Source organism: Mesocricetus auratus, unplaced genomic scaffold (assembly GCF_017639785.1).
Source record: "Mesocricetus auratus isolate SY011 unplaced genomic scaffold, BCM_Maur_2.0 Super-Scaffold_100028, whole genome shotgun sequence".
In the NCBI taxonomy this organism is placed as follows: Eukaryota; Metazoa; Chordata; class Mammalia; order Rodentia; family Cricetidae; genus Mesocricetus; species Mesocricetus auratus.
Genome location: NW_024429209.1, coordinates 12,556,615 through 12,700,793, shown reverse-complemented (window position 1 = coordinate 12,700,793; position 144,179 = coordinate 12,556,615). Strand labels below are relative to the sequence as shown.

The 144,179-nt window shown below is 49.2% G+C and overlaps 2 long non-coding RNA genes across 5 annotated transcripts; one reads left to right on the top strand and one right to left on the bottom strand.

Annotated features, from left to right (window-relative positions):
• Positions 1–39,979: 39,979 nt before the first annotated feature.
• LOC121134585 lies at positions 39,980–57,373 on the bottom strand. Of its 2 annotated transcripts, XR_005871689.1 has the most exons (4): positions 57,094–57,373; positions 54,644–54,792; positions 40,707–40,832; positions 39,980–40,514 (listed from the first exon to the last, which is right to left on the bottom strand). It is a non-coding gene; the product is annotated as an uncharacterized LOC121134585 (long non-coding RNA). The 2 variants fall into 2 exon arrangements; XR_005871688.1 differs by lacking the exons at positions 39,980–40,514; positions 57,094–57,373 and adding an exon at positions 56,934–57,080 and having other exon boundaries at positions 40,714–40,832.
• Positions 57,374–57,581: 208 nt separating this feature from the next.
• On the top strand, positions 57,582–85,472 carry LOC121134599. 3 transcript variants are annotated; one of them, XR_005871701.1, is made up of 5 exons: positions 57,582–57,957; positions 82,142–82,276; positions 82,562–82,697; positions 83,147–83,243; positions 85,221–85,472. It is a non-coding gene; the product is annotated as an uncharacterized LOC121134599 (long non-coding RNA). The 3 variants fall into 3 exon arrangements; XR_005871702.1 differs by having other exon boundaries at positions 83,091–83,243; XR_005871700.1 differs by lacking the exons at positions 82,142–82,276; positions 82,562–82,697; positions 83,147–83,243; positions 85,221–85,472 and adding an exon at positions 59,600–59,872.
• The last annotated feature ends 58,707 nt before the right edge of the window (positions 85,473–144,179 follow it).

The window sequence follows — 144,179 nt, the reverse complement described above, 5'->3', positions numbered from 1 at the left end:
TAAGAGATCCTTGTTCTGTGGGATTCTGGGAAGTATACATGCAGTCTTGTTAGCAAGTCAGGCCCAGTCTTGCCTCGGGGCCTTTACATTGGCTGTGCTGCTGCACTTTTAAGATGCAGCCTGAGTTCAGCAGGTCCCTCCCTGCCTCCCCATCGCTGCCTCCTCTGGGTAGCCTTTCCTGGTCACATCACAGCAGCAAATCCCTTTTCCATTATTCCATGTGTTTTCCAGCTCCCACTGACACCCAGTCTAGCACGAGGGAGCCCCGACTTCCAACCCTGGGCTCTGGAGAGGAGAAACTGGAACCACAGTTAACTGCCAGCCACGGCCAGCCCCGCATACTGGCTGGCAGTAATCGAGAATGCTCCCAGCACAGGTCAGCTCTGGTGCTGCCCATGCAGGCTGGCTCCGCAGACTCCATGCTCAGCTGTGGGTGGGTTCAGAACGCCTTCCCACGTGCAACCTGGGCCCTAGGAAAGCGAACAGCAGCTACCAGGACACACACCGTTCTCAAGGCGGAGCCCAGGGCCAAGAGCCAGTCAAACCGTGAGTGATCATTTGATGCCCCTTCCCTGCCATTGATGCCAGCCACTACCATTCATGCCCACTGGTCACGGCAATCTAAGTAGACTGTCTGAGACACACTTTCTGTGTGTGGTGGTCTGAATGAAAAAGGATCCCGCTAGCCTGTGTGCAAACACTTGGTGGCGCTGTTTGGGGAGGTTATGGAACCTTTATGAGGTGGAGCCTTGATGTTGGAAGTGTGTCATGGAGCGGGGGGGGGGGTGCTGGGGGGGTTAGGGTTTATAGCCCTGTTTTGTCTCCAGCTTGTTCTCTTGGGTCTGTGTTCGAAGTTGAAGTTGTGGGTCTCTGTGTTTCCCACTTAGGCCACCTGTAGCCATACCCCACCCCCACCCCACTATATGGGCTCTCCTCCTGGAAACATAAGCCAAAATAAACCTTTGTTCGTACGTCTCTGTGAGTCACAGTGTTTTATCACAGCAACAGAAAGTAACTAATACACCCTGTGCATCGGGGAAAGTGTGTTTTAGCCTATGGCTCTCCAACCACCACAGGAAACACGGCCCCCAACAGCTATCCAGTCCTGTTTAATGCAGCCATGGGTTGAAGCTTGTCTGTCTTGTTGCTTCAGAGTGACCTAACTTGCCAGAAACAGATATTTTGAATGACAAGCCATGGTGGCAGCTGGTACAAGCACATCCCATGGCCATCTGTCAGGGACACTAAATCTCACCGGCACCAAAGCTCCTGGTGAATTGACCTGAAGGCATCTACCCAACTCAGGGGTGGGAGCATCACTCCCTCAGCAGGTGGATCCATGCACAATTTATCTCCAATTTCCACTCTAAACTGCAGCTGCTGTCGTCGCCTGGGGACCCTATCTTTTTACTTGTTATTATAGATCGACTGCCCTCTGCTGCAATAAAGAACCCTCGGTGGGCCGTCTGGAATGTCTAAATCAGTGCTGCAGAGAGCCTGGTGGGTCAAGAAACCAGACAGGCTGCCCTTCAGGGGGAAGTTCAAGAATCAGGTGGGCGGCTCTGGCTCCCAGCTTCTTAATGTCAGGCGTACATTTGGTCCCCTACAGAGAGGTTAAGGGGGCGTGGCTGGAAAGTGATGGTGGCACCAGGAAGCACTAGATTCACCATAGCAGTAAGCAATGGTGGAAAAGTACCCACTGGCTTTTCTTTTTAATGCTTACTTCATTCCCAACTGTGTCTTCACCATCACATGGTGAGGGGACGGGCATAGTCAGTCAGGCATTAGAGCAGCTTACATCAAATGGGCCTGGAGGACACATGATGCTTTATAATAGGGTCACAGACACCTACAGCTCAAAAAAATTAAAATTAAAAACCAACAATCTCAGACCCTCACTTGAAATGTGTCCTGCTTTTCATTTCCTCCTCTGCAAGTTCCAGTTTCCACGTGGGACTAGTGGCCAGGACAGTAGCATCAAACAGAAGCTCAAACTGGGTAATGAGAACAGAATGCTACAGGAAATGCTGACAAAGATATGGATGGGATAAAAGAAGGCACAAGGGTAGCATAGCTCCTGGGGTTAGTGGGACTACGGGGGCTAATTTTATTATCACATATGACCAAATATTTGACGGAAACAACTTAAAGGAGAGAAGGTTTGTTTTTGCTTATGGTTTCAAAGGGTTCAGATCATGATTGTTGGCCCCATGTGTTTGGGCGGGACATCATGGCAGTGGCCCCGTGTGGCCGAGGACCTCCTTTACATCATGGTGGGCAGGAAGCAGAACCAAAACAGGAAGGGGCCGGTAATAAGATAAACCACAGACCACCCCTACTTCCTCCAACTCAGCCTCACCTCTTAAGGTTTCCAAAACTTGCCTGGGTGGTGGTGCACATCTTTTATCCCAGCACTCGGGAGGCAGAGACTGGAGGATCTCAAAGTTCAAAGCCAGCCTGGTCTACAGAGTGAGTTCCAGGACAGCCTGGGCTACACAGGGAAACCCTGCCTCGAAACAAACAGTTTCCAAAACCTCCCCAAATAGCACCCATAGCGGGGGACTCAAGCATCTGACTCCTGTGTTTATGGGGTCATCTCATATTCCAAACCTAACAAACGTGGTGCAGGGTCAGGGGAGGGAGAAGTCTTTCATATATGGAAAGAGAGAGAGAGAGGGAGAGAGAGAGAGAGACAGACAGACAGTGTAGAAAGTGAAGGCTGTACCCCTCCTGAGACAGATGAAGCCACCGTGAGTCACAGGCCCAAGCTTACTAGCCTATCCTCGCTATCACCCAGTGCAGGCACTCTGCACTCTCCATCCTCCTAACTAGAAACTGTAAGGGAAAAGAAACCAATGACGTGGGCCACACAGACAGGCTCCGGGGCTGAAGGAGGATGCCCCATGAAAGATATCAATATTTGGGATCTTACAGTGGTACCATCCTTCCTGGGGAAAGCCCTCCAGGGAAAGATGCACTCTGAAATATTGGCCTTGGAGCCGAGAACATCTCTGATACTTCAGTACCATGTCTGGGTACAAGCACAGAAACGGAAGAAGCCCCTAATTTTAAAATCAGCCCATAGATCATAAAAATATTTTGTGGGGGTCTTGTGAGGTGGATCATCAGGTAAGAGCAATTGCTCCACAAGCATGAGGCTCTGAGTTCAAATCCCCAGCAACCACAGAAGAAGTCTAGTACAGCCACACACATCCATGCCTGCAATCCTGTAACTGTGGCAGGGATGGAGACAGGAGGATGGCTGAGGCTTGTGGGATGCCAGCCTCGCTTCATGTTCAGTGACTCAAGGGAATAAAATTGAGAGTTACAGAGTAAGACAGTCAGTGTCTTCCTTTGGCCAATCAAGATCTGCACACACGTGTGTGTACCACACAAACAGTCAACTACACAGACACACGTAATGTGTTATTGTGATAACTCGTAGTATGAGTTTGTCATACAACTCGAATGGAGTCTGTACAATTAACTGTGACATTGAGCATATGCCTACTCTCTTCACTATGAGCAAAGGCTCGGGCACTGCTGCAAATAAAGCAGGACACTGTGGATGGATCTGACGAAATGCCTGTATCCTTCAGATGACAATGGTCATTTCTCAGCAGTCACTGCAAACACAGCCTCCACCATGAGGAGGGACACACATATCCCAAAGAACTTTCTTATTTTATGATTGGATTTTATCATGGGGTGTGGCTTATTTACATCCTCATCAATTGTATTCTGCTAAATTTAAAACGATTTCAATGAAAATTATTTTAAAATTTGAAGATCCTAAAAAAGTTTTCTGTGTGTGTGTACGTGTACGTGTGTGTGTGTGTGTGTGTGTGTGTATGTATGTGTGTGTCTCGTTTGTAGGTGTTTAAGAACTCAGAGGCTGATGTTGAGGAATTAGGTCTGCTAGCTCTTTTTGAATTCAGAGCTAACTGATTAGTGGAGCTAGTGCAGCCGGCCAGCTGGTTCCAGTGATCTTCTGTCTACACCTCCTGAACTCTGGGATTACGGTGGTTCACTACACCCACCCATTTACATGGGTGCTATGGATCCAAACTCTGGTCCTCCTGCCTGCATATCAAGTGATTTGCCCACAGAACCATCTTCCCAGTCCTACATTTTTAAGTGCTCAATTTCAATCTGTGCCCATATGTTTGCTGTGACATAATAGAGTGATCAACAAAAGCTTCCCAAGAATGAAAAATGATACTTAAATCATATTCTGCAGGATCAATGAGAAAGAAAGAACAATGCAAAAATTCTTGACAAAGTGAGGCTCCTATGTGTGTGTTTTCAATAATCTGATGCTTATGGGCATCAGCCACAATGGTACTGAACTCGACTGTAGAAGTTTGAAAAGTTATTTTAAAATCTTCTCTTAAATATCAATATTTATAACATGCCAAATATATCCATTTATTCATTTCATATAAATATTCTAAATGTCTATATATAACATAGAGTTATATCCAAATATGCATTAAACTTGTGATAAATATTCAGAAGACAGTCTTGTGACTCCCAATCCTGGAGGATGTAATACAGGGTTCATCTGGCAGAATTCAGAAGGAGTCAAGTTTGTCAGCGAGTGCCTTGTCTGGTCATTACCTTCAGAGAAAACAGAAGGAAGTAACAAAGTCCCCAGAGTTGGTCAAGGAACCATTACTCCAAGTGTCACATGACAAAGTGACTTCATGCCATCGGAGATGGTGACTACTGGGGCCTGAGGTGACCGCATGAGATTAACCAGGCCTGAAGGGGCTTGAAAGTGTGGAGGAAAAGATGCCCAAGAAACTTAGAAAGAGGCAATTTGGGGCTAGGGGTCCCCTCCCCTGCTGTCAGACGAGCCTGCTGACATGTCACTCAACCACACGCAACAGCCACATAGAAAGCAGCTTCAGGAAGGAGGTAACGATTTTGTGGCAGGAGGGGAGCTGGCCATTCACATTGTGTCCCCAGCCTACGCTCAGCCAGCTTTCGTCTTTCTATTTGGATCTCAGCACACGGGATGGCGTCACCTACACTCAAGGAAGGTCCTCTACCTCCTCTATTAACTTATCTGGGAAAGCCCTCACCAACACACCCAGCGCTGTGTTTCCAGGTGATTCTAAGTCCAGTCAAGTTGAACATCAAGGTTAAACGTGAGAATCTAGCACCCAGCCCTCATTCTGGGCCATCGTCCCTTACTGCCTCTTGGTGGTACCAGTCATTTCTTCTTTATTGCACCCTGTAAATGACTGTTGTGTGTTGTCATGTCAAGACACACAGAGTGACAGTTTGGCTAATGATGGCCAGAATGTACAACAGAGGTCCTATAAGACTATCCCGGAGCCGAAAGGTTCCTATTGCCCAATGACACTACAGTTGTCATGATGTCACAATGCAGTATGCTGCTCACCCATTTGAGTGATGCTGGTGTAAACAGCCCTGTCACCTACCAGCCACTCTCGAAAGGGTGGCACGATCTTGCTGAGGATGATGAATGACTGTGTCACTGTGTCACTTAGGGGCTGGAGAGATGGCTCAACAGCTAAGAGCATTTGCTGCTTTGACAGAGGACTCCAGTTCCCAGCCCCCACAGAGGACGAGGACATCAAACCATTCGTAACTTCAGCTTCTGGGAATCCAGTATTTTCTTCTGGGCTACACACACACACACACACACACACACACACACACACACACACACGTGTATACACACATAAAAGAACATAAATTAAAAAAACAAGGAATTTCACTTAATCACTGTTGTCACACTTCATCCACCTCTTTCCCCAAAGTCAGCACCTCTTGCAGCCGGGAGCTTATAGTCAGAATGGGCCCCAGAACTACTCATACCCTTGGGAAGATCTCTAGCCCAGAGGTTTCTAGCCCACTGCCATGAGGTTTGAGATTTTCTTTGGCTACAGTTTCCTCCACACTACATAAGACCACATCTGTGTCATAGAGGTATGGCTGATCCGTGGGCATGGAGAACCCAGACCCCTTCCACCCTGTGGCTCTCACCTGCTCAGAAACAGGCTTCTCATGATGACTGCAGACATCTGCTGTAGACTGAGATCCAGCCAGTAGCAAGGGACAGTGGTCCCTCCATGGTAATGACCCCTCCATGAAACATCCCTCAGAACTCAAGTACAGCACTGAGGCTTTTCCGTGAACTGGAACACAGTAGCCACGTCTCCCAGCAAACCTGGGCAGGAATTGTAACATCTACTCTGCACTCTTTGCTGAGTGACACCATCCCTACCCCCAAAAGGATGATGCAGATTCTAGGGAGGGGACCATGGCAGTGTGCTGCAGGGTCTCCACACAATCTTCCTGCCTTGGCTTGTGGCACCCTTCCAGCCTCTTGTCCCATTTCTCAAGGGACTTGGCACCCAGGGCTCACTCTCCCCATCTGTGATGAGCCCTTTCTGTTAACAGGAAGTGCTCATCTCCATGGCTACTAGATCCAGCACTGAACAGCTCCAGGGACTTGAACATCTCTGACATGCCTTGTTTTGAATTTGTGGAGAACATGTCCCAGATGGGCCCTTTCATTGATTTGCAACCCTGTGCTCTTCTGATGGAAAAAAAAGAGTTTTCTACTTCATTGGTCTGTCAGCTGTCACCAGGAGGTAAGTAGGAGGGGCCATGCCCGCCAGGCACTAGGGTGTTGGTTGCAAAGCACCCACCAGCTGTTCAGGTCTAGCCAGGAAGGCCTGGGCATGTAAGGTCTGAGCCCACATCTGCTAGGTGCTTGCAGGAAAAAAAAAACAACAAATGGTGTTAGAAATTCACTGGTGGGAATAACAACTCTGAGTGGTTGGGGTCTATGTAGTCCAGAATAATATGGTGTGTGTAAAGAAACCGTGGCATGGAGCAGAAGACACAAGAGATCACACACACACACACACACACACACACACATTCAGTGGAGCTGGAGAAATGGTTGGGCATCTAAGAACACTTGCTGTTCTTGCAGAGGACATAGGCTATGGGTTCTATTCTCAGTACTCAAGTCAAGCAGCTCACAACTGTGTAACTCCAGCTCCAGGGACCCTCTTCTGGAATAGCATCCAGGGCAATGGCACACACACACACACACACACACACACACACACACACACACAGAGTCTTTTTTTTTTTTTAGAAAATTAATGAAAAAGAGTAAGCATGGGAAGTAAGTGTTGGAACTGGTTTGAACCTTGCTCTTGGAGCCTGACTTGGCTACGGCTCACCATTCGAGACAGTGTACAAGAAGCCATCTGGGGCAGAGCATCCAACCCTGGGGTAGCGGAGTCAGAGAAGATCACAGTTGGGCCAGCCTGAGCTACACGACACTGTCGGGAGTGTGGAGTAGAGAACCCATGTGTGCCCCACTGTTGTGTCCATAGCGCTGTTTATTCTTGTCCCTTAGTTAAAGGGAAGTACAGACTTCGCGAAGAGGTTGAGCTAGTCATTCACAAGAAGGGGCCAAGAAACAAACGAGAAAGACTCGGGCACACTGGCCTCCAGGTCTCACTGGCCACGTGTATCCTCAGTTTATCAGTGTTGTACATTGTGCCTTCCCAAGTCAGAGTGTCACCTAGCCCAGGCTGGCCTTGAGCTTGCTATGTAACTGAAACCGACCCTGAAATCCTGGTCCTCCTACCTCCACCCAGCAAGCACTGGGTTCCAAGGCTTACACCACCACACCCAGCTTTCCAAGGGAAACTGCTAACATCCCTCAGGGCACATCTCCTTCTTTTCCCCTTCTCATCTGTAGTAAATAAACTATTGATTTTGTTTCCAGGGTGATTTAAGAAGCAATAGGACTCCAGCTGGTAGCAAACAAATTTAAGCATTACTATTAGTTATTTTGGTCAGTACATCAGCCTAGTGACAATTGGAGGAAGGGGCTGAGTGTGGGCTGCCTAAGCAGGATGCCTTAGGTGACATTAAGAGATTAAAGAGCAACTACCCAAGGCTATCGAATGCTGAAAAGACCCTGCTCCCCGCTCATGACCAAAGCCCTCCCTAGCCCATGCTTCTAGAATGCTCTGCTATGTGCCTCTGCCCTTCAGCACTCCCCCAGACTCCCCATTGCTCTTCTGGCCCATCTCACTGAAGTTTGCTCTCATCATACAGACTCCGGGTTCCCAGCCACTTCACTGCTCAAGCCTCTGAGCACCCACTCCTGCTCCCCCCACCCCGTGTGGCTCCTGTGACATCACAGCGCTGAGGGCTAGAGCCAGTCTCTTTTGCTAAGGATGAGAGCTACCCAGTGCAACCCTCCCCTCTTGTTCCCACAAGGCCGTGGGAAACCCAAAGGGCCCAGCTTTTCATTTAATCATGAAATGGCCTTGGGCCAAAAGCAATAACAATGTGACAAACTTTTCACGGTGACTTGCCTGTGTTGATGAGCTGTGTGTACGCTGTGCATGCGTGTGTGACCAAGGAGCAGAATGGAAGGTTACTGCTTCAGTCAGATCATGACTGGCATTGGAAAGGAAGGCTCTGCTTATATTAAACACACTTGCAGAACTAATGCTGTATGCTTTTAGGGGTGACAGACATTATGAATACTTAACATGGCATTGATTACATCTTGTTCTTAGTGTTCTGAACAAAGTCCCTATTCGGTTTTCATTTAGCAAACAAGGAAACTGAGGCACAGGGAGCTTAAGCGACTTACACATGAAGTCATCTGCGGCACTGAAGTCCATGTGAGGTATTGAACTTCCTCTGGAGAAAGTGGGTGTGTACATGTGACCCTCCTCTGTCCAGCATCGTGTGGGAGCATGAAGAGTATGCCTTTGGGGTTGATGTCTTCCAGACCACGGTGTTTCTCCCCCAGGTACATTTCAGATCCTGGGTGGAGGAGGAGTTGTCACCTCAGAAACAAGTATGCAGCGATGAGGAACAAGTCCACCTTCCTAGACAAGAACTCAGACTTGAGCTAACAAACTAAGGCACCAATGCTGGTAAAGGAGGCCATGCTGTGTGCTTTGTTGGTAGATAGTGACATAGTCAAACTCTTATATTCCAAAGACTGTAGAGAGGGCTCTGTGGTTAAGAACGCTAGCTGCTCTTCCAGAGGTTCTGAACACCCACAGGGCAGCTCACAAACATCTGTAACTCCAGTTCCTGGGGAGCTGATGCTTTCTTCTGGCTTCCACGGGCAGCAGATGCCTACATAATGCACATGCATACATACAGGCACTCACACATACACACAAAAATAAGTAAACAAGCCAGGCAGTGATGCACACTTTTAATCCCAGCACTCGGGAGGCAGAGGCAGGTGGATCTCTGTGAGTTCGAGGCCAGCCTGGTCTACAGAATGAGTTCCAGTACAGCCAGGGCTGTTACACAGAGAAACTCAGTCTTGAAAAACAAAACCAACAAAAAAACCCAAAAGTAAGTAAATAAATAAATCTTTAAATAAAAATCTTAAAAATTAATTATGTATCTTGAGACTGGTCTCATTATGTATCCTTGACTGGCCTTCTCAAACTTGTGGCAATCCTCCTGCATCTGCCTCCCAAGTTCTGGGATTACAGTTATGTACCACCATGCCTGTCTTTGGCTTAAAAAATGTTTAAAGATTATATTAGTGATCATTGTTCTGTTTCTCTAACGTTTTGGTCTCTTTAAGATAATGCTCCCTTGGGTAGAGACACTTAATGCAATTCAGCTTGTTTGTTTTTAGCTGGTATTCCCAGAGGCCTTCTTGGGTCAGGGTTTATGAGCACGGATCTTCCTGCACTGAGTGTGTAACAGCCCAGACTGGCCAGGCAGTATGTGAACTTCGATGTCTGTAGTGCAGCCGCTCCGCAGCTCAGAGACTTTGTCAAGTCTGGCACTTGATAGAGCTCCAGTACGTTGTTGAATGAATGAATGAACTCTAAAGTCTCATTAGCTACATTATTTCAGGAACACCTGTCCCTATGGCAGAGAAAGGGAAAAAACCTTACAAGAAAGTCCTCCCCTCCAAGGAAAAGGGATCCTGCCTCCTTTATCCCAGAGGACTGCCTTTAGACGTGTTCTGGGATTGTCCTGGGCTGTTTGGCTCACACACAATACGGCCTAGGGAAGACCTTGGGCTGCCAGTCCCTGGGCCCTGCCTGCTGCAAGCAAGGGATTCTCCTCTCGGAAGAGCACCTGCAGGCTGGGCTTGATGAGAATTGTGCTCAGACCTGGACCTTTACACCATGTTTGGTCCACAGAGCACACGGCTCTCTAGAGTCTCCCTTGGTGGAGTCTGTTTGCTCTGCACACAGCCTGACATTTCCACAGAGCAAGGGATTCCTCCCTCCCTCCCTCCCTGCATCCTGCCCTCCTCCCTCTCTCCTTCCTTCCCTCTCTTCTTTCCTTTTTCCAAGCATTACAATCTTGTCCTTCTCATTCCAGGGAGTGGTAGTGCACTCCTTTAATCCCAGCACTCAGGAGGCAGAGACAAGTGGATCTCTATGAGTTCAAGGCCAGCCTGATCTACACAACTAGTTCTAAGACAGCCAGGGCTATACAGAGAAACCCTGTCTCAAAGAACCAAAAAGAAACACACACACACACACACACACACACACACACACACACACACACACACACACACACCTTTCCTTATTCCATGGTGTCCTCGGGGGAACCAGGTGTAGGTTGTAGGGGGCTATGGCTTTCCTTCTGAATCCTGTCTCCATTAATTAGGAGACAACAGCTAATATAAGAATCAAAGACACTTTGATTTACAGAAAATCAAATATTAATTAATGAATAAACTCAAGGACTCAGGCGTTTAAGAGTTTCTTGAGGGCCACCTCTTATTGCAACTTAATTAAGAAACTCATGAAGAAGTGTAGGACAATCACACAGAGGAGGTGTCAGGCCTGTGATTCAGGGCTGCAGCATGCCGAAGCCTTCATTAGTCCCGTTTGCTTCTGTGAAAGCTAAGTAGGCCTGCGCTCCACTCGGAGACTAATCCATTAGTCACTGCAAAATCTCCGAGGATGGGGATGTCCATTTCAAACCTAATTTGCAGCTGCTAGCTCACTTTAGTGGTTTTAGAAGTGGTTTCATCTGCTTCAACCCTGCTATATTTGGTTGCTTGACACAAATATTGAGGTTCTCCCCTCCCTTGTCATGAAACTGGGATGTAATATTAACAATTCGTTTCCCTGATAGCAGCTCCATTTGTCAAATGCTTGGACCCAGGCCCACAGACAAATGTCACTCTCAGCCACTTGGTGATTTTCTTTTCTTTTTCCTTTTTTTTTTTTATCAAATATCATGCATGGCTTAGTTCTGTGCTGATGGTTTTAAGGAGAGAAAAGACTAAAGGCAGAGGGAGGGGGAGGGGAAGAAAGGAAGAAGAGGCAAGAGGGGGATGGTCAGGGGGTGGGGGATTCATCAGACAAGATGACCTGGGAAAGGAATGTGGGTGTCCACGCTCACAGAAATGTCCCTCCAGCTTGAGGACAGACAGGTACAGAAGGACAGCAGCTGGTTACACGGTGAGGCCAAAGGTGTGAGCAGCAGTACGAAAGTCTAGGTGCTCCTGGCCCAGTGTTAGTTATCCAGGCTGCCCTGGGGATGGGTTGCCAGGCCTGGAGGTTGGGTAGCAGAGAAAGTGATGTTTTTCTGTTGGCTTAGCTGCTGCACATGAATCTACTGATATTTTAATTATCATTTTCAGTCCCACAGCCCCACAGTCAATGTTCTGCCAGCCACTTAGGTCATGGTCTGGTAGGCCTTCTGGTCCTGCAGCCGCAGTCCCGATATGTAAGTTTAAATTAAGATTCTATCATTCCATTTATCAATAAGACTTGGAAGTCAAAGGCTGGGGTGAAAACCTGTTAGCTCAGAGAGGCTGAGTAGCAGCTAGCTGACCTTGTTGTTGCCTGGAGACACCAAAAGAGACAAGTCTCTTCCCTTGTCTCAGAACCAAAAGGAAGCTCAAACTCTAGCTCCCATCCTTTCCTTCCTGTGCTATCCAAATTGCTGGCTTCTCTATGGCTGATTCCAATGAGCTTCATTTAACTGTTGCTTATTTAACGGTCTCAGAGTATCACAATATGATCAAAATATCCCACAACATGGAAGGATTTTCAAATTGATGCTTCCTCTCTCCTGGGGACACAGATGCTCCTCACGCACACTCTTCATCCCTTTTAGAAGAAAGGAAGGCAAATTTTCCCCATGTGGAGCCTTCCCATGGTGCTTTGCTTCTGGATATGAGAACCATTCACACATTCAGTCGGAATAATGGTGTCCTTAATTAAGATGTCAAGATCACCCCCTATTGCAACAAAACTTTGTTTTGATGCTTAATAATTATTTATGTGTGTGTATGTGTGTGTCATATGAGTGTTGCATATGTGTCTGTGTGTACGCAGGTGTGCACATTTTGAGTGGCTTCAGTTTCGGGGAAAATAAGTATAGAAACATGATGATGTGTAGCTTAAGGTCACCTATTAATGTCACACATTGATGTGAGGTAGAATGGTCTTGTTTTGACTCATGAGCCAACTGCTGGGTTAACCTACCACAGCAAAAGTTCAGGGCCTGGAGAAAATGGCTCAGAAGGTAAAGTGAGGACATGAGTTCTGGGCCCCCCAAACCTACATAAATGCTGGGAGGGTGTGACTGCCTGCTTGTAATTCTAGCCACAGAAAACAGAGAAAGGGGGTCATACCCAGGGCAAGTTGGTTAGCAAGATTAGAAATATTGACAAGCTCTTTGATTTTATAAGGTAGGAGAGTGAAATTAAAGATGATTTCATACAGCAATGTAGTATTTACACACTACATACACACATATTCACACACACATACAGATATACTCACACATACATACACACACATATTCACACATATTAGCAAGTACACATATTCTCTCTCTCTCTCACACACACACACACACATACACACACACTCCTATAGGTGCTACCTAACTCTTGTTCTTAAATACTTCTCAGATGACAACAACAATAAGAATCAAGCTACAACTTGTGCCCCCAGCATGCCCTGCCCCCACCTTCTCTAATAAGTCAAACTTTAGCTGGGCATCAGGGTGCACACCTATAGCACTTGAGCAACAGGAGGCAGGAAGATCAGGAGCCCAAGGTCAGCCTGGGCTGCATAGGGAGTCTGAGGCCAGCCTGGGCTACATTAGATTCTGTCTTACCAAGAAAAACCAAAAGTCAGGATTCAGAAGGAAGACGCCTTGGAAGCTCTCTGTGCTCCCCTCACCTATGAAGTCTCCCCAGGAATTCTCATTGGTTTCCTTTCCATGCTCATGTGTTTCCATGCTTATGTGTATGGTACTTTTTCTCCATTTGCCTTTATGAGTGGCTTGCATACTAACTCTTCCTTTAGTGGTATTGTATTGTCTACTCTTTGTTGGCTTTTTGTTTGTTTTGTTTTTCCTTTTCTGTTTGTTGAGGGCAATACTCTTTCCTCCCTGCAACACTACATGCATTGTGGTTTGTCTATTGATTGTCAGGACTTGAGAAGGAGCTGCCTGCAGCACAGCTGGCTGCCTGCAGGGACCTGGACTTTCTCCAGCTGTCCTAAGCCAGGACAGTTAACTGTCAGGCACAAGTCTGAACAGGGATCTAAGCACAAACACAGCCTGGGCTGGATGCTCAAAACATCCAGAGAGAGAGAGAGAGAGAGAGAGAGAGAGAGAGAGAGAGAGAGAGAGAGAGAGAGAGAGAGAGAGAGAGAGAGAGAGAGAGAGAGAGAGAGAGAGAGAGAGACGTAGTCAGGTCTCCCTTTCCCCACAGAACCTCCAGCCACCCTGACAAGGGCTAAGATGTAATGAGCCAGCTGCCCTCACCAGCCACTGCAGAGCTAGGCCCTGCCTTAGTCAAACCTTCCTTTTATAACTACTGCTGTTTCTCTTGAGCTCATGCTGTCCACACTACGCCTGGGGCTTCTGCATAGTGGAGTCTGTCCTCAGGAAAGGACAGAAAGGAGCTCAGGGGAGGGAGAGAACCAGAGAGTTGAGACTGGGGTGGGGGGGCCGAGGCTCTATGCCCTGCCTGGGGCTCAGAGAACAGTGCTCACAGTCAGCAGAGAGGTTGACTCCCTTGGAGGATGCTCGGTGGGATTGAGGCGGGGCCTGTCAGATAAACAATTCTAAAGATTTCCTTTCTTTCCTTTTTTCTTTTCTTGTCTTCCTTTCTTTCTTTTCTTTTGTTTTTGTTTTTCAAGACAGGGTTTCTCTGTGTAACAGTCCTGGCCATCCTGGAACTCACTTTGTAGACCAGGCTGGCCTCAAATGCACAGAGATCCTCTTGCCTCTGCCTCCTGAGTGCTGTGATTAAAGGTGTGTGCCACCACTGGGGTGTTCTAAAGAATTCAAGACACCTACTGAAGCAGCAAAGGCCTTGGGTTTCCTCACCCCAGGAAGAGCCCCGGGCAGAAGCAGACATCAGGCGCGGATGGAAGTAAAGATTCACACAGCTGAACCAACAGAAAAGCCTCAGTGAAATCAAAGGCTCAACGGGCATGCAGAGTATTCTCTCAGAGCTCCAAGCTTCTAGATGAATCCATCGTGGGCATGCCAGAAACCAAGCTCACAGACTCAGCCACACCTGTTATCCCGTGTAATGGAGGGGTAAATAACCCAGCATAACCACCACCTCAGTCCCACTCGGCTCTGCCTTCCTCAGTTTATTGGCATGGTTTCCAATCATGTCCCCTCATGCTCACACAATGGTTGCTTTGGTGGAGTTTGGATAGCAGGTTTCTGTCCTCATCCTCAGAACCAGGGAGAAGATGCTCTTCTCCAGGACCTATTTTCTGAAAGATCCTCCCTAGAGCCCTGTCCCACCCCAGAATGTTGTCCTACTGGGGTCAGATCCATGTCTTGTAACTACTCCTAGCTGCAAGGGAGGAGGGGAGCCCAGGTGAGACAGGAAGACGGAACGGCGACTGGCCACTGGGTGACCTGCAGCGCCTGCCCTTGTTGCCTGGCTCATCACTGCGGGACATATAGCAGCGTCTGTGGCCCCTCACATGAAATGCTAGAAATCAGATCCACAGCCAGGTACTGGGATAGTCCCCTCACAGATGTTTTCAAATGAACAGAACTGACCTCAGACAATAGTATGAACTATTGTCTGCAAAGTGCAGGGACCATGGCTCCTGGGGGACTGGGGGCGGGGGTGGGGGCGGGGTGGGAGAGGTGGTCAGATGGAGCACTTTACATTCAGCCAGAGAAGTTGGTTGCTGGTCTACCTTATAGATGGAGTTTCAATGGCATGTTTCCTGTGTGTGTGTGTGTGTGTGTGTGTGTGTGTGTGTGTGTGTGTGTGTGTGTTTGCATGCATGTGTACATGCAAGGGTGTGTACGTGTGCATGTATGCAGGTGTAGAGGCCAGAGGACAACCTTGGGTGGCATCCTTAGGAAGGTCATCTACGGCTTTTGAGATAGGGTCTCTCATTGGTTCATTGGTCTGGAATTCAAGAATTAGGCTAGATTGACTGGCTGTTGGGTCCCGGATATCCTCCTGTCTCCACATCCCTAGTGTTGGAACTATAAGATACTTACTACTGTGTGTGGCATTCTTATGTGGGTTCTGGGAAGTCACATTCTTGTATTTGCAAGGCAAATACTTTACCAATTGAACTACCCTCCTAGATATCAACTATCTTTTTAAATGACACTCATTAGCCAACATGGCTACTTTACTCAAACTACAATGACTCATAACTTGCATTATTAAGGGCGTATTCCATTTGTTTTTATTGATGTGTGTGTGTTAGCATGCACACCTGCATGAGTTTATGTGTACCACGTGCATGCAAGTACCCAGAAGAGGGCATTAGATCCCTTGGAATTGGAGCTACAGTTTGCAAACCACCTGAAGTGGGTGCTGGAAACTGAGCCTGGGTCCTCTGGAAGAGCAGCAAGTTCTCATAACTGCTGAGCCCTCTCCAGCCCAGTACTAGTATTTCTGAGAAAGTAACTGCAGCTGGTTGACAGACTACTGTCACCCGCTACACCTGTTCCTTGGGTTCAGCTCTCTACACATCAGAGAAGGGGCTCAGACCTCCTCTTGCACACTGTCCGCAGTCAGGGAAAGCCAAAGTAGTTCAAACAAAAGCATCCCAGCTAGCTAGTTCATTTCCTTCCTTCTGTTAGGTTTCAATCCCGGGACTAACCAGCTGAGGTGCCTATTTAACATATCAAAGAGGATACCTGGTCATGGGTTCTACCTGTATCCCTCAGTCCCTACCTGTTACAGAGCCCCTCTCCTGGATGGCATGCCTGCCCCCTACCCTAAACTTTCCAGCCCAGGGACTGGGCTGCCCTTCCCTATATAATCCAATCACTTTGGATACCTGCTCTCTGTACCTTTGGGACTCCTGGTTATTGCACCTGGTTCCCATCTTTCCCATCTCCCTTCCCCTCCCCCTCTCCCCACATGGCCCAGCTCAGGGTCAGGTCCATTCTGGACTCTCCCTGCCTCTGCCTCTGGCTATGCTCTCCCTCACAGCTACAATAAACTTTCTCCTCCACCATACCTAGGAGCAGTCATGTCCTTTTTTTTTTTCCTTTTTATCCCCCCGCCCCTTCACCTTCTTGATCTCTGGGGCAGTGACACCTTCAATGGAGGGTTATAATCCCACTATCACAAACAAAGGACCTCCTGAAGGTGTCCTGGAGAGGAAGTGTGCTAACCCCACCTCTTTTCTAGAGTGATGACAAGGTGATCTGGGCTGAGGACCAAACTTGTGACTCACAAGGCTCCAGGGACACTGTCCCTGGTCCTGGCGCTCCTGGTGACTGGCTGAGGGCGGTCCCATCAAGACCATCAGGGCTGCCTAGCTTGGTGGAGTCTGAACCCTTGGCTGAGTTACAGCTGTTGGGTTCTGACAGACCTCATGCCACAGAGACAGAGAGTTGGGTGAGGTGACTCATCTGGCTGAGAGCCCAGAAGATGCATGCCAGGCCTTCCCACAGACAAAATAAGATTATAGAGAGGCAGAGCAGAAAGTGCCCGGCCTCAAATGCTAATGCTCTCCATCCCGTCAACACAGGGGCATGATAATTTGCCGAAATCCAAATAGTCCAAAAAAGAACAACCGTGCAAGTCAAACTGCTTATTAAGTCCAATTATCCCTGTCCACATCCATTTCCTTGTTAGAGAGCACTCAGCACTGTCCCTAGACCAGTTGTTCCAATCACAGATGCACGAGTGTTCCTGTGGACAGGTGACCACTCACAGAAATAAATCAAAAGAAAGTGGCAGGCGCTACCTCCAAGAAGAACCACAGTGGGACTCCATTGTCTTCTTTAGATCATGTGTTAGGGACAGTGTTACCTCCATCAGACAGGAATCACTCTCTTGTAGGACTGCCAGTATGCAAATGATCACTCAGACTTATTAATTATGAAAGCTAGGCCTTGAGATTAGGCTTGTTCCCAACTAGCTGTTTTTTTTTTAACTTTTCTTTTTTATTTATGTGCCTTTCACATCGTACATCCTGACCACACCCATCTCCCACCCCCTCACATCTGCCCTCGGCCTCTGCAATCGCACCCCCAAAATAAAACAAAATAAATTTAAGATAAAAAGGGAAAAAAAGGAAGAAAGGGGAAATCTCATCATGGACGCTGCATGCGACACAGTGAGTCACACAGTAGGCCCCTTTATCCACACAGTAGGCCCGTTTACCCACACATCTTTACATGCATGTGGTCATTGCCCCTGGTCTCTGCTGCACCATCAATGCTGGGCCCTCACTGGGACTCTTCCTAGACGTCCCGTTGATGCCCTGTGTCACGGAGGTCCTGCAGGCCTGGGTCTGAAGGACCAGCCCCTCCCACCTGTGCTCCAGCAGATCACAGATGGGGTGGATGCTGGGGTGGACCAACACATAACCCTGGTTCTGGGCCTGGGTAGCTGCAGGGTTGGTCAGCCTGCCTGCTCTCCCCCGTCCTCACCACCAGGGTGAGCTCTCAGGCATTGCCCTGGCTGGTTCACCCCTTGCAGAGATGAGCCAGGGGCAGGGTCAGTTCTGCTTCATGTCCTCAGGGGCCATTCTCCCACAACTACACCTCAGGGCCAGCCCCACTGTGTCCCCAGTCCCCAAGTAGGGCCACTCTTCTTTTACCTCTCTCCCATTCTGTATGTCTGACTTGCTCTGTGTCTTGCTGGCATGTCTCGCTGTGCCTAGGTTCATCCCAAGTTCCTCTCTCTCTTCAGAAGTCCCACCTATTCTCTCCTGCCTAGCTATTGGCCATTCAGCTCTTTATTAAACCAATCAGAAGGCAACTTGGCAAAGACCTTCACAGTGTACACAAAGATCATCCCGCAACATCACACTGATTATACAGAGTATAAGGAGGAGGGATAGGTGGGGGAGGATATTGCTCAATCAGGGAAAACATGAAGAACTGAGTTTGAATGCCCCATACCATGCAAAAAAAAAAAATCCAGGTATGGTGACTCAAACTGCAATCCTAGTGCTGGGGAGACAGAGACAGGAGGATTCCTGGAATTCAATGGTCAGATGGTCTTGACAAAATAGATGAGCTCCAGATCCTGGCAGACACCCCACCTCAAAAATAAGATGGTGGAGTAAAAGAAGGCACCCAGCATTGACAACAGGTCTCAATACACCAAACACACACACACACACACACACACACACACATCACACCCACACACACAACACACATGCATACTTCATATGCTCACATGCATAACACACTCACACACTCACATACATCACACACTCACACATACATCATACACTCACATACACACATACATCACACATTCACACACATACATCTCATACACCCACACACACAAATCATATACACACATACATCACACATACACACACAGGGTAGGAGATGGGGGAACCTTCCCTTTTTTAGTTTTGTTTTCCTCTTGACTTTATTAAACTGTGGAGAGTGGATCATGTTTGCTACCCTGGCATACTCTGACACACCCTCACCATTACACCACCATCCTTCTCGAAGGTATCCAACAGTATACACACTGAAGGCCTGTGTGGTGGTTAGCATCAACTGTCAGCTTGGCAGGATCTAGGCTAACTTAGCAGACAAGTATCACGGCATATCTATAACTGAGGTTCTAGACTGAAACAAGGTTCTAGACTGAAACAAGGTTCTAGACTGAATGTGAGCATCACCGTCCCATGGACTGGGCTCCCAGACTGGGTCAAAAGGAGGAGCATGCTGAGCACCAGTGTTCACCCTCTCTGCTTCCTGACTATACAAGTGATGTGACCGCCCAAAGAGCCTGCCCCAAGTGCCTGCTGCCTCAAGCCTGCCCCGACGCCTTCCCCATGGTGGAGGACTGTGGGGGACTGTCCCCTCAGTCTATGAACTCAAATAATCCCTTCTTTCCCAGACTTGCCTTTGCCATTAGTGACAGCAATAAGAAAGGTAACCAATGCAGCCCTGGCTCCCTCTAGACTCACACCTCAGAGTGTCCAGGTTGTCAAGCTCCTCCAGGCCGACATCCCTGAGCTGTCAGAGGGGTCAGATGCTGATTCCAGCCACCAGGAGCTGCACTCCAGCTGCAGTCATCAGAGATGGACACTCACAGCCTGTCGGGGGGGGGGGGGGGTCTGAAGCAGAAGCCCCGGGTGACAAAAGGACTGGGCGCTCGTTGCCGTTTGGGATTGTTTGAACTGCAGAACTCACCCACTGGAGAGCCTCTGAAGTCTAGTAAGGTGAGAGGAAACAAGCGAGGAACTGTGCCCAGACAGGAGGCTGGAAAACATGTCTCCAAACGGCTCAGAAATCAAATGAGCCCTGGTCGCGTTTGTTCCGTAAGGAGCAATCTGTGGGGAGACGTGAAGTGTAGGAAGACTACAGATGTGAAGTGACAGAATTAATTTAATTTTATTACTTTCTCAAAGGCAACTTGGCTCAGCGTGGAGACGCGTGCTGACTTCGTCATTCTCCATCTCTCACTATTTCTAGTAACAAAGCACTCCACATATATCTTCCAGGGGACCACCCCAGCCCTGCAGCTGCAGGCCAGGAGAAATGAAAACACATGTCCACACAGTTCTACATGTAAGAGCTCACAGCACTGTCACTCAGACTCACCCCACCATGGGGACCACCCAGACACCTGTCCCCGGGTGGGTAAACTTTAAAAAGGGGTGGCTGAGATGACTTTGAGAGTGACAACACTGGCAGCTCAGGCAGGAGCATCTTGGTTTAATCCCTGGAACCCACATAAAGATAGAAGAAAATAAACTGTAACTCAAGAAAAACAAAAACAAAAATCAAGAAAAAGAAGTCATTGAAAGTTTAGGGTGGTATAACTGCTGTGTACCCTGATTATGCTGGGGTATATGTCAGTCTATACTCGCGTTGACAGCCAGCCTGTACTGTAGTGTGGTAGTTTGTGTGAGAATGACCCCTATAGTCATAGTCTGGATACTTGGTCCCCAGCTGTTGGACGTGTTAATGAAGGATTAGGAGGTGTGGCCTTGTTGGAGGAGGTGTGTCACTAGGGACGGACTTTGAGGTTTCAATATACACATGCCATTCCCGGTCTCTCTCAAGGTTCTAGATAAAGACATGAGCTCTCAACTGCTACCTCTGTTGATATCCTGGCTTCTCCCTCTCCCCAGCGCCTGGGCAATCTGGCCTGTTCCTGCTCCCAACTCCTCTCCTTCTCCGGCCCCAGTGGTTTCTCCTCAGCACCAGCCTGTCACTCTATGCCAGCCCTCTCCTGGGCTGGGCCTTCCCCTTAAGGAGCCTTTCCTGGTCATGGGGTCTCTCTAATCCTCCGGCTCTCTCCCCACCCCAGGATCGCTCTTCTCCAGGCTACCTTCCCTCTCCCTATCTTTGACAGGTGATTGCTCCTCACTGACAACTCAAAGGCTGTCAAAGGTTGCATGGCTGCATCGTGCATGTGTTAGGTGGCTGCATAAGGACTCTGCATCTGCATGCAGAAACCATGTGGAAGGGGCCGCACGGACCTGGGTCAAGGGAAGCTCCATGACTCCAGTTTCAACGGCCCCAACTGCTGAGCCTCGTTCTAAACCACCCCCTTTCCCTTTATATGCAAGCGCCTCCTCCCTCTCTTTCCATTTCTGCTCCCCTACCCCTCCCTTCGCTCCCTTTCCCAATAAACTCCAAGTGGGTTTGTTGAGTTTGGTGGATCATGTTTCATCAACAGAAGCTGCAGCAAAGAACAACTTCCCTCTGTCCATGTGGACTCTAACTGATGGCGGAGGTCCTTCTGTATGCTGTGAGTATATGCTTCTCTTGTTGGTTGATGAATAAAGCTATTTTGGCCAATGGACAGGCAGAATGTAGCCAGGCAGGAAGTACAGGTGGAGCTACCAGACCAGGAGAATGCTGGGAAGAGGAATCCAGAGAGTGAGTGCCCAGAGAGACGCCATGTAGGTACCGGGAAGATAGGATACCTGGACATTCGCTGGTAAGTCAAGACCATGTGAAAATATAGATTAATAGAAATTGGTCAATAATTAAGAGAGAGATAGCTAATAAGAAGCCTGAACCATCGACCAAACAGTTTCTAATTAGTGTTTATTTCGGTCCAAATGATTGCGGTACCAGGCAGAAGAGAAACCTCCATCTACATCTATCCCTCTGAACACATAAGACAAACACTTTTATAAACCACCTTGGTCATGGTGTTTTATTACAATAATAGACATGTGTTTGCCATCACAGACTCAGTCCCCACAAAAAGCTAATTTGTCTATATGGTCTTTTTTTTTTAAGTAATGTGATATTTCTAAAACATACTTGCTTCAGGGACTGGGGAGTTGGCATGGGTGCTGTACAAGAGTGAGCAACTGATCTGGGTTCCCTAATGCCCACATAATAAGTTGGGCAGGGAGCCACACATCTTAATCCCAGCGCTGGGGAGGTGGAAGAAGGCAGAGCCCTGGGGACCACTGGCTGGCTGGTCTAGCCAAAGCCTTAACCTCCAGGCTCGGGAAATAAGGCAGGGACTGGAGAGGTGGCCCAGCAGTCAAGAGCACTCGCTGCTCTTCCAGAGGAAGAGCTGGTTCAATTCCCAGCACCCACATGGCAGCTCACAGCTGTGTGTAATTCCAGTTCCAGGGGATCCGACACTCTCTTCCGGATACAAGCACATAACTGTAGACACTCGCCCATACACTTACAACCGAGATACATAAAACAAAACAAACAAAAGGCAGAAAGTGTCTGAGGAAGCGCCAACACTGATGTTCAGCCTCCGCACGTGTGCTCACACACACATATGCATCTGTACTTGCTCACACGTATATACACCCACATACACAAGCTTGTTTGGTTTAAACTTGACTCTTGCAATCTAACTTGATCTTCTCAATGAGAAATTCTTTGGAAACGAATCAGATGATCTTTTTATTTAAAGGGATCCACGTTTGAATGAGCTGATTCACTGAGGGCTTGTAATTATTATTTTTTAAGTAAAAATTCTACCCGAAGTGTTGACTCTGTTGGCATAGCAGTGAGTGAGCATGGTTCTTTGGCGTATTTAGCTCAATTCAGGTGAGGAAAAATGTTTATTTATGCAATTAACTGTATACATGAAGGACACACTGTTCGGGAAAACATGGAGATGCAAATTTTGAAGGCAGAATGAGTTTGATTGGTTAGGCTCGTTACTCCTCGGGAGTTCAGGCCCCCAAGGTGGCTCTGAGTCTCAGAGAAGAGAGGGTGGGGTTGAAACAACTCAAACCCTAATCAATTCCTATTGTTTGTCAAGGGCTGGGGAGAGAGGCAGATCAGAGGCGGGCTCTGCGGCTGTTTCATTCTCTGTTTCTTTGGGAGCTATTGGAAGTTGGGAAACCTGTGTTATACGCACACACACGGGTATATCCCCGGGTGGCTCTGTGTTATACGCACACACACGGGTATATCCCCGGGTGGCTCCGTGTTATACGCACACACACGGGTATATCCCCGGGTGGCTCCGTGTTATATACACACACACACACGGGTATATCCCCGGGTGGCTCCGTGTTATATACACACACACACGGGTATATCCCCGGGTGGCTCCGTGTTATATACACACACACACACGGGTATATCCCCGGGTGGCTCCGTGTTATATGCACACACACGGGTATATCCCCGGGTGGCTCCGTGCCTGTGCGCATGCTGAGGCCAGGTCAACACCAAGTGTCTCCCTCTGTCACCCTCCACCTTAGTCTTTGAGACAGGGTCCCCCCCTGAGCCTGGAACTCTCTAATTCAGCTAGATGGGCCAGTCAGAAAGCCCCAAGGACATGCCCCCTGCCTCCCCAATGATGGGGTGAAAGGCATGTTCCGCCAAACCCTGCTTTTTGCTGAGTTATCAGACTTGGCACTCAAGCTTGTGTGATAAGTGTTTGAACAACCAAGCAAGGTCCCCAACCCAAGAATAATTTTAATTCTCCTCCTCCTCCTCCTTCTTTGGGAAGGGGGCACCAACAAAGGGAGAAGGGAGAAGGCAAACTGGCTGGCTCTGGCTCTTTACGGAAAACTCTATATAAGGAGACACCGCTGGTGTGTCAGAGACAAACTGCCAACCCCCTCAGGGCTAACTGAACCCTGCTGTTATTTGCCAAGCAGTTGTTATCACAGCTTATACATGTTCCCAGCATTTCTGAGCATAAAGTTCCTGATTAAACTTCCAAGACAACTCTTTAGAAGAGACCATATCAGCAGGCAGATAGATCTGTGACTGCCTGTCGTGATGGCTGGAGCGTCAGCAGCCATGTTGGGAGCATGAGAGCAAAGCTAGAGGAGTGAGAATCCAGGGAACAACTGACGTCCCTGGGTATCTGCCTCCAGGCTTAGGTACCGTGAGAGGATAAACACCCAAGTGATTCAGAGAGGTGTTGAGGGGGGGGCTGTGATTTTAGCCAAAGCAAGAGTGGAGAAACTTGATGCCTATTTTTCAAACCCCTATGACAAGCACTGTCCTGATGTGACAATACAAAGACCTGTCTAATGTTCCTCTTTCCAGGTGGGCACTTCCTTGATTGAGGTGACAGGCAATTCTGGGTTTCTTGTCCATGCAGACATCCTCAATATGGTATCTTCCTTATTTTCCACACAGACAAATCCTTCTCTGAAGATAAGAAAGCTCATCCCAGGAGTCACTTCCTGATCCTCAAAACCTTCAAATATGAATTTAAATGAGCCTCCCCTGCTGGTGTGCCAGGGAGTGGGTGTGCTAAACCTTGGAGGTCTCGCTGCTATTTTGTTAACACAGATGCAAAGCAAATCCTCAGATAACCTTTTGTGCATTTGTTAGGTGGAAGGACGGACATCAAAGAATTAGTGGAGATGGTGGGATACTCAAAGCTGAGAAACTGTTCTTGGAGCCGGTGCTTACAGTCGTTGGCATGGGTTCTGGTGCACCTCCAAGTTGTGCTTGGTTTTATGGAGAGCTAAGGATGGAGAGAGTAGCCCACCTGTGCCTTACCCAGCTGTCTGTGATCCTGAGAGCCCTCTGCCTCAGCAAGACCCTCTCCAGATCTCTTTTGAAGAAAAGTTTCCGTCCTTTCCATCCAAGAGGCACTGTCCCTGTCCCGATGCTGCCCTGACCGTGGGTGGGTGGGGATGTGGGGCTATGAATCCCTGTCATTTCTTCTTCATGAAGGGAGGAACTCCCTGTGAGGCTGTTAGAGGGTCCCAGAGGTCTCCAGATCACGGTAGCGTCTCTTCTGTCTTCTGACAGGCAGTGGTTCCCAGCGATGTTCTTTCCCAAGGCTGTGCCTCTTGTTGAAACATACAGAAGAGTCTGAGCCAGAAGAGTTGAAGTGATTGATTCTCTCTGGCTCAGAGACAAAGGAGGGAGCCAGGGATGGGTAGAGACGGGTCACAATACACGGTCCAGATGTTTCTGCAGGAAAAGGTGTTTTGGGCATAAAAAGACATTTGGTTTTAGAAAAGAGAGTTTTGAGTCTCAGGGTGTGTGTGTGTCTGTGTGTGTGTATGTGTATGTGTGTATCTGTGCATAGTAGAATTCTCAAATGTTAAAAAGTATAATTCTCATAAGCTGGATGAGAGCATCTATCCAAGCCAGGTAATTAACAAAGAACTGATGGGGTGGTGGAGTTGATTCTCAACAGGAAGTGGGAACATGTCAAGAAAGCACTGAAAGTGGGAGACACACTGAATTAGCTGCAGTCATTTCTGTATTTTCATGGAAAGTAAAACCTGCTTGCTTGAGCTGTCTTTAGTGCCACTAAGAAAAATAGCATACCTTGTATAGTTAATTTTTTTATTTTACTATTAGTAATGACACGTGTGTATGTGAATGTGAAGGCATGTATGACCTGTGGCGGCCAGAGGGCAACTTTGTTGAATCTGCTTTCTCATCTTTATGTGAATATCAGGGACTAAACTCCAATCACCAGACTTTTGTGGCCAGCACTTTTAATCTGCTGAGCCATCTGGTCTACCTGCCCCCACACTTTTAAAAACATCATTTCTTTAGTATTATTGATTTTGTATATATTTTCTCTGTTCAGTTTCTACTTTCCTATGGTCGTGAAGTATCTAGGCCCTAATCAGTGGCAGATTCAATTTTAATGTCCATTATGTAATGTGTAGGACAAGAGGTGTTTCTAATTTGGGGTGATTTTTCAGATCTTGGAGTATCTGCACATGTATGATAGGATATGATGGGGAAGGACTCAAGTCTAAACAAAGTCAATTTACATCTCATATACACTGTGCACAAGTAAACTGAAAGTAATTTTATAGAATATTTTTCTGTACTTATTTTTATGTTTTGTGTGTGTGTGTATATACACGTGTATGTGTATATGCGCTGTGCATATATGTGTGGTGACAGTGGAAATGTGTCGCGTTTTGGCGGCTGATGATGACGTGCTGTTGTAGCCAGGCTACTTAAGGTGGGGTTTTCCAGCAGGCACGGCTCAGTGGACAGAGTGCCTACCGTGGAAGCATGAGGAGTTGGATCTGATGCCCAGAGCCAACATAAAGAAAGTTGGGGGAGGGGGTCGGCTGGTGTAACCCCAGCCCTGCAGAGGCAGAAATAGGCTCATGCCTGAGACTTGCTGGTCTCTCAGAGTCCAGGTGCAGGAAGACCCCGACTGCTCAGAAAGGTGAACAGTGCTGGGGGTCTGGGGCCATTCAGAGATTCACCAGTCTGACACAAATTTTGGCTTTAGTAAATTAGAGGCTTTCCTAAATACTGGCATGCTGGATACCCCCCCCCATGGCATCAATACGGCAACTGAGTGCACTCTCAAGACGCAGCGTCTAGTCATGTCAGCTCATAAAGTCAGCCCCACGAGGCTGCACAGATTCTGTCTACGTGTAGACAGGTCTAACTTTAACATACTTACCTTGCAGCTGTCCCCATCATTGAGCAGAGTAAGCAAGTTTGGTGACAAAAGCAGAAATAGCTGCTAGTCTTATGGTCTGTATCTTGCTGGAACAGCAAACTTCACCTTATCAGTTAATGTAAGAACAGTCGTCAATGTCTGGGGGAACAGGGAAGGGGGCTGCTAGGGTACAGCCTGTGCAAGCCAGGGCCTTCCATGTCAGAGACATGATTACCGCTTGGTCTCTTAAGCATCGGAAGTCTAAATGTAATGTTAAATATCATAGGTGGAACTACATTCATAACCAGTACAGGCACCGACAGAGCATCACTCAAGACAGATGGCCCCGGGGGGGGGGGGAGACACAGAAGGGGATGGAGGAAGAGGAAGAGAAAGAGGGAGGGAGAGAGAGGGAAACAGACAGAGAGGGAGGGAGGAGGAGGGAGAGGAAGAGAGGGGGAGAGAGGGGGAGAAAGGAAGGGGAAGGGGGAAAGAGAGAGAGGGAGAGAAGAGAGGGGGAGAGGGAGTGAGGGGGTAAGGAGGGAGAGAGAGGGAGGGAAAGGGAGAGAGAGGGAGAGGGAGGGAGGGGGAAGAAGGAAGAGAGGAAGAGAGAGAGGGAGGGGAAGGAGGAGAGAGGAGAAGGGAGGGAGGGAGGGAGAGAGGGAGGGAGGGAGGGAGGGAGGGAGGGAGGGAGGGAGGGAGGGAGGGAGGGAGGATTGAGGGTCTGTCTCCCTACAGCCCCAGGCTGTGCTTGCTCTGGACACCTGTGGTTCCTGACATGGATCCCTAAGGAGACTCTCTGCACCACCTTTCCTCTGTACTGCAAACGAAGCACAACTCTCCAAACAGGAGGAGAGCCCAAAGGACACAGTCTTCCTGGCAGGGCTCACTCCCAGGCTCATGGTTTTTGTGTTTCGTTTTTCATCGAAGGAAAATCCAAAGCAAGTTACTGAAGACCATCCCTCTCTCTGAGAGCCACACCCTGCAGGCAGTGCTCATTCTGAAGAAATCACACCCTGCAGACAGTGCACGTTCTGAAGGGATCCTCTCGCCTTCTTCAGAAGCAGCTCAGCCAACAGAGGCTCGGTGAGGTATGAGACGGCCTGCCATCCCTTGCTTAGAAGCTTCGGTTCAGTTCCCTTCCTCAGAATATCAGATTTCACAGTGATAACATCGACCAGAGAAGGCTTGTAGCTCTCAGCTAATTTCTGAAGAACAGATGTTTCCTCTCTTGTTTTCACACCTTTATTGCTTCAAGAGACACTGCCATACTCACCTAATAGACATGTTCAGTCTCATCTGTCTTGTGGCTAATTCAAGACATAGCCAGCAAAGTGCAGGGTTCCTGGCCTGCTGGTTATTCTTCTACAAATGTTGCCGCTGATTTCTCTTTATTTTTATTTATATGTATGTGTGTGGGTGTGGCAGTTTGAATGTAATTGCCCCCTATAATCTCACAGGGAGTGGCATTATTACGAGGTATGGTTTTGTTGGAGTGGGTGTGGCCTTGTTGGAGGAAGTGTGTCACTGTGGGGGTGGACTTTGAGGTTTCCCATGCTCAGGATACTGCCCAGTGTGTCAGTGGACCTCCTGTGACCTGCATATCAAGATGTAGCCAGCCCACGTCTACCTACACACTGCCATGCTCCACACCATGATGATAATGGACAGAGCCCCGAAACTGTAGACAAGTCAGAAAGAAGCACCCTCCATGACCTCTGCATCAGCTCCTGCCTCCAGGTTCCTGTCCTGACTTCCTTCAGTGATGAGCAGCAATGCTGAAGTGTGAGCCAAATAAACCCTTTCCTCCCGAACTTGCCTTTTGGTCATGGTGTTTTGTACAACAGTAGAAACCCTAGGACAATGGGTATGTGCACATGAGTGCCGTGACTCCAGAAGCCAAGAGAGACTGTTGGATTCCCTGGAGCTGGAGTTACAGGCAAGGGTGGGCTTCTCATCATGAGCCTTGCCTCTCAGCCATGGAAAGAGATTCCACCATCACACTAACTATGGTCTGGCTTTCCAGTGGTGTTGCCCAGCCCAGAGCATGAACTCTCTACTGTTGTTGACTGTGTTTGGACAGCACCTGGAGTGTCATAAAAAGCCAACAGCTAGGTTTTGGTGAATGCATGGATGAATTATTCAGGGATGGGCAAAGCACAGCATTTGGTGCAAACCCCAGATATCTAGTGAGATGCACAAGAGCCTTAACGTGTCCAAGGACAGACAGACAAAAACCTCTAAGTCCAAGAATCCTTTTTTGGGGGGCAGGATTTCGAGGCAAGGTTTTTTTGTGGCTTTGGGGGCTGTCCTGAAACTAGCTCTCGTAGACCAGGCTAGTCTCCAACTCACAGACATCCGCCTGCCTCTGCCTCCTGAGTGCTGGGATTAAAGGCGTGTGCCACCACTACCTGTCGAATTCTTTTTTTTTTTTTAGCCACCCTCTAATCTTGATTTAAAAGGGGAGGAGTTAACCTGAGCTGTAGCCACTGTGGGCACTGGACTTGGTTTGTATTCTCTGTCACTGCAGCTCCATGGTCCACCAGGAATCTGTCTGGTCCTAGAGTTATTTGCCTTTTGGAGATGACATGAGAAGCCACTACCCCTGTCAGTCAAGGCTGAGACCCACAGCACCAAATGTCAGTGGAGAGGGGACCCTGTGCTGGGAGCTGCTCGGGCAGGACATTTTGTATAATTGCAAGGCAAAGTTAATAAAGGAAATTAACTTGGATGCCCAACGGTGTATGAAGCAGATCCAGGAAAATAAACAGCAGAGGCGACCAGTGAGTTCAGTCTGGTGCTTTTGTGAAAGTGACAGCGGAATCTGCCTGGGGAGGACACGAGTGTGGTTAAATCAAGGGCTGTGGGTAGGACGGGGACATGAATCAGCTGTCCCCTCTCCAGCTGTGCCCCCTGGACATGGCTCTTAGAGAGTCCATAGCACAGGTGCGCAGGGGACCTGGGACTGCGGACACACTGGCGGGGAACTTTGACACATCCGTGCTCTGTGAAAGTGTCTTGTGCAGGCCACTCAGCAGCCCCAGGGGATGAAGATGGGGACTGTCACTCTCCTACTTCCTGTCTGTCATATCAGGGCAGAAGAGCAAGAGCCAAGCTGTGTGTGCCGGTGACCCACCTGTGCTCCTGTGGGAGGAAGAAGGAAGAGCGACCTTCAATCTGTGTCCCTGAGTGGCAATGATGGGGAGGGGAGGGGATAGCGAGAGACGCTCTTCCTGTGGAAGCCCCTGTTTGTTCCTGCAGACTGACGCAGCCTCTCAGCCTCTACTTATTTGATATATAATATTTGATATATATTATATGGGCTGAATATGAAGCCAACAAAGTGTCCAGAGCCCGGGAACCAGGACTCCATGGATGAACATGATTAAATGAAGGACTTTGAAATGGAAAAGTGAACCTGGATATCCAGATGCCCCAATGACATCTCAAGGTCTTAATAGGAGGGGAGAGTTCAGAGAAAAAGCTGTGACAACAGAGCAGGAGAGAGAGAGAGAGAGAGAGAGAGAGAGAGAGAGAGAGAGAGAGAGAGAGAGAGAGAGAGAGAGAGAGGTCACACTTTGACTCGGGAAGAGCGATGATGATGGAAGATGGGACCATGAGTCAAGGAAAGCAGGAAACCTCTGGAAGGTGGGAAATGTCCCTGAGTTGAGAGCCTAACCCCACCCTGGAGGCAGGATCTGCGAGGCATGTGTGGATGCTGTTTCAAGACACCTGGAACTTGTTACAGAAAGAGTGGGAAGCAGAGGCGTGTCCCAGAGTTGCATGGAGCAGACTACAGGAGATGAACATTGCCTTCTCTACGGGGCTTTCATACAGATGAGTATTTAGAAACTTAGGTTTGGGGAACAAATGATGTATTCTACAGAAATGTGGTTTGGGGGCTGGAGAGACAAGCACACTAAAGTTTTTGCTGTGCAAGACTGATGGCATGAGTTCGAGTCCCGGAACCACTGTAAAAGCCAGGCTCAGTGCATACAGTGTAACTGCAGAGCGGGGGAGGAGGAGACAGAGAGTCCCTGGGACTCACTGGGGAACAATTGAGAAGAGATGGTCACCAACCACTGACCTCCATATAAATGTGCACACATGTACACAAAAGGACTTTCCCTTTTCTAAGACTTGGAGATGGCTCAGTGGTTAAGAACCCTTCCTGCTCTTCCCAGGGTCCTGAGTTCAGTTCCCAATATCCATGTTGGATGACTATAACAGTCATTAATTCCAGTTCCGGGAGATCTGAAGACTTGAACAGTCACCCGTGACTGTACTCACATGCCCCCACATATAATTATAAATTAATAATGAAAACAACTTTTTAAAAAAATCAACTTTCTGTGAAAGAAAATTGCATTAGAAACTTCTGACATAGCTGAGCTCAAACAAAGAATACAACTTTATGATCTATCACTTCCCATTTAATAAAAAGCTCGGGGTGATTGCCACCCATTGTCCCCACCCTGTGTTTTTGTGGAATCGGGTGCAGTGGTAGTTCGTGGCTGGTGTGGGGTTGCTGAGCACTGAGGGCGGTACAGTGTACACAGAGACCCTCGATGGAGAAGCCGGCTGTTCAAGACCTCTGCCTCAGTACGTAACATCTCCCAGCCGTGAACACGCAAGCTTGTGGATCTGCAATAAGCGCCCTGGCAATCAGTGTGCAGGTGACAATGGGTCTCAGAGAGCCAACGTCATTTTGCATTTTGCTCCCTATACTTATCCCCTGCTGGGATAAATGTAGGGGCAAGTCACCAGCCGCTGGAGTCCTGAGAGCCATCAAGTCTGATGCCCTTTGCCCAGGCCTGTCTGCACACTCCCCATGTTTACAGCTAATGCCCACTCACTTTTCACCTCTGTCCATGGGACACCCGTGATGGAGCAGGCCTGTACATCGACGGGATTCTTAACGGCTGGTGGGGCTGGCTGATCAGGTGGTGGCTGAGCTGTCAGTCTGGAATGCAAAGGTTATCTGCCTCAGAAACGATTAATGGATCACTAACATACATGGCGAGCTTTGCTCCGTCAGGCCATGGGCATTGCAGAGACAGATCTCAGGGTCATTCAGAAGCCACAAGCCTCAGATTATTTTCGTGGTCAAACCTGTGCCAGAAACGGAACACGAGGATTTCAGGCCTTCCTGCTGCTCTGAGCAGGATAAGCCACTAATGGGCTCACTCGAGAGGAAAGAGGGACTGCTTATCTCCCGCTGATTAGGGCGGAAATAGCCTGAGAGGGAAGGAGGCTTTATTAGCCTTCACAATAACCCCTGCTTTGGCAGAAAGAGGTGGGCAATGAGGTCGGTAAAGAGACAGTGGCTCAGGCGGGGGAACCGGCCCAGTCAGGAAAGGCTTGCTCTGTAAGCGTGGGGCATGACTTCCGGACCCATGCAATGAAGCAGAAGCAGGGACTTGCTGGGTCTAAGCGTGGACCTTTGGGCTCGTTGGACCAATCAACTACCGAATCTCACAGAGCTAGAAATATCTGATTAAGATTTCTCCGTGCATTGTGACCAAAGTGCGTGATGTCTTCAGGAATAGGTAGGGTCTTAATGGTCGAGTTCTGGCGAGCAACCAAGAGCAGTGGCAATAGCCTCTACTGTGGTGCAGGTCTCTGGGACACCATTGACCAAAAACTGGAGGGGAGGCATCCCACACCGAGCACCAAGTTTTGTATTTAGCAAACTATGGCCTCTGGGAGGAGCATCTTCTCCTTTGCAAGGCAAGACTAATTCCCTCTTTCATATGAGCATATGTGTTTAGGAAGCCTGGAGAAAGTGTCAAATGGGCGCATTTCTTTCAATTGGCTTGAATGCAATACAAAATGCCCCTTCTAAGAAAAGACACAAGGACTGAACACAGAGCACCCCACATGGAGGCTGGGAGGCTCCCCAGATGTCTGTCTTTGTTTTCCAGTCTCTAGGGACATAGCTGAAAACCAGGTGAGATCCTTGTTCCCAGCCAGGCAGTTGGGAGTCCCCCTGTATTCCCATGAAGCTAACCAGCCCTCCTCTGCAGATGGGACCCTGTTTTAGCCCCACCACCACCACCAAATGCTGGCACCTCAGAGTATGTCTCTCAGCTCTGAACTGGACATGGCTGGAGGGTGTAGGTCCACTGTGACCCCCTTCATCCCGGGGCTGTCTGTGATGGAACCAACCATCTCAAGCCTTCTTCCCTCAAGGATGAGGAGAGGAGGGAATCTCTATGGCTGTTTTACTCACAGTGGGGAACAGTCTGTGAGGGTAGCCTGCACCATGTATGTAAGTCTGCTGCTCTAGACAACCTGAGCATGAAGCCTCCAAGCGCGCCACTCAGCACACTCATTGTCACAGAGCAGCCCTGTCCACAAAAACAGATGGGTCACTTCTGGGACTACTTGGCCACTAAGGGGACGAAAGCCCTCTGTTCTGATGCCATTTGGGTCAGAAAACTCCTGACCGCAGGACGGGTGGCTGGGAGGGAGGGAGGGGTGGCATCCTCCAAGGCCTGTGAGGCCGCTGGTTTATTCTGGATGAAAGGCCCTGGGCCACGGTGAGTTGGGGTGCTGAGGGGTGGGACAGAGTGGTCAGGGAGGAATATAAAGAGGTATTTGCAAGAATCAGATGGGAGAGTGGCAGTCAGGAAGGGAGAGGAGAAGGGGATATTTCCTGGGTATGTTTGAAAGTAGAGCCCACAGATTAGGAAGAGAGAGAGAGTGAGGAGTGACCTGGCTTGAAGACAATTGGGTGGACCTGCTGAGAGGAAGGACACATTGTCCCCCCCCCTCCCCCCTCCCCCCCATGTCAGATGGGCCAGAAGGCTGCTCACACCTGGCCTCCATGGCACCTGGTTCCAAGGTCATGATGCTCTTTGTTCTGCATTGTAACTATCTCTTTGCACATCTCTTTCTCAGAGTTGGGTTCTCAGGACAAGTCTATGGTCCCTGTCCCCATGCCATTACCAGCTCTGGAAAACAGAGCAGTCAGGCTGTATTTGCACTAAACGCAGCAAGGTCGGAAGAGTGCATGGTGTGTGCAACCAGTCCTGAAACTCCCAGTAAAACACAGGCAGGATGGGGAAGGAACCCATCCTCGGATTCTTTAGAAATAAGACATTATTATTAGTTTGCTTTGCTTGTATGAGTGTTTTGCTTGCACACACGTCTGTGTGCCACTTGTGTGCAGTGCCGGCAGAGGCCAGGAGAAGATGCCAGAGCCCCTGGAACTGGGGTTACAGACTGTGGTGAGTTACCATGTGGGTGCTGGGGATTGAACCTGTGTCCTCTGAAAGACTATCAGTGCTCTAAACAACTGAGCTAGCTCTCCAAACCCTGAAGTCACATTTTTTTTTTAGAACATTTTGTTGTTTTGCAAAATGCCTAATGACTTGACTTAATCCATTACAGCTAAAGTCTGGATTTGTCTTGATCTTACATACCTTAGGGGAAACATACACATTCCCACATGCACACTTATGTGCATGGCCACATACACACACATGTACACATATGCACATCACACACACATACACCTACACACTCACTACACTCACACACAGGCACAAAGATGCTTGCTGTAGCCTCATCCATACTATTTGGAAGAATGAAAACAGTGCACACACATTTTATGCAAATAAGCAAACAACTCCAGGGGTAAAATCATGAAGAAATAGTCTATAGTAAAAAAAAAATTCAAAACTATGTGAATCAACATGAATCTCAAAAAAAAAAATACCCCTGAGGGAGAAAAGCCATTGAGAAATAAGCAGTGTGCTTTTATTTCTAGATTTTAAAAATACATAAATAAAAAATTAAACACCAAAAATACATTATTATTTAATTATAATTTTTAACCAAAGCCAAATAGAACTTTAGAATTCTATGACTTTTAATTTTTTAAAAATTGTTGGTTCTCACCCAACACTCTCCAAAAACAACCGTTTCAGTTCCTGTAGTTTATGGTGTTTCGTGGATTCGGAACTCCAGATTGCTAAGTAACACTATTATACTGCTGAATGGTCCCTTTTCTAGCGCTTCCTAGGACCAAAGTAATATTGTCACCAAGGATCTTGGTCCGGTTTATTTTCTCTGTTAGTGAAAGAATTAAAAGGCAGGGAAAAAAATCTCAAGACACGTTAGGAAAACACACAGTAACGCCCTGGAGGGCTGGGGCTCTAAGTTGTTTTGGTGGCCTGAGATGGGTGTCCCTCCCCTCATTGTTCAGAATAGGCCTTGAGTTCAGACTGATCAGCAGAAGCGGGGCGGAGCACACACACTTTTGCCAGAAGGAAAAACCCAGCTCGCTTTCATCTCAGATGAGACGGTAAAGAAGCCAGAAGTCTGTCATCTTCAGTATCTGTCTGTGGTCCTTTTCGGTGTCTGTCTGCCTGGCTCCTGATGGCTCCTGCGAAACTCAGTCTAAAGAGCTGATTCTCCTCACCCATGACCTGGGGCAGCCACGGCAAGTCCTCACTCACACAAAACCTGGGTTCTTCAAAGCAGGGGGATAGATAGGCAAGACAGTAGAGGGTTTCTGTGATAGGTGAGCTTATTCCGGAGACCTCATGTGTGGCGTGGTTCCCACAGCTGATGACAGAGTACTGCGTCCCCATTCTGCAGCGCTTAGACTTGTGGCTTGCCAAGAGGGCCGTGCCATCATGTTCTTATTACCGAAGAAAAATGAAGCTACTCGAGGTAATGAGTCTGCTCATGTGCTTCATCGTGGTAAACTGATTCTCAACACAGGCATTCATTAAGCCTCATGGCATGTCACACACACTCACACACACTCACACACACACTCACACACACACACATTTCTGGGAGAGGAGGGTGGCACAGGCATGTGTAGGTCAGGGGACAGCCTCTGGGGTCAGTCCTGGTTTTGCATCTTGTTTGATGGGGTCTCTTAGTTGTCCACAGCTATGAACACAGGCTAGCTGGCCTGTGAGCTCCTGGGGCAGCTCCTGTCTCCATCTCCCACATCTCCTCATAGGCGCCTGAGATTAGAGACCACCACTACCACACCAGCCTTCTCTGTGAGTTCAGGAGATTCAAACACAGATCCTCACATTTGCAAGGCAAGTGCGTTTCTCATTGAGCCATCTCCCTAGTCCCATGATTTTTATTTATCGATTATCCCTCATAAAGCTGGCTGACACTATGCTTGCTGTTGGCTTCATCTTCTTCCAGCATCTAACTTCTTTCTGTCCCCATCACGAGACATCCCTAAGTTCTCTCCCCACCTGTAACCCACCTCTCCACCACCCACTCAGGAAGAGGATGGTTTCCTGTCTTCCTTGGCAACACCCTGGGGAAGGGCTGCTCTCATCTCTGCCTCAGAGCTGCACCTGGAGATTTCGTACATGTGTGTGTCAGTCCTTAAGACTGTGTCCTGAGTCTGGGACCCCACAGTGTCCTCTTTAGGACAACTTCTCCTCCCACGGCTTACTGAGAAAGGCCTCTGCCACCCTTCGGGTCTGCAGTGACCTCGCCTGACCTCACCCTTGACCTCTAGCTGGCTCTGCAGTCTACTGGGAAGCATGAGCCCTGCTTACTTCCGGCTTCTGGCTTGTCCTGTCAGCCCTGGTCCTGGTTGGAGCTCAGCTCCTTCCCTCTGGAGCTGCCCGCGTTTTCCAGTTCCCCCAGATCCTCATGAGATCGTGGCGATGTTCCCAGAGCTGTGTCTTTCTATTTTAATTACTTAAGGATCTTAAAGGGCCCAGGACATGCATCCCCTGTGAGTGAAGTCATGAAACTTGTAAAATTCCCAAACTGTCAGAAGAAAAGGAGACCCATGTTGTCCCACGTTGGTTCTTTCCGTTGAGTGATGTGACCCTGGCATGGCAGGTTCGTCGTCATCAGCACCTCCCTGGATGGGACTCAGGACCTGGGGCCACTGTGCCGAGAGCTCTCTTATTGCTCCTCCAACCCCAGTGGGCTCCCAGGGGACTCTCAGACCCCTGGCCCTGTCACCTGCACGGGGTGAGGCAGGCCAAGCCAGCACTCCCAGGACACCGAGGCCTCTGCCTCAGGTGACCTCACCAGAGCAGCCCTGGAGACCTGGGATCGAGCCAGCCCCTCAATAATCACAGGAGGACCTCGCAGCCCCCACAGTCCCTTGCACCCCTTTTGGCTTGGGACATCCCTGTTTTCCCTTCACTGCTGAGGGCAGGGAGCCCTCCAACAGCTGGAGCCAGGACCAACCTATTGCTGCCATCTCTGAAACCACAGTCTCTGTGGGACAGACAGCCATGTGCCTTCTGTGTCCAGCAGGGGTTGGCCCCAGCAGCACCTCAGGAACCGAGTGTCCTAGGAGAGCTGCAGCCCTCAGATGGCCTCCTTCTCTCGCTGACTCAGCCCTGTCTCACACTTGTTATGCTTGAGCTGCAGAGCTGAGTAAACACAGTGTGTGCAGACAGATCCTGCCTGGCTGTGGGTCCCTCACTCCAGCTGGTCTGAGCCCCAATTGCCAAGATCTACAGAGTAAAGATGCAGGAGGACAGCCAGGGCCTCCACTGAACTGACTGCAGGTCAGAGGTCATTTGACAGTTGTTTGGGGGTGCATTGATTTCTTAACTTGCCTCTGCCCCTTGCTGCACATACTGTTCATAACCCAACAACTAGAGGAATACACTAACGACTGTCCCCCTTCCTTCCATACAAGGAGTCGTTGTCTTCCCAAGAAGGCCTGTTTAAATGGCAGGGTCCCCAAGCTCCACTCCTACACTTTTGGTGTTGGTCCCAGGAAGTGATACGCTGTTGGGGAAGTCCTGTTATTTGCCTGTGCATTTGTCAATAAAGTACTGTCTGGCCAATAGAAAACCTAGATAGGAGGGACTAGGAATCCAGGAGGATTCTGGGTAGGAGAAACACAGGAGAGTCAACATGTGACGCCATGGGGGTAAGATGCCGGGAACTATTCTCCGGTAAGAAACATACTTAGATTAACAATTATGGGATAATTACTTAAGGCAGAGCTAGCCAGTAAGAGACAAACAAGGCCAACAGCTTCATAATTAATATAGCCTCCTGTGTGTTTATTTGGGACTCATTCGGATCTAGAACCAGGCTGGCGCGGCAGAGCCCAGGTGACTGGCGGGGGATAAACCAAAGCGGCTAGCAAAAGAAAAAGCTTCTCTTAACAATACGCTATATAGCTCCTGCATTGGTTCATAAGCACACCCTCTGAACCACTTCACTGGATATGAAGCCCAGTCCCATCGCCCCCCCCAGATAAAAATGAGACCGGCCTTGTTAACATTTAATGTAATTATCCCAGAATTTGAGTCTGCTTTGTACAGCTGGCTGTTCGTGCTACCTTCCTCTGCAATTGCTGCCTTGTTCTGTATCGCCAACCATTTTGTAATTATGCTACGTGACGAATTTCAGCTAGGTTGCTCACGTTAATCTCTCCATTATGCTCCGTGCATGTAGGAAGGGTCTGTCTCGCACTGTAGCATCTGCCTGCTTTCAAACAGTTCCATTTCCTGGGTGGTGCACCTGCATGGAAACACCAGAGTGGCCCTAATCAACCATCTTGTGTCCCTGCTACCCTGCAGCCCAGAAGGACTCTAGCGTTGGACTCCTCATCAAATGTAGACACCCCTTGTAGAGGTTTTCCCTTCTTTCTTGTGTGTCCGTATGTTCTTTTAAAATCACGCCTCTTCTGCTTGTAGGACCCCTCTGGGTGTCCATCTCGGTACAGAGTAGCCACTAGTGAATCTTTCTTTTTTTTTTTTTTCTCTAAAAACGCATCTGCTTCATCTTCACCTTTGTAGTGTTTCTGACGGGAACAAGACGCAAGGCTGCCCTCCCATGGCTCTCCTTCAGCACTTTAACAGATGCCATTCCATCTCCTTTGACTTCCATTGTTGCCAACAAGAAGTCAGCTGTTCCCGGACTGTTTCTTTCTTTGCAGGACATGGCAGGCTTTTCTCAGCAAGAACTGTGATGTTATTAACCACTGAGCTCCCCTCCAGTCCCCTTCTTAGAATTTTAATTACACACTCCCAGTTTCTCCACAGCACCCTGCACACCCTAGTGTGCTTTTTTACTTCTCACGGTTTTTGTTTCATACCTCCTCGGCCTGGAACATTTTAGCAAACTTGCTTAAACAATCACTGTGCCAGCTTCGTGTGGCTTTCATTTGAATTTGCCTTTTCGTTTGAGGCTATTTGGCTCTATTTTCAAATGCAATTCTTCTGATAATGTACTCCGTCTTTTCATTTGTTAAAAATGAAATTTGTCACTAGTACCTCAGTGACTAAGTACCTGGGGCCTCCTGTTGTCTGTTTTCCCACTATGCGGCATCTGGTGGCTTTCTCCTCTGAGGTCTGGTAACCTTGTGAGTAAGTGCCTGAGACCCTAGACATTTTAGTCTTTCCACGGTGTAAATTTTGGCAGAGGCCAAGCACCCATGCAAACCCAGGGTTAAGACATTCTAAGGCTGCCCTTCTGTCCTCACAGAGCAGAGTCTATGTCAGTTTGTTCTCATGGAACAACCTCCTAGGGACTCAACAGAAAGCCTTGTGTGTTTTCTGGAATTCTGGGTTGTTGAGCCTTGAACTCCAAGGCTGTTGTAATGGTGTCTGTGATATGGGTGACACCCACACCTAGTTCAGTCTTGAGTACTGTGCTCTGTGAAACTTCTGCATCCACAAAGGCCTCTGGGAAGCAAGTGCTGGTATAGATCAGGCTCAACTGCCACGGCCTGTCTTACCCTCTTGTCTCCAGCTTTCGGTGTCAGCTTTGGTCTCTCCAGCTCTAGAGCCTGGCACACAACTCCAGACTGGCTCAGGCTCACTCACACATTGTTGGGTAGCTCAGGGAGCAGAGTGATGGGACCACCTTGGTGTGGTTTGCTTTTTCTCTGGGATACAAACATCAAGCTCTCACAGCTTGGGTTGCCTTTTGAGGCCTTTGAAAAGTAAATCTCTCTTTCTGAGTGTGTGTGCATGCGTGTGTGCTTGTACGTGTGCATGAGTGTGTTTGTGTGTTCTCTCATTTCTGTCTCTCCCTGGCTTTGCTTGTTTGCTAGAAGCTATTACATCAGATCAAAATATACATGGGACTCTTCTTATATGTTGAGACAGCAACATGTAGCGATCTGAAGTTGGCAGATTAACCATATCTCCAACCTAAATGAATGGGAAATTGTTTTAGTTATGGTTTCTCATGAATTAAAAACAAAAACCTGCATGACTGAAGGCTGGGGGTGTGGCTCAGTCATAGGAGTGCCTACCTAGTATGTGTGAAACTCTGTGATCAACCCTCAGCAACTCTATAACCTGTCAGATGGCACAACACTCAGGAGAGGCATACAGGAGGACCAGAAATCAAGGCCATCTGCCCTTAAAAAAGGCTTGAGGCCAGTCTGGGCTACATGAGATTTTGTCTCAATAAACAAAGTCTCTTTTTAAAAATGCACATCTGTATCATGGACAGAGAGAGATTAGCAAAGTCTCCAGCTTAGGGCAGAAATGCAAATGCCCATCAGAACCAAAAGGCAAGCTTCCTGAAGGGAAGCTTTCATCAGAGACAGGTGACAAGCTGCCTTGATGGGAAAACTTGGGGACTAGAGAAGAGCAGGAGGTTGACCCTGGTCCCCGTGTGAAAGACTGAACATGTAGGATACAGGAGGTTGGAAAAACATTGGCAGGACAATTGTTTTAGCTCCTTGCTTGATATGAAGACATATATGGACAGATTCTTCTTAACCGCTTCTAATAAAAGCTAGGTGCCAAGATTTACATGAGGGACTCAGGAGTCCTGAGTCCAAATCCTGCCTTTATTACCACTTAGCAGGCAGCACTTAATATGTTATCTAGCACAGCATATCTTGGGCAGTGTTTACTTCATCTGTAAAGTAGTAATGATGGGGTCACCTGTCCCATAGGACAGTTGAGAAAATCTGACAGGTATTTACACATGAGACACAGACTCCACTCCCACATTTGGAAAAGCATTTGTTAAACACAACCGGCTTGCAACACAGCACCCTCCTTTAGCCTGGTTCAGCCCACCGTCACTGTGTCTAAATGTCCATCTGGTCAATCTGCCTTATGCTGCTTGTGAGGTTCAGAAGTGGGTGGGGTCTGCTCAAACACACAGGCAGCCTGGTGGATGTGAAGTGGGTGGTAGACTGAGCTTCTTTTGTGTCCTGCAGCCAAGCAGCTCCTCTCCATGGCAGGCAGAAGGTGGAAGCTCCCTCTGACTATAGAGAAGGTTGTAATTGGCTCCCAGCCCTGACCCCCTTGTAGTCATTAGCAGAGCCCCTCACGCTCTGCCCATGAGGGAGAGGGCACCCTGACATACCATCCCTCATCTAAATGTTTAATAATGCCCCACCCTCAGCTCACAGGGTAACCAAACCCAAGCCAGCAGATCCTCAAAGCCACAGACTAACGAGGCCATGAAAGGGAAGATGCTTCTGTAATGAAAATTTCATCAATGCAGACTTCACATTGAATATCAGGGTCTCGGCATGAAGACAGCATCAGAGTGGCCGCTGCTGTGACATTGACCTTCATCCCTGGAGACAAGAACAAAGTAGGGCTGCTTCGATCTTTTGTGATAACATAGCCACAGGAAGGAGGCTGTGGGGTGGGAGAGTCAGCGAGGCCCCATCCCATTCCTCCTGAAGGGGCCTCTGCTGGTTGCATCTTGGCACCTCTGCTTTCCTCAGTTGCCCCTCTGGTTCCATCCCTATCTAATCTCAGTCCCCTCTGTCCCTTCACCCATCTCTATCCTCTTGCTCATCATCATTGCACAACCCACTGGACCGTGCTCCGGCAGCTTCCTCTCTCTTACTCTATCTCCTCCAGAACCCACAAGTCCCAGATCTTGTCTTGATGTCTCCCTACCCAGGAAGATTCCTTGGGGCGTCTTTTAAGAACAGCATCACTGGTGCTACCTTCCCCTTTCTGCCAGTATTTTCCTGCACATGCTTACACACACACACACACACACACACACACACACACACACACACACCACAGTGACAAAGGTTTATAATGCATCCAGAACAGCTTTTACTACAGCATCTGTATGTCTGTGAGTGCCCTGCGTCCTCTGTGAGCCAAGTGCAGCCTTGGTGAATTTTGCATCTCATCTTGATAAGATCTTATCCTGCTCCTGTGAGTTTGGCTTCTGGAAAGCCCTGGTTGGCACTCACAACTGTCAGAAATTGTCCTTCCCCAACACTGTGGTCTGTGGTGCCACAATGTGTTGGGATGTTCTGAACCAGAGGCTGTACACACACCAAAAACAGATACACTGGTGGCTTGAGTTCGCTTATTTATAGCCTGACAAGGAAGCACATAGAAATTACTCTTCCCTTTCATACAGTGTCTGTGTAAGGTTTCCAACAGCGAAGGAAATAAAGACACAAACAACTCTGAACTCTAAGTCACCTTTCCTTAAAGAAACTTGTAAACACAGAGAGAATGCACAAGAGGCTGTACTTGCAGGTTCTGCATCTTTCCAAAGTAAAGACAGTTAAAAAAAAATCTCCCAAGCATCACTAGTGACCTTGACCAAATCAAGTTCTTATGGATTTGTAGTAGACAATGGGGGCCAGGGAAATTAAAGCTAGTATTTAAGAGGAAATTTAAAGACCATTTAAGGAAACACTTTGGAGTCCATGGTGAGAAAGAAAAGTCTGGATGCAGAAAGAAATTCTGCAGCAAACAGGCTTCTCTGAGTTCTCCAAATGAAGTAAAGATGTTTTAAATTTTGATGTATCTTTTCCTATTGAATAGTCACAAAGATGCAGGAGTCCCTCCATCTTTCAAAAAAAAAAGGCATATGTGTTTGTAGATGTTTGCAAGTGCCTATGTATTTGTACTGCAATGAATAACGGTATGTTTTAATTACTGTGCTTGAGAGATATAAATAACCAAAACTGCCTCTAACCTGTAAGTTCCATGGCTCAAGGATAGATAACTTCCTGGGATGCTGGAGGCCGTTGTTCATGTAAAGCAACAAGCCAAGTGTTTTCACTTGTGTAAATAAGCTTGGTTGCCCCAACTGGCAGGATAGGCAGGAGGTAGATAGGCAGGAAGTGCATCAGGATGTAAGCTTGCCTCTGATTGGACAAAGGCAAGAAATATGTAGCCTTGTGAATTTTGTGCTTACAAGGCCCTGACTAATAATTGGGCACTGTACTCTAAGCATAGGTCTCGAGTATGAACTTGGAGAATAGCCATAGTCCTGGCCAATATTTAATTAAGATTGATTCAAACTTGACTCAAAAATTGTGGTAGTGGTCTTATTCTTGCCTGGTGGGATTAACAGTGCATATTTGTGTGTGCATATCTGGGCTCATTCATGTGGAGGCAAGAAGAGGACGTTAGGTGTCTTCCTCTATTACTCTCAACTTTATTTTTTTGAGACAGCGTCTCTCGCTGAATCTGCAGCTTCCTTATTTCTGAGCTGGTTGGCCAGCAAGCCCCAGAGGTCCTCTTTCTCTATCTCCCCAGTACTGGAGTGACAAGCACACAACCACCACACTTGGCTTTTTACATGGCTTTCAGATATTTGAACTCAGGTCCTCATGCTTGTACAGCAAGCACTTAACCACTGAGTCATCTCCCCAGCCCCAGAGGCCTGTGATATTCAGTACTGGGATCATACAACACCAGGGCACCAGTCAAGGCACAGTGCACAGCAAGGCCAGCAGCAGCAGAACAATGTGATGAACACCCAGCCAGGCCCAGGAGAATCAGCTCCGAGGGTGTTCTCTGTGGGGCTTCATAGCCAAGGTCCTCAAACGGAGACTCACATTTCATGTAGCCTAAGATGGCCTTGAACTCTCTGCCTCTAAGAATGGTCTTGATCTTTTCCTCCTCTTGCCTCATCCTCCTACGCTGGGATGACAGCTCTGCATCTCCATTCCTGACTTCACGGAGTCGTCACACATGCCTGATGGTCTCCAGTGGGGCTCAACCCAGTCACTCACAGGCACACATTGTCTGTTGCTACACAGAAATACTGTCTGTTACAGCTCAAAACTTAGTGGCACCAGCCAAGGACCCGCTGGATCTGCTTCTTCGGATCGAGTCCTAGGTCAGGCATGGCTGCCCAGTGTCTGCAGCTTCCACTAGGAAGGGCTAAGAACCTGGGTGACAGAGAGCATCACGGGCTGACTCTCCTGGAGACGCTCTTCACTTGTATGAAGTCTGCCTGGAATGGTTCAGAAGTCAACCCAGCTAATATCCTGAGCAGAGATACTCTTCCTGGAAGCTCCTCCCAGCATGGCTGCCTCTGGTGATCAGCCTCCTTTTGTGATGTCTCAGTTTCTAAGAACAAAATGTCTAACAAATAGACCTCTGAATGGCCTCTTCACACCAAGCCTTGAAGTACAGAGCATAAATTTCTCCAGCTGGAGGTCGCAGGGATGGGGAACAGACACAGATTCCATCTCCAGGTTAGAGGCAAGTCAGACATCTGTACTTGAATGACTCACACAGAGTCAGCGGCTCCAAATGCATCCGGGGATTATCTCTGCTTCTTTATTCTCCTACGCCCGGAATCACTCCCTTATTGTCTGACCACAAACCCTGGGGTCAGACTGTGCTTGGGGTCAGATCCCAAGTCAAGACCAGGCTCCACTTCAGCCTCCAGCACCCTGGGACACAAAGGAGAAACAGGTTCTACACTGAGCCCTCTTCAACTGAAATTCATGATGCAGTCTGTAAGGACGCTCCCCAGGAGACATGTTCAGACGTCCACACATACTGCTGTCTTCCACAGGACTGCTCCCATCTCCCAGGTCCCATTTATTTCTCCCTTAGAGGCTGCCTGCGTTTTCCTCCATAGTGCAATCTACCGAGAGTTTTGGAATGGGCTTTAGATTGCTACTTGATGAAGAGAAAGCAATGGTGGATACACGAGCGTTGACAGGGGTGGCAGCTGCCCTTCTTTGACTGAGCTTCACACGCTCCAAGACAACAGGCAAAATTTGGATGGATTCCCACTGCACCACTGCTAAGTGGTTCCATTTAAGTAAACACCCCCTGGGAATTCATATCCATGCTCTCCGCGGGTGATTCATTTTTTCTCCTACCCACTTCGAACATACAAAATTGAGAATATGTCAGACCTCACACGGGCTCTTTACAAAGTGTCCCCATTAACCAGGGCCATTTCAGCCCCGTGTTCTTGCCCTCCTCTAACGGCAGCACATGCATTTCCATAATAAAGAGCAGTTTATGGTTTGAAATCTTGACTGGTTGAAAAATGAATTCAGAAACCCCGATGGTTGGTTTATTGCCCATGTGCTTCCTTTGTCGTCGCCATTATTGGCTAAAAATAGGAAGCTGGAGAGACGGCCCAGCAGTCAGCACTGGCTGCTCTTCCAGAGGACCCAGGTTCGATTCCCAGTACCCACAGAGCAGCCCACAGCCCTCTGCAGCTGCATTTCTAGGGGATCTAAGGCTCTCTTCAGCTGCCAGGCACCTCTCAGAGGTTCAGTCCATCATCATCGTGGTGGGACATGGTGGCGCACAGGCTGACACGGTGCTGGAGAAGGAGCTGAGAGTCCTACATCTTGCAGGCAACAGGAAACAGATACAGGATGCTAGTACCACAACTCCAGACAGAATACGAGTGACAAACCTACAGAGGAACCAAAAGCCCTACCCTTAAAATGGCTAACAGATGAAACTACCTGGGTAGGGCAATGGCCTATGACCTCTGAGAAGCTAAAGACTTTAGAAAAGCTGGTTCAGGAACAGCTAAATGCTGGACATATTGAGGAATCTACAAGTCTGTGGACTTGCCCTGTATTTGTTATCAAAAAGAAATCTGGTAAATGGAGGATGCTTACAGACCTGTGAGCCATCGATAAAGTAATTCAGCCTATGGGCTCTCTACAGCCTGGGATGCCATTGCCTTCTCTGATATATAAAGGATGGCCTATTATGGTCATTGATCTAAAAGATTGCTTCTTCACTTTACCTTTACAAGAAAAAGATAGGGAAAAATTTGCCTTCACAGTGCCTACCTATAACAATTCTCAACCAGTTAGGAGGTTTTTGCCACAGGGAATGTTAAATGGTCCTACTCTGTGCCAGTATTTTGTGCAAAAACCCATAATTCGCAAACAATTTCCACAATCCCCAATTTAGCATTATATGAATGATATATTGTTGGCTGATTTGAAAGAAGGAATGTTGGAAAAGATGTTTGAGGTAGTAAAGGAAATTTTATCTCACTGGGGATTGCAGATTGCCCATGAAAAAAATACTAAGAGAAGATTCTATTAACTATTTAGGTTATAAAATAGATCTACAAAAAATTAGACCACAAAAAGTACAGATCAGGAGAGATCATTACTAGACTCTTAATGATCTTCAAAAACTACTAGGAGAGATTTCTCAACTACAGACAATTATTGGAGTAGAAGAGCATGATTTTAAACACCTAAAAATGGCCTGAAAAGGAGACGAGAACTTAAATAGTGCACGAATGTTATCAGCTGAGACTGAAAAAGAATTAGAATGGGTAGAAAAGAGAATACTAGAAGCACATATAGACTGAGTGAATCCAAAACTAGACTGGTTATTTTACCATCTAGAGAATACCCCTCAGGGATTTTGATGCAGAGGGAAGATGTCATATTAGAATGGATATTTCTGCCACATAAACAGAATAAAAAACTTAAGACATATATAGAAAAGATCTGATTTTATTTTAAAAGGAAAATTAAGACTTCATCAGCTAACTGGAAGGGACCCAACAGAAATTATAGTACCTTTAACTAATGAGGAAATTTCCTCCTTGTGTAAGGATAATGAATAACTTTTTGGGAACGATTAGTAACAATTATCCCAAAACAGAGAGAATCAAATTCATAAAGAAAACAGTTTGAATCCTTTCATGTACTGTAAGAAAAATGCCTGTCTCTGGAGTCCCTGCATTCTATACTGATGCAAACAAGTCAGGAAAAGCAGGTTATAAATCAGGAAATATAAATAAAGTAGTTCAAAGCCCTTACAACTATGTACAAAGGGCAGAGTTGTATGCCATTCTCATGGTACTTATGGATTTTACAGAGCCTCTCAATATAGTTACTGATTCTCAATATGCAGAGAGAGTTTTACACATTGAGACCGCTGAATTTATTCCTGATGATACATAGTTAATTTAATTGTTTATACAATTGCAGGAAACTATCAGGAATGGACTCGTTTTATATATATAAAACAGATCCTATACTGGTCTACCAGGTCCTCTAGCACAAGGTAATGATGAGATTTATCATTTATTAATAGAAAGTGTGCTAGAAACTTCAGAATTTCATTTTTAAAAACACCATGTTAATAGCAAAGACTTAAAGAAGGATTTTTCTATCACTTGGCAACAAGCCAAGGAAATAGTAAGAAACTGCCCCACCTATTCATTCTATGATCAAACCCCATTACCAGCAGACAGTAATCCCAAAGGTATTTCATAGAAATGAAATTTGGCAAATGGATGTTTTTCACTTCCCAGAATTTGGAAGTTTAAGATATGTGCACCATACAACAAACACTTTTTTCAGGTTTTCAATGGGCCACTGCTCTTAGCTCTGAAAAGGCTGATTCTGTTATCACACACCTCTTAGAGGTGATGGCTGTTATGGGTATACCTGTACAAATAAAAACTGACAATGCTCCAGCATATGTCTCCAGCAAATTGGTACAGCTTTTCAGATATTATAACATAAAGCACATAATATATACCATACAATCCCACAGGACAAGCAGTGGTTGAGAGATCTAACCACACTTTAAAAGAAATATTCTATAAACAGCCAGGGAGAACAAAGACCCCCAAACACAGATTACATAATGCTTTATTAACATTAAACTTTCTTTTTTTTTTTTTTTGGTTTTTTTTTTTGAGGCAGGGTTTCTCTGTATTGTTTTGGAAGCTTTCCTGGAACTCGCTTTGTAGACCAGGATGGCTTCGAACTCACAGAGATCCGCCTGCCTCTGCCTCCCGAGTGCTGGGAACATTAAACTTTCTTAATGCTAATGAGAAAGGACAAACAGCTACAGAACGATACCTGACTACAGAAAAAAACTTCTGAACTAAATCAGCCAGTGTATTTTGAGGATGCAATGATCTCAGTTTGGAAACCAGGATATGTGTTATGTTGATGAAGGGGTTTTGCCTTTGCTTCCACAGGAGAAGAAAAGCTTTGGATTCCATCAAAATTGATCAAGATTCTATCCAAACAGGAGAAACCTCCAGAGGAGGAAAGATGACAGCTCATCCACAAAGTCATATTCTACAAGGTGTAAAGAGACCTCACAAAAGGAAAAGGAAGTGTTTTGTTCTTGTCTTAACAGCAAACCCATCTCCAAACAGCAAGAAGATACTGAACGTATAGATATGTAAAGAAAAGAGGATGACTAGCCAAAAAGAACCATCAAACAAAGAAGAATCTGATATTTAGTACCAATGTCTAATTCTCTTAACTTACATCCTTATGAAATCTCTTTCTCTTACTTCCTAATACTCTTTTGGTCTCAATTCACTTAAATCAGTGCTGGCTTTGGAGTCAGATCTGGCTCTCCTCCTCAAAATCCAAGCATATTGTTAAAATAAAATTCAATTTTTGTATTATATCAAGAAGCCAATTGGTGTAATACAAAAGAAAACAAAATCTAGGGACTGTCATCTGTTTACACTTGGCTCTTTCTCTGAAAGTCTAATTTCCCTCATGTTTACTATCTTCCTTATTGTTGCCTTTCCTAGTATGCATACCCATTAAAAGTTGAAATTTCTTTGTTGACATTAACTTTTGAGTTTTCCACAGAGAACAAAGAATTTCCTAACAGCAATCTTCGAATACTCCGTAAAGAGTATGGGGCCCCACTTCATCGATTCCAACTGATCTGACTTGATGCATCTGAACTGACAACTACCACCCTGAAACCAGTTTGGGACTACATCACTCTAGACAACGCCAGACTAATTAACTGAAGTGGTGCACCTTCTTATTACACTCAGAATCAGAAATACAGGCAACAGGTCAGGACAGGAGTTTCCCAACGCTTCTCAAATGCCGGAATGATTTCCCTAAGGTTGCTATGCGTTCCTCTATGGTTTTTCCAGTATCTGTATCAGAAAAACCAGCAACGAAAAAACAATCAAATGGTCCCATTGCTTATCACTGGGAGCCTATACAGATGAAGGATCTAAAAAATATTAAGGAGGCCATTGTCATGTATGGTCTTCATTCTCCCTTTGTCAGAGAGCTCCTAACCTCATGGGCTACTGTAAATAAAGTAACCCCAAAAGACTGGGCCCAATTAGCCTCTGCAGTACTCGAAAATTCTTGCCAAATTCAATGGAGAGCTTTGTGGAGGCAAGAAGCAAAAGCAATTGAGATTCAGGAATTGCAGAACGGTCATGAAGTACCCCAAGACAAGATTCTTGGGGAGGGTCCTTACGCTGACACGCAGGTTCAATCTGCATATGACGAGCACATGTTGTCTTTGTGCCGTACAGCTGCTTTAAATGCCTTGGATAAGGTTTGTGAAACAGGAGAGATAATGCAGCCCTACACCAAGGTATTACAGGGCCCAAGGGAAAGGTTCACTGAATTTTTAGAGAGATTATCCAGAGCAGTAGAGGTACAGGTAGCGAACCCAGAATCCAGGCGTCTCCTTATAGAATCTTTGGCGTATGAGAACGCGAATCCTCAATGCAGGCAGGTAATTTGGCCATTAAAAATAAGATCAGCGCCATTGGAGGAATGGGTTCTGCATACAGCGAACCTGGAATGTAAAAGTCAGGATACAGGAGCTTGGGTAGGTGAAGCTATTTCTACAGGTTTGAGGAGGCACCAGGATGCCAAATACCCTACCTGTGATGATATAGAGGCATGGGTAGGGAAGGCAATCTCAAAGAATTTAAATAGGCGTAAAGATGCAAAATGCTTTAACTGTGGTAGAATAGGACATCTTAGTAGGAACTGTAGACAACGCATTCCTAGAAATAATGCTTTTACCAGGAATGTATCAAACAGAAGGCCTAAGCCTCCTGGTCTATGCAGGAGGTGTGGGAAGGGGCGCCATTGGACTGATGAATGCTTTTCCACAATAGACAGACAAGGTAGATCTTTGCAGCAGGGAAACGGGCTTCCGGGGCTCCATGGAGCCCCGAAAAGGAAGATTATCCGGTCATTCCCAGTGACAATGGAGGACAGCCTCTCCCAGGACAATTAGAAAAGGAAGATTATCTGGTCATTCCCAGGGACAGTGGAGGACAGCCTCTCCCAGGACAATTAGAAGATCCACTGCCCATTGTAAATAATACGGCATTGGATAATACATTAGCTCCAGAGGATGAAACAATTACATCAGGAGGAGATACAAAACATATATTTTGGCAAACTTCTATACAATATCATAGACCCAAACTTCCGGTTAAGGTAAATAATAGGGTGATTTACGGATTACTGGACACCGGAAGTGACGTCACTATACTTAATCAGCAGTCCTGGCCACAAAACTGGGCTTTAAAAGAGGTTAATGTTCAATTCTTAGGGATCGGAACCCTATCTGAAGTTAAACAGAGCGTTAGATGGATTGACTTTATTGGGCCAGAAGGACAGAGAGGAAGGTTAAAGCCATACGTTGCAGATATTGCTATAAACCTCTGGGGTCGTGATCTATTACAGCAATGGAATACGCAGATTAACATTCCTCCTGTATCAGCTAGGAATTATAGACAAGCTCTTAGTGGTAGTAAGAATATAGTAAGACAGTACAGAAAACAGATGCCAAATGTACAGGCTGTGCAGAAGCAAGATGCTAGTGCCAAACCTACAGATCTCAGCTAGCGACTGGACCGGAAGCCGAACTCCAGGAAAAGAGAGCGAGACTTCCTGTGCGCTGTCTTTTATGCCTTCCCCGTAACGCCCCTAGCCATGCCCAAAAGTGGGCTTGGCTAGTGACGTAGTTCCGCCTACGTACGTATACGTCTTTACGTCCAGCCGTATACGTCTTTAGTCCTGCCTAAAGTGGGTGTGGTTAGCGGTGTGGTAAACCGCCCTTTTATTACCTCATCTGTATGCGCCTCTAGTAAGTCACATGTTTAATGGCGGCATCAGACTTCCTCCTACACACTCTGGCCAGAGCCTCAGATAAGAACTTCAATCAAGAGCTTCAATCAAGCATCTCCCATCAAACAGAGACTGGGTACAAATGTTGTAGCTAGTCTATTTGAGGCTTTCACTACACTAACATTTTCTTCCTACAGGATCCCATGAGGTTATCGTTGTCCCATTTCAGCAGGAAGCAATTCTGAGAATACTACACCCCCTTTCCCTACTCTTGTTATTACAGGATAATTAATACCTGTTTAGTGTTAGCTTTCAATTCTTTAGGGTTGGGATTGGAAGGAGGTGTTCAGACTTGGGCATCTTCTCTTTCAGATAAGTTTAGAGATAGGATAGATATGCTTAGGATGGGATATAGGTAGATTATTATATCTTCTTGTGATTTATAATTTGTGTATTGCAATTTATCACACTGTGTAAAGTCTTGCTATTCATGATGTTTGATGCATAAATATCCTTATCATCCTCTATGTACATATGCTTTATATATGTTTGAGACATTTTGTATATTGACACAATTTAGTTTTGTTTCAAGACTAAATCTTTTCTTTAGACTAAAAGGGGAATTGTAGGGAGAGATCTTAGGTACTGTACTGCTGACCATGCCCATTTGGGGTTCCAGTAGGATCTTGGAGGTCAGCAGAGCGTTGACCTTAGGTTCTTGGCTTCCCATGTAAGTGACTTCTCCCTAAACAAATATCATATGACATCCCTACCCTGTGTAGCTTAATACTCAATAGGCACTTGCACATATCACCATGTAGACATATGCATAATTTAAAAAATAAAAATAAACTTTAAAAGAATGGGATCCCTAACTAAAGACACAGTGGTGACTCTCCTTCCATGGAAGCCAGAGCCTCAGGATCCTCCCACCTCCAGCTTCACAGACACCCTTCTTCCCCCAGCTCCTCAATGTGGGCTCAGTGGGTGACCGCCCTTGCCACCTGTAAGGCAGACCGTAAGACCTCATATGCCTTTCCGAAAGCAGATCAGTCAAGTTCGCAACCGCCACACCGAGCCAGCCACTGTGCAGTGCCCAGCGTCCTGGAAGACAGAGGTGAAGCCAGCTCACAGGAGAGCCACTGCATGCCCCATTCTCCTCCTTCTCCAAGAAGAAGAAATAACTCACGCGTCACTTCCATCCGTCATCTGAGGCAAAAAGCAGACAACGATAACGATCTGAATATATTAATCAGCCTCTCCTTGCAGATGAGCCTCTGCTTTAGTTAGAGACAGTAATTTGGTGCTGTGATTTTCAAAGTCAGTGAAATGCTAAATAGAAGCATGTCAGCTGGTATCAGACACAGCCCCAAAATAACATCCCTGGGAACAGATCCTTTGATAAAATATCCCCAAAGAATTTCAAGATATACATAATGGGTTTGGCTTTCTTTTTTATAACTGATTTGGCAGATTTCCTTTCCCTAGCTTTCAGCATCGTAAGGATGATTTCATTCCAAAATGCTTTTTAAGTTTGCAAAATGTGCTCGCCATCCACCACCCCCCAACCATCACATGCTGAATTTGTCTTTTTTGTATTTTGCAGTTCATTTTAAATGGGACATTGATGGCTTCTTTTGTGCTGAGTCACTGGAACAGGAGTGGCCCAATTTTCAATTACACTTGAGTGAGATGGATTCTGGGCTGGGTCTCTGAGCCCGATGGTACATACCTACAGAGGCTGAAAAAGACTGAGTCCATGGCTAGAGCCATCTCACTGATGGAGGCTCTCGGGGTTAAGCTGGCAGGCACTGGGCTGGTAACTGTCTCCATCTCATCTACTGTGTCTTGAGTCTAAGAAATTCTGCCTGGCAGCTTGATTGATGGCTCTTGGCTCCAGAGCCGGGAGGTGAGATGGTGTGAACTAAGATTGTTGAATTAAAAGAAAAATGCCAGGTGTGGTGGCTCATGTGTGTCATCCCAGCACAGCACGTGAACTTCCAGGAGTAAAACGCTGTCCCCCAAACCAAAGCAGAATGGAAACAAAAAACAGAGGGGCGGCTGGAAAGATGGTTTAGCCTTTAGGAGTGCCTAATGCTCATTTAGGGGACTCCACCCTGGTTCACAGTACCCATGGTTGGCAGCTCACGACTTCCCTGTACCACCATCTCCAAGGGATGAAGCCTTTCCTTCTGGCTTTGGCAGGCACAAACATGCACACAGCCACACACATAATTAAAAATAAAATAAATATTTTTAAAAAGCAATAATACCAAAAGGGAAAGGGGGAGATGTTTTGTGGTAGAGTACAAGGCTAGCAATGCGCAAAGCCCTAGATTGGATTCCTTAGTACGCTGTGTAGTGATGCATGCATGTAATCCCAGAACAAAGGAGGTGGATGCAAGAGGGTCGGAAGTTCAAGGCCATCCTCAGCTATATAGCAAGTTCAAAGCAGTCTGGTATATGTGAGATTCTTCCAAAGAAAAAGGAAACCACTCGTTTTTATGAGAAATAGATGTTACGGGGTTAGCTTCAGAGCCCCAAGGACTCCTGATTGCGACTGTATCTGGAGACGGACTCACCTTCTTTTTCAGAGTTCAATGACATTATTAGAGTGGGCCCTGGTCCTAAGCATCTTTCCAAGACGAGACTGGGGAGCAGATTTAGGCAGAGAGAGGCCATGTGAGGTAAAAGTAATCAGAACCGTGGTTCTGAACCTTCCTGGTGCTGCGACCCTTTAACACAGTTTCTCATGTGGTAACCTTAAACATAAAATATTTGTTGCTACTTCATAAACTGTAATTTTGCTACTGTTATGAATTGTAATACAAATATCTGATTGCAGGAGTATATCTGATATTTGACCCCTGTAAAAGGGTAATTTAATGCCCCCCCAAAGGTGCTGTGACCCACAGGTTAAGAACCACTGGATCAGAGGGACCCAGCTCTCGGTGGGATTCTGGGAAGCCCACAAGACCTTTTTTAGTACGGAGCCAAACACAGTTAAATGTTACTGAGAGTGACAGGCAACCATTTGTTAGGTCTATTTGCTGCACGCTTTGGTATTCTTCTGTGACTGAATGAAGCTGTCAGGGTGGGTCCCCTCCCATAGGCCTGGCAGCCTTTGGTGAAAAGCTGTTTAGAAAGAACAGCACTCCAGCTGCAGAGTCCAAGAACCAAACCATTGAAGACATGACTGTGGCCACAGGAGGCCTTGTTCCCATCAGTATGTACCAGTACTAGGAAAAGGCCCTGGCAAACTTAGAAGAATGTTTGTAACTGTTCCAGGGTTTGCCATCTCTGACTCTGCGAACCTGGCAGTCTGTCTACAAGCCAGTCTGGAGAGCGAGACCACTCCCCTAGTGACTGAGTCAGAGCCTTGAGAAAGAGAGGGGCTATGTATGCTTAAGTTTCATTCCAGTCGTAGTGTTAAAGCACTTGGACCAGGAGCAACACAGCAGAGGAGGGTTCTTTACTTACAACAGCAGGCACAGTCCATGCTGGGGGGGGGGAGGCAGGGACATGAAGGACCACTCCCACAGCCAGGGGCAGACAGCACATGCTCAGTCCTTGCTGCTTGCATGTGCTCGGTCCTCAGCTGGCTCTAACACTTTCCAGCTGTCCAGGGCCAGCATCACACATCTGCCTCCCCTCTCACTAGCTGTAGGGAGCTGCCAGTGTCTGACAGTCAAGACAACCGACCAGAGCTGCAGGCCAACCTCACCTAGATGGCTCCTCCAAAGACTTTTCCCCTAGGGCTGGAGAGATGGCTCGGTAATTAGAAGCACTGACTGCTCTTGCAAAGGATTCTGGTTCCATTCCCAGGACCCATGTGATGGCTCCCCAGCTGCAACCCCGGTTCCAGAAGATCTCACAACTTCTTCTGACCTTCATGGGCACTAAGCTCACACGTGGTACACAAACAAACATGCAGGTAAAACACTCCCACATAAAGCAAAATGAATAAGTCATATATGCCTCTCTTCCCAAGAGATTCTAGTGTAAGGTAAGTTGAACGTCAAAACTGACCAGAAAAGGCTATATGCTTGACTTTGGTCTATCTTAACAATTGACAACGTTGGAAGTTGTCACAATGACCGCATTACATACACACTCGAGCACACACACACACACACACACACACACACACACACACACACACACGCATGCACGCAAACACATAGTGAACTTGTCTGACAGGCTAGCCAGGAGGTTGCCTTCTGTGTGGCCTCCCTGGGGTTGCAACATTAGGCTACAAGACTCCTGGGCAGTCTTTTGCCTACCTGTGGTCTTCATCACGGCAGACTGGATGCACTGGTAACATGAGTGGTGTCATGACAGGAGCAGCTGCAGCAGTAGAGTCGGCCGTTAGCAGCAGCAAGCTCCAGCATCAGTGGTGGCAAGAGGGCAGCCAGAGAGCTCCAGAGGGCACCTGGGGACAGAGGTGGTAGAGACGACGGAGGATGGGAAAGAACAGAGAAGAAACGGAATGGGACACACAGCCAAGACAGCTGAAGCCAAGAAAGAGGCTATAAAAAGCTGAAGACAAGAAGTCTGCAGGAACTGTCACTAGAAGAGTTCAGAGAACTAATGAGGTCCCAACACCCAGGCTCTGAAAGCTGCAACACTCACTGAGGTCCCAACACCCAGGGCCTGAGAATCATAACAGCAGCCGGTAGATACTGCTCTGAGTCCTGCATTTCTGGTCACAGAGTGCAGGACCACTGATGTCTAGACCCAGAGGAGAAAGTCTGTCAGCTGAGTCTCTGGCCTCTACAGCTTGGACTCACAAGTGTTTAGTTCTCAGGGCCCCGGTCATAACCCCTGGATCTAATTCATTCACCAGGCCCTTGGTGCTCAGGAGCCTGGAAACCACCTTTGCCTATATTGGAAATTTCCATCTGGTATGGAAAGAGAACCCCAGCCAGATGACTGCAGAGAAAGGCGCAGAGAGGACATGACCCTCAAAGCCAAAGATGAAAGACTCGGAAGAAACCAACGCAGTAGGATCTTGACTTCCCCACCAGAGCCCGAGGAACTAGATTTCTATTATTTACACCAGACAGTCTGCAGTGGCTTATTACAGCTATGGAAAGCTTACACAGAGCTAGCCTCCCTTCCCCTGGGGTTTCAGTGTCTGGGAGCTGACATGGCTTATTTGTCTGCAGCCCATGACGAAGACGTGGCTTGCTTCTATTTGAACTTGAGCTGTGTTCAGTCTGAAGCTGACTAGACAGAGCTCCTGTCAAGTGCATTGTCTCCAAAGAGCCTGGAGTGATTTATGAACTCCAACTGCATACAAAGTAAGTGGCCTTCTTAAACTAATATCTCAAACACGCCCTCTTCTCTAGCTCCCATCAAAATCACAGGAGATGTTGGACCCCAGAGGTGACTCCAAGCAGGAACCCAGCCAGGCGATTTCCTCAGGGTCAGCTCCTCCGTGAGGCAGCATGGAAGAGGACACAGGCACTTGTCACCTTCCTCCCTTGGGTTGTCTAAGTCTGGCAGGGATGGCAAATGTGACACAGCAACGTGAAGCAGACTGACCCGTGTTCGCTCCACACTGTGTGGCCTCAACTTAGTGTTCCTAAGTCACGGCTTCCCTCTTCCCCTCCCAGAGTACACGGCCCTCCAGGTGCTTCTCCAGCAAAACAAAGCACACTCTGCCCCTCCCCCTTGCTTCCCCTCTCTACGCTCTTGGAGCTTGGGTTGGATGTGGAGATGACATTGCCCTCTTGGCACAAGTTGAAGGGAAAGTCATCGGTGCCATGAGGGGTTATACTCCAACCTCCCTTTCTACCTCAGGAACCTTCTGTGTTCTTTTTCATCCTGAGACCTGACCCTGGGGTTCTCCCAATTACCTTTCCTCCTATCATTCAGCACCCATCTGACTTCAGCCTAGAAGGCTCAGCTAGAGGTCAAGGACAGGAGAGGAATGCTGCCTACCCTCCATGCTGTATGCAATGTGACCACAGCCCATGGACAGCCGTTCTCTGCGCCTTGCAGAATCCTCCAAGCTTTCCAACACCACCACCCCTGGCTGCCAGTGCCCTCCACAAAACCCCTCGCCCACTGCTGATGCTGCCTTGTCCAGCCTCCTTGGCCCTTGGTGTCCTTCTGTCTGTCTTAGATGTAAAGGCCTCTTGACTCACGTCTGTCTTCTCTCTCCTGGGAGCCCAGCCTCCTGTGATCTCAGTGCTTCACTCATTTTGGAATACTGCTTTCCTGAGCTCAACCCTGTGAGGCCATATGGGTATCCCTGAGCAACTGAGCTCAGCTCTGTGAGGCCACGCTGAAGAACAACCTTTGGGTCCCCGTAAAGTATCTAGTGACTCCATCCATCCAAGTCAATGCCAGACTCCCAGGTGGGTCTCCATCCCTTCTTCTCTGAAATGCTACTGGACCCTGGACCATTGCTTCCTCCTCTGATGTCACTCTCCTGGCTCAGGCGTTACACTGGACTCAGCTATCCTCTGGGTCACCCTCCATACCATAAACAGTAATCTTCCCAAAGTGCAGTCACGTCGTATCTGTGCCTTACTTGCAGAAGCCTCGGCCTCTGAAGACACTTACCCGTCCTTATGGTCCATGTTATGAGCCATCTGCTCCCCCTCGCTAGCTCAGTCTGAAATGTTCTGCTGAGCACATTGACTGTCTCCTGTTTCCTGAACCTACAGCACCATTGCCACCGGAACCACTCCCTGCCTGCCCTCCCTTCCCCAGGCTCCTTCACCTGCTGGGATCTTTTCTCATCATGAAGTCAGACTTGGCCACACTTCTAGAATCTCACCCACAACCGGCATTCCCCCTACATTCCACGTCCTGGCCTGTGCTGTCCAGACAGGTGAACACGTCCTGAGGAGTCATTGCTGGACTCTGTTTCTCCAAGTGGAAGACTGTGTCAACCTGAACTTGGCTTGCCCATGGCAGGCCTCAGCAACTGTTAGAACGATTTGATCATATATTCCCAGTGGGATCTGGGAACACAGGCTCCACCCCCTTGGTCCCCACACCAGCTCCCGATCGGGAATATTTGCCTGAGACACTGGATCGCCCAGCTTTTGTCCTCCCGCGCCTGCTTCCTTTGGACCAAACTGAAAGTAATTGCCAAAGGCAGCCGTAGAAAATGACAGAATGGGAGCGTGCCTGGGTGCCCAGTGAGCGGATTATGAGCAAAGCTCCGTGTCATCACAATGCCTGTCAGGCTTGGAAGCCACTTAACCAGCCGAGGCCTTAGGGCCAACGCTGTGAGCTCAGGGCTTTCTCTCATGGCGAGGCTCCAGCAGGGGCTGTGCTGTCTCTCTTCACTGGCTGGGCAGAGAAGACATGCCTCCTCCAGGCTGTCGTTGGACATTGAAGTGTCTGGAAAGAGTCGTTGCTGCTGAGAAGAACATGGAGTCATCCTACCTTGGCAGAGCCCCAAAGCTGTCCTAGACCCACCCTCACCAAAGCTAGAGTGTGGGAACTTCAATTGCAGTTCTAGGGAGAGGAATGGGTCCCTTGAGAGCCCCTGTGCCGATGGGAGGCGGCCTCCCTACACAGTGGTTGAAAGCCAGGCCTGCAGGGGGCTCTTCACACACGGACAAGGACTGACCAGGTGAGCACAAAGGCCATGGGGGTGATGACAGTCCTGATGGTCACTATGTCCCATGTGGCTGACCATCACTTGCGTCTCAGAGTACTGGGTTCAGGAAGATCTTGAGGCCTCTGGCCCTCACCTGTCACTCCTTCTGGGGTCCTCTGGAGCCTTTACCCTTTGCTGTGGTTCGGTTCTCTAAGTGATGGGCTCAGGGGACCCGTAGTCAGGGTGGTGGCATCATGGGGAGAGTCATGATGGCCGTGCAAGGAACCAAGCTCCCGGGGTCCACTGCACATGAGGACGTGGTGACAGGGTTTCATCCATCCTAAAACTGTACTTTTTGCCACAGGACAGCGTCACTGGAGCAGTTTCTCTTCTGCCTACCCTCCTCTGGGCCATTTCTGTTCATGTCATTCTAGTCTCTTGTCCTAGATAGTTTTATATCAATTTGACACAAGCTAGAGTCACCTAAAAGGAGGGAACCTCAGTTAAGAGAATGTCCTCCCATGGAATCTGGCTGTAGGGCATTTTATTAATTGGAGATTGATGGGGGAAGCCCCAGCCTATTGTGGATAGTATCACCCCTAGGCTAGTGGTCCTGGGGTCTATAAGAAAGCAGGATAAGCAAGCCCTGAGGAGCAAGCCAGTAAGCAGCGCCCCTCCATGGCCTCTGTGTCAACTCCCTCCTTCCCTGTTTGAGTTCCCAAACTCATCGCTTTGGTGATGGACTGTTACACGGAACTGTAAGTGTGAGATAACTGACCCCACCCCACCCCCAGGCTGCTTTTGGTCACGGTGTTTCATCACAGCAATGGTAACCCTAAGACACTCTCTAGCTCCCAAATGCATGCGGTGACTTTCAGGGCCAGCTTACCATACACAGTGAGTTCCCTCGGGCGGAACATGACCCAGCCTGGTTCAGGGACTTCCCTGCCTAGGAGCAACAAGGAAGAAGGCTTCCATTGGCCCAGCTGTGGGTTAGGAGGTCAAATGGAGTGGAATGAGGTGGTCTCAATGGCTGGTACCTCATCCAGGGAGAGCGGGAGCCATGTGCTTCCATAACTAGACAGTCATCGCCTGGATGCATCTCCGCTCAGTCTGGCACTGGCTGGGAGCAGTCAGCTAGGGCCTCATCTCAGGCTGTCATCCTGAACATCCATGTGGGGTTTCTTCCTTTGGGCTAGGCTTCCTCACTTCATGATGGCCTAGGGACTAAGGCCTCTGATATGCCACCTCAGGCTCAGGCCAGTCCCCAAGGATGAATTAATAGCAGTCCTGCCTTTTCTCATCTGGCCTCAGAAAATAAGGCCATGTCATTGTCACCTCTGTGGTTTCTAGTGAATCACACACTTGCTTGGAGGTAAGAAGAGGACACTGACCTGCTTCTCAATGGCAGGAGTCAAGGCCATGAGCCTGTGCGATGGCCCTTATTGGAGCTGTGGGTGATTGATGATCTTGATTGTTGACTAGATTAAGAAATGTCCTGGACTGGTTAAAAGCCACACGCCTCTCTGTGAAAGGATTGCCATGCGAGACAGTGACTGGGGTAGAAAGATCCCCCAGGTGTGGGCAATGCCATGCAATGGTCTGGTAGCCTAGATAGAAACAAGTTGGAAGAAGGTGACATGTGTGCACACACCCCTTCTGAACATGTGTGCAGCTGCAGCCGCTGTCCGCCGCCATCAGACTGTGGTTATTTGACCTTCACTGTCCGCCGCCATCAGACTGTGGTTATTTGGCCTTCATCACAGACTCACCAGCAAGTCTCTACAGAGTGTCCAGCCCTCACCACTGAACCGCAACATTACGGTTCCCAGTGTCTCAGATTGATCAGCAGTCGCCTTCTCAGTCTCTCCTGCATACTCATTGCCATTTGTGGACCACCCTACCCTATTGTGTAAGCCAGAGCAATAAATTCCCCCTTTATAATACATATCCAATTGCTTCTGCTCCTCTAGAGAACCCTAACACACTATCCTTGGATGATAGACTGCTATAGCTGGTGCCTTCAAAGTCAGCCTTTCTCTTGATGAAGTCAGCGGAGGAGGAAGCAGAGGCTGAGACACAGAGAGACTTGACGGCATCATATGAACACTTAGCCCCACTCGCGCCTGAAGCCAGGGACTTAGCACTTTGCTCTTGAATGAGTCAACGGCTTCTCCGTTCATCCCAAGAGCAGTTTCTGATATTTGCAACCAAGAGTCCTAACTGGTAGAGAGAGACATAGAAGAAGCAATGCTCCTTGGAACCAGAGAGCACTGAATCTTGAACCTCCCTCTTCAAGCTGGTTAGCCTTCGAAATAGGCTTTCACTCACCGGACACCCACCTCAACTGTTTGATTAGCAGGAGGCTTCAAACCTAATGCAGACAGTGGCAGAGGTGCTGTGTTCTCACTGTGCAGGAAGAGTGGAGGAGGCAGAAAAGCAAGCCTGGGGTCGGGGAGTTACCTCTCAACACAACAGTGTATGAGTTACTTTCCTACTGCTGTGATAAAACGCCGTGACCTAGACAACTTACAGAAGAAGAGTATGTTGGAGCTTACAGTTGCAGAGAGATAGAGTATGATGCTGGAACAAAGAAACGCTGGCAGGGTCAGGAAGCTACGGGCTCACATCTTGGACCATAAGCACAAAGTGGCAAGGATGAACTAGAAATGGTGTCGAACCTCCAATTGCGGTGCCAGCGCCACAAGCAACTCCAAGGTATCAGGGAAAGAAAGACAAGACGTCCATTTGTTTGTACTAAAAGAATGTATGTGTTGCCTTTATTGCCAGGAGAATGTGTGTGTGTGTGTCTTCATTGCAAGTGCTAAGAGGTCTCCCCCTTGTAGGAGGGAGGAGCTTTATATACAGGTTTACAGCACAGTGGAAAAGCCCCAGGTAGAAGAGATCGTTGTTTTCCTCCTGCTGAATATTGATGTCAGAGGGTCAAGGCCAGGGCAGTAAGCCAGGACTAGAAAACAGAAAGCACTTGGACTGGAAAACAAGTTGCACTTGTAGGCTGACCAGCAACTCACAGAGACCCCTTAGGGGTGGGGCCCAACATCTCCCCCTTCTTTATATATAAATTAGCACCTATCTCAGGTGACTAGGACGTTAATGCCAATTTATAAACAATATTTGGGAATGTGGGCATCGTTCTTTCCAAGCTACTTCCTGCTGTTAAGGGGCGCTGAAATACCATGGGGATCATGACAAAAAACAAAAACAAAAACAAAAACAAAAACAAGAAACCTGTTGACATTCTTGTTTTTGTGGTCTGTAAGGCTGCATCATCTCAGCTGTTTTAGGTGTTGGATCACCTGGGCCACTGCTTCAGGTGGTCTTGCTTCATCAAACCATACTAGTCTGGAAGGAACCCACAGCTTTTTATGTTCTGTGGAAACAAAAGCAGAAATTCTTTTCCCAAGTAACCTGTCCTTATATTTAAATTTAGAAATCAAAGCATTTTCAAAACATGTAAGTTGGATTAATTTAGCAACATTAATAATCAAATGTCTTTTAGTAGTTTTTGTTCCTTTCTCAGCAATTAAACAATTTAAAGACACCACAACTGTACACAGTATCCAGACTCTCTGTGTATTTTCCATTCTACATACTTTTATCTTTTCCTTTTCTTTTACTTAATACCAGTACCTCCTTTATTAACTGTTACCAATTTTCAATTCACCCACTTTTAATCCACCCTCCAACTGAGGGTGATCTCTCAGGGTCCCCTTTCTTTCCTGACCTTGGTGTCAGGCGAAGGCCTGGAGATTTAATCCAATCCACCCCCCCAACTGAGGGCGATCTCTCAGGTTCCCCTTTCTTTCCTGACCTTGGTGTCAGGCGAAGGCCTGGAGATTTAATCCAATCCACCCCCAACTGAGCTCTCAAATAAACCCTGGAGATTTTTTTTAAGATTTTTTTATTTATTATGAATACAACATCCTGCCTCCATGTACATGTACATATCAGAAGAGGGCACCAGCTATCTTTATGGATGGTTGTGAGCCACCATGTGGTTGCTGGGAATTGAACTCAGGACCTCTGGAAGAGCAGTCAGTGCTCTTAACCTCTGAGCCATCTCACCAGCCCCAACCCTGGAGATTTGACCATTCAATTTTACTGTTAGAAGATGAGGTACCTGTTTAATTCTTTTCTTTCTCGAGTCTCTCCTCCCCTGAGTCTTCTTTCTGGCCGATCTTTCCCAGTCTTTCCAAGTGTCTCTGATCTCGGTGGAACCTCCAATTGTGGAACCTCCAATTGCAGCGCCAGCACCACAAGCCACTCCAAGGTATCAGGGAAAGAAAGACCAGACGTCCACTTGTTTGTACTAAAAGAATGTATGTGTTGCCTTTATTGCCAGGAGAATGTGTATGTGTGTGTCTTCATTGCAAGTGTTAAGAGGTCTCCCCCTTGTAGGAGGGAGGAGCTTTATATACAGGTTTACAGCACAGTGGAAAAACCCCAGGTAGAAGAGATCGTTGTTTTCCTCCTGCTGAATGTTGATGTCAGAGGGTCAAGGCCAGGGCAGTAAGCCAGGACTAGAAAACAGAAAGCACTTGGACTGGAAAACAAGTTGCACTTGTAGGCTGACCAACAACTCACAGAGACCCCATGGGGCTGGGGCTCAACAAAATGGAAAGTTTTTAAACTCTCTAAACCCACCCCCAGTAACACACGTCCTCCATAACCAGGCCGCACCACCTAAGCCTCCTCAAATAGCAACATCAACTGGGAACCAAGTATGCCTGAGACTGTGAGGGATGTTCATCATTCAAATCACCACAGTACTCTACCCAGTGTTGGAACAATTTTAGGTGAAGGCCCTGCCTTGACATTGCTTGGAAACCTTGGGTGACAAGCTTTCAAAAGTGATTCAGACTCACTTTGGGGTCTGAAGAGATGGCTCAGTGATTAAGAATACTTTCTGCTCCTGTAGAGGACCCAGATTTGGTTCCCAGCACCTACACCAGGTGGTTCACCACTGCCTGTAACTCTGGTTCCAGGGGATCTGATGCCCTCTTCTGGCCTCCACAGGCACTGCATGCACATGGTACACATACACTCATGAACACACATATATACACTAAAATAAGACTTACTCTAGAGTCCAAAGAAAACGGACCAACCTATGCTTCAGAAGGCCGCCATAGATCTTCAGAGGATGTGTTGGGAGAAAGCTTGCTGTTAACTTCCCTCTCCCACCCACAGTTGTTTCCTGTCACTGGGGTCACAGCCCTAGGGGGGGTCACTGCTAAATGCCCAAGTGTCTTCCTCTGATGGCCCTGCGGCTTCCTTAGAGGCTGCTCTATGAGAGTCAAGGAGACACTGTTCCGTTCTTAGATGATTGCAAACAGTGCCTCTCCTGCCTCCACATGCTTGTGTTAACAGATAAAACCATCAGTTGCGAGGAGACCTGCAGTCCCTCCCAGACTCTGGTACGCAGCACTTTCTCCAGCATGGCTCCATTTATCAGCGAGGTTTGTCCCTGGAGGGAGTCACATCCAAGTTGGCTCCTTGGCACTGTCTGTTCGCTGTCTCCCCGGAGCTCTGCTGCCGAGCCCAATCTCAGAACCTCTGCCATCATCTGTAATGAACACAAATTCCCATACAGAGTTTCAAATTGGCTCCGGCCTTCTGGGATCCCAGTGCCTACATTGCAGACATCATGGGGTTGCAAACAGAGCCCGGGGTTTAAAAGAGGAGCTGAGGCTCGCTTACTCAAATACTTGAGAGGAGCACTCTCCCGGCCAGCCAGCAGCGACGGCTACTAAGAACACAGTAATAGTGGCTTTATTATCTCCTCTGTGAGGAAACCTCTGGGCTGATGAAACGTTAAGCCATTTGGAAAGTATTTTTTAACAACTTTGTGTGAAGCCCTATTAGATGTGATCGAGTATGAAAAGAACTGGGATACAGTTCAAGTCAATGAAGCAAATCACCACGGGTCCCCATCCTTGCCAACAATTCTGCCAGAGCCTGAGCAATGCCAGTATGACACAGGTCCCACCACTGCAGGTGGCGGAGTCAAGTAGAACATTTGCTAACTCCGAACTCTAATTAAGACTTGGGGCCAGGGCTCAGTTGGTAGAGTGCTTGCCTAACAGGCATGAAGCTGTGATCTCAGTCCAAAGCACCCAGGAAATCAGATGTGGGGCTATACACCTGTAACCCCATACTCAGGATGCTGGCGCAGGAGATCCGGGAGTTCAAGGTCATCTTCACTACATTGGGAGTTGAAGACTGCAGTTTCCCAGGCTATGAATAGAACACTGGTACCTGATTCCTTATGAATGAGACCAGTGTGTGTGTAGTGCTGCTGAGAGCTGTACTCAGAGATGAAAGGGCGGTGACTGCCACTACTGGGGGACTCACTGAGAACCGTATTGTGTGTTACAGCCATCAACCATGTCTTGGAGTCTGTGAGACCTTGCCAGCCCCAAGGACTTAGCTTTGCATCCAGATAGAGAGCCAAGCTCGCTCCTAGGCCAGCAGAGGCTTCTAAGGTGGGAGATGTACACTGTGCTGAGCTGTCCCCACAGTGTGGAGGATACTCAGTGGAGAACACATCATCGTGTTATCGTGGACCCTCTCCCAGATGACCCTGTCAGTCCTGGGAATGGGTGTGTGTGTGATGTTGCAATAGCCATGAAAACGTAACCACATTAAAATGCAGGTAACTTGGTATGGCGATGCCTTTGTGACTGGGCTCAGTATAAGAGTGGCCTTCATGAGAGAAGGTGCCATGGTTTCCTGAAGTTTGGCTTGTCACAATAGATGGGGTAGGCCTGGCACCTTCTGGGTAGGGATCAGGGAACATAGCATGTGCTGAACCTAAGACATCAGCGATACTGAGGCTGAGAACCTGGAATGAGCTGGGCCACATGACTGATGCACATAAGTGGGGAGGTGAGTATTGGATCATCCAAAGCCAGATGTGGACATCACAGGAGCAAGAGAGTGAGCCCCCTGGGAAGACGAAGGGAGAAGGTGTCTTGCTTGGCTGACGTGAGCATGGTTACTCTTTTGGCTCTTGTCCCTCTTCTGTTACAGGACTCAGGCTATCACAGAGGTCTTCCCTGCTGGGGTAGTCAGTTGAGACTTCTATCTAGACTCCAGCACCCTCTCCTACACCAGTGCTCTGATGGGTGTACCTTGTCTCTGGTCTCTTATCTCACACTCACACACACACACACACACACACACACACACACACACACACACACGCAGCATAAACAGTTTCCACTGGCATCCCTCTCTCCCATTCTGTTACTATACTCAAAACTATGAGCCACACCCAACCCTCCCTCCTTTAGTCTATGTCAGTTTTGTCACTGTGATAGGAAGGAAGCTAACCAACATCCAGTCACATGGCTGGTTGCAGAGCAGGAGGAGGTGCAGCTGAGTGTGGTGTCACAGGCCCTTAATCTCAGTACTTCAGAGATAGTGGCAGGAGGATCTCTATGAGTTTGAGGCTATCCTGGTCAACATAGCAAGTTCCAGACTAAACAAGGCTACATGGAAAGATCTTATGAGATGTGACCCCTGAGCTGGGGAACTGACAGGACAAGGACTCCGACCAATGTGCCCAGGATCTTCTCTCCAGGCAAGTTCCTCTTTCCAGCCAGATTCATGCTTTCTTCTCCATTTTTATCAATGAGAATGTCTCATCAGGTTGGTGTTAGTTGGAGTTTCTATTGCTATGAAGAGACACCATGATTACAACAACTCTCATAAGAAAAACATTTAACTGGGGTGGCTTGCTTACAGTTTCAAAGGTTCAGTACATTATCAGCATGGCAGAGAATATGGTGGCATGGAGGCGCACCTGATGCTGGAGAAGGAGCTGTGAGTCCTACATCTTATAGGCAATAGGAAGTGAAATGAGACACTGGGTGGTATCTTGAGCACATATGAGACTTCAAAGCCCCACTCCACAATGGCACACCTCCTCCAACAAGACCAAACCTGCTCCAAAAGAGTCTTCTCTGAAACCTCTTGAGCCAGCTCCCCATAGTTCAAATAACTCCTAGCATCACTGTCTTCTGTGCTCCTACTAGTGTCGCCCATTAAGCAGTGCTTAAAGCATTCCACTGCTTTCCTGTAGGGGGAAACTTAGTACTCCGCCATTAGCCATGTGGCATATTAGAGGCACATACAGATGAGGTAATATAAGGACGGTTTACCGCACCAATAACCACACCCACTTTAGGCGTGACTAAAGAGGTATACGGACGTAGGCGGTGAACTACGTCACTAGCCAGGCCCACTTTTGGGCATGGCTAGGGGTGTGTACGGAAGAAGGCATACAAGACTGAGCAGCAGAACCTCTCTCCCTTTTTTTGGCTTCCAGTTCAGTGGTGGAAAAGTACTCAGCTCATCTGAGTTGCTTGTTTTTCTCTTGTGAGTAATTTCTACAATGAACAGTTATCTATACTCTCCATAAGTGTGACGTTTATTGTTGCAGCATCACTTTCCTAACCCAAATTCCCAAAGTCCAAATTCCTCCAAACAGAAGCATGGTCAGGCCTATTACAGCCATACCCAGTCCATGGTACCAACCTCTGTCCGAGGGTTTCTATTGCTGTGAAGAGACACCATGACCACAGCAACTGTTATGAAGGAAAACATTTAACTGAGGTGGCAGCTTACAGTTTCAGAGGTTCAGTCCATCATCATCACGGTGGGACATGGTGGCGCACAGGCTGACACGGTGCTGGAGAAGGAGCTGAGAGTCCTCCATCTTGTAGGCAACAGGAAGTGAACTGAGACACTGGGTGGTATCTTGACCATGTATCAGGCCTCACCCACAGTGACACACTTCCTCCAACAAGACCACACCTACTCCAACAAGTTCGCACCTCCTAATAGTGCCACTCCCTTTGGGAGTCATTTTCTTTCAAGCCACACTACCTCTTTTCCCCCTGGATCTTCTACCTTCTGTCCATTTCCTGACTGTGGGAGGAGCCTAGCCAGATTGGGAAGTCTCTGGACTGCACTACAGGGTAAATGCCATCCCCAGAGGATGTCTCCTTAACAGTGGCCCGGTTCTCCTTATCACCACCGAGCTCTGTGACAACTGAAGCCTCACCCAGCTCTGCTGTTCCAAAAACTCCAGAGATCTTTGGGACCACCACAGGTTTCCATTCGGCAGGTCCAGAGCCCAAGAACTGACATTACTGGCAAGATCCAGAGGACCAGAGGTGGCTGGGAGCTGAGAGGACTGGGATTCTCCACCATGCTCTCCTGACGATGGGGAGCACTTGACCTGGGTCTCCTGGCGTCTCACTCAGTGCCCTCTCCTGTGTGAGGGCCTGTGGCCTGTGACTCATGGGCTTCCCCTCACCCTGTCCCTGTGCCTGGTTCACAAGTCTCCAGCTGCATCGCCTGCTTTCTGCTCCTCCTCCCGCAAGGACTGCCAGGATGTCTCCTCTCCCAGGGCCTTTGTACAGAAGTTGCCCCAGCTCACCCTGGTCTCTCCACGGCTCGCTCGCCCTCTCAGACAGACCCTCTATGACTACTCACACAGCCTTGACCTTGATCTCTACTATCCTTCAGATCACCCATCACCTCCCAAAGGTCCTGCAACTGTGTGTCCAATGGCCACATCTTGCCCTTAGGCATGGAAAGCAACTGTGCAGAGGGCAGGGGAATTATTTGGCTCCCTCCTATCTCCGCTCTCAGAGCAGAGGCTGGCGGGCTAGGGCTCTATGAACACCCACTGGTGATGTCACAGGAGCAGAGACCGTGCCCCAGACTCCAGATCTACTTCCCCACACACAGCAGCATCTTGGTGCCTGCCTTTCCTGCTTCGCTCTTGCCAGAGCTCTCGGCTGAAAGAACTTCCAGAGTCACTGGGGGGAAGGGGGGGAGAGAGGTACAGAGAGAGAGGAGAAAGAGACAGACTTTCAGGACTGGGCCAGCCCCATGGTGCCCTGCAGGTCTGCACCTGTCTGCTCTTTTTCCTCTTCCCTGGCTCTCAGCAGGAGACCGCACTCTCTGCTGCCATTTCATCCATTATGATGGAAAAAATGAAAATGAGAGGAGAGCTCTGGGAAGAGCACCCTGAGGAGGTGGTAGCCACTTGCAGTTAAGAGGACTCCATTCAGGGTCTTCACTGTCATCAGTTATTGACCAAGCCCTAACTGAGTTCCTGGCGCCACCACGAAGACAGAGAGGACACAGGGTCCCTGCTCTGTGGCTTACCAAGCTAGTCTGAGGGGCTTCGTGTCCCCTCAGGCAGACAGCTGCTCATCGCCCTCAGACACCTCTGCTCTTCTCTTAGGCCTTTTACTTTCAATATTATTTAATCGATTCCCAGACTTTAAAAGCAGCAGAGTTGGGAAAATAGTTCTAGAAAACAAAGAAAAATAATGTCCATCTCCAATATTTTTAACACGCAAATAGAAGTCCACCCTGGCCCAAAAAGCAGGAGCTAGAGTGGATGAGCATACCTCAGAGTCTGCATCGAGTTTTCCTCCACAGAACATAGATGCATTCTTGACTGAGAATGTCATCTTCAAAAATCACCCATTGGTTCCAGAATATTCTGCCTCTGCTGCTGGATTCAAGCAGTCTTCTCTCGTTTTGTTTTCTTGTGTTGTTTTTCTTTGCCTGGCCAGTTGTTATAAAGAACCCTGTTGTCCTTTTGTCATCTCAACTCATACTGGGAGGAGGGCAGAGGCGACCCTACCTGTGAGGGCCTGGTCCTCAGCCTGCTTGCCCGGCATCTGCAGTGGTAAAGATGTTGGGAAGGCTCATTGATCCCCTCATGACCCACACTCAAGTCCACAGCTGTGTCCTTGAGCTTTCCTGGGACCGTCACCTAACACCACTTTTCTCAAGAGTGAAGCAGGCACAGGGCACTTCTGGATCTGACCAGTCCACACAAGAATTCCCTGAGCCATGGGATGCTAAAGAGTACAAACTCAGCCTTACAACTCAGTTTGTACTCAATCCCTTTGGGGGTTGAAGGACCTTTTTATGAAGGTAGTGTATCAGATACTTACATTATGATTCATAGCAGTAGCAAAAACACAGTTATGAAGTATCAACAAAAATAATTTTATGGCTGGGGGTCACCACAGCATGAGAAACTGTGAAGGGTCCCAGCGTCAAGAAGGTTGAGAACCACCATGTCGCGTCTGCTGCGCGGCCTGTGGCCGAGAACGTGCGGAGGGTGTCGGGGATTGACAACACAGAGACTCGTTCAACGATGTAAAGAAAACTTTAAGCAGGCCCCAAAAAGGTTCAAGAAAACTTCCTAAGAAAGGCTCCCTCCAGAGAAGCTTCTGCTCTCTCCTCTCTCCTGGCTGGTCCTGCTCTGACCCCAGAAACTGATCTGGGCGTGGCAGAAGAGGCGGTTAGTCTTTGGACAAGGTCGAGGTCAGGGTGGTTTCTGTGGGCAGGCCTTTTCCAGGAACTTAATGCCCCCAGGCATTGTATTGTTTTTAGTAAACATGTTTTTAGTAAACATTGTCTTACAGCTGCCTACTCCCAGGCAGAAGGGGAAGTGGGTCTCTGCTCAAGGTCTGGTGTTCCCACACCACCAGGCTAAGTTTCCCCCGTCTTCCTCCTCCTGTGTCTTAGCTCAGTACAAGACAGTGAGTTCCAGGACATGGCAGGGACTCCAATGAGGCACAGCCAGCCCTGCTCACCCTAGCCTTGAACTTACTACGTAGCCAAGACTGGCTGGGCTTGATCTCCTGACCCTCTGAATTAAAACCTCCCAAGTGCTTGGACTATTGGCATACAACACCACACATCTCAACAAGTGATTTTTTTTAATTCTCTGAGGGAGACCCATAGAGGTGAGCAGTTCTCATCCACTCTGATCTGTGTATGTCCCCAAAAGCCGTGTAATAAAGGGTGGGTCTCCATCCCATAGCGGTGACAGGAGGTCGTGGGACCTTTAATATGTGTATCCCAGTTGGAAGCCCTCTGGTGGGTGATATGGAGGCATACCCTTGAAAGGAACATGGAGGCCCTGGCCTTCTTCCTTCTCTGCTTTCAGGAGGTGAACCGTTTCCTCTTCCATGTTCTCCTACTATAAAGGCTTCCTTGCCACAGGCCCCAAAGCAATGAGCCACCTAGCCAGAGAAACCTCCAGAACTGGGAGTCAAAATAAGGCTCTCCTCTTTTGTAGCTGATTATCTCAATGCATCACTGTATTTTGTCCTCATGATGCAAAGCTGATTGATTCTCGCTTTGCTGCTGGCTCATATACACCAAGCAAATCTTTGTCCCTATCCTTACTGTCCTAAAGATGTACTTGATGATGATGTTGATTATGCTATTGACGATGGTTGTAATGATAGTGATGATGATAGTAACGATACCAATGGTGGTGATAATAGTGATGTAGTAATAACGATATCAATGATGGTGACGATGGTAGTGATGATGATGGTGACAGTGGTGGTGATAATGATGATGGTGGTTATGCTGGTTACTTGGTGATAAGCCCCATAAATGGGTGCTCTCCAGAGAAAACGTTAGAGTGAAGAAAAGCTCTGGAGAATCTAGAGTATGCAGACCACCGACACTTTTCATCTCCAGGAAGAAGCTGAGTCTTGTTTGACAAACAGAGACAGAAAGATTAGAAAGTAGGAGATAGGAGCCAACAAGCTGACATTCTCATGGGCTTTCTCCACAGCAGAGGAAAGTGGGCTGTTGGCTGTCTGGCAAGACAAAAGCAAAGCAAACACACAGAGAAACACAGGCCAGAGGAGCATGGACTGACCCCATGGGAATGCACGCACATGGAACTGTTGCCAAGACAAATGAGTGGCGTGCAGGGACACCATCTGGATGCGCTCAGACGCGGCTCTCATGGGAGGAAACAGGAGGATTCTCCGGGGGCCCTGGCTCACAGGCACAGGGGCCTTTGTGTTTTTGCTAGTCTGGAGTTGAAAGTCCATCACTTCAGCCAAAGTGCTGGCCTCTCTGCCCATGTCATCCAGGCAGAGTGAGTGGCTCTGCTGCAGGTGGTGTCTGTGCCAGGGCCTGCTGTACAACACTGTGTCATGGACAAGGATAGGCCTGAGCCACAGCCAATGGCAGGGACGGCCGTGCAGGGACTTACTACCTCCATCTGCAGGACAAGCTCTCGTTGTAACTCGGCCTCCATCAGTGGCCAGTCAGTTGTCCCTGGAGCGCCTGTGAGCACTGTCAGTTGTCCTTAGATCACCTGTGAGCACTGTCATTTGTCCCTGGAGCATCCATGAGCACTGTTTCCCGAGTCACTGTGTCAGATACCGGTGCTGAAAGAGGGATGGCAGCATTGCCCATGTGTCACGGATGCCCACTATGACAACCAAGGCTCGATTATACTTTGACTTTCTGCGAGTCTGTTAATCGTGGGCAGGTGCAGTGCATATAGCCACAGGCTTTGCTGTTCTCAGCAATGGTGTGGAGTTGGGAGGAGGTGACCTAGAGGCCCAAATCTGCCGCTGAGTGAAGCTCTGGTCTCACACATGACACAGCTGACAAGGTGTAGCTTCTGGGTGACTGTTGCTGGAGGTTGCATTTGGTGGATGAGGTTCTGCTTGTCACACACATTGGTACTGACACTACATGGAGCCACCTGCACAGGGTTCTCACAGAGCCACCTTGGCCTTCAGGGGACACTTGGCAACAGCTCTATTTTCATGTCTGAGGCGGTGTGCTCAGCTGGGGAGGTCGCAGATACAAACAGCCAAACCTCCTAGAGTGCACAGGATAACCCCCAAACAGGTTTATCTTCCCTCAGAGCTCCGGAGAACTATATTGGTTGCTTTTGCATTGCTGACAGAATCTGGCAGATTCAGCTTACAGCAGGAAGGGTTTATGTTGGCTCCATTGCCTGGTCCCGGAGGTTTATGCTGGACCTCAGGGCAGCATGGTTATGGCAGCCAGACCATGCAACAGAGGGACTTCTTCACATTGTATTGAACAGAAAACAGGAAGCAGAGAACAAGAAAATGGGGTCTAGGACAAGATACACCCCTCAAAGACATGCTCCCAGATACCTATCACCTCCAGCTATGCCCCGCCTCCTACAGTTTCCAGTACCCCATAAAACTGTCAACAGCTGGGGACCAAACATTTCTGCATGTGAGCCTCCAGGATGGTATTCCACATTCAAACCAAAGAAGCAGTCCAGGAGAGACTCTGATTCTGAGCCTTGGCGCGCATTCCCATTCATCACGGGAACATCTCTGGGGTGCACACAGCTGGGGTGCACACAGGTGAACACGACTGTTTGTCAGGCTCCACTGGCCTCGTGTGTAAAAAGAAAAATCCACGTGGCAATGGTTCTCCCATGGCCTTCCTACTGCAACCATTCCACTTCGATTTTTCTATTGTTGCAAAACTAGTGGGGAAAAATAACAGGAAAGTCATTAAAAACATTCTTCAGGGGAAAAAAAAAAAGAAACTTGGGGTAACACATGCGGCCCAAAACTTAATGAAAAGAGGAGACACGATCTGCATCAAAAAGCTAAGGAACCAAAAGTGAAACAAAGAGGAGTGTCCAGGTGCGGGCAGGCTGGTGGCAGGGCGAGCAGCTGAGAGCTGAGGCTGTGGACCAAGCCTGCAGGGAGGCAGGACCAGCTTCCCGAACCAAACGCAGTGCAGGCCCATAAGCAGCGGTTTACAAAATGGAATACTAGAATTAAGTAGAAAATATGAAAAAGCAGCATTCGAAATGAAGACAAGTGTTGCTTTGCAAAGTTTTATTTGGTGAACTTGCCTATATATGTGTGTGTGCGCATTTGCTGGGCTCTATTATTAGATACATATGTACATACATACCTGCGTGTGTGTGTGTGTGTGTGTGTGTGTGTGTGTTGTAGTTGCTTGAATAAGAAATATCCCCACTGTCTTGGACATTTGGACACTTGGACCGCCATTGGTGGCATCGTTTGGGAGGTTTAGGTGGTGCAGACTTACTGGAGGAAGTACGTCACTTTGCTCTCTCTTCTTCAGGCTCAGGGTTCAGGATGTGAGCTCTCAGCTTCCTGCTCCTACTGCCTGTGCTTGCTGTCATGCTGTCCCCACCATTACGGACTCTAACCCTCTGGAACTGTAAGCCAAATAAATTATTTATTCTATAAGTTGCCTTGGTCATGGGGTTTTGTCACTTCAGCAGGAAAGTGACTAAAACAGAAACACTCCTCTATGGTCTGCAAGATGGAAGCCAGGCTTTTTCGTGAGCAAGTTAAGTGCTTTACCGCAGAGCCACAACTACTGGCCCCTCTGGAAAATGGATTTCTTCTACTGGGTCATGGTCAACACAGCTAGAAAAATGCTTCAGTTGACTGAGTCGTGACAGGGTTAACAAAAACTATCAGCAAATTTGCATGTGAAGGAGCATTGCACATGAAAGAAAGGCATTGGCTTCTAAAGCTTACCTGGCTTTGCAGAAAAAGGCATGTACCTGCTGCATGACACCCCCTGACACCACCACCACCCTGCCACTCCAGCTGCCCACAAACAGGACTTCCTACAGGGAAAGTTCAAAGTCTCAAAGAGAAAGAAATAGCTTCTGGCCTTCTACACTGTCGGTACTGCGGCTCCCTTGGCTATCTAGTGAAATTACATACCAATAAATATGGTGAGTCTATTTTTTATTTTATTAGTCGTTTAACAATCATCTTAATAGTCACTTACATAGTTTAATGTGTCCTAGAGAAAGAATCAAAGCTGTGGCTTCAGGAAGGTGACAGACAAGGTAGCGCCACCATGAACAGTAACACGGGCCTGTTTTTAACTGAGAACACTTGGCCAGAAGACAGCAGCGTGGGCCTCACTAGCCTCTAAATCTCAAGAGATGGTGGCAGGAGTTTAGGAAACACCGTGGCCAACAGGACTGGCCTCGTAGAGCTCCACAGAAGTCCTGTCTCCTATCCACGACCCCTACCTTGGGAAAGGTAACACCAGGCTAGATCTCAGGACGGCAAAGCTAGCAGGCTGGAGACACCAAAGGTCTGCCTAGAAAACACTCACGAATGACGAGCAGTGCAGAAATCATGATTCCTCCACGGAATCCCACTCCTGAAGTCCCCCCACCCTCACCCCTCCCTGGGGACCCAGCACAAGACGCTGCCGGAGGCCCCTGGCTGCATAAAAAGCAGACTCTGCCCCCTCTGCACTTAACATTATTTGCCTTGTTATATACACACTTATTCCAAGGCCCTTGTGCTAGGCTATGATGCGCCCTCCAAGGGTCAACGTCTGAATTTTGCTTGTTGTGGCCTGTGTCACACACAGATGGATAGTCAGGCTCCTGAATCCCCGCCCCTCCCCAGCTGCGTTCACATACAACCTTCCATTGTTCCTCATATAGGGACCTGATTCTGACCTGCCCAGACTTCCAGTCTCTGCCAAAGCCCACTGCCTTCCTGAGGTCAGGGGTCACTATGAGCATCCTTGACATCTGGAGTAGGTCATAGCTCCGAGTGCCCTGGATCTCTGACATCCCAGCACACCCACAAGAAGCCTGGCTTTGTGAGACTAAGACAGAGGAGCCTGAAGAGAACCAGGTGCAGCCCAGATGGTATCATGTTGACTCCAGTGTCTCCAACAATGGAAGAAGGAAATGACCAGTTTGTGACCTGCCAGCCCCCCCCCACCTAATTGTAAGGGACCTAGTCCTCTCTGGCTGCACTGATCCCTGGGAATGGTTTGGAATGCATTGACTTGGAGCTTGGTTTGCCTGATCTGACGTTTTTGTGTCAGCCTAGAAATTTCAGCCATCACAGGTCATTCAGATAATAGCCAGGACCTGAAAAGTTGAAATTCAGGATGGGTAAGGCCGACTTGAGGGACACCAACACCAGGGCAACCAGCATACCATCCAGGAGTCAAAGTAACGTTTGTAAGAGTCTTGACTCAAACTGGCTGCCAAAGCCCAGCTCGGAGTTTGAAGGAGACCCAGTCGTGAGCTCTGGAATGCGAGAGAAAGTGTCTGCGTTGGGCAAAAGGCCAGAAAGAGGTCCCATCTCTGTTTTGCTTCCCTCCTCCCTCCTTCCTTCCTGGCTGCTTCCCCAAGGTGCTGTCCCTCCCAGGCAGTGGCCTGAGAGGACAGACCACCAGGTCGGATGTCAGAGCTCTCTACCACCGCCACCATCCAGCCTCCTGTGTATGAGCTCTGCCCTCAGGAAGAACCTTCCCCAACTCCATGGTGGGTCCCCGAGTGCAAAGAGGCTTCTGTCTGTCACAGAACCATGGACACCTGAGCTTTTAACTTAAAAGATGTCATCTCTGGTTGGGAGAGATGACTTGGGAGGGCAAAGGAGCTTTCTGTTGTCACACCTGACAACCCAAGTTTGTGTTCCTAGGACTCACGTGGTGGAAGGAGAGAACCAACGCCTGCAAGTTGTCCTCTGACCTCTATACATGTGTGTGAAAACACACACACACACACAATGTAACAACAACAAAAACAACTTTTTTCAAGATTGTATCTTAATGACAGGACTCTAAACTGGTTCACAATGAAGGAACTAAAGGAATTGGCCCATCCCATATCTCTGTGTCACAAGTTCCAGAAGCCCCTGAGTCATCACGCAGTGTCTCTGGGTTCTGGGCTGGGCAGAATCTCCCTCCTGGACTTCGGTTTTGCTCTGCCTCAGAGGACAAGAAAGGAGCTGGTACCAAGGAAGAAAAATGGTGCTGGAGCCCTGGAAACCCTGTGCTGAAGCCCTGGAAACCCTGTCCAATTCTCTGCTTACTCCTTGAGTGACTCCAGTCCTCAGGTGTTTCCTGTGGGGCAGCAAGGTGGGGTCCAGCTGTGATCTCTGGGTGGCGTTCTAGAAGCCTCTACCCGGCTTCCACAGCTAACCTCAGGACTTGGAGTGGTTTCCATGGTTCCCTGGTGTTGAGGGAGCCTCCAGGAAGCACAGGGCCCCAGGGCAGCAGCATTCCTGTGATCCAGGGGCCCGAGACCTGCCTGTGACACTAACGCATTAAATCAGCAGCCTCAGCAACATTAACAAGCTCCTGGCTGGACTGTGATGTTTGGTAAAGGGATCATTAGCTGCTGGCAAACACCATGTGCTGAGGAAGGGCCTCGGGCTCTGACAAATGATAAATGAGAAAATTAGAGGCTTGGAGAAAATGTAAATATCATCCTTTGTAAGTCTGTCCCTCGGCAGGGAGCGAGAAGATGTTTCCTCAGAGCGCCCAGCCGGTTCCTCTATTCTCTCCTCCAGCGGGAAGACGGCTGCTGCGGCTGTTTTACAGGTGCTTAAATTCTTGATTTGTCTTCTACCTCCCAGCAATATGTGGGTAACAGGCTACGGTGTCTGTTTCCCCTAATCCCATGTTTCAACATCACCCTAGAAGGAAGGCATTTGGACACTTTCTTCCTTGGCCCTCCTTGTAAAATCTTCACACCACAGAGATACTGTACACTGTGCTCAGTAGTTATCCCTGTGTGTTTTCTCAAAGTGAGATCTTGTTGTTATGCTGCACGCCCCATCTCTACTCTTCCTCCAGAGCCCACTTTTGCCCATGATTTTCTCATCCATCCATCCATCCTTCCATCTATCTATCCTTCCATCCATCATCCATCCATCCTCCATCCATCCATCCATCCATCATCCATCCATCCTCCATCCATCCATCCATCCATCCTCCATCCATCCATCCATCCATCCATCCATCCATCCATCCGTCCCATTCAACAGAATGGAGTCTGAGGACATACATGGCTGCACAAACAGGAAGACCTGGGTTTGGGCTTCTAGCACCTACATAAAGGGTGAGCATGGGGAGCATCAGGGGAGGCAAGGACAGGAGGACCCATGGGGCTGGCTGACAGCCAGTCTAGCCAAATCAGAGTGTCAAGTTCAGTGAGAGACTCCATCTCAACACTAAGGGGAAGAGCCATTGTGGGAGGCATTCAGGGTTGACCCCCCGCCTCCATACACTTGCTTGTACACATGTGTGCACACATTCACACATACAGCATGCACAGAGAAGCAGCAATACGCTCCTGGGGCAATTTCCAGGCAATTCTGTGCAGAGCACTGATCAGGCAGCTCCCGGATTCCTGTAGTTCTGGCACTGTCCTGGAGTCGAAGGACAGTGACAGACCAAAGAGTGACTACAAAGTACACCCAGTGCAGATGGATGGATGGATGCTGAGGAGGAAGATGCAGAATAGGAGGAGCACTGGGTGGGTCCCCAGGGTAACCCTGCAGCCCAGAATGGCTTTGCAGGCCAGGTGGGAGAAGGTGGGAAGCTGTCTAGGCTGCAGGGCTATGCAAGCAGAGGGCTGTAGGTAGAGAGAATAGCTGGGCGTCATTTTGAGAGGAATGATGAACGTTGACTATTAGAGCAGTGTTGCACCCTTCCCCCATGGGGGTCTGCTGACCAGCTTGTGACTAGGAGCTTCTAGCAAAACACCTCTTGTCCCCTCCTCCCAGTAAGGCCAGCATGCAAGTTCCTGTTCTCTGTCCATCCTTATTGTCTAAATGCTAATTCCTGTTTTTGGCCCACCCTTTGCCGGAGGGCCCTGGGGACCGTAGGCTTCTGACTTTGGTGATTTTCCACCGTACCTGCCACTGGTGTATAAGGCTGCACTCTTGTTAAAATAAACGCCATTCTCCTTGTAAGAATGAGCTGCTATCTTTATCTTCATTTACATCCTTAGCCCTTGGCTTGGCTTGTTGTGAAGTGTTGTAGTGCTCTAACTGCGAACACTGGCTCGCTACAGACCAGCAGGGCTGCAGCCCAGTGATAGAGGATAGATAGTGTGGGAATATGACACCTAAGAGGTGACAGGTGACCACAAGGAGCAGAAGGCAAGGGCTTAGACCTGTGAGGACTTGCCTAATGGGAGCCTTGGAGACGGGGCAAGGACGGGACATGGCCTGGAATGCTCAAACAGGATTAACTTTCTGAAAACAGGCTGGATGTGCCCCAAGGGCTGGTCTGGGAGAGCTGTGGTGAGGCCATAGGCCTGAGCCAGGGCGTGGAACAGAGGAGGGGCCTGGTGTGGCCATTCCCGCAGGATTCGCCGAGAAGTGAGGCATAGGGGGAAGGCAGGCACGCTGCAGCCTGGACACATGGACATGAGTGTGTGTGGGCAGGGGTGTGCGTGGACAGGAGTGTGCATGGGCACACTAAGGTGGGCAGAATGTGACCTAACAGTTCTGGCTAAGTGTGCAAGGGTGGACTGTGCGTTCAAAAGACTTTATGGTTCTACAGGCTGCTGCAGTCCAATACTTTTTGGATCTGTATAAATGAAAACGTGTCTCACAAGTATCACAAAGTAGGAACAGAGTGCCATCAAAGGAACTGTGCTTTCTTCTGTAGTGTCTCTCTGGACCTGGCGTGCCCCACACTGTTCCTGCTTTGGGGTTGTGCGACTTTGACATCACAGGCTACACTCACACAGCAGGGTGCACCCTCACATGGGACAGAGGGCTCTTCTGAGCTGATTCTCCCAGGTGGAGCCTTCTCCTCGGCCATGGGTTTGAACACATGTATGTGTTGGTGTGTCTAGTCAAAACCTCAATGAGACTGACGAGGTAGCCCCTTGCCTAAAGATGCTTGCTGCCTGGACTGATGGCCTGAGTTCAATTCCTGGGACTCAGATGGTGGGAGAAGAGAACTAACTCCCACGAGTTATTCTCTGACCTCCAGTCACATGCATACATGTGCGTGCACGCGGGCACACACACATACACACACGCACACAATTAATTACAATTTAAAAGTTGTAAAGATCATAATGAAAGGGTCAGGACTCTCTGGAGAAACTCCCATATGGAGCAGAGCTGCAGACTCAGCAACTCAGATGACCTGCACGCCCCTCCCCCACTAGCCTCACCTCACCAGGCCTCTGGCCTGTGCTGTGGCATCTCCTCTTGGCCCTTCTCCTAGCTCACCTGGCCTCCTCCCCACTTTTCTTCCTCTTCCAGCATGCAGACCCTTCCAGGCGCCAAACCACCCAAGCCAACCTGTCTCTTTCAGCCCCCACTGCCTCCACTGTAGTCCAGTCTCCTGAATTAATCTTGCCCTCTTCCTCCTCCTGGCCTCACCCCTGCCCTGCTCACGCCCCCCTCCCTCCTGGTGCATTACTGCAGTCTTAGCTAAGATAGGAAGTGGCAGGTGGTTTTCTAGAGCTCTTTTTGTCATTTAGCAATGTGCTGACACAGGAATCCATGTGTCTCTGCCCTCCTTCCCGGAGGCCCTAGCATCTAGAGCGTAATGCATTTGGAGTCACTGGGCTCATCCCTTACTCATCTGAAGCCTTCTGAGACCTACTGTGTGCAGAGTGTCAGGTGTAGGCTCCCAGTCAGACTCAGGGAGCCCCTCCCTGAGAGAACCCTAGTGAACTGTGCACCAGGACCCAGGATGAGAGCCCGGGGGACCATTCCAGGGGCTAGCCCCAACCGTATAAGTTCCTGACACAGTAACCGTATAAGTTACTGTGTCTGCCTGCAAGTCCATCTATAGCCTGGTCTGCGGAGCTGTGGGGTGGGTCATCAGGCGATGTCCATCTCTTCAACTATTTGGGGACCAGCACCTTTGCCGGCCCAGATGAGGGATGACACACATTCAGTGACACAGCTGACTCCTGACCCCACATCTGCTATGACTACTAATGCACCTGACATTTTATTTTGATCAAGGAGATAGCATCTCAGTCCCTTTACTGTGAAGCCAATTTTGCACAACCTGAAAAGAACCCACAGCCCTGCCTGTGGGGATGTGCAGAATGGTGAAATCAGTATGCCCACGTGTGCTCCCAGACACCTGTGGACCCAATGGAGTCCCGAGGGTCATGCCACCCTTGTGTGAGATCTATTCATATGCAATTTTGGACACATGTAGGTGGCCCAAAAGCTTTTCACAGCACACCCCGTTCCCACAAAGACTGGTTCCCAGTGGCTCAAAAGTAAAGGGCAGGGTGCTGCCCCTGTGTGAGCCCGGTGGGAAGGCTGCAGCTCACGGTCACTGAGGCCTCCCATTGCCACTGTGGCAGGCAAGCCAGGGCTGACCTGAGAGAGAAGGCGGTGACCTCAGGGAGCCGACCCTGCCTGATCTCACCATCCGTAATGCCCTCCACCTCTGGAATTTTGAAGGATGGAGCCTTCAAAATGCTGTTTACAGAGATCTCTGTCCTTTATGGCCACCAGCCACCAGCTTCTGGCTCTGGTGTCACACAACACACCCAGCAGACTACAGCCCAAACCTCCCAGGTTGTCTCCGTGAACTCTGTACCCACCCAGAGCCAGCCTGCCCTTTATGTCTGGATGTTACAGTTAGACTAAAGACTGCCCAGGTCATTCTGAAGTCATACTGTCCTGTGCCTAGGGTGACCCGTGGGACAGGAAGGCCCTGGAGAAACAATAACCACCATGGTAGGGAGGGAAGCAAGGTTATCCTACCACCAGCTGCCGATGTCCTAGGCTGACAGAACACCAAAGCGAGTCACCATGCTGGGGCATCCTGGGCTTCTCCTGTTAAAGCAGGGTTCACGTCCTCAGCTACAGTGAACTTCCACGTGGGCAGATAAATGAACTTTTGAGATACCCCTTGCCCCAGCAGCAGGGCAACCTGATTGCTACTTCAACAAGTTTCTGGTCACCTGGATTTCTGGCTTCTCTGCTGAAGCAAAGGGCTTTGGGGAAATTATATTTATTTGGTCCCACTACCTTCAAAGATTGTTATCACACACGCCTGCCCATCTTGACAGGATCACGTCCCCCAGAGTCCTGTCCTGGGTTCTCTCTGTGGTCCTCTCTTCCCACCTCTAAGATAAGGAGATAAGATGGGCACTGATGGGCATCGTCCCGGCCCCAAAGCCTGGCCACCAGAGACGCATCCATGGTGGAAGTTTGCAGTGCGCTGTCCAAGGCTGAGCTGGCCTGGCTCAGGGTCCCCTCACTGGGAAACGTTCTGTCTTCAGGGACACCTGGTAGCCTCCCTTCCCAGGTGACAGCAAATACTTCAGGCCTGTGATGCTCTCGGGCAAAGAAAATGCTGGAACCAAGAAAATAGCTGCAGTTTGAGGCCACTGTAGAGTGCTGCCTGGTTTCCGCTGAGCTATTAGCGGTAAGAGCTCGAGTGATGGACACTTGGCATCGGCTCTTTCCATAGCCATGGGGGCAGTGACAGTTTCTCAATTCGGTTCAATCAGGACAGGCTAACACAAGGTCAGTGTTCATAGCCCAGGGTTCCTGGAGGGGAATAGATCTCATAATTAATTTTTCGTAATCTTACAACCAAGATTAATTACTGAGACATGATGAAAACACAAAGAAATTATTGGAAAATCATCCAGGCAGCTGAAAGCACTGTAGTGCTAAACTGGAGTCTTTGGACCTGAAGAGATTGTGTTTAACGCCTGGCTTCCCCATGTGCCTGCCCCATGGCCCTGGAGAGGGCTCCTACCCGAGGACATTTCATACCTGACAGAGTCACTAAGGCAATCAGTGACTTGAGAGCTCACTCACCTGAAAACGTCACTCACCAGTGGTCAGTCTCTCCGATGCACAGGCTTCAGCGAGGACTTCAGGAGACCTACCAAAAACCCAGTTCCTGCTAACGGCTTCTTCATCTCAATTGTTAAAAAGACAGTTTTGGGAACCGCACAAGTCCTCCTGAGCAGAGTCTAGGATTTATAAGGGCCACGTGACTCTGGAGAGTGTCACAGTGTGGAATTGTCACCATAAAGCATGCAGTGCTGGCCCTCAACATAGATGTCTGGATGTCTGTACAGACAGACAGGAAGTGAGGTGGCTGGGCAAAGAGAGGAATGTAAAACAGGAGACAGGAGCTCACTCTTTTTTCAGTCTGAGGATTTCATAGACTTAAGAGCTTTAGTGGCTGACTACTGTACTTCTCTGATCTTCAGGCAAGCTTTATTTGCTAGAGTATAAACAAGATATCACCACACCTTTCCCTTCACTCTCCCTGGTCAGCAGTGACAAACCAGCTCCTAAAGCAAATCCAGACATGGAGCTAACCTCCACGAAGGGCGGGCTGCTGAGGCCAAGCACTCAAAACCGAAGCCCCTTCTCCAGAGCCACTGCCAGGACAGTGCAGAGCGCAACCTCTGCCCCAGAGAGCACCATGAATGGGGGGGGGCATATGGAGCCAAAGGGAACCTCTCTGTCCCTCCACCAGCACTTACTGATGGGCTGTTCCGTGCAGGAGACTTTGTTGGTAGAGAGGGGAGGGGACTGTGTCTTCCTTTCAGGCCTCTGCCTTCTTACAGGTCCCAGTCTTGCTGAAAGGACCACAGTCCCGGGCTGAAGCCTCAAGGTTGCGTCCAGTCACCAAGCACACATGGTCATTCCCTTCACCTCTTGACCGCTGTCCCACGTTCTTCGTGAACCCACTTCCTCCCCAGGTAACGCCATCCATTGTTAGAGCACTTCAGAAGGTCTTCTGTTCGCAAGCAGGGCCTGGAGGGAGTGGGGTTGGGGGGCTGGTCCTCACGGCCTGCTGGGGAACAGGAAGGGGACCTAACTTCCATTCCCTTCCTCAACACACTCTAGAGGAGCTGAAATCCGTGCCAAATAGGGGTGCTCAGCGTATAAAGGCAATCCCCGTGGTCCTAAGAGTCCTCCCCAACACAACTGCCCTCTGAGTCCCAGAGGTGGAGAAATCTTAGAGTCTGCTTCCCTACCAACAGTCCACCCTCTCATGGACACAGAAGACCCATTGGGACCCAGCAGTCCTGTTTTCTAGAGGAGTCCCCTGTGCCCTGAATAGCTATCCACAAGGACACCAGGACACTTCCTATTGGGAAAGGCTACAGCATCCTTCAGGTGAGCCTCCCCTGATCAAGGGCTCCCTGGTGGTTCTCAGTAGCTCTGTCTCATCCTGTGACCCATGTGCTCCTGAATTGTCTCCTATCTGGAAAGCTCCCCTGAGAGCCAGTCCCTACCAGTGCGGACCCCAAATGCCCAGACCAAGTGAAAGGAGTCTGGGCCCATAGCACTGTGCCCGCTTGTCCCTCAAGTCTGAGTTCCTGCAGAGGGAAACATAGAGGCCACGGGTAGGCTGCTAAAAGGGCAGAGAGGGGCCCCTGGGACTATGAACTGTGGGCCAGTCCTGGCCAGAGCAGGGGCTGTAGGAGTTTAAAGCACTGAGGTGGGGTCTAATAGGGGACTGGATGGGGAGGATTCATAAGAGGGAAGGTAAAGCCTGGAGTTCTACAGGTGAAGGAGTTAGAGACCAAACCTACAACCCTCAGCAACAGCATCCTCCCCACCAGAAAGCTCAAGGTGTCCTGATCGCATGGCCTGTCAGCCTTCTTCCCAGTGGATTACAACTCATCTGGTCCTTCCTCTCCACTTCCTGATGAGAACTGAGTAAGATGAAGAACTGGACAGGGAAAGTGAGCACAGGGAGGATGAGGGTGAGGAGGGAGAAGTCGGGGAGTGATGTGGGCATACGTGAGCATGTGTGTGCAACTATATGCACACATGGGGTAGTCATATGTGAGCGTGCGTGTGTGCGTGTGTGTGTGTGTGGAGGCACAGTGAGTTTAGAAAAGCAGGAGCCTGACTCCGACCCAGCTACTGGGTTGTTTTGTTTTGCTTTTTCTTTTCCCACTTCCTGTGTGGAATGAGAATCAGATCATCTTCATAGTCACAATGTGGTCATGCAGAGATTTTGTTCATGGATGAGGAGGGGAATCTAGAGAAAAATTATATTTGTGTTTTTCAAAGCCTGGGTCTTCCCTCACCTGCCACTGGGGAAGCCATGTCAAGGTGCAGAAAGCACAGTCTATGCCGAGGACCCCAGAGCAGCCTCCCTGGGTAACCAGGTTTCAGGGCACATTGCTAAGGCGTATTTCTGTACCAGTGAGGACCTTGGTCCAGCTGTGGTTTTCTGAGAATGGACAGCTGTGGTTTTCTGAGCCCACAAGGCCCGGGTTCCTGTTTCACCCAGTAGGCAGCTCCCATCCACTGGTGCCACTGGGACTCAGTGACATGTTTACATGGAGCTGTGAGGCTAGGGGGAAGATGGGGAGTCAGAGAACCCCACTGCTTAAAGACCCCCTGAAGGCTACAAAGTCTTACTTCTCTTTCTGGACATTGAACAGTACAGAGTAACGTGGCCACACTGAGCTGCAAGGGAGGCTGGGAAGAGCAGGATTTCTTCTGAATGTAGGGCTCTACCTGCATTTAAACCTCAGGTCCTCAGCTGGGAAGAGCTGAGCTGGCAAAGTGCACATGCACGTGCACACACATGTGCAACCACACACAGACTCTTACACACACAAGTGCAACCACACACAGACTCACACACATGTGCAACCACACACAGACTCACACACATGTGCAACCACACACAGACTCATACACACATGCAACCACACACAAACTCACACACACATGTGCAACCACACACAGACTCACACACATGTGCAACCACACACAGACTCACACACGTGCAACCACATACAGACTCACACACGTGCAACCACATACAGACTCACACACATGTGCAACCACACACAGACTCACACACACACACGTGCAACCACACACAGACTCATACACGCACCTGTGAATTCCAGGAAAGGCAGGGAGGTAGAGAGAGCAAGTGCAGTCCTGACACAAAGGCACTGGTTAAATGAAGCAGCTGCTACTGAAACCCTGGCTACACCAAGGCCAGTGGGAAACTAAGCAAATACAACTGTGTGGCGGCAACTCTCCATAGACGCACTCCATGTCCACAAAGACTGTCCATCTGGAACATTCTCTGTGTCGTCTGCACACCCTTTCCCATTGTGACGCTGAAGGCTTTTCCTTCGAGAAATGAGTGGTTTAGGGAAAGTTTGCTTTTCCACTGCTGTGGTAAAACACTGGCCAAAAGCACCTGAGGGTGGGGGAGGGAAGGGCTTATTTGGCTTACAGCCAGCCATTAAGGAAAGCCAGGAGCTTAAGCGGGAAGCCGAGGCAGGACCTGAAACAGAGACCATGGGCAACGCTGGCTGCTTACAGACTGGCTCCCTGGCTGTGCTTAGCTTTCTTATACGGCCCCAAAGCACCTGCCTAGGGATGTCACCGCCCACAGTGGGCTGGGTCCTTCTACATCAATGAGCAATACAGAAAATAACCCACAGATGTGGCCAATTTCTCAGCCGGGGTTCCCTCTTACTGGGTGTGTCAGGTTGACAACCAAGCTTAGACAACACAGCATAAAGCTCTACACAGATGTTCTGGCATCTCATTGGCATGCCTTTGGGATGGACCGTGAGAGGGGGAGCCCGTGATCTCCCAGTTAGAACCAGAGCTGACTAAGTCAGGCCTCAGCCAAGCAGGCTCCTTCTTCCACAGGCCTCCCACTCTTTGTGGCATCCCAGATGGAGGCACAGTAAGTGTGACTGCCATCCGGAACACCTGTGAGGAATCTCCTAGGCAGGGGGCGGGGCCTCTTCCCCTGTGCAAGAGGAAGAACCGGTGACATTGAAGAGGCTGCCCTCCCTTTTGAGTCCCTCCTGGCTCTGCCCACAGGAAGCTGGCTGTTTGCCTGAGCCTCTTGTTTTCCTCTATTTGGTTTTTATACTTTCCAAATATGATATAAAAGCAAGATGCACACACAGTGAATAATTGTAACACTTGCAGTGGGGTGGGGTGGAGGAGGTGGGGGGTGGGGGGTGTTCTCTTTTAACCACATCATTGCGGTTCCCAAAATGTTCTTGCAATTGAAGGACACAAAAGGGCCTATTCTTGGAAGAGGAGGTGATGACCACTTCCAGAATGGAGCAGGCATTTGAACTCAGTTGTTTATACAGGCACACGTATGGGTGTGTGTGTGTGTGTGTGTGTGTGTGTGTGTGTGTTTTAATCAGGTCTTCTGTGCTGTGTGTTCTGATATTTCAGCACCTAAGGTCTTTGCTGAGCCCTGGAGATCTGATTTTGCCATGGTGGCTGACCTCAGTGCACCTGATTTTGCCTGCAGTGTCTTCTTACTCAGTGCAAACCAGATCCAGCCCAGACACACATTCATCACCTTCCTTGTCGGGCACCAGGTCACTGCGTATCTATCTGCCCTAACCACTCCTAAGGTCAGGCACAGCTAGGGACAGCCCAGAGTCCTCCTATACCTGCTTGGCCTGCCTCACCCTGGGTTCCTGCAAAGGCCATCCTAATAGTGCCTGTCTGCCTTCTCCAACCGTAGCACTTCCCAGGTGGCCCCATGTTGTGTACTGGTTCCTGCTTCGAGGGACCAGTGAGTATAACTTCTTCCCTTGTGACAATCTTCTCTGTGTCCATGTGTATCACACTGGAGAAAAACCAGTCCCAACACAGCACATGATGGAAACCATATGCTTCTGTGTCCCATTCAGCAGGCCACACAGGACAATTGCATGTCCCTTGGCCCCTGTTGTGTGTCTAGACAATGTTTGACTTTGCATCACAAAAGGCGCCCTGTGATGTCAGAGGCGCCATGAATCACAGTGACAGCTCCCCTGGTATCCAAGAGACCTCCCCTGGCTGCTAAGTCACCACCACCACCACCACCACCCACTGTGAGAAAGTCACTGTACTGAGCCTCAGCTGAAGGGCCTGGATTCCACGTGGAATGACCCACATTGTGTCCTCTAAGGACCAGTCAGCCTCTGGCTAATTTGCTGCCTCTGAGTGTCCTGGGAACCCGTGCTGTTTGCTCCCATCTGGAGCCTCTGTGGCTAGGCTGAGCACTTGCTGCCCTGGTCAGGGTTTCCATAGCCGCCTCCAGGAGCTCCAGGCTCTGGGACCAGGCTGCTGCAGACTGTGAATGAGGCCTCTCCTCTGCCCTCTGTGCCCCTACCATCTGTACCACTAAGCAGCCCTGTCCTGCTCTTTCAAGTGAGTTTGTTGATATTTCTCCTTCTCTGATAGCTGGAGGGACAAATGACTTGCTCACCAAATATGTGTGCCTGAAACCCAGGTCCACTCCTCCTGCACACGGGACAATGGATGGTCCTACTCTTTTTGGTAGAGAAAACTCCAGAAAAGTGCATAGTCTCAGCCCACCTATTTCACCCAAAGAGGGGTGGGGCTAGGTATAATAGACACATCTTTGATCACAGCAGGGGCACGTAGACCTGTAAGTTACAGGCCAGTCAGGACTACATAGTGAAATCCTGTCTCAAAAAAAAAAAAAAGAAAAAGAAAAAGAAAAAGAAAGAAAGAAAAGAAAACAAAAGAGAAAGAAAGAAAAGAAAACAAACAAAAGATGCCCTTTACCTTTACACTATTTCCCCTGGTGTTTGTCCCAGCAGCAGAGACATCTGGCTCCCACACTCTGCAAACACAATGGAAGATCTCTGAAGACAGGGCCTTTCTGCTTTCATCCTTATTCCCCAGTGCCTGGGATGGTTGGTACCCTATAGATGCTTCTTGAAGAATTCAGTGAAAGACAGCATGTGTGAGGAACAATAGCTGCTCGCGCTTGCCCGTCTGACGTGCTCCCAGCATCACAATATATCTTGGGCACATGCACATTTTTGACCATCTGCCTCTCTGGTTGGCAGGCAGCTCCATATTCCTACACTGCGGATGGGCCGTTCTGTTAGCAGCAGACTTACTCTGATGAATACGGACAGGAACAGGACTTCCTAAGACAGAGAGGCCAGCTGAGCGATCGCCCGGAGGAAAATCCGGCTTAGAAATGGGAAAGCCACAGGGCTCGTGAGACAGCCCAACAAGCAAAAGCACTTCCCACACATGTGTGAGGACCTGGGTTCAAATCCCCAGAACCTCGGAGAGCAATGAGTCTGTAATTCAGGCATTTCTGCAAGGAGGTGGGTAGAATGGGGGCTGGAGAGGTGGCTCAGTTGTTAAGGGAACTACTCACTGTCTGCTCTTGCAGAGGATAGCACTTTGGTTCCTGGTTACTACTTGGCAGCTCACAATATCTGTAACTCCAGTTCCAGGGGATCCAACACCATCCTCTGTCCTCCACGGGCACCAGGTTTGCATGTAGTACACATACATGCAGGGGAAAAACTCAATCACATAAATAAAATAAATATAAAATAAAACGAGAGGAATAGACATATGAATTCCAATACAGTGTATACAAACACTTGTAGGCCAGGAGCTGGGAGCACACAGCACCAAAACACAAGAGACCCTGACTCAAAGGAAAAGGGAGTCAGGGACTGAGGCCTGGATTGTATTCTGGCCTTCTGATTGCTACACATGTCCCATGGCACAAATACACTCACACTTCACTCACACACACACACACACACACATTACACACACATCACATACACAGCACACTCACACAGACACACATATTACATCATTTAAAAAAGTTATGCAACCAAACAGTCCAAGGCTCTCAGTCCCCAAAGCTGCTCACATGATGAGAGAGGGAGAGGAAGGAGAACAGGAGGGGTGGGGGAAGAGGAAGAGGAGGGAGAGTAGGAGGGGTGGGAAGAGGAAGGAGAACAGGACGGGTGGGGGAAGAGGGAGAGGAGGGAGAGCAGCGGGGGTAGGATACTCCTTAAGGACTTTGCAGGTGGCCATGGTTTTAAAGCTGGCTTCTGTCTAAGCCACTGACTGTGCAGCACCAGATGTCTGCAATACACCCATCCCTTCATCATCTCTGTCCCTGGTGGTGACAGGCAGCACGATGCCCACAGTCACAAAGGCCTCCTCTTAAAGCCGTGAGGAGATGGCTGAGCGCTTGCTCTTGGTGCTTATCTGTCCCTGCTCAGCAAAGTCGCCTTCAAGATCAACATGGTTGCATCCGAAAGAGTTCTTGTGCTAAATGTCAGACGTTGGCACAGTCTCTGCCGGTGTGGAGTTCCCATTCCCGAAAGAGGACACAGACAGATACGGGAGTAGTATTCACGCATCAAGGCTAACCCTTCCTCCCCTTCCTGGTCTCTGTCACCAGTGTCCACACAGCATCGTCACCACAACAACGAAGAAGAAAATGGACATGGTTCCTATGTCATGGACAGTTCATTTGAGGACGAGGTTGGGGAGGGGGACATTTTAACCAAATGGTTATTCAAACAAATGGGAAAAGGAACCAAAGGCAAACATGGCACCAAAGACAACAAGGTCACAATGCGTCCCCACTTCCAATCTTGTTCATTTTCCCAGCATCAGTGGGCAGTGGTGGCACATGCCTTTAATCCCAGCACTCGGGAGGCAGAGGCAGACGGATCTCTGTGAGTTTAAGGCCAGCCTGGTCTACAGAGCGAGTTCCAGGACAGGCTCCAAAGCTACACAGAGAAACCTTGTCTCAAAAAACCTATAAATAATTAATCAAACAAATAAATTCCAGTGCCCCATAGGACTCACAGTGATACAGACCCAGGAGACCGCTCTGGTCTTCTGACGTTGCATCATGACTCTGGCCCATCCACACACACCTTTCTCTGTTTCTCACTCTTTATTTAGGCAACTGTTGTTTCAAGCATTGGCTACACACGGCCAAACCCCAGGGGATAGCACATGCTCAGGGCTGTCATGGCTTCTATAGGAAAGGTGAAGCAGACAGGCAGACTGGTGCACTCTCTACAGGCTGAGACTGCTTTATTGGAACAGGAAAGGGCCCCATCTTTCTGGGGTAGCGACATATGGGGACCTGCTGGCCAGTTACAGCTTTTTTGTGTTGTTTGACTGGGAATGGAATGGGTAGTCTTCCATATCCAGGCATATTATCTCTGCAGTGGACCTGAATGGTCAAGATGGGGCTAAACCACTCTATATGGCCATGGGATATTGCCAGACTCAGTCCCTTGTGACCTGAGGCTATTATCCAACAGCTTGACTCTTAAATGTCCCCACAGGCTCATGATCCCCACTGGTAGTGCTGTTTTGGGAGTTTCTAGAAAGTTTAAGAGGTAGAGCATAACTAGGAAAGCCGGTCACTAACATGTCTTTGAAGGTTATTCTCCTTTTCTCTCCCTCCCTGCCCCCGCCCTGTGTCTCTATCTCTCTCATTCCTGTCTGCCATGATGTCCTGCCTCAGTGAGGGCCCAGAATCAGCAGAGCTGAGGACTGTGTATTGAACCCTGACCTGCCAGAGCTAGCCCCTATTCCCTTAGATTGAGTCTTCTGTCTGGTGAGTGGTATGGCCACGAAGAGCCTACCACGGGAGCAGCCATCTGTCTTGAGTGCAGAAGTTAAGGCGCAATTTACCATCAGGCTGCATGTGTGAATCTGAAGTGTGATACAGTCCACTGGCGTCACTGATACCAGTGGGGGACTGTCCACAGTGGGGGACACAGGATGGTGGGTATTGGGGTGTTGGGGCAGATGCGGTGGAGACTGTCTTCCCAAAGTGTGAAGGACTCCAGGCTTCTTCTCCAAACCCCTTGTGACACCGAGACTGTAAGAAGATGGTCTATCCAGCTAGAGACTGAGGCTGAGGTTAAATGGCCCCCAAACGTCCCCACATGGATTCCCTGGGTTACCCACAGGGTCACTTTCCCAGACCTCTGCTTTCTTATCTAGGATACAAAACAATTAAACCCTGGAGCTTCTGGCTTTACTATACCACCCACCCCAGCTCTCAATGACTGGCACATCTGCCCCAGGTCAAACAGCCTGAGGTGGCAAACCTTGGACACATATATTATTGTGCCCAAATTCTGAAAGCCCCAAATCACCAAGAGATCCATTCTGATGCAAAAGCAAAGAGTCTCTTATTAACAAGTTAACTGTATTAACGCGATTCTTCTGTCCATCTGACACAGCGGGTAGAGCACGAAGGATCCGAAGGGACTGTAAGGCAGGGAATTTATTAGGTAGAACAAGGGGAGTGTCTGGGGGGTCCACAACAGTCTCAGGATTGATGACTTCTGGGCTTGGGCGATCTGTCCTGTGCTGATTGATCAACTGGTTGCTACAGTCTATAGGTCCCACAGGGCAGTTGCTATACGCTGTATACCACTGTTACTGTACAGCACTTCCAGAGCCCGCCAGCTAACTTCTGATTGATTCCTTGCCACATGGAGTGTATCTGACCTCCTAGTGATTAGGAGGTCGGGCAAGGTCAGGAGCTCAGCATATATTGCTGAGTCAGAGGCCTACATCTTGCTGTGTCTTTTCTGCAGCCTGTCATGGCTGCCAAAGCAAGGGGCTGGGTGAGGGTCTGGTCCCCTCAACATCTCTGAGTCTGGACTTCCTGCCCAGGTTCATAGCTCTTTCAGCTATCCCAAGAAGGGAACCTCATCTTGTCAGAGATGAATAGGGGGCAGGGACATGTCCACAACCAAGATGCACAATTCAACATCCCCAGGCAGCATTCCTTGCTGTCCATCCTCCATTACAGTCCAAAGGCCACCATCTAGCAGTAAGAGAGTCACAGAAGACCAAACATCTGAGCTGGGGTTCCACTGGTAGAATGCTTGCTTGCCTGGCATTCACAAAGCCCTGGGTTCCACACCCAGTGCCATGTGAACTGGGAGTGGTGTCACACCACACACCTGTAATCCTAGCATAGGAAACAGGAATATCAGACGGTCTAGGTCATCTTTGTCTACACAGCCAGCCTGGGCTACAAGACCCCATCTCTAAAGAAAAAGAAGGCCCAGCACCTGAGATAGCACCTTAGGAACTTCAGGTGGCCTCTGGAGCCACTGGTGCAGCCCATTTGCCCTGTACAGTACTTGCTGAGTGAGCTTCCCACCACAGCTGCAACTTCTCCCTCCTGATGGTCTGCTTTGGCCCGGGGCAGCCTAGGAAACTGACATCCAAGACAGCTGGGGACCACAGGACTGCCAGACAGCAAGCCATCCTGCCTCACATCCAATAACACCTGTAGAACATTCCAAAATCACCTCAGAAAACAGACCCCTGCTTTTAACCCCAGCACTTGGGAGGCAGAGACAAGTGGATCTCTGTGAGTCTGAAGTCAGCCTGATCTTCAGAGTGAGTTCCAGGACAGCCATAGTCACACAGAGAAATCTTGTCTCAAACAACCAAAACAAACACAAAGAAACAAACAATCCAGACTCCTAACTCATATCCTCCGCTCTACGGGCCCCTCCCAGGCCTGTGGCTGTCAAGCGTGGTATCAGCACACAGCAGGGGCTGGGTGTTTTAAGCCCTGAGGGTATGCTCGCCATCCCAACTATCATCTGAGTCCTTGAAGCAAGACAGAAGTTACACAGGACATGAGTACATGGGGCAGCTGTGTCTCAGTCATGCTGTGTTTATGAAAGCAGGCAGTGTAGCCAATGTGACCATGCTGGCAGGAGAGAAGACATTCTGAAGAGAGACATCTGTGCCATCAGATCGCTGGGACAGTGGACGCCACGGAAATAAACTCTCTCCAGGAATCCCATGCTGCGGGGAGGGGGAGGCTGAAGCCCTGGTGCCAGGCAGAGAAGAGATCTGCCCCTGCAAACAGATTCCACACATTCTAACAACTCATCAGACGGCTCGGTGGGGACAGCCCAAGCCAGGACAGCGGTGGGCCACAATGCACAAGGCCTCCCAGTCCTGAGCAGCATGGTTGAGCTGTGCAGACCGCTTGCCTCTCTCTTGAAAGCTAAACCTCCTATCAGGACCCCAAAGACAGGCCTGGCGGTCACTTCCCAGTGTGGTCACACAGCACACATCTCCTTTCTCTGCTTTTCATGTTTGCTAGTCTCTTTAACTGGTGTAGTGGGGACAGGTGGTCAAACCTGGCTTGTCAGGGTCCCCAGAGCTTGGGTAGTTGATGGTATCCGGCTCCAGCTGTAGGATGCTGAGTGTCAGCACAGAGGCCGGGCAAGAGCTACATCAGCTTCACACCCTTGGGGAAGGTTGGGGTGGGTATCATCCAGCAGGAGCATGAATGGATGGCTGGAGAACGGAGGATGGGATAACATGGCTGGAAAACGAATGGAGACCAGAGAGGTGAGGCACACTCTCAGTGCGCTCTCCCAACCTGCCTCTCCTGGTAAATGATTGGCCAATCCCATTTCTTGGAGGAGGAGATTGAGGCACAGGGAGGTAACCTGCTCAAGGCCACCCGCTTAGTTGGGCCATGATGCTCCCCCCTTTGCCCTTCATAAGCACCGGATACTCATAGCAGTCACCCTGGGAATCGAACTGTGCATTCGGGAGACAAAGGGTCACTGGAGCCAGCAATGACTGATCGTGTGTCAGACTCCCCCTTCTCAGAGTGTCACAGAAACAAAGCATCCCCAATCAGTCCTGTGGGGTAGGGGATCATTGCTCCCACGGGACAAAGGAGGACACAGAAGCATCCAGAGGCTGCACCACTGGTTTGAAGCTACAGGTTAGCCAGGGACTGACCAAGGATACAAACTCAGGTTATGAGTCCCCAGGAGCCCTGTGCAAATGTTTATACACACACAGACACGCAAACCCATGTGTGCAAATAATCTTTGCACTCAAATGTACTTTTGCACACATACATGCAAACACACATGCACACACTGACCCTGGGAAGGCAGAGGTGTAGCAAAAGGGTATTAAGTCACAGCGGCCAGCATACACCACATCTGCAAGGCTGTTCTCTCTCCTGCCTGCAGTCCCCAGGTACACAAGCTGACCTGAGAACAGGCAGATCCTGGCATCTATAATTGTAGCAGAAGGCTGTCCGCCCTGTTCCACCAACACTGGACTCCTCGGCCACAGCATAGGCTGTGATTGGCCCTGTTTGCCGTCTCTGTCCATCTTATTATCACACCTGGCTCCTGGCGCAGACTTGCAAATGCTAAGCCCCCACATATTCAGAAATTGTTTGAACAAAGGATCACGGTGAGTGTAACCTGAGGAGGGAAGACATCTAAGAGGAGGAGAGCCAGGTCTTTCATGCCCACACTCCCTGGGAGAAGGTCAGTCCCGGAGGCAGAGACTGCGTGCCCTGCCCTTGCCCAACCCAACCCAATCTAATCCATTGCACCACGCCCGAAGGGTTAGGAGAGCTTGTGTTCAACACAAACAAGCAGCGGCAAGGCTATAATGGGAAGAGGAAATGACTCCGCCTAACCTAGGAGGCAGGTCTCAGCTGGGCAGATACATGTCCAGCCACCAAATATGACAGAGTACCGGCTATGCCCAGCCATATCTGCCCTAAGCACTGGCCACAGGAGTACACACAGCTATTATAGACTTCAGGCAAAGAAAGCAGACAAACAACACAAAACGGAGAGAAAAGTCAGATGGGGTTCACAGGTTCAAGAGGAACAGAAAGTAACTTACGTGACCAGGGAGATCTTTTTGGGAGAAAACATCGCAGAGGGGTCCTGGGTACATGGAAAACAGGAAGAACACATCTCTTGGCTTCCAGGGGTGACATCCAGAAGCACAGTCTAAGATGGCCATGAGCTTGGCCTGTGAGAGGGAGAACAAGAGGTGATCTATAGGGGTGACCTATGGGGATGAACAAACTGGAGGAGCCAATAGGAAGCTGTGTAGCTGGAGGGGACTTCCAGGACCCACAGAGCTCCCATGCCCAGGGCACAACTCCACAGCCTGTGGGGACCAACTAATACACATATTACATGCTCCTTCATCTAAACTGAACTTTGGGGTAGTTTTTCTTGTTGTTGTTGTTGTGTAATGTTCCTGAATATTTTATGAAAATTATTAATATTGTTATATGACATAAAAGCAAACCCTTCAGGAAAAGCGCTTCAGGCTATTGGCTGTCGTCTCCTGTCCCAGTGATGTGTCAGGGCTATGACATCACAGCTTCACAGTATCTCTGAGGCCTTGCATTATCTATGGCATATATATATATATATATGCATATATACATTATGCACATATATATATATTGTAAAACAGGGTCACAAATTTGAAAGAGGGCAAGAGGCAGTATATGGGAGCGTTTGGAGTGAACAAAGGGAAGGGGGAAATGATATAATTAAAACCTAAAAAAAAGAAATATTTTTTTAAATAGTAAAGAAAACAACTTGAAAAAAAAGAAAAGTTGGTGGTTCATCTCTGCAGTGTTTGGGTTAATTTCCCAAAGATAAAACTGTTTCACAAACACCAAATAACGATGTGTCAAAACTTATTTAACTCAGTAGTTAATGAGAAATCCAGGAACTTTAGAGTCGACTCAAGGGAAAATCTAAAGACACAGTTGCATACTGCGAAGGGTAGAGGGGGATTGGATGGATGGAAGTGAGGCTGCTTCCTTCTGGGGGGAAGGGTTGTCACGTGACACAGGTGGACTACTTCATTATCAATTTACACCAATCAGTATCTGTCAGGGCAGGAGTGTGGAAAGTCTAGTCAAAAACATCCAAGGTCAGAAGTCACTTGAGTTCATGATCCAGACAAGATGCCCGCTGAGGTTCAAGCTCTTTCCCATTTTTTCCTTACCAGACACTCAAGGTGCTGTGGCATGGTCCCACACCAGACCTTTTGTGAGTCCCCACTAACTCCACTGGATCACAAGGGTTATTGCCCCATGTTTGTACGTGTGTGTGTGTGTGTGTGTGTGTGTGTGCATGAGCACATACGTGTGTGTATATAAGTGAGGAGGGCAAAGGTCAGAAGTCAACCTCAGGTATCATTTCATAGGAATGATGCCCATCTCATTTTTATTTATTATTTCATGTGCACTGGTGTTTTGCCTGTCTGTATGTCTGTGTGGGGGTGGGTGTCAGATCTTGGAGTTACAGACAGTTGTGAGCTGCCACATGAGTGCTGGGAATTGAACCTGGGTCCTCTGGAAGAGCACCCAGTGCTCTTAATCACTGAGCCATCTCTCCAGCCCCCTCATTGTTTAAGACAGCCTCCCTCACTGGGCTGCAACACACTAGCCCCCGGGACCCTCCTGTCTCCACCTCCCCAGAGCTGAGATGGCAGGCCCACACCGCTGCACCCAGCTTTTCCATTCGTGTTCCGGGGATGTGAGCCCAGGCCCTCATCCTTATAACAACCAAGCAAGCACTTTCCCATCGGAGCATCGGCCCAGCCCTTGGGGCCAGCTCCACAGTTGCCCTCTGTAGCAGTCCCAGGCAGGTGGTTTCTGAGGTCTTGCTGCTTTTGAAGCCACAGGGGCAAACCTTTCTCAGACACCTCACATCGTGGTGCAGCTATTCAGACGTTTATTTATTGCATGCCAATATTGCAGGAGTCTATGGTTCTTTTTATTATAAACAGTATCCTAAGAGTCAGTCCCTTTTATCTGTCCTTGAGTATAGTGAGGACAATGGTGTGATTTTAAAATGTCTGCACTGGTTGCTCTGTTTACAAACCTAGTTCTGGAGTGAGAGAGCTTCTGCGATAAGAGAGGGAGAACGGGTACAGAGCTAGTGTGGGAGGGCGGACAGCCTGGCCAGTCACGTTCCCATGGCCCACCCTTCCATGTGTTCCCCCAGGATAACAACAGCCCAGTTTTTTTACAGGAGAACAAGGCCTTACCACACACACTCAGGAAAGCCTGCCAATCAAGGTGACTCGCCCCTCACCCAGGCAATCTGGGCTTTCTTCTTGGAAGCTGCTCATTAAGTGGGGTGACCAAAACATCACAAGCAGTTGAAACTGGTCCCTCTGTGGCCAAATCTGTTCCTGTCACTCACAGAGAGCCCTGACCCAAAACGAAAGAAAACAAACCGTGAACAGAAACCCCATTGAAAAGACTGAAAAGGCAGCTTGGGGCGGGGACTGCCCCACCAGCACACATTGGGTCCCAGGTTCAATCCCCAGTAGAGGGGGGAGAAGAGTCTACAAAGAATGCCAATAAAGTGCCAATAAAGGGGCTGAGGCGATGACTCAGTGGGGAGGGAGTGTGGGGTCCTGAGTTGGGATTCCCAGCACCCCTGTTTTTAAAAGGCCAGACATGGCTGTAAGTGTTCCTGTCACCCCAGCACTGTGGGCACAGAAGACAGGAGGGTCTCAGGGGCTGGCTGGCTGTCAGTCTCACTCCAGGTTTAGTGAGAAAAAGAGCAAGACACCTCCTCTGCCTCTGCACAAATGTGTGTACTCCGTCACTCATGTGCACATAACAGAGACAGGGGAGAGAGACATCTCTTGATTTGGGGCAAAAGAATATTTAATTCATCCTTGGGCAAAGACTCTCCTTTGCCACCAAATTTCAGCCAGGTCCTCTAGGCTGCTTTTCAGCTTGGTTTTTATTGTTTGTTTGTTTGTTTTGACCCTGTCCTCACCAGACCTGTCCCCGCCTCACAGGCTCGATGCTGCCAATCATCCTGGTCTGTCCCCAGCAAGGACCCTGTGATCCATCAGGAATTGATCTGCACTGCTTCACCCTAGCAATTCTCCTCCAGGGACTGTCCAACCTGCCCCCAGCTGTGACACTCACTGTTTTTCTATAACTGGAATGGAACCCACCTTGCTCTCCCATTGTGACAAACGGCTGGCACTGCTGTAACTGAATGTGATCTGTCATCTATGATCTGTCACATGATCTGAGCTCATGTAACAGAAGCACAGTTCCTGGCGTGGTGATGGCAAAAGGGAGTGGCCAGAGCTCTAAGAGGTAGAGAGAGTGGCAGGTTGTTAGCAGCTCACTTCCTTTCTCTGCCCTCTCCTCTCTCCCTCCCAAAAGTATTCCTCCCATGATGCCATCTGTCACTAAGCCAAACAGTGAAGCAGCCCTCACCACACAAAAACTTCTGAAAAACAAATCTCATTTGGAAGCATCTTCCCAGCCCCAGATCCTACCTGAAGCTTTATTTTAAATAAATAAATAAATAAATAAACCTACCTGAAGCTTTATTTAATAAATAATTAAATAAATAAAAGACCAAAGAGGGGGATGAACATGAGGTCGTCCCAGAAATTCCAGCACTGAGCAGATAATCTGATAACATCTAAGGGATTATTTCTAATCATTTTCAGACCAGATTCTAATATCCTGCCTGTACTTTGAAAAGAAGTCCTTGCCTTTTAGAGACGCATTACTGAAGTCTTGTAAAATGATGTCAGGTCTAGGATTGGTCTCAAGATAATCCAGGAGGAAAGACACCAATGGAGTACTGTGTAGACAAAACAAGACAGACAGGGGATGTTGAAGCTGGCCGCAGATGGGTGCTGGCTGCCTCGCACTGGCCTCTCTATATGTGACTGAAGATGCACAATATAAAGGTGAAGTGGAACCCTGAGGGGACCCCCTGGGAGCAACAATAAGGAAATGGTTAGTCGCCTTCCATTGCTATGACAGATTACCTGAACAAGTCAACTTCCATAAGAAAAGGGGTTTTTTGGCTCAGAATTTCAGATTGGCTGCCTTGATCTGGTGAGCCTGTGTTATCATCACAAGTCCTCATTTTCTCCTTCTAAAAGAGTAAAGGGAATTTAGAATAAAATTGACAGGACGGCTGACTTCAGAGGACTTCCCCTCAACGTTCTTCACACGCAACGTTTTAGTTAGCCAAAGTTTGTGGGTGGGGGACGTGTTATGCATCTGTGTGGAACACACACGTGAGTGTGCACCCATGCCCGTGTGGAGGCCAGAAGAGGACATCAGGCATCCTCCTCCGTCAATTTCCACCCATCTCTCTCGTTTTGTTCAACCTTGGGCTTCCCTTCCCCTCCACCCCTCCTTCCTTTTAAGACAGGATCTTATTATGTAGTGAGGCTGGTCTCAAACTCTCCATCCTCCTGCCTCCACTTACTGAGGACTGAGCTGACAGGTTCACACCATCACCCTCAATTCATTGTGATTTGCAGTCTTAGTAACAGAATCGCCTGGACGTATAGTTTACTCCCAATGGGCTTCAGAGCGCCCGGCTGATTTTATTTTAGCTCACATTTTTTGACAGGAGTGCTCAAGGTTCAAACCCTGCCGTGGAGGCGCCAGTCACCTCACAGTTCCTGAGAAGACCATCAAAGGGAGGGAACTCCATTTGAAGGGGAGGTGGTCATATAAATGGGGACACTGAGAGATGTTTTGAAAAACATAACACTGACCAGGTTAATCCATCTCTAGCTATTGGAGCGACTGTGTCCTCTGCCTGTCCACTGAGTGACTGAAAGAGACCCAGCTATACTCTGTCCTCTGAGCTAGATATGTGTGAAGTAACAATTACACTTGGGTTTGGTTGTGGGTGTGACTATGTGAATGAGACAGACGGCACTTCCTGTTCTCCTTTACCCAGAACTCTCTGTCTCCCTTTGAGCTCCTCCAAACAGGCTCTCCAGAATCACATGGTGGCACCATGACCTGAAACCAGACCCAGGAGGGAGTTCCTGATGCTCCCAGGTTAACACTCCAAGCAAGTCCCAGGCTTCAGTACAATTCTAACATTTCCACCAAATGTGAGTCAAATGGACGCTGTGGTTTGTTTATTTAATTTTGAAACAGGCTCTCTCTCAGTACATAGCCCCAACTGGCATCGAACTCACAGCAAGCCTCCTGCCTCAGCTGTCTGAGTGCTTAGATAACAGGGTGTAGTCACCACAACCTACTTCCATGTAAATGTTCTAATGGGAAACTTGGCTCCGGTGGGAACTGGGGTCTGCCGTTGCCTCCCCTTCAGGGTGCACACGGCCCTAGACTTACAAGATTCACACCAGAGGCTGAGGGCCCCGCACACAGAGCTGCGACAGCTCAGAGCCTGTAGTTCTCATCTTAACAACCATTTCCTTAACCTTAGCAACCCTCTCCAGGCGTGCCTTCCATCTATTAAAATGCTCTATTCCTTTAAGGCAAAGTCTCCTTGGCTTTCATGTCATCGCTTCTTGGCTGGCTTGACTTCACAAACGGCGGAGACTACATCTACCTTTAGGTATTTGTTGAAGCCTTCTCGAGCTAGGGTTCTTTTTTTTTCATTTTTATTTATTTTGGGTTTGTGAGTGTACATGGGCTGGCAAGCCGTGGTGGTGGTGGTGGGGCCCTCAGAGGACACCTGGTTCTCTTCTTGTGTCACGTGGATGCCAGAGAACAAACTCAGGTCACCAAGCTTGATGGAAAGCATCATTGCCGACCTGAGTCATCTTGATGGCTTCCACCCATTTAAAAACAGGAGAAGAAGAAAGGAAAAGAAGCCAAAATGAATCATCCACCACAGGTTTTAAATCTGTGATTGTCCGTGTGCAGCTTTCTCCCTCTTGTAATCTCGTAGGATGTTTTTGTGGTGAACACAGATGCCTCGAGACACCTGCCGAGACGTGATTTTTCATCTCCCCACAGATCCTAACAGGAGCTCCTCCTCAGGGTTCTACATGGTTCTTTCTGGAACACGTGGAGATGTGGGCAGGGTCCTTGGGACAGAGCAGAGTTGAGTGAATCAATGAAGTTGACACAAAGGATTCTGATGGCTGTACTTAAAACCCCAAAAGGGTCTGTTTGCACAGAGAATTGGTTTTGTCACTCCTGCCTCCAGCCAACCAGGATGTTCCAGCCACGACTCAGACACAAAGTCTACCTGGGCGATACAACATCATCATCAGTCTCTGGCTCAGTTGCCTTAGGAGGCAAAAACTACAAGTTTGTTTCTGCTACAGATTCAGTAGAGGATTGTTTTGGTTTTGTTATAGTGGGTTTTTTTGTTTGTTTGTTTTATTTTGTTTTTAGTGTTTTTAACTTATGCTTTGACTCTAATCATAGTAACTTTTAAAATAAATTTGGTACTTACATGTGAAATTCTCCAATTTTTTAATTAAAAAAACTCAATAAAGTTGCACAATACAAAGCCAAATTTTGTAGTTAAAAATGAAAATTGGCTTAGCACTCAAAAAAATTAGAAGTAGCTAAAATGTTTATCCCTGATGAGACAATAAATACAGTCTTTACATTTTCGATGTTTTGAGTTTTGTAGACTTTATTACACTGGTTTTGATTTTGAATCTAGTTCATTAAAATAATATTTATTGGGCTGGGGAATCTACTCACTTGTTAGAGTGCTTGCCTAGCATGTATGAAGCCCTAGGTTCTGCCCACCACACACACACACACACACACACACACACACACACACACACACACACACCTTAAACCTGGCACCCATCTTAAATCCCAACAGAGTCAGGAAGATCTCTGTGAGTTCCAGGCCAGTTGGGTCTACATAGTGAGACCCGCTCTCAAAACAAAGAACAACAACAAAAATGGTGTTAGTCCCTCTACACCTCCTCAGTCACGGCACGAGTTTCACCCACCATCGGCAAAACTTTGACACGCTGGGACAGAGTAGGAGGCAGGGGGTCTTCCCTGACTTTGGAGGCGGAGCTCATGAGGGCTAAGCTAATGAGGCCAGATCCCTCCAAAACTGTAGTTAGAGAAGGAGGAGTGTCACTTAGGGTGAAATAAAAGTGGTGAAACCAGAGAACCCAGGACTGGACTCTGGGTGGGAAATACAGCCACCACCCCCCTGAGAGGGGCAGGGAGAGTTGGTTCATGGCATTAAACATAAACCACAGAGAAAGAAAGGGCTGTTTGTGGGCTGGCTAGGAAGCAGGCACAACTGTGAGTCTACGGTTGTTTTTGGGGGGTTGGTATTTTGTTTGTTTGTTTGAGGTTTTGGTTATTTGTTTGGTTGCAAAAAAGAACCTTAAATATGAACAACATAGAAATACCTCCCCTATGTTCCATGAGTACAGATGAACGTGGGCGAGAGAGTGTATTCCTGGAAAGCATAGCAGGCTTTCCAAACCAAGAGAATGAGGAATGACTGCCCTCATGCTGGAGCTCTTTAAACACATTCCTCCCCCGGTCTGTTTCCATGGAGAGATCACGATTTGTTTACCTGTATTTAAAGATTAAAGTTTTCCCGTGGTGCCTTACCGGAGAGACCGTGCACTCTCGATTAGGATGATCACGTGACTCAGAGTTCATCACCTGATCAACTGAGCAAAGTTACAGCCTCAGAGGCCTGGACCGGGGAGGCCCATGGAGATGGAGTGGAGCTTGAGGGTTTCACCAGTGCAATGGCAGGCAGGTGTAACACGCCCTGGATGCAGAGATCTAACAGAATTGCACTGATGCTGTTTACTCCTCATCTTGACCCCTCGACAGTGACTAAAGTGTGTCCAGACCCCATCTCCACCTCCTCCCTCCTCTTCAGATAAGCTAGCATCCTCACAGGTCCCTCAGTTCTCTGCCCTGTCCCCTCCTCTGAGCCTTCTTCCACACAGCATACTGGCCCCCCAGACCCTCCTGTTACCGCTGCTTCTTAGCCTTCGGGAGTCACCTCCTCAGGGAGGCTCCCCTGCACCAATGGGAGACAGTTGCCCTGCCCCAGAACTCCCTCCCTCCCATCTGCTTCTGTTCCTGCATCCATTTCTCCTGAAGCGGCTTGCTGACTTGTTTACCTGCACACTCTGTCATCCTCTGATGCTGGAACCTATTGTCAACAGATGGGTCGTGTTCACTGCCATGTCCAGGCGGCCATCGCAGCAGCTGCCGCAGCCGCAGAGCTGTCCCATCCATATGTTAAGTGAAGTAACGGGTCCATATGTGGATGGCTGCCTTGACAATCTGAGTAGGGATGTGTCGTTTTACATCTGACTTGTTCTGTTTTCCTTTTTTTCTTTTTCCTTTTTCTTGTGTACAATGTGAACCTGCCAGGGAAGACCTGGTACCCAACCGTCACAAAAAAATGTCATGTTAAGGACGGACAGATGACCCCGAGTTTAAACGCACTGGCTGTTCTTCCAGAGGACCCAGGTTTGATTCCCAGTACCCACATGGAAGTTCACAACCATCTGTAACTCCAATCCCAGGGGACCCAACACCCTCCTCTGGCCTCTGTAGGTACCAGGCATACGTGTGATACACGGACACAGATGCTGGCAAAACACCCAAACACACAAAACAAAATGATGTCACACGGCCTGATTGGATGCTGTCTTATTTTCATTTCCTATCACCAGCTAACCCAGCAGATAAGGAGCACCCTCACAAGTCCCCAGTTCTCCACCCTGTCCCCTCTTCTGACACTCTAAACGTGGCTATTCCTTCCCCTAGTGTACTACCCCACCCCCGCCCGCCACCTCCCCACGGCCGCTGTAAAAGCAATGCCTGCTAAAAGCAGCACACGGTTTACTGTTTACTGGACTCAGAATTCTAGGTCACGGGTTCAAGGCCACGGTCCATCATTGTAAGGATGTCACGGGCAGTCAGGAGTTTGATGTGACTGATCATATTGCATCCTGTCAAGAGCAGAGAGCCATGAGTAAATGCAGTCATGCCAGTGCTCAGCAGAAATTCAGGACCTTTTGCCAAACAATGGTGCCATTCACCACAGATGAGCCTTCCTGCTAATCAGTCCCCACAGACACGCCCATGGGTCAATGTAACCTAGACAGTCCCTCACTGAGACTCTTTCCAAGAGTCAAGTCGACAGACACAAACCCACCACAAAGACAGCTTCTCCAGCTGAGGCCCCTCATTTTCACAGGTTAGTCCGCCTGCTATTTGACTGGCAATTTTGATATGTATTCCTTAATCAAGCTATAAATGTTGACAGGGACCCTCAAAAGTGAATGTCTAGGCCCACCCACTCTAGACTTGACCCCACAATCAATGATCGGAGGCACCCTGGAGCCAGGAAGGCCCTTGGGGGCTGTGATGAATGGAATCAGAACGGGGTTGATACTCTGTACTCACCAGCCTTTGGAAACAGGAGTTCCCAGCAGGAGTAGCTTTGCACCAAGCAGCAACCGGTATAATGACAGGCGGAGAGATACGGTGAGGTGTCGCACCTGCTGTGCAGCCTGCATCTGAGAATATAGCGAGGTGGTCGGGATAGATGACACAGAGACCGGTCCCCACAGTGAGGGTCACATTCGAGGACGGGACACGGCAAACAGGGGACATTTCTTCTGACTCCTTGAAGGAAGAAGACGTACAAAGCCCAGGAGTGGCCACAGGACGGGGCTCCTGGCACAGAGGTCAGCTAGATCGAGGCTAGAGTTACTGTCCCGGCAGGAGCCAAATCAGACCATTGAGACAATGATCCCCAAGGAATTGGTGCTCCCAGAATCTGGTGCTCCCAGGAAACCACTCAAACATGGTAATAGCCAGAGAAGGAATTTGTCCCCAGAATGAGATTTCACAGAGTTCTGGCTTGTCAAAACACCTTGTGGGAGAGATGAGCTGAGACATTGATGGGTCAGTGGTGGGCGGGGCCACACCTTAACCAAGTGGGCGGGGCCACACCTTGACCAAGTGGTCGGGGTCACACTGGGGTCACACTTTGACCAGGACTACTAAGCTTTGCAGACCTCTAATGTAAACCTCCTGTGAGGACCTAATATGGTCCGGGGCTCCTTTGGACCTCTCTATCTGTTCTTCTTCGTGTCTATGGCCGCTGAACAAACAGCCTTTCTCTGTTTCCCGCTATTAGTTGTCTCTTTCATTGGCACATTGCAGACAAGGGGCCAAACCTAGCTTGTTGGGCTACAGGGGACTCAGGCTCTATCTCTAAAAAACTGATAACAGCCACACTGCCCTTCAGGGGCCACAAGAGAACCTCGGAGAAATTCCCTCTGGTCACTAAGAATTACAGCTGTGGCCTCTTATGAGGTTCTTGGTGAGTGGTTAGGGAGGAGATCCAGCCCCAGCAATACCATGCTTGAGCTGAGAGACTCGGGAATGGTTAAGTCTGTACCCATCTCCTCATCCGTAGCACAGGGACAATCCTGGCCTCATCTCAGAGCTGCTGTGAGGACTGAGAGAGTGGAGGCACTTAGCTCAGTGCCTGGCATGCAGTGTGTGGGGCCCTGCTGCTGGTCTGCGGGTGGGGACAGCGGAAGATGCATGGAAATCCTAGCCATCCACCAAGACGCCAACACTGACTCTCGAGGCACCGTGGGCCTGGAGAATCGGTTTTGCCAGGGTCAGTCCTGCGCTGCCCTCCTGCTCTCGAGGAACCAGGGAGGCACCTGCTGCATACACCAGGCCTGGTCTTCAGCTCAGCACACATCGCCCCTCTCTGGACTCCTGGCCCCATGTATATTGAAGCTGCTTCCTGAGGACAGCGGGGCTGTGTTTATAGCATAAGGACACCGGGAGGGTGGGTCTCAGGTGCACTGTGTGATTCTCACCATGTGGCTTCCCCTGTGACAGCCAAGCCATGCGTTCCCATCAGGGAGGGGATGGGGTTTGAACCTGCACAGAAGAAGAGCTGAGTGGGGCTTGGCTGGCATTGGTGACTGGGCTGAGGCGGCTTAAGAGGAGCTGGGACGTCACTGGGGACTTCTGATAAAACATAAAAGACTCAGGTAAGAGTTGGGGGCACCCGGGAGCAGGAAGGAAGAGAAGTGACCTCCTTAGCAACCCCAGCCCAATTCTCTCAGTCCAGGGCCAGTGCCTAGGGCAAGATGGGTGCCTTGCAGGTCTGGGTGGTCACTGCTACACAAGTGCCACAAGCCAGAGTAATGGCCCACATCATAGAACACAGCAAGAGCTGGGACAGCAACTTGCAAAAAGGGTTGCCAGTGTTTGTCTGGCGGAGATGGAAGGGAGACAGAGTGAGTGTCAGACACTTGATCCTCAGTGTAAATTCCTCCCCTTAAGGTCCCAAGGGGCAAGAATTGGGACAGAGAGCGGTAGCCCTGCTTGGGGAGTCAGGCGGAGTGGGGGGGAGTCACACCTCAAGATTCATCCTTCTGTGCCATGGCAGCCCCTGGGGCCCCATGCACCAGCCCCCACATACAACCCAGATCCCCTCCAAGGTCAGGAGGGTGTAGCCTCCTCCTGATGCCTCAGGAACGTGGCTTGCACTCCTCGCGCCATGCTGGGTACCTGGGTTCGAGGGTGGCCCGAGAGAGGAAGCTAAGAGTGGAAGAGAGCTCACATGGCTGCCGCAGCCCAGGACCTCAAAGAGCCCCACCACACATGAGCACCGGCTTCGGTCCAGCCGAGAAAGGTCAGGGACTGGCAATCACCGTGTCAGTGGCTCACAAGAAATCTCCCGCCCCATTGAGCAACAGCACAAGTGCCTGCTTGGCCGTTGCTTTGGACACGGCTCTCCAGTTGGAGCCAGACTACGGCAGGGCCCCTCCTCAGTATCAAAGTCTGCCCAGCTAGAGAACACAGGCTGATTTCACGGGTGCTTATGAAGCAACTGCAGAGTGAGTCCCCTCCTGGCTAAAGGACAGCAGCCAGTTGCTCTGTCACCGCTCACAAAGGAGGTTTGCTTCGGTCCCCACAGATCATCCGAGGCTGAGCTCTGGTGCTTGCCACTTAGCATTCTTTGGAAGTGACCCTTAAAGGAGGGACAACATTGTGAGGATACAAACCCGCTGTGTCCCTCAACCAGAGAGCACAAAACACAGAGCATAGAGCCTGCCAACCAGCCAGGGTTTCCACGGCCCTGGTCACCTCCAGTCACTGGAGAGCCCTGTGTGGACACATTCAGACCCCCAGACACCCCCTCCCCCACTGAGGGGGGTGGGTTGGGGGAGGGTCTCTCGAGTTGGCAATTATGTGTTTTACCCACTTCCTGATGGGCACACTAGACCTCACTGGGTCTTTAATTACTGCGGGGGTCAGCGCCTGATGCCTTCAGCACTGTGAGCCACTGCCATGGGCTGTCCTCACACTCTTTAACCCCTAACCTCAGCCTAATTGTTCCAAACTCGCCCCCAATACTCACTGTGTAGCAGGTGTCAGTCATGAGCCCACTGCCTCAGCTCACAGGGCATGATAAACAGCTGACCTACGTGAATCAACATGAGAGATCATGTCAGCTCGTGGCTTCTAACCTGATGAGCAGGTGTCAGGCTGGTTGCCATGGTTGCCATGGAGAGGTGAAGGGGTCCCCAGGGTCAACCAGGACGCCCTCCTATGATGAGCAAGTCCTAGGCGCTCTGTGAGGAGGCCTGGGCATGCCTGGCATTTTAATTATGCCTGGCTTAAAGTGCATGTGCTGTATTTATGTTTAAGAGTCTGTGTCTGCGTACTTGTTTGTTATGCATATATACGTGAAGGAGCACAGCTACTCGTGAGTATATGGGTGTGTGTGCAAATATGTATATGTGAGTGTATATTCGAGAGCGTATGAAACTCAGTGTATGTGTGTGCATGTATGTGTTCATGTGGGAAGTGTGTGTGGCTGTGTATTCATGTTTGCATGGGTAGATAGACATGAGAGTAGACATGTGTGTATATGGCTGTATGCATGAGTGTGTGAGCACATGAATACAAGTGTACTAAACAGAATTCTCTAGAGTAACAAAACAATAAAAATGAATATATATTAAAATGGGATTTGTTGACTTATATACCGTCTGCTCTAGTCCCACAATGGCTGCCTTCCCACTGGAAAGGCTGAGAGCTGAGTGCCTGCTCGATCCGTAAGGCTCGACACCTCCACAGCCTCCACCTCATGATGAAGGCCTGGAGGACTGCTGGGACCCTCTGGTCTTCAGCCCACATTGGAAACACAAAGAAGCTATCAGGGCAGGGATGAGGCAGCAATAACGGTGCTGGCAGCAGCAGCAGCAACCGAGCAGTTGCACTCGTCAGCAAGTTGCGAAATCAATGAGTGGCAAAGCTAAGGTCTTCCCTCGGGTCTCCCTTAATGTGGGTCGCTGTCAGAAGGTGCTGCCCAAATTTAGGGTGCGTCTTCCCAGTCCAGTTAATATAACCAAGAAAAATTCCTCACACCCATTCTCAAGAGCTAACCTCTATCTAGACAATCCCTCACGTGGAAGCTCATGCCTTGGTTAACTCTAAATCCAGTCAGGTTGACCAACATGAACATGAGAGTCAGCGTGTATGAATGAACACGCATGCTCAGTCCATGTCTATCCTCCTCTGCCATTGTGGCCAGATCTTGTCTCACTCTGACTGATAACAGCTCTGATTGTACTTACCTGAGTCAAGGTGAGGACTGGGTGACACAGAACAGCAGAACTCTCTGGTGATGTCCTCCCCCCCCACCTCCTACCCGCCAAGTTCAGTCCAAACTTGCACCCTGAGCACCTGGGTTGAGCTCATACACCCTCTCTCTCAAGGCCATCTATTCAGGCTGTGGCATCCCCATAGCCCCTCTCTACCAGCCATGCAGCCAAGCAGGACTCGGGGTGTGGGCTCCTCTGACCCACTGCCCTCCCCTGAGCAGATTATCAATGAAAAAACATATCTCATAGGGGGCGATGGTCCAGCTCCAGGATGCCGTGGCTCCCAGGCTCCTTGGTAGGCCAGTCAGGTGTCTGCCGAAACACTGGCCTCTTTATTCTCACTTAATTGAAAACAGCACACCATCACAGAGCACATCCGATCATGGCCTCCTCTCCCCTCAACAGCCACCATTAACCTTTAAAAAGATGCTTCACGAGCCATTTACTGAACCTCTGTCTGCGTGCCCGGGTGCAATGAGGCTCAGAAACAGCCAGGCACAGGAGGGGCTGGATGTGAGAGATGTCACAAACGACAGCGTGGCAGAGCAGGTCCCAGGGCTGCCACACAGAGGCCAGGCATGACTGTGCACAAGACCATCTCAAGGCCCAGGTCAGAACCACAGGCCCCTGGGATGTCCAAGGCCGAGTCTTCTCAAAGAAGTGAGCTCCCCCGAGCTAACCGACGCAGAACCAGTGAAGTCCCACTGCTCTTCGGCTCACAACCATCTGACAGTCCCTCCATCTGCTGGCGGCACTCAGTCCCTGTGGGCCAGCCTCCTCTGGGCTCTGGATCACCGGCCTTCTGCCCCACTCCCCTCTGTCCATAGATGTATTGGTTTGATTCTGTAGGGACAGAAGCAGCCACTAGAGTGAACATCTAGAGTAAACGACAAACCCTCAGAAAAGAAAAGAAAAGAAAGGAAAAGAAAAGAAGAGGCAGTCCAATAGAGCCAGACACAGGGGAGAGCCGGAGACTGGCAGAGGGTGACATGTACACACAGAATGTCTCAGGCTCGGGCAGGAAGGTACAATGTCACTGATGTAGTTCAAGCGTCTAGGAGGGCAGGACTGTCCCCAGCCGCTGGAGGGAGACTGGGACAACCACTCTTATTTAGAACACATGACCGCTTGACAATTTTATTTAGAACACATGACCGCTTGACAATTTTGCCAATTGCACTGCTTGGCTGCTTCCATCCCTCGGAATGTGACTGAGGGTGGGTTTCCGGAGTGCCATGTGGAAAGGCCAGACACCTTTTAAATGAGATACTCAGCCAGTCACACGGTAGGGGTACAGTGGTAGGTGCTGATTCCTCATGTGTATATTGGGGCTGGGGTTATGGTAAAATGACATTCCTTACCTGGGCTGAAATTGAACCCTGCACCCCAAAAATGGAAGCTACCGGTTGTAAGGCCTTCGCTTGTACACAGGAGGGGTGTATAAGAATTTTCAATGACTTTTCCTCCGTGACCCAAAGTGGAACTGTTCCAAGTAGCCAGCCAGCAGCAGGAGAATAAGGGGCACATCTCCTGTCCCCTCGCCTCAAGGGACACCTCGAAGCAGGGACGGTGCGTGCTGAAGCTGCAGCAACAGTAGATGAAGAGCTAAGACAGACATCTAGTGACCGCCAACAGCAGGTGTGCTGGCGTCGGCGCATCCACAGCGCGATCGCTGCCTACCATGTTTCAAAGGCAGGGGCGGGGCAACATCAGGACCTGAGTTCACACTCCCGTAATTCACATGAAAAGCCAAGCGTGGGGCAGAGGGATGTTTCAGCGGTTGCAGACACACAGTGCTCTTGCAGGGGACCTGAGTTCAGCTCCCAGCACACATTCTGATGGCTCACAACTGCCCATAACTCCAGCTCCAGAGCATCCAACCCTCTCTCTCTTGGCCTCCAAGGGTACCTGTACTCATACGCACAAACCCGTTCACAGACACACATGTACGCACATACTTTTTAAAAATAAAATCTTTTTTAAAAAATAGTCATGTAATCCCAACACTTTATGGAGATAGGAGTCAGGAAGGCTGGGCATTCTGAGCACCAGCTTACTTCCAGTTTCAGGCAGAGATCTGAGGCAGATCTGAGGAATTGAGGCAGAGAGAGAGAGAGAGAGAGAGAGAGAGAGAGAGAGAGAGAGAGAGAGAGAGAGAGAGAGAGAGAGAGAGAGAGCAGGACACCCAATGTCTTACAATGCCACATTAGATAGCGTTCCTACTGCTGCCATAAAACACCATTTACCAAAAAGCAAATTGGGGTATGGGGCATACTGGCTGGTTTTGGGTAAACTTGACCCAAGCTAGAGTCATCAGAGAGGAAGGAGTCTCAGTTGAGGAAATGTCTCCATGAGATCCAGCTGTAAGGTATTTTCTCAATTAGTGATCAATAGGGGAGGGCCCAGCCCATGGTAGGTGGTACCATCCTGGGCTGATGGTCCCGGGTTCTATGAGAAACCAGGCTGAGTAAGATAGAGCAAGACAGCAAGCAGCAGCCATCCATGGCCTCTGCATCAGTGTCTGCCTCCAGGATCCTGCCGAATTTGAGTTCTTGTCCTGACTCCCTTCAGTGATGAACAGCAGTATGCAAATGTAAGCCAAATAAACCGATAGGCAAAGATGAGCTGGAAAGATGACACCAGCGGCTCTCACCCTACAATCTCTCTACCCCCCACCCCCACCTCCTCACCCCCCCACCCCCCACCTCCTCACCCCTAACCCCCCACCTCCTCACCCCTAACCCCCCACCCCCCACCTCCTCACCCCTAACCCCCCACCCCCCACCTCCTCACCCCTAACCCCCCACCCCCCACCTCCTCACCCCTAACCTCCCACCCCCACCTCCTCACCCCTAAGCCCCCACCCCCACCTCCTCACCCCTAAGCCCCCACCCCCCACCTCCTCACCCCTAACCCCCCACCCCCCACCTCCTCACCCCTAAGCCCCCACCCCCACCTCCTCACCCCTAACCCCCACCCCCACCTCCTCACCCCTAACCCCCCACCCCCCACCTCCTCACCCCTAACCCCCCACCCCCCACCTCCTCACCCCTAACCCCCCACCCCCCACCTCCTCACCCCTAAGCCCCCACCCCCACCTCCTCACCCCTAACCCCCATCCCCCACCTCCCCCACCCCCGGCTTTCCCAAAGCCTCAGAAGTCTCCCTCATTGGCCTGACTTCAGTCACATGCCCATAACCAGACCAATCACAGTGGGCAGGAGACGGTAAGGAGTCATTCGGTTCAGGCACAAAGGCAAGGCTGTTCCTAGGATGCTACTCTCAAGAAATGTAGGCTGGAAGGAACAACAGGTAAGAACTGAACTGGGAAACAGAAAGAATACACACTCACACACACACACACACACACAACAACGAACACACACATGCACACACATGCATCAAAGTCTTGACAATCTGAATGGGTAACCCTGTGTGTCAATATGCCTGGGCAGTGGTGCTGACATGTAGTTAAACATTGTTTTAGATGGCTCTGGGACACTGGGCCAGATTATCATCACATCACTGGACTTTAAAAGAAACAGATTGCCTTCCATACTGTGGCAGGGCCTCATCCAATCAGCTGCAGGCCCGACTAGAAGAACAGACTGAGCCTCCCTCCCTCAGGATTTGACTTTGGATTTGAGCTTCGGTCTTGGCTTGTCTCTGGTTCTCCAATTTGCCAGCCCACCCACAGATTTTGGACATGGCACTTTCCATAACCACATGAGCCAGTTCCTAAAAGAACCCTTTGTGTGTGTCTCTCTCTGACACAGGCTCTACACTCCATGCTGGCTTCAAACTTATTATGTAGTCAAGGATGACCTTGAACTCCTATTCCTCTGGCTTCTATTTCACAAATGCTAGAACAGGTTTATGTGGTCCCAGGGATCAAACCCAGGGCTTTGTGCATCTAGGCAAACACTGTACCCACCGAGCTACACCCCCCACCACCTACCCATAAAATACACACACACACACACACACACACCCGTGCACATGCAGGGTCACACACACAGGATCTCACACACAGAGAGAATCTCTCTCTCTCTCTCTCACACACACACACACACACACGTGCACATGCAGGGTCACACACACAGGATCTCACACACACACACAGAATCTCTCTCTCTCTCTCTCTCTCTCACACACACACACACACACACACGTGCACATGCAGGGTCACACACACACACACACACACAGGATCTCACACACAGAGAGAATCTCTCTCTCTTTCTCTCACACACAGAGGATCTCTCTCTTTCTCACACACACACACAGGATCTCATACACAGAGGATCTCTCTCTCTCTCTCTCTCTCTCTCTCTCTCTCTCTCTCTCTCTCTCTCTCTCTCTCTCTCTCTCACACACACACACACAGGTCAGCCCTCCGGAGAGCCTTGTTTAGGACACTGTGCCCTGGGTTCATCACTCACCATTGTCTTCCATGAAGCATCATCTGGGTAAAGGTTGCTCCAAAGCCCCTCACCTCTGGCTATACCCAGCTCTGTGACAGACTTAATCCATTTCCATCTGGTGGCATTTTCCTCAGGGAAAAGGCCATTTGACAGATTGGAGCTGCCACCCCACCCCCGCCCAACTCACTTTCTCTTTCTCTAATGTTGGTTTATGCACATTTTAGAAGCCGGGATACGGAGAGGAAATACAAGGCCAAGCAGAGGACAAACGAAAAAAAAATATTAGGATGTAAAGAGTTTGTGTTTTAGAGTGTGTGTGCGTACGTGTATATGTGTGTGTACAGCATGCTGATCAATACTATCTTTTGAAGAGGGAGGGAGGTTGGTTCTGGCTCTGGGGTGATGCCCCAGAGAGGACCCTGCCACAGATGGTGATCCGGCCCTGCCTCCCGAGACTACCCTCAGCACCGTCAGTTCACCCTGGGCTTTGAATCCGCCTGACTGGCTGTTGAGCCTGGACAAGCTCTCTTGATCACACCTGCTACCCTGGACTGGCCCTTGCACCTCAAGGAGACCCAGGATGCCTGGTCCTTCTGTTCCCACTTCTGTACACTCCCCCTCTTCCTGCCTTGAGACAAAACATAGAGCCACCTGCCACCTGGGAACCTGAGCATCGACCCAACACCCATGACCCAGGCAGGACACACAAGTCTAGTGCTCTAGAAGGTTTCTTCTGGGACATTGTGGGGTGGCAAAGTAGCTCATAGGAGCCCCCACAGGACTTCAGGGGTCTCTGGAGTAATGAGAGGAACATAAGGGAGCCCCTCCAAGGCTGAGACATAGAGACTTATAGGGACATGGAGCAGGTAAGGGGCCGTCACTCAGGCTCTGGCCCTGGCACCTTGACTCGGATTTATGGCTGAGATCCCACCTCCCCCTATCTCCCACCAACAGTCATGTGACCAGCTTCTCCCTCTTGTCCTGGGCCTCCTGCCCACTGTGACCTGAGGGCTCACGGGTTCTGACCCTCCTGGGGCAGGGAGTGTTGGCAGTAGGGCTGATTTGCATATCTACCAGGAAGGCCTCTGGGACTGACAAATGGGCTACAGAGAGCATCTCTCCCAAGCTGGGTCACACACACACTTAACTCTGTCCCCAGGAAAGCCATCTTAGAGGAGATTGGATCCACCACACCTGCAGGGTCATGTCACGCATCAGTTCCCTGAAATGAGACAGGGACACTCAGGTCCCGGCCCCACTGATCAGCCACTAGTATCCCACTGTCGCCTGGGGCGGGGGGGTGGGGGTGGGTTGGGCGTTGAAGGGGCCATGATCAAAATGGTAAATTGCAGCTGACACAGGACCCAGCCAGATGCCTGTGGCTTAAATCGTTTAACACAGAAATGGGAACAGCTCTAATCGGCCTCCTGAGAGCCGTGAAATGGGCTTGGAACTCTTGGCACAACCATGGGGTGGGGCTGCAGAACTGAGTGTGAGATGGAGACAAGGTGGGAGTGCCACAGACACAGAGCGGTAAACACGCCCAGGCCTGCAGCCCCCACACTCAGGAGGCTGCCAGGGTGAGCGCCACAACCAGGAGCCAGATGCTAGCCACCTGCCTCCCCAGACTCCACCCCAGAACTGCTGAGAGCCAGAGACCAACTTCTGAGTCCCAAGAAGGGCTGTGCTTAGGTTTGGCACAGAGCAGCTGCAGCCCCTGAGTCTGGAATGCTCTACTGGGATGACTGCCTGTCCGTCACACTCTGTACTTTGATGGCCTCTGGACAAATCCCCATCTGTTCCTGAGAAAGTGAAACAAGGGGCCGCTTCATGCAGTGGAATCTCTGAAACCAAACTACAAAGTATATCAGATATATCAGATCAGATTGGCAAGGCCAATGCTCTGTGAGACACGGGTGAGCACTCGGGATGTTGACAGACCCAGGCTCAGAAAGCAGTGTGGTACACTCCTCATCTAGAGTGTAGAGTGGCTCAAGCTGTTAGAACTCATACTAAGAAAGTTTCTTGCTGGTGTAGGAGGAAAACAATGCCGCCATTAACCATGTGACTTACTAGAGGTGCATACAGATGAGGTAATAAAAGAGTGGTTTACCACACCGCTAACCACACCCACTTTAGGCATGACTAAAGACGTATATGGAGTAGGCGGTGAACTACTTCACTAGCCAGGCCCACTTTTGGGCATGGCTAGGGGCGTTACAGGGGAAGGTATAAAAGATTGAACAACGGAAGTCCTGGTCTCTTTTTCCGACTTTTGGCTTCCAGTTTGGCGGCAGAAAACTACTGGGCTCATCTGGGTAACTTGTTTGGTATCTTGTGAGTAATTTCTACAATAAACACTTAGTTTTACTTTTAGTAAGTGTGCCGTTTATCGTTGCAGCGTCATGCTGGCTATGGTGGTTCATATCTGTAATCCCAGCAGAGACAGGAGGTCTGCGTGTTGGAGGACAGCCTGGGCTACACAGGACTCTGTCTCATGAACAAAGAAAGAGAGAAATGAAAAGGAGATCAGTGGAGGGAGGGAGGCAGGGAGGGGAGCCCAAGAGGCATCCTAGGCAAGTGTTTGCTGTACAAGCATGGAGGCCCTACTTCTCTCCGGAGAAACCACGGAAAAACTGGACATGGTACACACACTGATAATCCCAGGGCTGGGGAAGCAGAGAGTGGGGCCAGGATACCAGGTTTGTTGGGCAGTTGGTGTAGCCTAATTGGCAAGTTTCAGATTCCAGGAAGAGACATTATTTCAAAAACCAACCATGTAAGACGGCTTCTGAAAAATGACCCCCAAGGTTGACCTCTGGTCTCTACATATACCAGATATACCTGAAACACACACACACACACACACACACAGAGAGAGAGAGAGAGAGAGAGAGAGAGAGAGAGAGACTCACTCCGCAATGACATCATATAGATGTCCATCACAGCATTGTTTACAAAGCAAAATTTACAACATTGAAAATGTTGAAAATAAAGGAATGAAAAAAGAGATAGTGGGTCAGAGGACATGGAGGGTCTTGTTGATCTCTTAATATCCATGATGTCATTCTAAAATAACTCAGAAAATGGCCATGCTGAGCTATGATAGAAAATAAGTGTTAGATCTATCACTTCACCCCCTGTCTCTCACCCAACACACCTATATGGGCAGAGGCATACCAAAATGCTCCTGGGGAATACCCTCATCTGTGGGTGGTAGAATTAGTTACACTGTGATGGGGATGTTTATTGATACAAATTTAAGGCCAATTTCGTTATATGTATATTTCTACTCTTGCTTAGGTATTGTGTTTATACAGATCATTTAAAATGTAATATATAATTAAATACAGATTATAGATAGTCACCTATAATCGTCAAAACTTATTATGTTAGTTGGCTTTCTAGATATACAGAGACATATTTCAAATGGATAGGTATTCTTCAAAACCTTTCAAAGATCTACAGAATACAGTATTTAAAATGATTTGTTAGGGTTTTTTATGACAATGAGACACAACTGATCCTGGCAACACCAATTTTGTCAGAGAGGAAGATGGTCACAGAAGAAACTCATTCTGGAGTTTGCCTTCAACATGGCAGGAATAGCCATTTGCACAAGAAACTGCTCTTGCCTGAACTATTTGACTGTATGCTGTACAAATTGGACATACAAGACCCACAGGAAAGTGACTGCGGAACTTGCCAAAACAAGATTGGACAGTCCTGCAGGGTTCCTGCTTCATGGAAGAGTCTGCCAGACATTCTGCAGGACACAGAAAAATGATTGACAAACTGCCAATATAGGGGGACAGTTTTGAATTTCCTGCTTTGCTAAGAAGTCTGCCAGACACTCTAGGCCTGTAGGCTGAAGATGGATGCCCCAACATTACAGTGAGTGTCCAGGCAGCAAGATATCTCTGTCAATTCTAGAGTTTATATATTATCCTTCTGAGGTCTTTGATGGAGTTGAAGACAGATAGTTATGGTTATGGTTTTCCTTAGTTACAATAAAAGAAAAGTTAGACTCACAAAGATAGGATAAATGCTAGAATATTTTCTTTAAATTTTGCCAAATGTTAATGGACTAAATGTTGTTTACATAGTTCTTGCTTGATAACTATTTTGTTATATATAATTTTACCATGTTAAAATTAAAATCCTTTTTTATTTAGAAAGAAAAGAGGAGATGATGGGGGATGTCCTTCTGTATGCTGTGAATGTATGTTTCTCTTATTGGTTGATGAATAAGTGCTGATTGGCTGGTAGTCAGGCAGGAAGTATGGGTGGGGCTACCAGACTGGGAGAATTCTGGAATAGGGAAAGTAGGGAGCAATCGCCAGAGAGAGATGCCATGTAGCTACCAAAGGAGCAACGTGCTGGAGTATTACGGGTAAGCCACATCCTTGTGGCAATACATAGTTTAATAGAAATGGGCTAATAAAGAGAGAACTAGCAAATAAGAAACCTGAGCCACTAGCCAAACAGTTTATAATTAATATAAGCCTCAGTGTGTTTATTTGGGACCAAATGGCTGTGGGACTGGGCAGGACAGAACCTCCATCCACAACACTGGATCTTAATTTTCTTCCTGTGTGTCTCAAGACACTTAAATTTTTTTTCTGAAAAAAAAGGCTAATCTTTTACAACCAGAAATATAAATATTTCCCAAACAGGATGGCTAGCTACTCAGGATGCAGGCACAATAGTAGCTTCGCTTACCATAAAGACAAAATGCTCGATAGAAGCAACTGATGAAGGAAGGGTTTGATTTCTGCTCCTGGTTGAGAAGGTTCCACACATCACAATGGGAGGGCATCGAGGAGTTCACACTGGTGGAACCTGTGGCTGGGACTCCTTAGACCTCAGTAGAACAGGAAGCAGAGAGCCAAACTGAAAGATCCATGACTCCCACACCCCAGTGACACACCTCTTCCAACTAGACTCTCACCCAGAAGTTCTACGGTCTCCGGGACAGCATGCCCATCTGGGGGGCAAACGTTCAATGTGCGAGCCCATGGAAGGCTTTTCACATCCAAACCACAGCATCAGCCCTGGCGGGTAGTCTGCAAGATACAGGGCTGTTCACTAAAACACACGGCTACTTTAGTGACTGGTTTTTGTTGGGTTTAGGAATTTTGTTTAAGATAGAGTCTCATGTAGCCCAGGCTAGATTCAGACTAGCTGTATAGCCAAGGATGGCCATAAACTCCTGAGTACTAGGATTGAAGGAATGTGCCACCACACACAGTGAGAGTGGTCATTTTAGTTGCCATGAAAACAATGACATCATGGCAGATCATTTTGGGGGAAATCTCTCATCTGTCATCTCTTCTCATGAAGCACAGCAGTCAAGCATGGAGGAGAAGGGTCTAGTGAGTGTTTTGCTCTCAAATTGAGGTCTCCTCTCTGCTCGTGTGAGTCAAGGGCCTTTTCTTCTCTCCATCAGCCGTCAGCCTACTGGCGAATGCAAGCTGTACTCCCGCCGCACAGAATGACCTTTACAAACTTAATAATGAGTTTTCTTTTCCCCTGATCTTATCACAGGGCTACACATGCATATTCAAACTACGCTGCCTGACTGAGAGTCTGGAAAAAGCACAGGACCTCCTAGCTTGCCTGGGTATCCTCTCTGGGTATGCCACAGGATTGGATTCTGTCAGCCCACGGAAGGGTCCAGGCTCTGCTGATGCTTGTCTCGCCCTCTGCCTAGCGTGCCTGTCCGCAGCTTCCAGTCCTCTCAACCACTTGAGAGGTGGAACATCCCAGCAGAATGTTCCTCAGTTTGGGAGCAGGTACCGGCTGCACACCTATCTGACGCAAGTCCTTCCCGTCCTGATTATTATTATTATCATTATTATCATTTCCCTGGCTTATTAGTACCCATTCTGACTCTGGAACCACTTCTGAAGCAGCTCATCCCTGTATCACTTGGACATGGCCTTGGTGTGGTCATCACATCCTAACCCTGACCCTGCTGCCTGACCTGGAAGTTATCCCATTTGACACTCAGTTCCTTAATGCAACCATACGGGCTCCCATAGATTACTCTGTCGTTTATACTCATTCAGCCATTATCTTTCTTCCCTGTAGAAAGTGAGTCCATGACGCCTGGCGACAGACTCCCAGCACTCAGGAGGCTGAGGCAGGAGGATGGCTAATTCAAGAGCATGCTGGACTACAGACTGAGTTGAGACAGTGTCACAATATAAAAAGGTGAAAAACGGGATGGGGTCTGTGGCTCAGAGGTAAAGTGCTACTTAGCATATATGTCTTAGTGTTTCCATTGCTTCGAAGAAACACCATGACCAAAGCAACTTGGAGAGGAGAGGGTTTCTTAGGCTTACACTTCCACATCACTGTTCATCACTGAAGGAAGTCAGGACAGGAACTCAAACTGGGCAGGAACCTGGAGGCAGGAGCTGATGCAGAGGCTATGGAGGGAGTGCTGCTTACTGGCTTGCTCCACATAGCTTGCTCAGCCTGCTTTCTTATAGAAGCCAAGACCAACAGCCCAGGGACCACCCACAATGGTCTTGGCTCTCCCCTATCAATCACTAATTAAGAAAATGCCCTACAGCCTGTCTTTGTTTGCTGTGAAGAGACACTATGACTGGCACCTCTTCTGAGGGAAAACATTTAATTGGGGCTGGCTTACAGTTTCAGAGGTCTAGTCCACAGCAGGAAACATGGCAGCAAGCAAGCAGACATGTGTGGAGAAGGAGCTGAGGGGTCTACATCTGGATCACCAGGCAGCGGGAAGAGAGAGTGACACTGGGCCTGGCTTGAGCTTCTAAAACTTCAAAGTCCACCTCCAGGGACACATTTTCTCCAACAAGGCCACACCTCCTCCAACAAGGCCACACCTCCTCCAACAAGGCCATCCATCCTAATAGTGCCACTCCCTATGAGCCTACAGCAGCATTTTCCCAATTCAAACCACAAAATAGTGGGTGATACAGCAGCATTTTCCAATTGAGGTCCCTAGCTGTGTCAGTAGACATAAAACCAGACAGCACAGTATGCAAGGCCCTGGGTTCAATCCCCCTCCCAGATTATTTTAGAACACTAGCTGTGAGAACAGAGAGCAGGTCCATTCGGCCCCTCATCTCCCAGTATGTTGTTGCAGTCATTGATGGCCTCACTGATGGCAGTGACCTACCTCAGCAAGACACTGCTATGATGACACATACAACACCAGCTGCAGTAAAGCACCCTGTCACCAGTAAGACTGGCCTCCATTCCCACACCTGTAGCCTGGCTGGGCCCAGTCCCTTCACGCTAGGCTAGACGCCAGACTGAGGGTTGGTCACTGTTGGCATCATGGAACCACAATCCCCTGAGTGTGCTTGTCCCTTGGGAAAAAAGCAGGAATGTGTGAAGGAAAGTGTCAGACACAGGGTTTCCAATCTCAGGGGCTAAGAGGGGATTCAAGCCAGAGCAACACCTGAGGGATGGGGAGGAACACACACACACACACCCCTGAGGATCTGGGAGGATCCCCATACACACCCGAGAGACGGGGAGGAGCCGCCACCACCAGGCTCTGGAAGGCTGTGGATGTGTCTACTCTTACCAGGAAAAGAAGTGTGGGAGCCACTTCCAGCACTGTGATGCTGTTCTCCTGGAGTGAGCCTGGTCACTGAGGAGCAGGAGTCTACTTGCTCGGTTAATGGCGTCCTCTGCCACATGCAGTCTTGGCGATGAGTGTTGTGAGGAGAGGGTGGTCACCTCTACTTGGAAGGTGCAGCCTATCCACACAGCGAGCTCTCTTGGATCTCCTCACGATGCTGGACCGACCCAGGAAAGCCAGCTCTACTCCATGGGTGGCTAGAAGGGAGCCCCAGAGGAGACAATGGCAGGGTCCAAACCTGACTGACCCTGTCCAGAAGACAGATTCTACTGGGCTGTCCAGGAAGGGTATCCTAGTAGGCACCTCAGAGGGACACTGTAGACTGGAGTCATAGAGCGCCCCACCTGGTTGTTCCCCACCGCCAGGCCTGACTGTCTGCTCCAAGAAGCAAACTGAGGCAGAGCTGGTTTGTACCCAGGGCCTTCTGCATCTGCTGAGTGCTGGAGGATCTGTAACACCCTCCCTGAGCATGTGTAACTGGTATGTACTGTAATGTGGGGACACCAGACCTTGAGCAGAAACCCACTTCCCCTTCGGCCTGGGAGCAGGCAGCTGTGAGATAATGTTTACTGAAAACAATTCAGTGCTATAAAGCTCTTGATAGGGCTCAGATAAGGGCTCCCTCACTGAAACATCATGACTTTGACACCCCCTACGGCTAGATGCTTCTTCCTGTCCCCCCTGCTATGTCTCCCCGATTCTGGGGCCAGAGATTAAACCACCAGCCAGGAGGGTAAAAAGTCTGGAAAGAATTATATGTAGATGGATGACAAAAGTCCTTAAAAAGGGAAGCTCTTTTTTCTTGGAGAGACTTCTCCTGAGAGACTTCTCTCCTAAGCGGACTTGGAATCTCCTCCTAAGCTGACTTGGGAAGCATAAAGTTTTCTTAAAGCAACCGACCGGTCTCTGTGTCATCTATCCCGACCACCTCGCTACATTCTCGGATGCAGGCTGCACAACAGGTGCGACACTGTAACACCTCCCCCCCCCAAGTGTGTGTAACTGGTATGTACTGTAACACCCTCTCTGAGTGTAACTTGTATGTACTATAACACCCTCCCATGGTGTGTGTAACTTGTATGTACTATAACACCCTCCCTGAGTGTGTGTAGCTGGTACGCACGGCTTTTCAGAAAAGTGTGTCATGGCAGGGTTGGAACGGCCTTTTCTAGACAGCACCTCCAAGCCCAGAGTGGAAGGGCTGCTTCGAAAGCCTAAGCTGCTAGCCCATCCCACCTTTAAGACACAGCTGGCCCCAAACCCACATCAGGACCCATCTCACACCCCCTCGGAAGTTTGCTTCCTGTCGGTGTGGTATCAGGAAGAAAAAGCAGGTAAGAGTTCAGGATTAATCCTGTCAAATTCAAGCCATGGACTTCCCTACTGAGCTACCCCTGCTCAGAGCACGCAGTCAGTCTACCCCGTCATGGGAGGTCTGGCATGGGAGAGAAGAGAAAGGACTCTCCTCCTCACAGCACAGCAATGGCATCTGACTTCACTCCTCAGACTTCAAGGCAGATTCTGCTGGGAAGGTGTAAGATCTGACCTCAAAGAGAGGATTCATGAATAAGACCCCCCAAATCTGGCCATGCCAGCGGGACAATTCACTCCATGGTCTCTGAAGACCTGGAGGAAAAGCCAAATTGTAACATGAAAAATAAAAGACCCAGAGATTGATATTGGCATTCAAACTTCAAACTGAATATCAGAAAAGCAAAGCAGCTGGGCACTAGCTTCTTACCTCTACCTCAGGCTGAATGGGCTGATCCTGTCTCCAGGAGCTCTCCCAAACCTCAGACTGTAACCTCTCCTCAAAGTGACTGGAGAATCTGCGACTGAGTGTCTTATCCTCACTGTGGCTGGACAAGGAGTGTCTGATACTGAGACCTTGCTCTGTCTTATATATGTCCCTAATGCTGGGATTAAAGACCTGTGATCCCAGGTGCTGAGATCATTTTTGTGTCAGCTGTTTCTCTTTAGAACTGGATCAATTGTGTAGATCTCGGTGGCCTTGGACTCACAGAGATCTGTCTATTTCTTAATTCTGAGTCCTAGGATTAAAGGTGTGTATCACCGCCTCCTGGCTTCTGGCTTCTGGGATTGAAGTTATGTATCACCATTGCCTGACCTCTATAGCTTGAGGCTGGGTTTGCTTTTCTGAACCCTCAGGCAAGCTTTAATAAATCATAAATAATATATCACTACACCAAATCACACAAAAAAAAATCAGAGCTTCTCATTTAAGATCCCAGCCATGCGTTGGGCCAGGGCCTTTTGAAGCTGGCTCATTTATCTTCAACTGGGGAATGGAGAAATGATCATCGGGGACTAGGACGTAGTTGAGTCAGTGGAGTATCTGTGTGCTGGAGACCCTGGGTAATCCTAGCACTTAGAAGATGGGTACAGGAGAAGAAGTTCAAGGTCACACTTGGCTACATAGAGAGCTGCAGATGGCCTGAGTTACGTGTGTGTGTGTGTGTATGTGTGTGTGTGTGTGTGTGTGTGAGAGAGAGAGAGAGAGAGAGAGAGAGAGAGAGAGAGAGAGAGAGGGAGATGGGGGGGGAGAGAGTTCAGCAGACCCTGCATGATGATCATATATAATTTCTCTCTGGGTCACTCCCCGCCCCCTCTGCCCACCAAGGTCTAAGAAAAATATTCTCCAGTATTGTGTCTTGTGTCCCAGCTTGTAGGGCCCAGATGACTATGGGACTGTCACCTGCCACAGGGTCCTCTCAGTAGTGCTAAGATTGGGTCCCATAAGTCACTGTCAATATCAGGATGGGGTGTGGCCTTGACCCTGGCCACTGAAGCTGAAAGTCCCATGAAGGTGAGATGATGCCAGCATCTTGAACACACTGAGTCCACACATGCCCCCCCTCCTCCAACGCACCCAGTCTTGTCTGAGCACGCTCTGAGAGTCTCTCCATTCTCCTCGCCCAAGCAGAAACAGCTTCACAGGTGACGCCATCCCGTCTGTGAAGTCTCCCTCCTCGTCACAGAAAATCCACACCACAGCCAAAGCTTCTCTGGAGTTCTAGCAGTGTAGCAGAGAGGCCTTCCTAGGCAGTGTTTCTAGCGAGAAGGATAGGGGAGGTTGAGCAGGGGAGGGAGAACTAACTGAGACACCCGGCTGTTGAAGGAGAAAGCAGATTGTGTCTCTCCCTAGGTGAGGCTGAATGGAACTGTCTGGAGCAATGCAGTCCTGAAAAGGCCAGACCAATGTGTGCAGGAAAATTGTCTAGCCACAGAGTGGCAGGGACCTGGGGACCAGGCATAGAACAAGACGGAAAGCCACATTGTGGTGACAAGAACACACAGAAGGTAGTCGGGGTAGGGGCTCTGAAAAAAAAAAAAAAACACAAAATCCTAAGCTTCGGCACTGATCTACAGGTCCCGTGCAGATCCCAGGCAGCCCGTTTTCCTCAAAGCACACTCTTTCCAGGCCTGGTAAGTATTTCTGGCTTATACGTAAATGTCCAGACGTAACAACAACAGGAGTGATGTTTCCCCCTCCCCCTTTGCCTCCTACCTCTCAACCTTCAAAAGCAACAGTGGGGATGGGGGCTCCTGATGCCCAGCTTTCTAGCCCACAGCCCTGGAGTGACAGTGAGCACCAGGTGAGAGGCTTAACACCGAGCCACGTCAGACCCGTTACAGTTGTTAAAAAACCTGATCTCAGCTGGTTCAGAAAGGAGGGCAGGAGACTTTCCCAGGTTCCGAGAAGGACCTGTGTCATGAGGATTGCACCATGAGCTTCTGTGACAGCCTCAAGCCAAGTGTCACCCTCATTCCAGTTCCTTGACTTCAGTCCCCAGAACAAATGGAAGGACTGATCCATGACAGGTGGGGGCCACTTTTGTAGTCCGCCATGAGGACGCATTTGGACTTCACATTGCAGAAAAGAACATACAAGTCTACACTGCAAGTAGCTGATGCACGCTTTTAACAGTGTGTTTGTTCTGAGTTAGCCTCTAACCCAGGTGGCACACTGCCAGGAGGAACAAAGGGCTCGGTGGGCCTGGGCATCCTGGGGACATGCAAAGCCACAGCGACCATTAGGCGGGGCTGTGCAGGGGTCCACAGGAAAGAGCAGCAACACAGGGAATCTGAGATGGGCTGGCCCCTGACCAGCAAGGCATTCCTTGCATTTGTTCCCACTTCTAGGTGACCCACTGGCTGGAGATGAGAGCTAAGGCAGTGCTCACCCTGTCTCCTCAGGTCACCTGCCCTGCATTAGCTGGCCCTCTCCCAGAATTCAGACCACACACACTGTCTCTTTCACCGTGCCCTGGCCCCGAGGTCCTCTCCGGACAGAGCCTGCTGTGGCCTTGCAGTCTCTCTTCCTCTTGAGACTGCAAACCCGGCTGCTCCCCAACCCCATCCTCACTCTATACCCAGACCTAAGACAATCCTGAATTATGACATTTTTCCAGAGCCTCCCTGTTTTGTGACTCCTGTCATGAAGGCTAAGTCACATGATGTGGGACTTAACCTCCCTTAAAATATGTAAATAAAGCGATTCCTTTGTCTCTGAACTGACGGCAGGGCTCCCACCGTGCTATCTGTGTTGGCTACCTCTCCTAATGAGGTGCATTTCCAGACCCAAAGTTTTGCTCTCCCTCTTCAGGGCCCCTGTCATGACCATCTGTGACCATGATGCCCTAAACTCTCCTAATGAAGTCCTTCTGGGAGTAATTTGTATCTGCTTCCTTCCTACTGAACCATTTTGCGTTGTTTATCTCTTACTATATGTACAGCAGCTTTTATTATTTATAACACTTTGTAAATAAAGCTCAATTTACAGACTCAGTCCTGGCACTGGTGGTAACAGCCCAGGCGGGCTCCTGTATCCCAGTTACAACACTCTTGTGGTTATAGCTCAGCTTCTCCCAGTCTCCAGTCCTAAGGCCTGTGCAAAGAATCTGGGGTTCCCTCGGCTTCCCTGAGCTCAGCCTCCCTGACCACCCAAGCTATGACAGTTGGGGGGCGGAGGGCAGACACTCAGGGAGTTTGTCTGCTTGTGTAAAGTAATTTAAAATATTGCTCGCTTAAAACTCAAAATTTAAAAAAGGACATGCCTGCCACTTAAAACCAAAAGAGGTGAAAGCCTCACGCCAAGTGAAAGAGGCCAGACACAAAAGACCATGTATGTGTGTGATTCTGTGTCTATGATGCCTCCCAAATAGCCATGTCATGGGATGAGGAAATAAGTTGGTGATTGTGTAGGACAACTGTGTGATGGTGAACAGTCCTGATGGGCACAGGGTGATACCTGTTCTGGAATTAGAAAGGTGGAGATGAACTTACAACCTTGTAAATATTAAAGACCACTCATTGCCGGGTGTGGAAGCACATGGTTTTAATCCCAGCACGTAAGAAGCATTGGTGGTCGGATCTTTGTAAGTTAGAGGCCAGCCTGGTCTACAGAGTGAGTTCGGTACAGTCAGAACTACAGAGTCAGCCCGTATCTCAAATTATATTCCTCTAGAGAGTAGATTTTATATTAATTTTATCTCAATACATTTTGATGTTTTTAATCCTTTTATTTTTATATGTTTATTGGTATTTTGCCTGTGTGTGTGTCTGTGTACCATATGTCTGTCTGATGCTGGAGAAGGTCAGAGGAGAGACTCAGATCCCCTGGAACTTGAATTCCAGACAGTTGTGAGTCATCGTGTGGATGCTGGGAATCAAACTCCAGTCCTCTGAGCCACCTCCCCAGTCCCAAGAGTCATGGTTATAAGTTTAAAAGGGTGGCTAAGAAAACTAAAGATTTGGTCTGGTCTAGAAAAGCCAGGCTAGTCTGTGGGCCCTTCTCATCTGCTTCTCCTGCTCTGCCTCAATGCTGTGGCAGGGATCCAGGGCCCACACCCTCGAGGCTCGGGCTCCACCACTCAGCCACGCTGGGCTCTGCAAGTCCTCATTTTGTGTGGAGCAGGGGTCTGGGTCCCGCAATCATGCTGTTCACACATTCTACAATTGTCCAGAGGAGTGTAAGGTGCCCAAGGGACATTCTCACTAGCCAACAGATGGGCTGAGGTGCAGGCAAGGTCCTCAGCCACCAGGAAATGTGTGAGAGTGGGCTCGTCAAAAAGCGGTATTTCCATGCTGGAAATACAGAAGCTGTGGTGGTCGGAATGCAGCCAACATCTCCAGCCCTAAGCTGGGACCTTGGGATGCACCCCTGGAGGACTGTCACCCTCCTTTTCACGCAAAAACTCGGGGTTCCAGGAAAGAACGGGCAACAGGCCAGCCCTACACCAGTACTGCTGCCTCAGGAAGCCAGGGGTCAGTGGAGGTGGGCAGTGCCACTGGGTACCACTCCTGCAACTCCTACAGCTGGAGGGAAAAGCATGAAAGAAATCCTCGGCATCACAGGGAGAGAAAAGTGGATCCTGGCAGCTGGGACCCATCGCTGCCCCGCAGTGAGCTCAGAATGCCAGACCTATGGCTCAGGGTCCCTCTCGAGCCACAGCGCAGGACACAGGCGGATCTTTGTACAGAAAAGGCAGGTCCCCACGCCCGTCTCTAAGACCGAATTCCAGCTGAAAGGTCACAAGGTGCTACATTTGGAGCTCTTGGGTTTCATGCTGAAAAGCTAGATGAAATCTCTTTGCACTAGAAAGTTGAAAACTACAGGTTCTGAGAGCAACTAACTAGAGATGGGGCTGCTGAGCACACAATGTTGTCATCATTGAATCACCCTTGGTCTTCACTGTGCCACCAGCACGGGCCTGCATGGTCAGAACGATGGGTCCCATGGAAACAGATGCTCCAGTTGCCCACCGGGGCTCTCATGCCACTGCAGCCACCCTGAAACTGCTGGTAACAAAAAGAAATGGAGCCCAGGCCCTAGCAGCCTTTGCTTGTGTAGACACCAAGAAGAGGAGGGGTGTGCAGAGGTGGGAACAGGAGCATGGGGACAACCTGGGCCTCCTTGCTGCTGCAAGAGCCAGTCCAGGGTAGCAGGTGTGATCAAGAGAGTTCATCAGCCAGTCAGGTGAATTCCGAGCCCAGAGTGAACTGACTGTGGTGTCCTCGAAGGAGGCAGGGCTGGAGCAGTGTCTGCATCAGGGTCTTCTCTGGGGCATCCTCCTCACAGCTCTGTCAGGAACCTACTTTCCTCCCTCTCTTCAAAAGATAGTATTGATTAGCATGCTACACACACACACACACACACACACACACACACACACACGTGCACGTGCATAGACACATGCACATTCGCGCACACAAACGAAAACATGTGTGCATGCAGTCATCTTACTGCCAGCCTTGCTTGGGGGAAATGGTCTCACTCATCAGATTTCTATTCTCTCTGTTGGGTCCTCCTGCCTCCAGGCCTGTGGGGCCCTGGGCTGGCAAGGACTTTCTCAAGGTCATTCACCTGTCCTTGACCCAGCAAGTACTATGCTACTCACTGCCCAGCCTCCCCCATCCCCCTGGGCAATATGCTAGCCCACTGGGGGCATGAGCAGAGGCTCTGGGAGACATACTGTGACCTTTACCAACCAGAGAAACATTCTTGGGTTCCAGAATGGTAGATGGGAGAGGGGACTAGTTCCAGGAGCTCTAGTCTGCACTTCATCTGAAGAAGATTCTAGATAGTCTGATCATGCTCCAGGGTCTTTTGTGTCTTATAGAATCCTGTCACCCAGCACAGACCTCAACTTCAGGGTCCTGCACAGAGTCCCTCGAAGCAGATGGGGAGGACCGTGTAGTCAGCCCCCAGCTGAAATCCTTGTCTTCCATAGTCGCTGGCCAAGGCCAACAAAAATGTTACAACCTGGAGGGAGGCCAGGGGAAATGACTCTGGAAAGTGACCGAGCCAGTGAGGAACAGGAGACAAGAGAGGCTAGCAGCAGTGGCCTCCGCTGGCCATCCTCATGTGTAGTGTCCTGAGGTGTCGTGTGTCCTGTGAAGCCTGGATGTCCACACCCTTCTGTTTCTCATGCTGAGGCTCCGTTCTCATGGGGTGAATCTCAGATGCATCAGGATCCTGCTTCTCCAAGGGCCACCACACCATGGGGTGTCACTAGGGCACAGGGCAGGGGTCAGACCAGTTCTCAGAGCAGGTGTAGGCCACAAGAAGAACAGGATACATACCATTCCCACCACTGACCTGAGACCCATTCCCTGGGGACAGAGTGCGTTGTGGGGCAGAATCTGTAGGCTGTGCCTGGATGACTTTCACCTTCTGATAGAAGTCTCTGACCGAAATTCCCAGGCCCCTCCCCCAGCTCTTTTGGTCAACACTGGTCTCGTGGGTTCCTGGGTAAGACTCACACTGGCAATACAGACTGCCCTGTTGGGGGGGGGCCCGGACCTCTGACACCATCTCTGCACCCTGCCTCTGTGTGCTGATCTGACAGCCTCTGCCATGTCACTGCAACAGACTCCACAAAAGTCAAAGGCAGGAGGAGGGGTGGCCTGCGTGCCTGACACTCTTAAGTGGCTTCTTAATCACAGGCACAGAAGCCAGGACCTGGCATCGCAGACAGGCTCATACATCACCTGTTCCTTCACAAGCGGCACCAAGCTCCAATTTTCCTGATGGGCAGTTGATGCGGGAGGGAGAGGATGTCTGTGAATCTGAAATCGTGCCTTGAACTTGAGATCGTCCTTCCCCACAGTAGGGCAGGTGGCCAGCATGGCAGGAATGCAGTCAAGCTACACACGTGGGCATCAAGAGATGGAGCTGGAGAAGACAAGGAGACCATGCCAAGCCCAGAGACCTTTCTGGGCTTCGGGGTCACCGAGAGAGAAGGTGTCAACAGTAGAGCTCCAGAAGAGACAGAAAGGAAGGGTCACGCTGGGGACAGAGGTCATTAGCGCGGGCAATGGGCAGACTCCAGACTCTGCAGGAGGGAAGCTCATCCCTGCAGCTCAGCATGCTTTATTCTGTCTCAGGAGCTATAACTTTCAGATGATGCCTCGGGATGAATCCTTCAAGGGCGATGGATGACCTGAGGAGGCTCAGGTGACAGTTCCTTCTCGGGCAGAAGAGGGAAGGTGGTGGCAATCTGCCTCCTTTGAGCAGAAAAGCATTGTTCAGAGACAATGCCACCGAGTTTGTAAGAATGAAGGCCAAGGAAACAGACATCAACTGTAATTAAGGGAATCTTCTGCAGGTCTTGCCATGCAACCCAAGGTGACAGGCTGAGGAATGAGGCTCCTTGAAATGCGGCCACCACTTGTCACCCCTTAATTATTCAGTGCCCTGTTGCTGTTTTACTTATTTTTTGTGATCCTCCCTTGGGCACACACACACACACACACACACACACACACACTTTTGGACACCTGTGTTCCTTGTGTTACATAAGGAAACAGTTAAGTCTCCTAGCCACAGTTGTAGGCAGAGGACTGTTTGTCACCGATACAACTCTAATAATTTCAGAACCACTCAGGAACATAACCATGGCCACGAAGTCATTTTCAGGGACAAGCTAAGAATCTCTGGGTCCCCACAGAAACAAGCAGCTAGAAATCCCTAGGCCAGGCACTTCCTTCTCACCTGGGAAGCAGCCCCTGTGTCCCACACATCCTGGTGCCCTGTATCTAACCCTGGAACAAACCCTCTTCCTCTCACCACTCTATCAGGACACTTCCAGAGGCCCCGCTGCTTGGACAGAGCAGGCTGCACAACTCCCCAGGACCTTTGCATACACTGTTCCCTCCCCTTGGGATATTTTCCTGTCCTGGCCATTCAGTCAGGTTCCTCAAGGAAGCTGGTTTCCTGTCAGATCTCAGGTGAGTCTTGACACCTCAGAGATCTGTCTTAGTCCCCCATACCCCCCAAACTCCCTGCTCTGGTTTGGGTCAGGCTCACCCAATGCTCCTCCTATTACAAGGCGCCTTCCATTCCAGTGAACACTTCTACGTTGAATGATCCAGCCAAGCTCGCTGGGGGTGAATAAAATGAAATCAGGTGCAGGAGTCCCCAACACAAGCCTTTGACCGTGGCACGAGCTGAACGCATCCGTAACCACTGAGGAGTCTCTGCAGACCTGCAGGCTTTTGACATTTATTCCCCTGGGGTTGGTTAAGGTTTGACTATTGTCCATAAGTCATGGGCATGGTTTCAAAAGACACTTTTCTGGAGTGCAAACACCCCACCCACACCTTTGGTTTGTCTGCTGATGGGGAACAGGTTTAACTCCGGAGCAGCCGATTGACTCTCAAAGTGGTGTTAGCAGCTTGAGGCCTTGTAGTTGGGTCGGGGCCTTGTGGTGAGGCTGAGGGCCTGTGGATGCTGGAGATGTGGAGAAAAAATGAGTATGGTGTTGATACATAAAAATAAAAACCATCTCTCTGATCTGACAGGAGGCAGACCTAAACAAAATGTTTCCCTAAGTAGAACCGAGCAGAATCTGATTCAAAGGTCCAAGTGCCAGAGGTGCCCAGCCTTCCGTCCCATTTCAGCCATGGTGCTCTAAGCAGAGGTAACCTTCAGGGGTCTGCAAAGTAACCAGGCAACTATTATCAGTCAGAGCACCATCTGCAAGGCAGCTGCCCAGGGCTCGTGGTGTGTGAAGCCTCCGAGACAGGCAAGGCTTACGTTAGCTAAGTGCAGACAAAGTCGGGGCTTATTTAGGGTTTTGCTTATTAGCAATGCCCCATTCCTTGCTGGTCATGTGCACCGCATATTGACATTTAGTGACTGAGCTTGCTTTAGTTAGAAGAGACTCACAGTAAGCATTCTGCCCCATGATGCTCTCTGGTTTATTTTGTTTTTGTTGGTTTTGTGAGACAGGCTGTCCTGGAACTCACTCTGTAGACCAGGCTGGCCTCGAACTGCAGACCAGAGACCTGCCTGCCTCTGCCTCCCGAGTGCTGGGATTAAAGGCGTGCGCACCACCGCAGGCAGCTGCTCTCCAGTTTTTTGACAAAGTTGTTGAAAGCATGCTTTAGCAGGTGACAGGTGAAGGCCCCACCTGTTTTTCACGTAAAGTGGTCCCTAGCGGTCTCAGTGTGAAGAACTTCCACAGGACAAAGAGTCAAAGGCTGTCCTTTGTCACAATACCTGTTCCCTGTCTGAGTTTTCTGATTTTATTTCCCCCAGCTTATTAGTATGAAAGAATGTCAGAGCTACAGAAAACATTAAAGAATGATAGAAACGGAGAGACGGTCCAGCAGTTAGGAGCATGCACTGCCTTTGCAGAGGACTCAAGTTCAGTTCCCAGCACACATCCCTGGCTGTTCACAACTGCCTGGAATTCCAGCTCCAGGGGGATATAATGCCCTCTTTGGGCCTCTTTGGCAACTACACTGTCATACACACACTCACACATAGATATACAGGAATGCACATAGTTAAAAATAAGAAATACTAATCTTATGAGAAGAGATACTATACTTCATTTTAGCCCAAAGGGCGAGTGCTAGCATGCACAGCCACTGTGAGAAGGGGGAAGAGAGGGAGAGAGATATCTTCTTGCTGTGGGACGTTTGTACACTGTTTGAAGATATATTGCTATGATTGGTTTAATAAAGAGCCGAACAGCCAATAGCTAGGCAGGAGATATAGGTGGGACTTCTGGGCAGAGAAAGAAAGAAGAGGAGGAATTTAGACTCGGGAGAAGAAAGAAAAAGAGATCCCAGGGAGACGCCAGGGGACAGCCAGACAGACACAGAGGAAGCAGGAAAGTAGGATGTACAGAATGAAAGGACGGTAAAAAGGCTTGAGACAAAACGTAGGTGAACAGAAACAGGTTAAATTAAGTTAAAGTAGCTAGTGAGACAAGCTTAAGTTAAGGCCTAACATCCATAATTAACAGTAAGTCTTGGTGTCTTTATTTGGGAATTGGTTACCCAAAGAAAATTCCAACTACCTTCCCTTTCTTGCTGATCCATTTGACAGTACGGCACAAATGATGATCCAGCCTGTCACATGACAGGAACCAGATCTCAAGATCATGTCATTATTGATTTAATTTGTGTGCCAAACTGCAGTATGTATGTGCACAGACCTCGAAGATGCAGCCTGCTGCACAGGCTGAAGTCCCATAACAATAGGGAGTTCTGATGGACAGCACCCTTGCCCAGGTCCCAACTGGAACCCAGGGACAGCATGAATGGGTGTCCTGAGCCTCCACCTGCAGCCACCCTGACAACAATCCCAGGCCTGAATCTAATCAGGGATACTGTGGCCAATCAGCAGGTCAGAGGGTCTGGCTTCCTCCTGACCCTCCCTGGGTAGCTGATAGCTAATATCTTGTCCACAGCACAGCCCTGTTGAAAGTCAGCTTCACTGCAGGCTCTGGAGACTTGGAACTAGAAGGAACTCTTGTCTTTAGGGATGGAGAGAATGTGCTCAGGCAGCCCCAGTCCTAAGGGTCTCAGACATTCCTGTCATTTCCAAAACCTCCAGCAGAGGAAGGAATGAAGTTACACATGTCTGTTGGCTTCCTTCTCCTTCCTGATCGGACCAGATGGACCAGTTTTGGAAACACCTGACGCTAGGATTGCACTTAGGGGCAATTTCTGGGTTCTTGATCATCCCCTTGAGTTAGATGACTGCTGTAATAGGGACTATTACAGTCACAGCTGCCATCAGGACTCCTGGTCACAACCTCAAAGGGTGTCTCTTAGAAACCTCAGCAAGCAGAAAGCAAAACAGAAGGTGTTATCAGCAGGCTGAGCCAGAAATACACATTTCTTGCTTGTCTGGTGGGCTTTCCATGTTTATAGGATTATGGGACTACAGGAATTCATAGACACGGGTGGTGCACACCAGTTTACTTGTTTATTATTTAATATTAGTTATGTTTGGAAGCAGAGAAAGAGAGGGAAGAGCCCATAAAGTATCCAGAGTAAACTTCATGTGTTTAAATACACAGACATGTCTGGGCCAGAGGAGGCTCCCCCTTGAGTGGGGAAGGTAGACTCTGACATCATTTGTCTGAGACCGAGACAGAAAGCAAGTCACCATGACAGGGGGCTCTGAGCCAGTCTCAGAGGGTAACATGACCAAGATGGCAGCAATAGAGGATGGTAAGAAGTCCCGTCGCAGGATGCCAGCTGAGCAGAGATGGCACAAAGAAAATTTTCACAGGTTTCTTGTTCATCCTACCAGAACATTGAGAGCTGGAGTGACAGGCTGCAGTCTAGAGAGGACCCAAGATATACACACACACACACACACACACACACACACACACACACACACACACACACACACACACAGAGCGGGACTTGTGCCCAGATAGGACTTAAATCCCATGATTTGGTCACCTGATGGGGCAAAGGTAAAGGGATTTTTGAGGATGTAATTAAGGTTCTTCAAACAGTTGGCCCTGAGTTAATTAATAGGGAGATTAAGTCGTGTGTGTTTAGTCTAATCGGGTGAATCCTTAAAGAGAATCCAAGACTTCCCCTGAAGGGAGTCTGGAAACAGAGATGCTTCCCCACATCCACTCCTACACCCCACAACCTCCCACACACATATCTACCAATCCCCCAGACACACACACACACACACACACACACATACACACACACACACACACACACACACACACACACACTGTGCCTGCTCAGAGTTCTGAAGTCCCAGGAGAGGAATTCATCAACAGCTCTAGGAGTGTGGAAGAGGACCTCACCACATCTCACCTGCAATCTTTGTGTGTGTGCCCATGGTTTGCGTGCACATGTGAGAAGGCATGTTCACCTACACACACACATGTGGGGACTAGGGGTCTGAGTGTCCTCCATCACTATCCAGCTTATTGAGACAGGGTCTCTTTGCTGAAGCTGAGGTTCACTGCTTTGGTAGATGGTCCTTGCCAGTGAGGCCCAGGGATCTGTCTGTCTCTGCCTCCCCACTGCCAGGGTTGTAGGTTCATATTGTCAAGTCCTGCTCTACACCAAAGCGTGTAGGCCCACACGCTTGCACGGCAAAACTTTACCCACTGAGCCATCTCCCCCCAGGCCTTTGACTGAAGCCTTATTGAAAGCCTAGCTAAGTCAGACCTTAAGTTCTGATCCACAGACACCACACATGCCAAGTTCAGGGTAATTTATTGTGCAGCCAAGGAAAACTGAAGCAACCTGCCAGGTGACAGGTCCCTCTGCAGGTTCTGGGGAAACCATACCAGGCAGTCTAGACCTGCCTGCCTCGAGCTTATTGGGGCCTCTGGTCAGTCAGAGAGGGGACAAGTGCACACAAGAAGTTCTCTTAGCCAGCAAACTATATATTTAAATACTTTGAGAAGAATGAGCAGGTACTGAGTCCAAGGACAACTGAATCAAGGGTGACTGCATCACAAAAGTTGGAGGATTGACCTCCCCCCAAGGGTAAGAAGGCATTGGCTAAGCAAAGATCTGAAGGAAAAGCAGTCCTAGCCAGGGAAGAGTACAGGCAAAGTCCAGGAGACACAAAGCACTCATTGGCCTTCGCATGGACCACAGGTAAAGTCACATCTTGCTAAACACAGCCCCTGGTTGTCAGCTGGCATAGGCTAGCATGATCGAAGAGTAATCATCACAGCTTTCCCACACCAAATTGATATTGCATCAACTCAAAATGTCTTCTTCCTGATGGTCCTCAGTGCAGTTCGGGTGGTCTTCGGCACAGTGGGAAGGTTCCGCAGACGTGACCCCCAGCTGGAAGCTCAGTGCTTACAAAGACAGACTGGGGGGCACGGGCATGCACAACAGCTGGGCTGTCTGTTTTCCTTTCCGACCCTTTCAAAATATATGTATTTGTTTTTACAGTTGCCTGCTATTTTGGCAGTGAGCTGTGATTTGCCATTAATGTTAGTGACATAAAGCTGCTTTTAAAAATAAGCTTTATGGGAATTTAATTGCAGGCAGTGAAAGTCAGCGACTTTAAGTGAACATTTTTGATGAGTTTTGACAAGTGTAGGGAACCTCATAACCGCCATGACTGCCACCGTCTAAAAGACGCTGTCACCTGAGAAAACACAATCCCCTCCTGCCCCTCTTCCTAGCCCCCTGGAAACTACTGCCTGTTGTCACTTTAGTTTTGAATGTTCTAGAACTGCATGCAAGTGAAATGGTACATTGTCCCTGGACTCTTCATTTAGCATAATTCTCTTGGGATCCGTCCACACTGATTTCGTCTGCAGGCTTTCCTTTGTTACAGCTGGCAGACTTGTCTTCCACCGGGTTTACACACTCGGGTTGATGGGCTTTGCTGTGGGTCGAGTTGAACCTATTGTGAATGAAGCTGTTCTGTTCTTCTGGAAGTCACTGGTTCAAACAGTAAGTTCGGGTTAACCGTCTCCCGTCTAAGTACTAACCAGGCTGACCCTGCTTAGCTTCTGAGCTCAGATATGAGCAGGAACTCCTGGAGTGGTATAGCTACAGACTAAGAGGTTAGCTTTCTAAGAGGCTGTGAAACTTTGCTCGTTGTGGCAGTGCCTCTTGAAGTGCCACTGTGATGCAAGGTGTCTTCAGGTGTTCTGAAAACCTCTGGTGTTTGTCGCTGTCATTTGCTTTTATAAGTATGCTGTCACATATGATCTTGCTGGAGCCTCTCAGCCTGTGCTTGGTGGCCACACATACCTCTGGAAGTCCTATTTGGATTGTTCATCCTTACCATTGCACAGGTCCTTTGATGATCTGCCACCTGATGTGATTCCCACAACATTACTTAACATGGGACAAGGGGCCTCACAGATGTAAGTGAGTTGCCCACCAGCTAGCTTCACACTAGATCATGCCACACTGTGTCAGTTGGTGCCACTCTCCCACAAGCCCTTATGAGCAGAAGGAGGAACGCAGAGAGACTTGAAGGATGAGGAGAGCCACACACATGGAAAGTTAGGAGATGGAGAACACAGGGGAAACACAAGGAAATGGGTTCTGCCATCAACCAGGGAAGTTAAAAGATGACTGGAGTAAGGTTGCACCCCCTCTGTCTCAAAACAAGACGGTAAGGGCGTTGTTTAAACTACCAGTCAATAAGGCGTCTACAAGTTCAGTCAAGAGCTAGAGAGATGGCTCAACAGTTGAGAGCTCTGCTCTGTCAGGACTCGGGAGTCTAGATTTCCGTACCCACATCAAGTGGCTCACCAAACCCCGTAATGCCAGCTTCAAGAGATCTGATGCTACTCTGTCTTCATACACGTGTGCACGCACACACATACTAAAATGAATAGTTCAGTCAAGAGTTCCAGAGAGCTTGGGAGGTGGCTCAGCATTTAAAAGCGCTTGCCACATAAGCACGAAGACCAGAGATCTCCAGAAACCCACATAAATGCCAGGCAGCAATGGTGACCCTTCCTATAATGCAGCCTCCGAAGGCAGAGAACGGGGATTCCCAGAGCAAGGGCACTCGCAAGAACCATCTGTATTGGTGAGTTCTGGGTTTGACTGAGAGACGGCCTCGATGAACACAGTGGAAGAGCAGTGGATGGTGGATGCCCAAGTACACGTGCATTTGTACACATACGTGTGCTCAGGCACACACACATATATGCATACACACGGGGGAAGACAGAGAAAGAAAGTGAGGAGGTCCCTGGGTTCCAAGGACAGCTGCAAGCATGGCGCCCCCTCAGCGTGATGAGATAGTTATGAGCATAACTGCAGATAGAGCACACTTGCGCTGAGAAACACGAGGGCTCGCTTCACTTGCACGTGCCTCCCACCTGGACCCATGGCAACTGAACCGGTCATTCTAGTTTTTAAAACTTCTGGGAATCCCTGAGCACTCCTCCAGGTCCCCCACAGTGAGAGCAGGAGTCTCTAGCCTTCATTCATGGAACTTCCTGCTCTCATTTTTCCAGTGACATCATCCCCGCCATAGCCAAGTCTCTATTTGGAGGTGTTTTCTTCCATCCTTTGTGTTTTCTTTTTAATTTCCTTAGAGCCAGGAACCAATCCAAGCAATGTTTGCTTCCCACCATGTTAACACCGAGCAGCCCCTTTCCGAGCAGAGACGCACGCGCTGCCTTAATTACGCGGTTGCTATTGAAACACAGAGTGAGAGACAAAGGCCCTCATTTGGGAGGAAAATTAATTGTACACAAACAAGAACACATTTCATCGTGAATTAGATTCTTCAGCACTCCCCTGGCGGAGAACTTTCTGGCGCCTTCTTTTCTGTCTGACATTCCGCTTTCTCCCGTCTTCTCTGGGAGACTTTCTTGGCAAATGGACCAGGCACGGAGGTCCCTGAGGGCTGCGCTGACCACTTGCCTTTACGGCCCCTTCCCCTACACTGAGGCTGCCATTACTCCAGCCCACCTCGTGCTGTGACCCTGTCAGCAGACAGCCCCTTCTCTTCAGCCTCTGAAGAACGACAGCCCTTCAGTCCCCAGGCCTCTGGTCCTCCCCAGCCCCCAACTTGAGAGGTAAAGGAAAGATTAAGTTTGATGAATCACAGGACAGGGGAGGGAGCATGGGGAAAGAGCTCGCCTCCACAACTGCGAGATTGATTGCTGAGAGCTGCAAGTAATGAAACCATCCATCTCCCACGGGCTGGAAAAGGAACCCGGGCAAGTCTGAAAAGGGCAGTGAGGAAACCGGCCTTGTTGGAACAGTTGGTGGCCAGGATGCTCTGTGATCTCGCTGCCCCTGGGACGTGCCACAAACAGCCTGGCCTCCTTGTAACTATCCTGACAGGAAAGAAGATATTTTAGAGACAGACACTGTGTCCCTCTCTCTGGCTATCAGGATACTGAGGCAGCGGACCCCCATGTAATTGAAATCTCCCCTGGAATCCAATAAAGGGTGAAGAAAAAGACTTCAGCCCGATCCAGGCCGGAGGGACCTGCCTTTCAGAAAGGGATTCCAACACTGCCGATCGCTCGTAGGATGGACCTGAGGGCCAGGAGCTGACACAGTGACAGGCCAGTGACAGTCAGGATCATGCTTTGACAGGGACTGCTGAGCTGTGCAGACCTCTTGCCCTCTATTTAAACTAAACCTCATGTCACGAACCAGAGGTAGAGTAGGGGTGTCACTGTACCCCTTTATTTGCCCATCCTCCTGATGTGGCCATGCTGAACATATCTCTCTTCTCTGCATTTCAGTGTGACCCGCCCCCTTTGCCTGGCATATTAGGGATGAGGGGCCAAGCCTAGTCTCATAGGACTGCCAGGGCCAGGCTCATACCTAACACCCTAATATTTGCTGTGAGGGGCCATCCTCGACCCCAAAACTCACTTATGCCTCAGGAGTTCGTAGAAGGTTCTGGTTTGTGGGTCGTCACAAGAGCCCTGCCCTTGGTCCTGGGCCATGGGTACACTTCAAAGTTCCCAAGTTCTGAAAACGTGTGCCCCTGCCCCAGGGTCCTCGACCTCAGCACACATCAACCTTATCCCAATGGGAGGCAGAGTGCCATTCAGGTGGGTACACTGAGGGTCGTTTAATAAAGAAACAGCTGAAAGGGACATGCCAAAAAGGAACACAAAACAGAATGGGGTGCCTCTGAACCTCGGCCTGCAAGTTCACTATGAAGGTCAGTGAGATCCTGGACACAGCCAAGCTGTCCTGTTTGGCCCATACAGCCAGGAGACCTCTTAGGGAGTACCTCTGACTCAGCCACTGACAGGACAAAGCTGAATCAGGGGGCAAAGGCCCCAGATGGTGGCACCTAGGGGCCGTCTCCATGGGCGTGGAGCAGGGTACAGAAGGAGGCTGTGTTGGGCTCCTGCAACTGCTACACTAATGTATTCAGGCAGCATGACCTTATCTCTAAGAATTCTGATGTTTAGGATAGATTTATGGGCTGTGTTTCTGGGGGCTCTCAAGGAGAGTCTGACTCCTGACCTCTTGCAACTTCTGGAGGTCATCCCTATGCCACAGATCCTGGCCTTATCCCCAAAGCCAGCTATGCACCCCCACCCCGTGTGTGTGTGTGTGTGTGTGTGTGTGTGTGTGTGTGTGTGTAAAATATGTATATATATTTTGTTGTCTCTCTCTCTCTCTCTCTCTCTCTCTCTCTCTCTCTCTCTCTCTCTCTCTCTCTCTCTCTCTCTCTCCCTGTCTTAGGTCTTAGTTTCTTTCCTGTTGTTGTGTTAAATGCCCAGACAAAAGCAACTTAAGGGAGAAGCCATGGCAGCAGGTGCTTGGACTGGAGTAGCTGGCCAAGAACCAGAGAGCAGCGAATGCTTGCACTCAGCTCTCTCCTTTTCATCCAATCCAGAGCCCAGCCTGTGAAAGGTTGCTGCCCCCACACAGGGCAAGTCTTCTCACCACCTTAACTCCAAGAAAGCCCCTCACCAATCATGCCCAACCTAATCTAGACAGTTCTCCACTGAGATGCTCTTCTCCGGTAACTCCAGATCCCGCCAAGTGAATGACTGAAGTCAAACCATCACAGTGCCTCTTTCCAGCACTGCCCCGGCCCTGCTCAACCCAAGCCTCTGTTCCCATCAGGCATCTCCTCTCGCTCTGAGGCACTGTGGTCCTCTAAGGACCCTGTGATGATGTGGACCCCGCTGATAAGCCAGGATCACCACCCATCTCCAGATCCACAATTAACTATTCTAATTAAGTCTTTGGCCACAAAGCCAGACATGCACCACCTCTCCACACTGTGTGTGTGTGTGTGTGTGTGTGTGTGTGTGTGTGTGTGTGTGTTTCCTGTCTCTTCAAACTGCAAGGCTAAGGACACAGTCCAAAGGTGGAGTGATCACCCAGCATGCACAAGGCTCTGGGTTCCATCCCCAGTACTACAGAAAAGAAAAAAAAAGGTAGCTCTTTGCTGTACTCTGTGTCTAGAATGTGCTTGACACCCAATATCTGCTCATCAATATTTGCTGAAGGAGCCAAGAGTGTCATAGTACCTAACTTCAATTCCAGTACTGGGAGGCAGAGCTGGGTAGACATCTACTCACCAATCTTGTCTCCATCTCGCCCCCTACAGGCCACTTTCAACGTGGCTGGCACAAGGCTGTTAAAACCTCCATATGCCATATGGTCCTGACTCCCTGTCTATACCCCCCTGTCTCACTTCCCACTCTGTCCAGACACACTGCTGCTTTGCAGAACTCCTATGCACTATGCAGGCCCACACTCATGGTTCACCCTCTCATGACAACTGTCCCGTTGATATCCTCACAGCTTACTCAGCCATGACCTCGCAGAATGGCCTTTCCTGACAGTTATGACTGTGAGCATGATATGGCAGTTATCACTGAATAACAAAACTCACAAGATCCAGCCATTTCAAGGGCATTGGTTTGTCATACAGTCCACCTACATTGGTAACCTGGTGAGGTAAATGCAGATTCCTTTGTTCTGATCTTAATTTCTAATATTAACTCTCATTACACAGCACAAGGCATATAGAGATGTCTGTGTCTATATGCATCTTTACAGAAAGAATACAGTTAAAGAGGCTACAGCATAGTTTACAACACTTTACAAATGGCCTGGGAGTCTGTATTAATAAGATACCTCGGGCTGGAGAGAGGGTTCAGCAGTTAAGAGCACTGGATACTCTTTCAGAGGACCTGATTTCAATTCCAAGCAACCACCTGGTGGCTCCCACCCATCTATAGTGGGATCTGATGCCCTCTTCTAGGTGTGCCCATGTATATGCCAATAAAGCACTTATACACATAAGAAAGATGGATGGATGGATGGATGGATGATGGATGGATGGATGGATGGATGGATGATGGATGGATGGATGGATGGATGGATGGATGGATGGGTGGGCAGGTGGGTGGGCAGACAGATAAGACATCACACCACATCAGTGCTGGGAGTGGGCTGTCACCACCGCCACTGACATCAGGGTTTGAGAGTGAAGCTGTCTAGCTATGGTGGGAAAGAGCAGACCTAGGTCCAAAGAAGGAAATGGAAAGTTCAGGTCTAGATGGGTGGCAGTGGTCAGGCAGCCAGTCAGTAGACTGCATCAGGATCAGGAACCAATCAGGGAGTCCTCTGCTTGATGGTCCTTGAGGTGCACACCAGGTAAATGATAAATTGGTGTGGGGCATGTCATTGCACTGTCAGGTGACATCACTGTGGCGTCCAGAGGAGTCATATTTTCCCTGTTCTGATATGTCTGATGAGTTCTTGGACTTTCATGATAGGATCTCAATACCCCCTACCCCCATGTGCTCCCTATAGCCTCAATTTACCCTGACGAACTTGTAACATGGAATAAGTCATTTATCAGTCTGCGCTAGGTAGAGGGTACCAGACAGATGGTGCAGCTGCAGGGTCCACCCAGAAGCCGCACTCATCCAACCCCCTCAAGATGGAGTCCAAAGCTGCTTGTGGAATGGAGTCTTCAAGGGCAAGACCCACCCTGAAAACCTACCACGTTATACGATACACGTGGTAACTAGCACAGGGCACCGCCTCACTCAACAGTCATCCCCCTTGTCCTGGAGGGGTGAGCTCCGGAGACTTCCGCCCTCGGACTCCAGGACCTCAACATTCAGGACTGAAGGAAGAGTCACTTCACCTGTCCCCTGATGCTGGGCCACAGGGTGGAGACATCAGCAAAGGCAGCACTCACAGCTGCTGTCAGGTCCCTTCCTCCACCGAAGTTCAGCCAGGTCGCCATATGCTGCCTCTGGCCCCCTAAGCCTCACTGCTGGGGTGGCAGCTCCACCATGTTTGGCGGCAGATTACAGCCCCTCCAGTCATCTAGCCTTCTCTTTGCTGCTCCAAAGCATCGCCTTAACGAGGCTTTGTCTCCCTCCCTGAAGAGAAGAAAATGAAAAACAGCGGCGAATGCGTGTCGCACGGTGCCAACCCAAGCTTGTGGGGACATTCAAGATGGGGAAATGTACATCTCAGAGCCATCTCTTCATGTCCTCTGTCCCATCCCCTCGGGTGTCACTGGCCTGGAGCTCACCAGTTAGACAAGACTTGCTGGCCAGTGAGTCGCAGGATCCTCCTGTCTCCACATCCCAGCACTGGGGTTACAGACGAGTGCCGCCACACTCACTTTTATGTGGGTTCTGCAACTCAAGTCCTCATGTTTTGCTGATTATCTCCTCAGACCCTCTAAATACTTTTTTTAATAAAAAGAGATACCCAGCTAGTGGTAGCTGGCCTTCAGGGATCCCCCGCCTTGGACTCCATGTCCCTTCCCATACAATGCAAATTTTTTTAATTATTTTTTTTATTATGCACCAGATCTCATTACAGATGGTTGTGAGCCACCATGTGGTTGCTGGGAATTGAACTCAGGACCTCTGGAAGAGCAGCCAGTGCTCTTAACCTCTGAGCCATCTCTCCAGCCCTGCAAATTTGATGTACACGGGGTAGGGAGGCACATCGGTGAGGAAGGGAATGTGCGACCTGTATCCACATGAGCAAGTCCAGCGTCTGCCCTTCTCTGCCCTTGTAAGTACACCCTCAAGGCCTGCGGCCGCACCCTGCTGCCGACCTGTAATGGATCTGGAGCCCCAAGCCATTCACCAAGTGCCCAGAAGTCCAAGCTTCAGAAACGGGAGGCAACAAAGGCACTTTTAAGCCACTAACCTTTGAAGGGTAGGGGACTGCATTACACAGCAGAAGCTGACTGACTGGCAGTGAGCCCATGGCCAGCGAGCACTCCTATATCTCAGAGCATATCCCTGGCATGACCCATGGTCCAGCTCCCACCACCTTCCAGCAGCATCCATACCCTGAGACACGGCCCACTCTCTGCCCCCACAAGCCTCCGGTAGAGCCCCCATCTTCTCCCCAGCCCGAGCACCAGCTGGGAGGAGAGAGCCTCCTAACCATTGGCCCAGTTTCCATGAGCTCCACCTGCCTCAGCCTATCGCCCCAGCAGGCTGACTTTCCCACAGACCCAGACAGGCTGGGAGGCAGGGGACATAAGTCCATGAAGTACTCAGCAGCAGTCTAAAATGCAATGAGATCCAGCCTGTGGAGTTTTTTTTATAGAGGGTTTCTTTTTTTTTCAACGTGAGAGGCCAGCTTCTGTGTTTGCTTAAATTTTCCCGATTGCTAAGGGGATACGAAACTCTTACGGCTGCCCACTTCCTCATGGGACCCATCTGGAGAGGTGAAAGGGCTTTTGGGGATGCTTTCTGGCACGTTCCTTTAGGGGGACAAGTGTTTGTGCCCTTTATTCAGACCGCACAGGCCCAGAAATGCCACCCCTCCCTGCAACCAACACATCCTACCCCAACCAACACGAACTGTTGACAGGGACACGAGGAACCCATCTCTATGTAGTCTTTAGTAAGTCCGAGCGGCCTGGCTAGGTACAGTCGCTTTCGGCAGGAACAGAAACCATGGAAACAGGGTGAGCACACCCCACAGGGCATCAGAAAGGGACACAGAAGAGGGGCTCTCTGACTGGAGTATGGGTGGGGCAGCTGAGGGAGGAGTTTGGAGCAGGGCACAACCAAATGGAAACTGAAAGGCTGCCAACAAAACTGTAGAAGAAAGAGCCAGGAGGCGCACGGGGCATTTGTTGAGGATTGGAGGGACTGAGACATCATTAACTAACTTGCCTGGGCTTCCAAGAGACAATGGGAGTCGTTTAATGAGCGAGGCCCTGGCACTGCAAAAAAAAAAAAAATCTAAATTAATTCTTTGCTAGGCAGTTCACAGGGGAGGATGAGAAAGAAGTTGTCTTCAGAAATCAAAACACTTTTCCCCCTTCAAGATAAAAATCGGAGGGAGAAGAGGAAGGGGTGGAAGAAAGAAGAAACCAGGGTGATGAGAATGGTGTTTTTATTCTTGATGTAGAAGTGAGAATTTCTCAGGCACAAGCAAACTTTCAAAAGCAGCCCTCCCTGTGTTCCCCCAGGCTGGCTGCTCCCCCAGGATTCGTCCAGAGATATCTGGGGAAAGCTGTTCCTGGGACCCCTGAGACTTCTATCGCCTGTGGCTGGCCTCATCCCCCAAACTCTCGGTTCAGCTTGCTGACTCCCTGGCTGGGTTTTCTCCTCGTGATTAAAAACACACACATCAATCTTTTCCAGATGTCTGCTGTTGCTTTACTGTGATTTGGGGCTTATGTTACCAGGCAGAATAGAATCGAGATGAAATTGAAACCTGCCAACACAGGCAGGTCCCCTTTCAAAGAGTTTAGTTCATTAAAAAAAAAAAAAAAAAAAAAAACAGTGAAAGGAATACTCAAAACAGCTGGGATGGGCTTCTGGGGACCCAGGTCCTGGTATTAGAGAACTGGATGGGCCTGTCCTGCAGGGATTCTGGTGGTCTTGTGCAATTTGCCTTCTCAGAGGGGTGGGTTCCGGTGGACACACCTAGGGATGGCTCAAACTCGCCTGTGAGCTGGGTGCCTTTGTTATCTGTGCTGGAACACAACACCTGCTACACACAGCCCCTAAAGTAACTGGTGCCAGCCCTCCATCTCCTGACCTCCTGCCTTACCCTGCCCTATGCGGAGCCTCCAAAGACAGTGGCTAGGCTGCTCCCTCCACTCCACAACCCGCTCCCCCAGGCTGTTGCTTTGGGAAAAAATCTTCCCAGGCAGGCCTCTGCTGACCTCTGTACTCTTTGTACTCCGGCAATCCCCCCCCCCGCCATGGCCTCCAAGGGAACGCAGAGCTCAGATTTCTTCAGTTACAATAGGACGTC